This window comes from Rhinopithecus roxellana, chromosome 2 (assembly GCF_007565055.1).
Source record: "Rhinopithecus roxellana isolate Shanxi Qingling chromosome 2, ASM756505v1, whole genome shotgun sequence".
Taxonomy (NCBI): domain Eukaryota; kingdom Metazoa; phylum Chordata; class Mammalia; order Primates; family Cercopithecidae; genus Rhinopithecus; species Rhinopithecus roxellana.
The window spans coordinates 52,332,934-52,437,227 of record NC_044550.1 but is presented as its reverse complement, the minus strand read 5'-3'; the positions used below and the strand labels follow the sequence as shown (position 1 = coordinate 52,437,227).

Genomic DNA, 104,294 nt, shown 5'->3' with positions numbered 1-104,294 from the left:
GGCAAATTTTTGTGTTTTTAGTAGAGATGGGGTTTTGCCATGTTGGCCAGGATGGTCTGAACTCGTGACCTTAAGTGATCCACCTGCCTCGGCCTCCCAAAATGCTGGGATTACAGGCATGAGTCAGCGCCCAGCCATGAAGTTCGTATTTTTACATATGGATATGCCAGCCCCATTTGTTTAAAAAACTATCCCCATTGAACTACTTTTGTGCAGTTATAAAAAAACTATATATATGGGGTCTCTATTCTCTTCCACTGATAAATAGGATCTATCCACTACCACACTGTCTTAATTACTCTAGTTTTATCTGTCTTGAAATTAGGTGGGAGTTCTCCAACTTTGTTCTTTTTTCAAAAATATTTTGGCTGTTCTGGTTGCCCCTTTCCATATAAGTTTTATCATCAGCTTGTTGATTTCTATAAAAATTCCTGCTGGGATTTTGACTGCAGTTGTGTTAAATCTATAGATCAATGTGGAGAGAACTGACATCCTAATAATATAGAATCTTCAAATCCATGAAACATGGTATATCTTCTTTTTGTAGGTTGATTTTTTTCATCTTCTTTTTGTAGGTTCTTTGATTTTTTCCATCAGTTTACTTTTCAGCACAGATCTTACATATTTTTGTTAGATTTCATGTTTTCTGAAATCTGTAAGTGGTGATTTAAAAATTTCAGTTTCTAAACATTCATTGCTACTACACAGAAGTAGTCAACTTTTGCATACTGATTTTGCTAAATTCACTTATTCTAGTACTTTTTAGATTCTTTGGTTTTTCTGTATAGGGATTCATATCATCAAATAGATATTGTCTTATTTATTTATTTTCAATCTGTGGGCCTTTTTCCCACCTGCCTTATTGCACAGTGAGCTACAGTGTTGAATAAGAATGCCTTGCTCCCAGTCTTAAAGGAAAACATTCTTCACCATTTGTATGTTAGCTCAGGCTTTTTTTGCAAATGGTCTTCATCAGGTTTAGTCTTAGTTCTCTGAAGACTTTTTTTGTTTATTGAATCATATGTGGCTGTTGAATTTTATCAGATACTTTTTTCTGCACCTTTTGGGTAAAAAAATTTTTGAGATAAAATTGACGTAACCATAATATTCACCCTCTTAAACAAGCATATAGTGGCCGCGCACAGTGGCTCACGCCTGTAATCCCAGCACTTTGGGAGGCCAAAGAGGGTGGATCACCTGAGGTCAGGAGTTGGAGACTAGCCTGTCCAATATAGTGAAACCCCATCACTACTAAAAATACAAAATTAGCCAGGCATGGTGGCGTGCGCCTGTAGTCCCAGCTACTTAGGCGACTGAGACGTGAGAATTGCTTGAACCCGGGAGGCAGAGGTTGCAGTGAGCTGAGATCGCACCATTGCACTCCAGCCTGGGCGACAGAGTGAGACTCCATCTCAAAAAACAAACAAACAAACATACAATTTAGCAGTTTTTCCTATATCTACAGTCATTTTCTGCAACTTTTGAGATAATCATTTGGCTTTTCTTATTTATATGCTGAAACAGTGAACTACGTTGATTTTTTTTAAACATTGGATCAACCTTTTATTCCTGGGATAAACCCTACTTGGTCATGATGTATTCTTTTTATAATATTAGGATCAGATTTCATATGCGAGTATGATAAATGACAGTTTTATAAAATCCCTGTGACCTTATAATAAACATTACCCTAAATATACAATTGTTTTATTGCTTTTGAATAGAAACTAAGAGTGTCTTAAATGCTCTCATAAAATTTGCCATTTAGAAGGAAATTTTTAATTTAAAAAATACCTTATAGCTTTCAACTCATAAAATCACATGGATTAAAAAAAAAAAGCTCACCTTTGGTCTACAGATAATGACAAAATGTGCATTCAAGAAGCCCTTACAAGAAAAGCCTTAAGTAATTTACACGATGAATAACTCCAATAGTAAGGGATTTTTAGCTGATGGCCTTCCCTCTGCTTTGGGTGGCCACACCAGAATTCCTATAGAAAATGCTTAAGAGATACAATATGATCAAAGTCAGTCTGGAGGTCCTGCTGTGAAGCTTCATTTACATAACTGGTATTCATTTTCTTAACTATTTGTGTTACAGAACAATAAAAATAGATAACTTTTCTAAAAGTATTTTTATTCACATTTTACATAAGATTGAAAAAATGTCAGTTGTCCACTACCAGAAAATGGGGAACTAAGGAGTATGTCCTTCCCACCTCCCCAATCACTGTTTGCTTTTGTACCTGTAACATTAAGGTTCTGTTTCCCAGACCCCAGAGATAAGACCTACAGGATGTGTTTAGTGCTTCAGAAAAAAGGAAACTAAGAAAGATAGCTATCATAAGAATATCTCACATTAAAAGACAGAGTAGACTGATTTCCTGGGTGTTTTTGTTTTTGTTTTTGAGACAAGGTCTCACTCTGATTGCTAGGCTAGAGTACAGTGGTGTAATTTTGACTCACTACAGCCTCAACCTCCCCAGGCTCAGGTGATCCTCCCACCTCAGCCTCCCAATTAGCAGGGACTGCAGGCATGTGCCACCACACCCAGTTAATTTTTTTGTATTTTTAGTAGAGACAGAGTTTCACCATGTTGCCCGGGCTGGTCTAGAACTCCTAGACTCAAGTGATTCACCCGCATTGGCCTCCCAAAGTGCTAGGATTACAGGCGTGAGCCACCATGCCCAGCTGAATTTCTGTTGTTAAACAATGGGGAAGAAAGAGAAGACATATTCTCATTTCAAAGCAATTTATGTTAGTAATAACTGAGCAAAATGGTAGAATTTTTTAGTTGTGTGTTTTCAGAAGTAATGTCAAATTTACTAGAGATAATTTAAAAGGTTTCTTGCATATTAAATGGTTAAAGTGGTGTTATTAAACTAAAGAAAAAATGCAAAACCTTTTTTTTACAGAATAGTATAAATGTTTATTTTCTGTATGATTTACTTTGCTGTCCTGTTTTTACAATATAGAAAAGTGTATTCTTTGAATAGCTCTAGTAAATATAAATTTAATCTTTCTACTTTGGGATGTAAATAGACCTAAAAAATTATATACCCAACCCTCCCCAAATAGTCTTTTAAAATCACTGAATTAATGTGGCTGTTCATCTTGTTCAGCAATTTGATGCAAATGCCTGAATACAAAAAGTTGTTAAGTACTACACAGGAAGGAAAAGGCTTAATATTTTAGATAGATTTTTGAAAATCAGAAAAACTAGTAGCATTTGATTGCACCTTGAAATTTTTTTACAAGCAAAACATTCGTAAGCAATGCCATCATACATAATCTACAATTGTAATCAAAATTTCACGAACATTTTCTGCACACTGTATATAAATACACATCACAAAGGTGCAATTAGAATTAACACAGAGTATGTACAAAATGAACAAAGTTTAAGTTTAGACCAAAAACTTATTGCAGTCTTTTGAAAAATAACTTGATTATTATTTTACCCTTACACTAATTTACATTTATACAAATTTTAATTAAACATACTAGATTGAGGTGCTAAGAATGTTTGCACTATCTACATTTAAAGTTACTGCACTATGATTTTATAAATCCAAATTTAAAAGGAAGATACTTTAGTGAATAACGGAATCCTCTTTTAGATTACTTAATTTCTATTGCCTATATCTTGTGTGTTCATATGAACATATATACACACTTAATACATACAACTATAGAGTCCTTGTAGGAAATGCAATAATCATATACTAATTACTGACAATTAAGGTACCTAACAAAATGCCTGAATTCCAACATGGTTTTTTCTTGTCATAAAATCAAGAGTCCTGTCACAACAGGCTCTTAAATTCATAGTTTTTGAATTACTGAAAATGATTTAGGTTATTTTAGTAATTATAGGAAAACAGACCTTCCAAATCACTGGCTGAAAATAATGTCATATTAAACTTCCCTTATGAAAAGAAATCCCACTGCAATTTTGAAAATATTGTTAGCAGGCCCATTTCTGTAAATCAAGTAAGAGTTGTGAATTGATCTGAAACCTCTTAGTTCCAAAATCTATAAAAAGGGCTGGGCATGGTGTCTCACGCCTGTAATCCCAGCACTTTGGGAGGCCGAGGCGGGCGGATCGCAAGGTCAGGAGATTGAGACCATCCTGGCTAACACGGCGAAACCCCGTCTCTACTAAAAATACAAAAAATTAGCCGGGCCTGGTGGCGGGCGCCTGTAGTCCCAGCTACTTGGGAGGCTGAGGCAGAAGAATCGCTTGAACCCGGGAGGCAGAGGTTGCAGTGAGCTGAGATTGCACCATTGCACTCCAGCCTGGGCTACACAGTGAGACTCTGTCTCAAAAAAAAAAAAAAAATAGTCTATAAAAATGACTGATTGTATAGATGAAAACTTCTCTAAATTCATCTTTTGTAGCTTCCTTAGTCTTTGTTTCTCCACCCATGCCAAATTTTATACTTGATTACTATGTTAGGTTCTATATTATCACTACATAATATGTTTACTTCTATTTATATCCACCTATCATTTTAGTAGTACCCAGTAATCACTTTGACAATTTTCTTCTTCAAATACATACCAACTCTTTGAAAGAAAAGGGAGACAGCCTAGAGCATCTGTTAGCCATTCCTTATGACAGAAACACATTGCCCATCCTCTGAGAATTATTTACTGTCCTTTAATATTTTATATGTTTTTTTTTTAAATAACTTTAAAATTTATTTAAAGTGTGCCTAGGGATTATTTCCCCTTCTGACATTCCCAAAGTGACAACAGGATATTATTCCAGAATCTGCCCAAAAAGGCTGATTTTTCTTTAAAAGATAGTCCTATTCTAAATACAAAATGTCATTTGAATGTGTTTCATAAGAACTTGTTTATGTAACATTCTGTCTGCATATATTCTAGATCAAGTCCTAAAGAATGGGTGCTAACCATTGCTGCTTTGGCTTTTCTACTAACAAAGTCATACAACACCATACATTATAAATTATATGAATTTATAAACATTTTTTGTTAAAGGTATCAGAAAGAGAACATCTAATTCTTAAGAAACCCAAGCAAATTAAGAAATCTATATAATAAAGAAAAATTCAATTTAGAAGGGGCATAAGCAGATTTAACTAAGATTTAAAATGTACTAATTTCCTCATTTAAAATTTCTTCCTCTTCAGTATTATAATTTCAGGTCTTTTAAAACAAGGACTGAATTAAAATACAGTAATTGTTTTTCTTGCAGAAAATCAAGTGTCCCTGCACCTTAAATTTTCTGTACAGTTCCATTTATCAGTCTTTTGTGCAAGAGTTAGCAATTCATGGCACAAGGGTCACTTTTTGCCTTTCCTGCAGAGTTGATGACACTCATCAAACATCGTCCGAATTCCTCGAGTATCATCCGTTCCGCTGCTGCCTTTGATTTTCCCTTCTTGTCTGCCTGCTCTGCCTGGGCAAGGAGGCAATTACATGTGGCTTCAGCTACTTCCTTAGTTACAAATGTAAATGGCAATCTGAAATGATTTTTGAAAGAGAAAGATGATGGTGGTGTTAAATAATAGCAAAAGTGGATACATTCTTTCATCTGGAAATCTCTACTGACACTTTCACAATTCACCAGCAGGATGAGCATCACAATTGACACAGTGAGCACAAGCACATCCTAAAAAGGGCTTTAAAAAGTTAGATTTGGTTTTATTATTCACATACTGTAAGAATATTGTTCAGAAAATTTAACATATAAAACACGTGACTTACTACCTAGGCAAAGTTATGTGGTTAACTAAAAGATAATAGTCTACATGAAGACTAGAATTTAACTAAAATCCTCCCAAATCATGAATGTACGCTCCAAAAGTTCAATTTTTATTTACTGCTGTTGCTCCAGTGCCTAGAATAGTGCATGACATAGGACACTACATGAGTAGTTGCTAAATGAATAATATTGGGAATTGATAGCACTATCTCTTGGGCAAAATGAAAAATAAAGCACTTTACCATAGTCACTGATACTGTTTGTAGAAAACATTCCAAAATTCTGCATTGTTCTATCACAACAAAGCAAAATGGGGAAACCAAATGTTGTTCTACACAGAGTTGCATTCATAAAGACCTGAGCTATTGAGTATTAAATTGGAGCAACCCATCGTGAGGCTTGCTATATTTGCAGCCAACTCAAGTCTTAAGCTGTGACAGATTAAGTCAAGCAACATAATCTAACCACGAACTCAACAACCTGTGAGTAAGCGGTCACTAACAAGTATACTAAACAATGAAGTCTGAAATTAAAGCTCACTATGGCAAGAAAGGGTAATTGAGAATTCAGGTTGCCATGCAGCTGTATAGGAATCTTTAACATACAAACCAGCATTTTAAACTAGAAAACATTAATTTAAGGTTTTGTCACTTGAAACAAGCTTGTTAACATGCTAGCATAACTTTTTTTATACAAGTTTTTAATACGTAGTTTTGATTATAATGTATAATTTTATAATTTTGTTTTCATATTGTAAACATCTTCGCAATTTTAAAAAATTATAAATATTTTACTGTGGCAGTATCTTTAATCTCCATGTGGAGATTATATTCAGTACTCTAAAGACCAGAATCCCAGGTTATAAGCCTCATTAAGGTGTCTGACCATTTCCACTTTATTCAGTCAAAAACCATTTGCTCCTTATATTCCAGTCATAAGAGTTTAGAATTAATATCTTAAGGCCAGGTGCAGTGGCTCACGCCTATAATCCCAGCACTTTGGGAAGCTGAGATGGGCAGATCACCTGAGGTCAGGTATTCAAGACCAGCCTGGCCAACATAGACCTCATCTCTACTAAAAATACATAAAATTAGCTGGGCGTGGTGGTGTATGCCTGTAATCCCAGCTACTTAGGAGGCTAAGGCAGGAGAATTGTTTAAACCCAGGAGGCGGAGATTGCACTGAGCTGAGATCATGACACTGCACACCAGCCTGAGCAACAGAGTGAGACTATCTCTCGAAAAGAGAAAAAAACAAAACAAAAAACTAGTATCTTAAATATTTGTACAAAAAAGCCTTATTTTTATAAGCACTGGATCTCCTTTTCAACTTAGGCATTTTATTTTTGAGATGGAGTTTTGTTCTCGTTGCCTAGTCTGGAGTGCAATTGTGCGATCTCAGCTCACTGCAACCTCTGCCTCCCGAGCTCAAGCGATTCTCCTGTGCCAGCCTCCCGAGTAGCTGGGATTACAAGCGTGCACCACACACTCACCTAACTTTTTGTATTTTTAGTAGAGATGGGGTTTCAGCATGTTGGCCAGGCTGGTCTCAAACCCTTGACCTCAGGTGATCTGCCCACCACGGCCTCCCAAAGTGCTAGGATTATAGGTGTGAGTCACCGTGCCTGGCCTACTTAGGCATTTTAAATCATATGCCATTTGCAAGGTGCATTCCATTTAATAATTCCTCGAATTAACCTCTAACAAACTTTCTAATACCAGTCCAGTCCAAATCACAAACTATGTTTTATCAGGTCTTGACAGACACTGTCTATTACAGACATGCCTTATTTCTCACAGCCACCTGGTATAGGCTATTTTAAGGAAAGAAAACTGAGGCTCAAAGAAATTCACAAACTACTAAGCAGCACAGATAGTATAAACTCAAGTCTACCTGACTTTAGAGGTCAAGCTTTTCTACTCCAGAACTCAGCAGATAAGAGATAACAATAAGGAGCTGCACTATTACAGTGTGATGGGTGGCCCAATAGGATGGGAAAAGTGCTCCAAGAAATGGAAGAGGCAAGAGAAGGTAAGAAAATGCAAAAACATAAATAATTACACGTTCAGCGAGACATATGAAACATCTGGTTTTCTTTGGGGTTCCTCAAATTACATAATTACCTCATCTTAGTAGACAGAAATTAAGCACAGTGGACTAAATCATTACTGTGCATTTTCGAACTGCACAATAATCTGACAGTGGCTTCTGTTACCTTTAAATTCCTTTACAAGTAGCTAAAGATGGAAAGAAAATGCAAAAATCAGGTTTGCAACAACCAAAAGTATAAACTCAACTTTGCCCCCTGAAAAGAAACTTTATCAAAAGTGAGTATTTGGGAAATACTATAAAAAGATTAAAATACTGACTTACTTTCCGCCTCCACTATTTAAAGCTGGTGTTGGCCTAGTAAGCAAGTCTGAAATTTGAGAGGATAACTTCGTCTTGGCTGCTGTTTGTTGCTGTACCCTTACTTCAGCTGCATCTGCCAAATGCATCAATGTCTTCCTTTCCGGGCTTTCTTCAAAATTCTTACAGCCAATACATTTGCATATTGAGGAACACATTATTTTTGCCTAAAAGAGTTACAAAAGAAAAGTTTCCAAATCAAAACCAAAATACATTACTGTAAGTAGATGCTATGATCAAATCAACAGCTAATAGCATTACCTGGTCAACTGATAATAAGATTAGATGGAAGCATCTCTGGCTGACAAACAGTAACTACACATGTGGCTAGCTAGGTTAGATATTCTTAAGTCTGACAGTGGCACATTTGTGGTGTGTCCTTCCACGTCAGTTTTCCCCCACTATGGATATAGATTTTCCTCAGATATGAATAACACGTTTTTAATAAACATGAATGATACATGAAAATATCAAAAATAAGGGTCATCCAGAATCCAGCCACCTCAATCAAATCATCACTAACATGTAGATGACCTCCCATTTATGCATATGTATATAATTTCATATTAAAGGGATTTCATAGATGCTATTTTTATTATTCTATTATGCTATTTTAATCTGAAGAGGGAGTTCGGGAGGGACTTCAGATTCCCCAAACCCTTCAATAACCCATATGAAACTAGGGTGTGTTTTACATTTTATATAAATATATATTTTCATGTAAAAATATGTCATATATAAAACCGTAGACCTTATGTATATATACAAATACAGAACTTTCACTTTTTAGTTTTTCAAAATCATATACCTGCTTTTCTGCATCTTGCTTTTCTTATACTACAACTCATGGAATCCCTCCAAAGTCATCTGGCATAGCTTGAATTCATTCTATTTAACGGCTAAGTGTAAATCCCTGGTATGATGTGTCTATTTTTTTGGACTTTCATTTTCCCTATTGATGGGTGTTTATTTTTGTTTCCAGTTCTTGGGTACCACAAATGATGCATAAAGAGATTTTTTTTGGTATACATTATGCCTTTTTATTTCTCTGAGTTAGATTTCCAGAATTGGGCTCACTGGATAACAGGTCGTGTATTTTAATTTTTTTTTTTTTTTTTTTTTGAGATGGAGTCTCGCTCAGTCGCCCAGGCTGGAGTGCAGTGGTGCGATCTCAGCTCACTGCAAGCTCCGCCTCCCGGGTTCACACCATTCTCCTGCCTTAGCCTCCCAAGTAGCTGAGACTACAGGCACCCACCGCCACGCCCAGCTAATTTTTTGCATTTTTAGTAGAGAGGGGTTTCGCCGTGTTAGCCAGGATGGTCTCGATCTCCTGACCTAGCGATCTGCCTGCCTTGGCCTCCCAAAGTGCTGGGATTACAGGCGTGAGCCACCGCGCCCGGCCAGATTGCTTTTTCAAAGGGCTGTAATACCTCACATCTCATCAGCGATGTGTAAAGGAAGGATTTCCCACATTCCCTCCAACAATGGATATTATAACTCCTTTTAACATTTTATGCTAGGCACGGTGGCTCACGCCTGTAATCCCAGCACTTTGGGAGGCCGAGGTGGGAGGATCACCTGAGGTCGGCAGTTCAAGACCAGCCTGACCAACATGGAGAAATCCCGTCTCTACTAAAGAAAAAAAAAATTAGCCAGTGGCACATGCCTGTAATCTCAGCTACTCAGGAGGCTGAGGGAGGAGAATTGCTTGAACCCTGGAGGTGTGGAGGTTGTGGTGAGCCGAGATCACGCCACTGCACTCCAGCCTGGGCAACAAGAATGAAACTCCGTCTCAAAAAAAAAAAAAATTTATAATCTGGTAGTGGGGGTAATAAAGTGAGATTTCACTGTTCTTTAATTTATATTTCCCTGATTTCGAATGAATTTGAGTATGTTTTTGTTAGCTTCATTTTCTTCAGTGAACCCATGTCTATATAAATAAATAAAACTGTCCTTTCTCTCTATACCACCTAGTAAGATAAACGGTCTGCATTATAAACACATTTACTCTGCTCCTTTCTTATAAGACACCAATAAATTCCATTTACCAAAGGAATAAATGGATATAAGTTTGTGTTAACTGGGTTACTGTGAGCCTGACTGGTAATCTAACTAAAGCAATACTTAATAAGCATCTAGTGATGAAGAGAGAAAATTCCTGACCTCAGAGTGGGGAAAACATACCAATAATGGTAATTTAGATTATATATATATATATAACATATATAATTAAAAATATATATATTTTTAAATTCTCTTTATATTTTAAGAACCATAAGAAAGACATTAATAGTGTCTAACTGGAGCTCAGGATGGAGAAATTACAATGACACTTAGCTTGGCTAATTTAACTTCCCCTGTACAAAAAAAAAAAAAGTGGACGGGAGGAAAAAGGTCACAAGAAAAGACACAACCATGAAATAAGGTGGGTAGGCATTCATCGAATCAGCAAGCCTATAGGCACGGAAAGGAAACATGAATGTGTTGTCCAGATGCAAACCAACGGGATTAAAAAGCCAATTCAGCTGAAGAGAAAGGTGTCAAAAGAACAGTTCAACACAAAATGTCAGATAAGCCCACAGCTAATTTACAGCCAATTAGCCGCTGCTATTCATAGTTTAGTGTATTCTAAGTTTCTTCATTTTTTGGTACATAACTTTTGGAATGATAAATTTGTTACTAGACGGTGTATCTGTCCTGACAAAACTTCATTAGAATAGGTAGGGCAGGGTTCTCTCTTCTAACACTTTTCAACTAGTCCAGTACCTTTTCTACTTCTATTCACAGATTTGTTAACCAGTTTAATTAAATGGTTAGTTCATATATGTCTGAATTTCATATGCCCAGCATGTATTGATTGTTCAATGCCATATACATGAAAGGGTCGCTTTGCCCTTCTGATCCAACTTTACATAAATTTCCACGTTCTCAAAAGAAGTGTTGGCCGGGTGCAGTAATCCCAGCACTTTGGGAGGCCGAGGCGGCCGGATTACAAGGTCAGGAGATCAAGACTATCCTGGCTAACACGGTGAAGTCCCGTTTCTACTAAAAAATACAAATCATTAGCCAGGCGTGGTGGCGGGTGCCTGTAGTCCCAGCTACTCAGGAGGCTGAGGCAGGAGAATGGTGTGAATCCGGGAGGCAGAGCTTGCAGTGAACCGAGATCACACCACTGCACTCCAGCCTTGGCAACAGAGTGAGACACCGGCTCAAAAAAAAAAAAAAGTGTTAATTTTTACATATTCATGATAACTTTTGTATGGCTTCTAAACGTAAGCTAGCTATTTCATCTGGTATTCAAAAGAAGAAAGACTAAAAAAGATTCCAACACTGGATGAAACTGGCTTGTTGGATTTGGAGATGTTCCTTAAGACAATTTAAAAAATCAAGTTGTGACGGTGGCTCACGCCTGTAATCCCAACACTTTGGGAGGCTGATGGGTGGGTGTATCACTTGAGTTCGAGACCAACCTGGCCAACGTGGTGAAACCCTGTCTCTACTAAAAAAAAAAAAAAAATACAAAACTTACCTGGGCATGGTGGCAGGCGCCAGTAATCCCAGCTACTTGGGAAGCTGAGGCAGGAGAATCACTTGAACCCAGGAGGCGGAGATTACAGTGAGCCAAGATAGCACCACTGTACTCCAGCCTGGGTGACAGGGCGAGACTCCGTCTCAAAAAAACAACAACAACAACAAAAAACTTGTCTCTTTATGCAATTTTCATTCAGATCATCTGCAGAACTCACAAGATGTTACTCTCCTATTCTACTTTACTTCCTGAGAGTAGTATTTGACTTTGTAAATAAGTAGATTAGGAAAGAATTCATTACACAGCAAATGCAATACACAAAATCTTTCATGTGACACATGCTGTATAGGAGAGGGGACTGAACTGGAGGACATGCTCCTGTGGCAGGGCAAACCTTCAGCAAGTGCAAAGCTAGGCTTTCTGCCCATAAATAAATAAACTAATTAATTAATTAATTCTCTCTTGAGAATAAGAAAGAATGAAAATATATGACAGTATGAGAAGAGCCAAGAACAGGAATAACGCAACCACCCAAAACACTCTCAGTAAAGTTTCAGGCATACCCAGAAACCAATTATGGTAATCTAGGGTTAAACTCAATCACTAGATTGTTACACATAACCTTCTAAAATAAAACTATATAGAACTGTGTCTAAAGCAAGAAGGGGAAGATTTACATGCCTTTTGTCAGAGCAGAGTTTCAACTACATCTTCCAGAGAAGATGCCTGACCCAGAAGTAAAAATAACCAGCTCAGTGGAACAACAAAATGGTGAAAATGGAGACAATCGCCTGCCGTGACCAGTAACCTCATCCGGCAATATGCCATATCCCCCTTTCCTATTTTTATGCTCACAAAGCAAACTTCTTAACATACTTTGGTTTTCCACAGAGCAGTGTGCTTTTCGAGTGGGCATAACCAGCATTTTGGTCAAGATAATCCTTTAATTTCCAGACTGTACCCTGGGATGCAGGCTATTTTGTATCTGTCTGTCTGTCTGTCTGTCTGTCTATCTATCTATCTATCTATCCATCCATCCATCCATCCATCCATCCATCCATCCATCCATCCATCTCTATCTATCTATCTATCTATCTATCTATCTATCTATCTATCTATCTATGACAGAGTCTTGCTCTGTTGCCCATGTTAGAGTGCAGTGACATGATCTCGGCTCACTGCAGCCTCCACCTCCCGGGTTCAAGCGATTCTCGTGCCTCAGCCTCCTGAGTAGCTGGGATTACAGGCGCCCGCCACCATGCCCAGCTAATTTTTGTATTTTAGTACAGACGGGGTTTCACTATGTTGGCCAGGCTGGTCTCGAACTCCTGACCTCAAGTGATCTGCCCGCCTCTGCCTCCCAAAGTGCTGGGATTACAGGTATGAGCCACTGTGCCCGGCCATATATTTCTAAGAAGCCTGTGAAGAACAATAAGAACTGCACCTCAGGTGAGAATCACTGCTGGAGAGTTTCCAATCCACTTTGATACTATTATTTTTATTGAAAATCAGTATATTGGTATTCTGATCTGCATGCATATTTCTGGGCATAATGACCAAGAAGTTATGGTAAATCACCCAATAAGACCCCAGGCTGTAACAGTAAACCCAAGGTATTCCTCCGAAGCCCTGCTAAGGAGGCTCGAAAGCCTTCCTCAAATAAGGGCCTCTGTGCCAACTGTGCATATTTTCAAACTGCAATAGCAAGGTGATTTCCCAATTTTCAAGTAAATTTTTGTAGTGTGTCCTTTCTAAAATATATTAAAAGATATTATTTTCACCACCCAGCATCTCACCTCATAGCATTCACAGTAGTTTTTAAGACATCCTGATCGTTTGCAATTACATCCTTTGCTATGACGTCGATCAGATTCTCCCTCCTTTCCTTTCCCAATCTTAGGCTTAAAGGCTTCTGGATTTCTGTCAAGGCATGCCTGGCAAAACAGATCAAATATCAGTTAGAGTTAAATCACAGTAGATGAAATTTAAACACTGCAAAAGGAATTGAAATGTTTCTTTGCAAGACAACTGAGTTATTTAAAAAATTGGTGAAACTGGATATTTCTGTCAGTTAAATGAAATAAAAAATAATCACCTTTATTGCTTTTTGCCTTTCATTTTCATGTTCCAAATTGTTATAACAATTAGTACAATTGCAGTTGTTGCAAAATTCACCATTTGCAAAGCAATCACAATATCTGAAAGGTAAAAGTCAGTATAGGTAAAAAGTCATTATTAAGGAAAACTACTAATTACCTGATTATATATGCATACATTGTATATATATTGTACACGTACTACATATGTGGTAAATCATTTCAGAAATCTACTCAGCTACCCAGTTGAAGAGTTAACAACATATATTGTCAACCGCATACTAAGGCTCAAAGTTTAAATCACCAAGTCCTAGAATTTTGACCTAAAACAGTCCAACCAATAACAGCTGTCGCACAAGAGCTATATAATTTTATGTGCCCCCAAAGTCAGGCATTTCACAATTCTGAAAAAGGAAGAACACTGGCTATATTCTAATAGTTGAGCTGGCTCATTTGAGTTATAGTAGTACTTCTTTGGATTCTATGCCCCAATAAGACCAATGCTTTTCATTTAACTATTTCATGTCAAATCTTTATAATGCTAATAAGCAAATTAACCATTCAATGATTTTTAAAACTACCTAGAGTATCATCTCTTCACGTAGTAGACCAAATACAAAAGTCATGAATAAGATCAAACATTATTAAGGGCAGAAGCTATGTCTGTCTCATGCTGCTATGTCCCTAACCCCGACTCCAGTGATTCATGTATAGTAAAGACTCTAAATATTTCTTTCTAAAATGAATGAAATAATATTTTTATACTGCCATATATGTGCAAACATTGACTTGTATGTTTATTTAAATTACGTAGACTTACGAGCTTTGGTCTGTTAAAAATTTTTAGTTAACTCCATTTACTTTTAAGAGCATTTCCAATTATATTAAATGAGCAAAGAGTGGCAAAAACACTTACAATTTCAAACACAGTGATTTTGTACAGTTACAGGGCTTTCGGGGCCGACTGGCAGACTCTGATGGGATTATGCTGTACAGATAGAAAAAATATATACATTTAATCAATTAATAGTAACTAAAATTAATTTAGTTACTACAATTAATTTAAATTTAGCTACAATTAATTTAAAATTTAAAAAATTAGACCTAAAACTAATTTAAGATTAGAAAAGTCTTCAATCTATAAATTGTTCCAGAAATAAAGTTTTAACCAATGTTAAATTTGTCCATCTAAAATAAAAAGTTTGCTATGTTGTTCTGTTTACATTAGGTCCAAAGGCAAGTTGTAACATGAAAAGAGGTAAAGACGAGATATGGAATAATTTTTTAAAAAGAAGTTATCAATAGCTGCTAAAGAACACTCCACAAACACTGTCCCTTCTAAGAAAACAAAGTTGAGATTGCCTCAAAACTCTTGGGATTCAAGTATAAAAAGGCAGTGAGGAAAAGGAGTATGTGGAGGAGGAAATGGAAGTGGGATGTGGACTGATTCCGGGTAATTAAGCGCTGCTTCTAAGCTGATATTGCAAAGGCAGTAATTAATAGATAAACAAATAAACATCAACAAAAAACAAGGACCTAACATAATTTTTAAAATAGTTGGGCAGGTGCAGTGGCTCAAGCCTGGAATCCCAGTACTTTGGGAGACTGAGCCAGGAGGATCACTTGAGCCCAGGACTTGGAGATTAGCCTGAGCAATATAGTGAGACTGCATCTCTACCAAAATATTTAAAAATTAGGAGAGCATGGTGGCATGCGCATACAGTTCCAGCTACTCAGGAGGCTGAAACAGGAGGATTGCTTGAGCCTGGGAGGTGGAGGTTGCAGTGAGCTGAGATCACAGCACTGTACTCCAGCCCGGGCAACAGAGCAAGACCTTGTCTCGAAAAATAAAGATAAAAAATAGCATCATCATTTTGGAAACATACTCAGAATGAAAGAGAATAATAAAACTAATGTAGCAAAATTGGTGAATCTGAATAGAGTATTTGGGAATTGACTATTTCTGTAATTTTTCTGTTTGAAATATTTCAGCAAGTATTTTAGAGGCATGCTCACATAGCTTTGAGGGGAAAAAAGTCAAAGAGGATGTAGTTTGGAATATATATATTTATTGTTGCATTTAAGCTGATCTAACAACTTATGTACCTATTTTCAAAATACTCACCCATTGAATGGAAGCCGTGCCTGGGTCTGGATACCAGATGTTCCAGTAAAGGTAGAGTTGCTTGCTATTGATACATATGAAGACTGCTGTAGCTACATGTAAAGAAAATTAATTTTAGATCATATTTCCAAAAATGGACAATATTCTCAGGTATGATGATCAGTAAGAAATACAAATTCATCTATTAAAATAAGAAAAACACAATGGAGAATTTCATACAAACGCATACTTCACAGAGCTCTTTTAAAGACTCAAACCAATACTATAGGTGAAAATAATGTGAACATGTTACAGTACTACATAGTACAAATATAAAGAAAGTATTTCACAGACGAGTTAAGTATGTCAGAATGATAGGAAATTCTAGATGAATGCTCTCGAAGTACTGTAATAACTTGTTTTGGCTAGAAAAATGCAATGTGCCTACTTACAAATAAAACAGGTACTATATTGATCATTTATCACACTACAAATTACAAAGAATAAGTTACATGCACAATAGTTGAGTTTCTATTTTACACCAACTTCTAAACATTAGAAATGCTTATGACAAAAATACTGAACATTATTCTTTTTATCAATAGCCACAAAACATATTCCAAAGTATATTTCATTAAAAAGTACACATGTGGGTTTGTTTCCCTGTCTTTCATTCTAAAGATGACCAGTAAGAGTAGACAGATCGCTAAAGATATGTCACCTGGAAATGCATCTCACAGTTTATTTTCCAATAAATAAACTTGGACTTATTTTCCAATAAATAAACTTGGACTTATTTTCCAAGTCAGTGGCATCAAACTGATGTGTGAGGAAGAGCTTTGTAATAGCCACAGTCTTTTCTAAATTCATTTGGACTCTGCTGATTTTAACTTCAGTCTATTTTCTATCATACCGCCACAGCCTTGTGCTCTTGCCAAGCTGCTCTCAGCTCCAAATTGTCTGACTTGTATATCTGACCTGTGTTATATATTTCTAAATGCTAAGGGTACATAAAAATAAACTTAAAGGTTTGGGTTAACATTTTCAGATTTTGGAAAGTGCCACTTCAATACTGAGTTAGATGTGTTTGAGTAGTTTCTGTGATAGCACTAGACATCTTGGACCCCGTTATCACTTTTGCAATACAATGACTTCATTTTTTCCACATACCTGAGTAACATACTGAGCTGGAAGCACTGCATAACCCACATTCCCTGTTCCCGGAGCTGGTGCCAGGACAGTGCCTGGTGGCAGGTTAGTGAGGTTGGGCTGGATCTGTGGCAGTGGTGTGGCAGGCATGATAAGCCGTTGCTGTGGCTGGCTAGTAGTTACTATTTGTGAAGTTGGATTGATTGGTTTTGGAACAACCTAAAAAGAAGGGACATACATCAATGACCACAAAATAAATTTTACAGCTGTTCAATTCAGTATAAATCTCTTGCACCTAAATCTTAACGTTCATTTGGGAAAGACTGAGAAAGAAGTTACGTGATACTCACTTGTTTGACAGCCTGAGCTGAGACAATTGGAACTGACATCCGCACTGGGGTTGTATTAACAACCACTGGCTTTGCTTTTTAAAAAACAAAAAAAGGGTGAACAAGTTATTTACAGAAAATAGTATTTAAAACACTTAAGAATACTTAGCTCTCCCAAGTTTTTCTCATAAAAGAGCTTAAAGAATTCCATTTGATTCCTAATTTGAGCAATCTTTAATCAGGATAGTTACCTTTCAAAATCGCTTACCCCATCTACCAGAGAACTTATATCTAAGGTGGCTACAGTCTATCCACTTTATGAGGGAATATTTGTAGGTTCAAGACATTCAAATGAAAATACCTCAATCTGTATTCAGATGATTTATACATTCAGTACCTAATCCAGTCAAATGAAATGTATAAATAAAAGAACTGTCATTCATAAGCTTGAGTAACAACAGCACTCTATACTACTATTTCTAATTGCTGTTTCTATTCAAACCAGAGAATATGTCATTCTTGGGTCTTTTTTTTTTCTCTCTCTCTCTTTTTTTTTGAGACGGAGACTCGCTCTGTCTGCCACACGGGCTGGAGTGCAGTGGTGCAATCTCAGCTCACTGCAACCTCTGCCTCCCAGGTTCAAGCGATTCTCATGCCTCAGCCTCCCAAGTACCTAAAATTACAGGCGCACACCACCACATCCGGCTAATTTTTGTATTTTTAGTAGAGACTGGGTTCTGCCATGTCGGCCAGAATGGTCTTGAACTCCTGACCTCAGGTGATCCACCCGCCTCGGCCACCCAAAGTGCTGGGATTATGGGCGTGAGCCACTGTGCCCAGCCAGTGTAATTCAGTATTTACAGAATACATACTAAAAGGCAGCACAGCAAAAAGGATAAGAACATGGGCTCTAAACTCATAAGACCCAGGGCATTAAAATCCCAGTTCTGCTGTCTTCTAACCACTTAAGCTCTCTTTGCCTGTATCCTCATCTGCAATATGGGGAGCATCTACCTTACGGCATATGAGGGTTAAGTATATCATAATTCATGAAAATTCATCAGAACACTGCCCAACAAACAGTAAATGCTCACTAAATGTTAGCTGCCATCATTGTTGTTACAACTGCTGCTGCTATATAAATGGCACTGTGGACATTATTTCAGGAAACCTAAAGCACTAGACCTCTGCTGTTAGGGAGATTACAATCTAGTTCAGCAGATTAGGCAGGTGCCCAAATAAGACAAATAAATATAAATATATACAGTTGTTTTTTTTTTTTTTTTTTTTTTAAAGATGGAGTCTCCCTGTGTCGCCCAGGCTGGAGTGCAGCGGAGCGATCTCGGCTCACTGTAAGCTCCGCCTCCCAGGTTCACGCCATTCTCCTGCCTCAGCCTCCCGAGTAGCTGGGACTACAGGCACCTGTCACCACACCCGGCTAATTTTTTTGTATTTTTAGTAGAGACAGGGTTTCACCGTGTTAGCCAGGATGATCTCAATCTCCTGACCTCGTGATCCGCCAGCCTCGGCCTCCCAAAGTGCTGGGATTACAGGCGTGAGCCACCGCGCCCGGCCAAGATAAATATTATTAAAGAAGATACATGAAGAGCTGTGGGAGTTTAGAGGAAAGAGGATATATAATTTGCAGAGGATGGAAATATAGAAAAAGCACATGGAGGACATAGTACTGAGAATGGGCCCCAATCAATAGGCCGGCTGCATGGAGGGCACACAGACTGGAGAAGCACATTTCATGCAGAGACAGAAGCATGAGAAGTGGAGGCTTAATCTTGGGAAGCTGCAAAGCATAGTCACAAATGTTGGTGAACAAACCAGTCTGGCTAATACCTGGGATTAACATAGACAAACACAAGCAAAAAGGCAGATTGCAGACATTTATTGAGGACCCTGAATGTTAGGGTAGGACTCTATATTTAATCTGTATTTTTAATTCAGTATGCAATGAGAAGTTTCTAGGAATTTTTAAATACAGAAATTATATTGAAATAAAGAAAAATGAATTGTATTTGGCAGGAGTGCATAAAACAGAATGGAGTTGCAAGAGACAAGTCAGAAGAGTGCAAAAAAATGAGGGTCTGATCTGGAGTGACAGCAATGGGAATAAAACAGAGACAGCAGATGCAGGAGACCTGGTGTAGGTGAAAGGATCATGACTTACCAACCAACCACTGAATGGTAGGAACTGTAGGTATAAGCGAAGAAAATGTAACCACTGCAGAGCTTTCAAGTGACCAGGAAAATGACAGTTATTAGAACTAAAAACTCAAGAATGAGCTGTTTTAAAGGGAGGATGAAACTTGACATGGAGAAATACTAGGATGAAATTCAGGAAAGACATTGGCACTAGACATATACGTTTGGACCAACAAGACGTGCAGTTTTAAAAACTGCCTGCTGCCATTTCCACTGTTAAAAGCAGACATTTAAGAAGATAGAAATGACATCTCTTCAGGTTTCATTGATGTAAAAGTAAGGCCTGGAGCCTGGTCTGAAAGAGAGGTTAAGAGAATTCTCAACAAAACAAAAAAGAATAAATTTCCTTAGAAAGGCTACTATGATATCAGCAGTTTTTTGTTTTTTTGTTTGTTTGTTTGTTTGTTTGCTTTTGGTGGGGACTGGAAGGATGATGCCTAAGACAAAAAAGCTGAGAGTCCTAGAAGAGAATCTTAGAGTAGGCACTCTGATTTAAAAGGCAGCAGGCCACTGCAGCAAGGTGACAAACTAGGGGGAAGAAGGGAGAGCAGGAGATGTCTAGAGAGAGTATATGATTAGTGGAGATGGTTGCACAATTTTGTGAATATACTAAAAACCAGTCAATTGTATGCTTTGAAAGGGTGAACTTTATGGTATATATGAATTACATCTCAATGAGGTTGTTATACAAAAAGAGTGTATGACTCTTTTCCTGTATGAAATACTGGAGCAGTGTGACATCTGATACCTAGTTTGAAGTTGTTTCTGTTCTGTTTGAATTTTCCTCAATTATACTGAAGCATTAGCAAGGTTATAATAACCATTGTAGATTGGTCTCAGCAATGCTAGAAGGAATTAAAAGGAGAGCCTGAATTCCCGCTTAGGACACAGGAGAGTGGACTCCCTCCACCACCTGCTCCTGGGAGAGATGACAGTCGCTGTTCCATGAGCACAGTGCAGTGATTCTGAAGTGAGGGCAATGACCAGTGGAATCCAAAAACATCCTGGTGGTCCTGAGAAATAACTGGGAAGGAGAGTGACCTGTCTTCCATCACATTAAATGGGGACTATCCCTGCCCTCTCCTCATACACATGCACAAATGTGTGTGTGCACAGTCACACACACACAGACACACACACATACCCTCCCTGGCCCAGTAAAAAAAACTTAGAAACTCAAATTTACATAGGTTTGACACTTGCATGCTGAGTTTTCACTGAAGCCTGGGGAATGTAGAAAATATAAAATCAAGTGGTCATAAAACAGAATACTATAAAATACCTATGGAAGGGAATGTTATGTAACTAAGTCAACCGTCTGCATTTCTCCTCCTCCTTACCTTAGCGCACATTACTAACTACTACTACAGTTTTCATAGAGGCTGGCATAATTGTTTAGTTTTTAGTCTTTGGTAGGAACTCTGAACAATCCTTTAGAATAGCTTCCTTCCAAACTTCAGAAACCATACCTGCAAGTGTTTGAGGCTTTATAACTTCTTAAATTGGTTTCCTCCCTCACCGAGATGATAGGCTGTATTCTGAAAAGCATAACCAAGCACTTTCCTGAGTTCTTCTACTATGCTGCCCACCATTGAACTAGTGATTAACATGGTGGAGCCTTTGAACATTAGTTCTTGTACAACTTTTGGGGGAAAATGTACAAGATAAGCCCCTCTGGCATTTAAGTAAATTCCTCATAAAGAGACATTAATATATTTGATGAACTAGAGCAACTATTTAGTGTAACTCTAATAAAAATTGTATTTGTTATTCCTGTGAAATAATATATATTATATATATCCAGATCTTTTATGGGACAGGAGAGAAAGACAAAAAAAGAAAAATATAGATGGATATAAGGGAAATAACATGGGCAGTATATGTATGTGGCTGGGTGGGAAGAGGGTATAGAGTGAGGTGAAGAAGGCCGAGAGATATAGGGGAGAACAGAGAGGCAATGTTCAAGGTGGAAAGCAAAAAAGGAACCTGAAGGGAAGCAGAAGAGTGGTGAGGGATTGCCAGGTGGCAAGGAGAAAAAGAGAAGTAGAGACAGGCAGAAAGACAGATATAAAGCTGGAAAAGAAGGCACCAGTCAATACTGAATTTTACTTATTTATTATTATTATTTTTTGAGACACAGTCTCGCTCTGTTGCCCAGGCTGGGGTGTAGTGGTGTGATCTCAGCTCACTGCAACCTCTGCCTCCCAGGTTCAAGTGATTCTCCTGCCTCAGCCTCCCAAGTAGCTAGAATTACAGGTGTGCGCCACCACGCCCAGCTAATTTTTGTATTTTTTTAGTAGAGACAGGGTTTCACCATGTTGGCCAGGCTGTTCTCGAACTCTCAACCTCAAGTGATCCGCCCGCCTCGGCCTCCCAAAGTGCTGGGATTACAGGTGTGCACCACCGTGCCCAGCCAATACTCTATTTTGAAATGTCCATCCCATTCCTCCACTCTCCCTGGATCTTCCTTATACGAAAGGCATACTCTTCCTAATGAATAAATTAATGTTAACATTAATTAGGTTTAATCCATTATGTGGATTCTCAGCATACTATTATACACATACATACACACACATAAAATACAACCAGTTGTATCTAATGATCACTTTCTGTCATCATCATCATACTACCTAAGTAGATTGAACTTACAGCACTTCTCTCAGTACCCTGCTAAGTCTAAGTATTGAGAGAATATAAAATTTGGCTCCCTTAGTCAATAATATGGATGTTTCAGTTTTCCCCTCACTAAGATTATGATAATGATTTTATTCCAAAATCAGTTTTAAAAAGAATTAGAAAATATAACTGCTTGCTGTGTCTAATTTAATAGAATATGTACTAAAATACTGCTTACTGTTTTCTCCCTTCAGTAATTTGAAAGAGAAATAAATAGGTTTTATTCTTCTATAGGTTCCCTCAGGTGAACCAGCTATTGGCAACAGGTAGCTCCAAATCTCTGATCTTTTTTTTTTTTATTTTTTATTTTAGACTACTCAAGTATAGCAGTAAGAAGGGGGAAAAGGTAGAACAAGGAGTTCCAACTGTAACTGTGAAGAATCAATCAAGACAATTCACGACCTTCAGACTACCCTCTGATCTGTTTTGTTTTGTTCTGTTTTGTTTTGAGATGGAGTCTCGCTCTGTCGCCCAGGCTGGAGTGCAGTGATGCAATCTCAGTTCACAGCAACCTCCTCCGCCCAGGTTGAAGCGATTCTCCTGCCTCAGCCTCCTGGGTAGCTGGAATCACAGGCATGTGACATCACACCCAGCTAATTTTTATATTTTTAGTAGAGATGGGGTTTCGCCATGTTGGCCAGACTGGCCACAAACTCCTGACCTCAGGTGATCCTTGGCCTCCCAAAGTGCTGGGATTACAGGAGTGAGCCACAGCGTCTGACCTACCCTCTGATCTCTTAATAAAAAAGAGTAACCAACTAGTCTTTAATTGTTCTATTTACTTTCAATAAACAATATATCATTCAATTGCCATCAACTGCTTCTTGACGTTGTTAGAATATAAAACAAGGAAACACGTAAGCCCTAAACTATAAACTATCCTGATCCTTTCATATCCTTTAATTTTTAGAAAAGTAGATAAATATGAAAAAGGTCATTTATGTGTCTATGGATGTATATCAGGTGGTAAAAAGAGTTAAACACAAACACAGAAAATAGTAGGACAACAAACAGGAATATCCTTTAGGGAAAATACAACTAAGCAAAATAAAACATTTTAATCACTTTTTTTTTTTTTTTGAGATGGAGTCTCACTCTGTCACCCAGGCTGGAGTGCAGTGGCATGATCTCGGCTCACTGCAACCTCCACCTCCCGGGTTCGAGCACTTCTCCTGTCTCAGCCTCCCGAGTAGCTGGGACTACAGGCGCACATCACCACACCTGGCTAATTTTTGTATTTTTAGTTGACACGGGGTTTCACCATATTGGCCAGGCTGGTCTTGAACTCCTGACCTCAGGTGATCCGCCTGCCTCGGCCTCCCAAAGTGCTGGGATTACAGGTGTGAGCCACCGTGCCTGGCCTTTTAATCACTATTTTAGTAGCAATTATAGATTCAAAATAAGTAAAAGCTGAAAGTGACATTAAGTTCTTATATTTACCTTGCCTATTTGTCATTTCAACTGACCCAAACCCTATCAAGGGGCTTTATAGTTCAGCAAATAAAATACATAATTCGGTTCCATCTAAGTGTATCCCACTGGCATAAATGGCAGGTTTTAAAACCAACAATAAAATGGCTAACCACAAATTAACAAATAATTACTATTATCTGGTGTAATAGCACACTGTGTACCAACTTCCAGCAGAAAGAATACTACAGTTATACACAACTCTCATTCTATTTCACTGCCTTCTGCACCAGTTACTGGCTCATACTCAGTTGAAATGCCACTCTTCATCAGGATTTCAGCAAGAAATGGACAAATGTTCTTTAATCATGTTAAAATCAAGAATTACTGTTTTTAAAAAATGGTTACTAACCTTGCTGAAGAGGCTGAGTGTTTGTACTGGGATTCTGACTAACTGGCTGGGTTGAACTACTGGCTGATGTGGCAGTAACAAGTCGGACATAATGAAACTTGCTTCCAGGCACTTGAATCTGCTGGACATTGGGAGCAGTTGCCAGAGGAATAATTGTCTTAAACTGTGATGTGCTCACTCCTCCAACAGTGATGGTCTGCACAGTTGATTTCACTGCCTATTAAACAATACAACATGGCTGTCATTAATCTGGGATGTAACTTTCCTACTATTTTTAATTTATAACAATTGCTCAAGTTATAAAGTATGCTCCTGTATTGCATCAAAAGCTGCTGAAAGGAACAACCTGTTCAAAGAGAAATGAAAAGAATGGTAATAAATACAGAAATAAAACCAAAATTAATGAGTTCTACCTTCCATCTCTAGTAGTTAACTTCCTTGGTAGTCCATTTCAGATAACTTGCTATGAAGAAATTATTACTTAATTTGCAAGTACTTACACAATTTTGTTACTATCAGGTAAAATTTATATGAAAAGAATTATTTTAAAATTCCCAGAATTAAGCCCCATATCAATATAGAGAAAAGATGATACAGATAGTTGTCATTATTGCTACCCACCAAAATAACTACAACAAATTTTATATTCCCATGTTCTGTATGTTTTGTATTTTTAGTAGAGATGGGGTTTCACCATATTGGTCAGACTCGTCTTGAACTCCTGACCTCAGGTGATCCACCTGCCTTGGCCTCCCAAAGTGCTGCTTTTCCCCAAAAGAAAAGCCTACCTGATACCCTTACTAAGTTTAGTAAATTGTGAAAGGCATAATACTCCCTAGGTATAAAAGTACCCACTAGCATATGGGCAGGAGGCCAAATTCAGTCCAAAATTACCCATTTTGTTTGTCTAGGGAAACTAGTTTTGTATTCCCTAAGTGTGTATCTGTGTGTGTGTGTGTATGTATATATATAGACAGGGTCTCATTCTGTCACCCAGGCTGGAGTGCAGTGGTGCAATAACAGCTCACTACAGCCTCGACCTCCTGGGCTCAAGCCATTCTCCTGCCTCAGCCTCCTGAGCAAGTAGGACCACAGGTACCATGCTCAGTTAATTTGTGTGTGATGATGGGGGAGTAGAGACAGGGTCTCACTTTGCTGCCCAGGCTGGTCTTTAACTCCTGGGCTCAAGCAATCCTCCTACCTCAGCTTCCCAAAGGGTAGGGATTACAGGTGGGAGCCACATCATTTTAATTGATTAAAATGATTTAATTATTTTAAAAATTAAAGACTGATACTAATGCTTTTCTTTAGGCCAACAAAAGGCAATGGGAATTCCCCAAAAGCTAAATGAAACATCATAGGCAGAGCAGAACACAATAGTCTTTTGACAAGTCCCTAACTGCTGTTTAACCAATGTACAACACACTGTCATACAATACAAAGGATCAAAGATTCTCTAACCAGATATATAGTATTATTTTATAAATAATTATATCCCCGCCTATTCTATAAGAAGCTCTCATGCTAAAAGACAACTGATGTATGATGGAGGAAATCTGTATTCACTGTATGGATAATTATGAAACAAGAATTCTAAATACTTTCATAAAAGTCCAGGAGAAAACAAAAATAATGCCATTTAGTTCAGAAACATTACAAAAGACGTTACTTCTGCATAAAATAATTCACATATTATCATAAGCAAAAACCAGATTCAAAATAAGAGATAACAGCAGCCATAGCAGTGAATTAAATGAAAACAGATAGCATAAGAAAAAGGATTAAATGTATAAATATGGAAGCTACTGAAAAATCAAGCAACCTAAGAGACAAATATATACAATGGTGCAAAGGACATAGTCCTTACTATATCCGCTCAACATGGAGGAAAAACACTAAGTATATTAGGAAACAAGGTGCCTGAAACAAAAGAGTTACATTTATTGGGTATTTAATATGCATGGAGGACAGTACTAAAAATTCTATAGAAGACTATCTGATCTAACAACCACATTATGAGGTAGTTATGGCATGGCATAGTACAGGGACTGGTTTAACTAAGTTTGTTTAGTATAGATTTTTCTATTGCTCTTCTAAAAGTACATTTGATTGTGTATATTTAAGGTGTATCACATGATGCATGGGATACATATAGCAAAATGTATATAAATGTTACTATAATGAAGCAAATCAGTATATCCATCATCTTGCATAGTTTTCCATTTTGTTTTTGTGGCAAGGGCAGTTAAAATCTACTTATTTAGCAGGAATCCCAAATACTGTACAATTTCGTTACTTACAATCTTAACACTGTATATTAACACTTGTTCATCCTACATATCTATTATTCTACATCCTCTGACCTAGTTCCTCTGCTACCCCCACCCAGTAAACCAGTTTTATTTTCTATCTCTGTATATCTGCCCATTTTTTTCCAGATTCCACATATAAGTGAGATCATGCAATATTTTTCTTTCTGTTTCTCTTAGCATAATGCCCACCACATTCATCCATGTTGTGGCAAATGGCAAGATCTTATTTTTCAAGGTTGAATACTATTTTATTTTATGTATATACTACAGTTTCTTTACTCATTCATCTGTCAACAGGTTGTTTTCATATCCTGGTTATTGTGAATAGTGCTATAATAAACATGGAAGTGCAGATATCCTCACGAGGTGGTGATCTCATTTCTTCTGAACATATTCCCAGAAGAGGGATTGCTGGGTCATGTGGCAGTTCTATTTTGAATTTCTTTAGAAACCTCCACAATGTTTTCCATAATAGCTGCACCAATCTACATTCTCACAATCAATACACAAGCGTTCCATTTTCTGCACATCCTCACCACATTTATTATGTTAACTTTTGATAACAGCCATCCTAATGGGTGTGAAATGGCATCTCATAGTGGCTCTCATTTCCATTTCCCTGATGATTAATGATGTTGAATACATTTTCATATGTCTGTTGGCCATTTTTGTATCTTTGCAGAAATGTCTATTCAGGTACTTTGTGTATTTTTTAATTGGGTTGTTTTTCTACTAAGATGTATGAGTTCTTTTGTTGTTGTAGCTGTTGTTGAGATGGAGTTTCACTCTGCTGCCCAAGCTGGAGTGCAGTGGTGACATCTCCACTCACTGCAACCTCTGTCTCCTGGGTTCACGTGATTCTCCTGCTTCAGCCTCCCAAGTAGCTGGGAAATCAGGCACATGCCACCATGCCCGGCTAATTTTTGTATTTTGAATAGAGGCGGGGTTTCACCATGTTGGCCAGGCTGGTCTCAAACTCCTAACCTCAAGTGATTGGCCTCCCTCAGCCTCCCAAAGTGCTGGGATTACAGGCATGAGCCACTGCACCCAGCCTGAGTTCTTTCTAAATTGTAGATTTTTAACCTCTTATCAGATACATAGTTTGCAAATGTTTTTTCCTCAATCCATAGGCTGCCACTTCATTTTATCATTTCTTTTGCTGTGCAGGAGCTTTTTTGTTTAATGTAGTCCATTTAGTTTTGCTTTTTTTTTTTTTTTTTTTCCCAGATGGAGTCTCGCTCTGTCACCCAGCCTGGAGTGCAGTGGCATGATCTTGGCTTGTTGCAACCTCTGCCTCCCAGGTTCAAGCGATTCTCCTACCTCAGCCTCCCAAGTAGCTGGGATTACAAGAGTGTGCCACCACAACTGGCTAATTTTTGTACTTTTAGTAGACACAAGGTTTCACCATGTTGGCCAGGCTGGTCTTTAACCTCTGACCTCAAGTGATCCGCCTGCCTCGGCCTCCCAAAGTGCTGGGATTACAGGCGTGAGCCACCATGCCTAGCCTCTATTTTAGCTTTTGTAGCTTGAGTTTTTGGTCTGATATCAAAAAAAAAAAAAAAAAAAAAAAAAAAATTTCCAAGACCGATATCCAGGAACCTTTCCTCTATGTTATCTTCTAGAAGTTTTATAGTTTCAGGTCTTACATTTAGGTCTTTTATTCATTTTGAGTTGATTTTTATATATGGTTCAAAAGCCCAATTTTGGCTGGATGTGGTATCATTTAATCACCGAAACAAGGCTGAAGTGCAGTGGTGCAATCTCGGCTCACTGCAACCTCCACTTCCCCAGTTCAAACGACTCTCCCACCTCAGCCTCCCAAGTAGCTGGGATTTACAGGCGTGTGCCATCAAACCCAGCTAATTTTTGTGTTTTTAGTAGAGATGGCGTTTCACCATGTTGGTCAGGCTGGTATATGAGAGCTTTTAATCAGATTGGCAAAGACTGAAAATGACTGATTAACAGGAGAACATAAAAACAGACCACACCTAACACAATCAGCTGACCTCTGACAATGCACCAGCAGCAATTCAATGAGGAAAGGACAGTCTTTTCAACAAATGGTACTGGTACAACAGAGTATCCACATGCAGCCTGTCACCCAGGCTGGAGTGCAGTGGCATGATCATAGCTCACTGCAGCCTCAAACTCCTAGGCGCAAGCGATCCTCCTGCCTTAGCCTCCCGAGTAGCTAGACTATGTGCTCACCATCTTGCCTGCCTAATTTATTTTTATTTTTTGTAGAGACCAAGTCTCACTGTGTTGCCCCAGCTGGGCTCAACCTCCTGGCCTCAAGTGATCCTCCTGCCTCAGCCTCCCAAAGTGAAATATATTTCATTCTGCTTTTTAGTTATTCTTGGTGGAAGGGTTAGTGCAACAAGCTAGTTCTATGTAGTCGAAAACAGAAAATCTAGACTGCTGGGGTTTTAATCTAGGCATCTCCATTTCCTACTTGTGTGATATTGGTTAAGTGACTAAACTTCTGAAAATGTGAAAATGGTACCTTTCTCATAGAATTGTGATGATTAAATGAGTTAAATTATACAAAGTGCAAATAATAACATGTCACATAGTGCATGTTGAGTAAATATGAGTCACTATTCCTATCATCATTATTGAAACAGATGATCAACAATGCCCAATTTAGATAGAGAAGCTCAGAGAGATTAAGTCAATTCTCCAAGGTCACACAATTAAAAAGTAGCAGAGAAAGGATGTGAAACAGATCTAACTCAAAAGACTATTTGCTTAACCAAAACATTATACTGCCTCCTACTGTAGATGCTTGATTAATAGTAATTAAATGATTGAATAAATGTAGACAACATCCAGTCCTCAAGAACTCTAAGAACTAAAGTCACACATCTGCCTCTAAGACACACAAAAGTATTAGTTAGTATATTAAACAGAAGTATACACTGCATTTTAAAGAACTTTACAATAGTTTTAGACTCACAAGAAGGTGTAAAACTAACATAGAGTTCTGATGCATCCTTCCCCAAACAGAATAAAATCTTACTAACCATTGGACATTATTAAAACCAGGAAACTGACAATTGGCACAAAACTTTTTTTTTAGACAGAGTCTCACTCTTGTCATCCAGGCTAGAGTACAATGGCGCAATCTCGGCTCACTGAAGCCTCCACCTTCCCAGCTAAAGCAATTCTCCTGCCTCAGCCTCCCAAGTAGCTGGGATTATAGGTGCCCACCACCACACCTAATTTTTTTTGTACCTTTAGTAGAGATGGGGTTTCACCATGTTGGTCAGGCTGGTCTTGAACTCCTAACCTCAGGTGATCCACCTGCCTCGGCCTCCCAAAGTGCTGGGATTACAGGTGTGAGCCACAGTGCCCGGCCAGCACAAAACTATTAACTAAACTACAGAACAGATCATATTCCGATTTCACCAGTTTTTATGTGCACTTTTTTGATGTGTTAGTCCATGTAATGGTATCACTTGTACAGATTCATGTAATCAACACCACCATGAAGATATATAAAATTCTTCCATCACCCCAATCTCCCTTGCACCATCCTTTATAGTAACACTCTCTCCCCAGCCCTAACCCTTAGCAACCACTTATCAAACCACATTTCTTAGCATCTAAAAAACTAAGTAACATATAAAAGTTACTACTTAAAAACTGAAAACAACAGAAGGATTGTATACATTTCATTGCTTGAGAGAATTCACAAATTGGCCCCTTCCTTCAATTACGGTGGCCTGCAAAGAACTACATGTGAACGTCTCTCTGAAAATACCCATTACATAAAACAGTTCATGTGTGTTCAATACAAATCTTCATTTGGAGTTATCTCTATTTCCCAAATAACATCTTTAAGAGTTGGGCTAAAAAGCAAATATCTTAATTTAGATTCAAAATAGCTATGTTTAACATGTATAAGTGTCTGCCCTCAAAAACGCGGATAGACTTGCAAGACATTTCTATTTGTACTATTTCCTAAGCCATTTCTTTTTACAGATTAATATAATTATATATAAGATAATTTCTTGGATCATGAGTTTCCTATTACTAAACACCAAAAGTCCTTACTTAAAATTGCAGATTTACCTAAAAGAAAAAGAGGAATAAAACATTCTTCTTTTGTCCTCACAAATGACTATTCTCTTTTACTTGGTGATTTTGATACTTATGTGTGGATATGTAGATATGAAAATATAGAGATATGGCTTAACTAATATCCAAAAACACTGAATTTGCATAGATACATATTAATATAGTTTTAAAAAATGTGTGACAATGTTTATAGAGCTTATCCTCATGGAAAAGCTATGTTTACACTATCCTGACTCCCAAATCGTAGGTTATTAAAATAAGTAAACCCAGCAAGAAACAAATTTGCAAGCTTTAAAATACTTTCAAGCTAAAAGAGACAAATGATAAAGTAAGAAAAGATAAATATTAAATGTATTACATGACCAATGACAGAGTGAACCTTGAGATGCACGAGAACATTCAGTACTGATTTACTGACTGGTGAAATATTACAAAAGTATAAGCCATTCATTTGCTATTTTTCCATGGATATTAATCTAACTTATGTTTTATTCATAGTTATGAGTTATAGTGACATGGATGAGTAATTTATATGTGGTTTATTAGTATCCATGGTAGCAGTCATAGAAGGAGTCCAATGATGATATGAAGCAAAATTAGACAAACTATAAGGTATCAGGACCACAAACCAGCCCTACTAAGGATTAAAACATATTTATAAAGATAGGGAAAATAAAATAGTATGGGATTAGCCTAGGAACAGAGTGCTAAAGATCAAAGGAATACTTTTTTTAAAAATCTCTATATAAAAAAGTTTATGATAAAAGTGGACATCTCGAATCAATGGAGAATGATAATAATGTGGATTAGCTACATGATCTGAAGAAAAAAGCTGGTCCCTATACCTCATTCCTTTTAACGAATTCCAAATGGATTTAAGATTTAACCTAAAAAGTAAAACCAGAACTGGTATTAAAATATATAGACCAACAGAACAGAATAAAGAGCCCTAAGGAGAAAAAAAAATTCCCATTTATGATCAAATGATTTTCAGCAAGGGTGCTGAGATCGTTCAACAGGGAAAAGACATACTTTTCAACAAATGGTGCTGGGAAAAATGAATATCCATGTGCAAAACAGTGAAGTTGGACCCTCACCTACCTAACAAATTACACACAAATAAACTCAAAAGAGATCCATGACCAAAATATACAAGCTAAAACTAAAAAAAACTCTTAGAAGAAAACACAGGGCAAAGCTTCACAACATTGGATCTGGCAATGATTTACTGGATATGATACCAAAGGTGCAGACAATCAAAGAAAAATAGAGAAATGGATATCATAAAAAATTTTTAAATTTTGTGCATCAGAAAACACTATCAACAGAGTAAAAAGGCAACCCACAGAATGGGAGAAAACATTAGCAAATGGTATATCGGTAAGTGATTAACATTTAGAATATACAGAGAACTCCTAAACGTAATAACAAAAAATAAACAATCCACTTTTAAAATGAGCAAAGAACTTGGATAGATTTTTCTCCAAATAAGACACAGAAATGGCCAATAAGCACATGACATCGTGCTCAGCATTACTAAAGAAATACAAGTCAAAACTACAGTAAGATACTATCTCACACCCATTAGGATGGCTACTATCAAAAACAACTGTTGGTAAGGATATAGAGAAATTGTAATCTTTAAGCACTGTTGATGGGAATATAAAATAGTACACTGTGGAAAACAGTATGACAGTTCCTCAAAAAAGTAAAAACAGAATTACCATATGATCCAGCAATTCTACTTCTGGGTACATACTGTACTCAAAAGAATTAAAAGTAGGGTCTTGAAGAGGTATTTGTAAACTCACATTCATAGCAGCGCTATTCACAACAGCCAAAAGGCGGAAACAACCCGTGTCCACAGACAGATGAATGCCTCATCAAAATACAGTATACATATCCAATGGAATATTATTCAGCCCTAAAAAGGAAGGGTATTCTGATGTATATGCCACAATACCAATGGTCCTTCAGGACGTGATGCTAAGTAAAATACGCCCATCACAAAAAGACAAAATATTATATGTTTATACTTATATGAAGTACTATAGTCAAAATTATGGAGACATTAGTAGAATAGTGACTTCTAGGGACTGGGGAGAGAAAAGATGAGGGGTTATTTTTAATTTCTTTAGAGACAAGATGTTGCTTTGTGGCCCAGTCTGGACAGCAGTGGTGTGATAGCTTAGGCACTTGGGCTCAAGGGATCCTCCCATCTCAGCCTCGAAGTAGGTGGGCCTACAGGCACGCATCACCACACCCAGCTAATTTTTAAATTTTTATAGAGATGGGGTCTCGCCATGTTGCCCAGACTGGTCCTGAACTCCTGGGCTCAAGCAACCCTCCCACCTTAGCCTCCCAAAGTGCTGGGATTACAGGCTTGTGCCAGCATGCCAGACTGGAATGGGGAGTTTTTGTTAAATGGATATAGAAATTCAGTTTTACAAGAAGAAAACAGTTCTGGAGATGGATGGTGGTGATACCTACAGAACAATATGAATGTACTTCATATCACTGAACTGTATAATTTTAAAAGATAAATCCTATATTACGTATATTTTGCCACAATTTTAAAAAATTGAAAAAATAGCTGGGTACAGTGACTCACACCTGTAATCACAGCTACTTGGGAGGCTGAGATGGGAGGATCATTTAACGCCAGGTCTTTAAGACCAGCCTGGGCAACATAGCAAGACTCTGTCTTTAAAAAAAGAAAGAAAGAGATATCCACTTTGCAAGGTTAAGTTATGAAAATCAGTCAGGATCGCCCAGGTGCATGATGGTGATGGCTCACATCTGTAATCCCAGCAATTTGGGAGGCTAAGGTGAACAGATCACTTGAGCCAGGGAGTTCAAGACCAGCATGGGCAACATGGTGAAACCCCATCTCTACAAAAACTGGAAAAATTATCCAGGCATGGTGGCATGTGCCTACAGTCCCAGCCCTGAAGTGGGAGGATTGTCTCAGCTGAGAGGTGAAGGCTGCGGTGAGCCATGATCGCACCACTGCACTCCAGCCTGGATGACAGAGCGAGAACCTATCTCAAAAACAACAAAATCAGGATCAAAATGATATAGAATCAAATACCAATTTAACCATTTCATATAGTTTAAAAAGAAAGTCTATTCCTATACTTAATTTGTACTAAAGGAATATAGTACATGTAAAAAAATAACATAAAACTGAATGACGATTTTCAAAATGGATAAATAGTTAAGTAAGGAAGACTTATCTAAGTGTGACTCAAAAACTAAAAATTCACACATGAAGAGACTAAATTTTGACTAATTTAATGTGAAATTTCTGCAAAGAAAAATATATAGAACAAGCCACGGAGAAAAATATTTGTAAACACATTAATAACAAAGAAATAAGTTCCTTAACATACCACAGACATTTTTAAGACCACAAGGGAAAAAAGACAATGCAACAGGCATGGAGTTCACAGAAAATGAGTCCAGAAGACACGGATATGAATAGTTTTTTTAAAATACAAATTTATATGAGTTTATTTATTTATTTTTAAGATGGAGTCTCGCTCTGTCTCCCAGGCTGGAGTTCAGTGGTGCAATCTCAGCTCACTGCAACCTTTGCCTTCCCAGTTCAGGCGACTCTCCCACTTCAGCCTCCCAAGTAGTAGGACATACAGCCGCACACCACCATGCTTGGCTAGTTTTTGTATTTTTAACAGAGACGGGATTTCACCATGTGGCAAGGCTGGTATATGAGATTTTTTAATTAGTTAAATTGGCAAAGACTGAAAATGACTAATTAACAGGAGAACATAAAAACAGACCACACCCAACACTATCAACTGACCTCTAATAAAGCACCAGAAGCAATTTAATGAAGAAAGGATAGTCTTTTCAACAAACGGTGCTGGTATAACAGAAGGTCCACATGCAAAAAAGGAATCTAGACACAGACTTTACACTTTAAACATAAAGTGCAAAACTATACAAACAACTCCTAGAAGATAGCATTTGGTAACCCTGAGTTTAGCTCTGTCTTTTTAGATACACTACCAAAAGCACAATCCATGAAAGAAAAAACTGGTAAGTCAAACTTCATTAATATTAAAAACTGCTCTGCAAAAACCACTGTTAATATGATTCAAGAACATGATTTTTTTAAAATACACTGTTAAAAGAATGAACAGGTCGGGTACGGTGGCTCACGCCTGTAATCCTAGCACTTAAAGAGGCCGAGGGAGGCGGATCACTTGAGGTCAGGACCAGCCTAGCCAATACGTTGAAACCCCATCTCTACTAAAAATACAAAAATTATCCGGGCTTGGTGGCATCCACTTGTAATTCCAGCTTCTTGGGAGGCTGAGGCAGGAGAATCGCTTGAACCTGGGAGGTGGAGGTTGCAGTGAGTCAAGATTGCGTCACTGCACTCCAGCCTGGGCGACAGAGCGAGACTCCATCTCAAAAACATAAATAAATAAAATAAAATAAAGAACAGACAAGCCATAGATTGAGAGAAAATATCTGTAAAACACATGGTAAAAGGCAACAAGATAAAGGAGATCATAAAACTAAGAGAAATACCAATCATTTCCAAACTTACAAAGACAGACATAGAACTGGATCTCAATTCAAACATAGTGAAAAAAATATGATGACTGGGGAAATGTGAACACTAACTAGGTATTTAAGAACATTAAAGGGGCTGGGCGTGGTGGCTCATGCCTGTAATCTCAGCACTTTGGGAGGCCAAGGTGGGAGAAAAATTTGAACTCAGGAGTTCGAGACTAGCCTAGGCAACACAGCAAGACCCTCATCTCATTTAAAAAAAAAAAAAAAATTAAAAGACTGTGGGTAAGTTATTTTCCCAAAAGTGTCCCTATCTTTTCTATACATAAAGACACATCTACAGATGAAATGACACGATTAACTTAAAAATGAGAAGCAGGGTGACAAAAAACAGGCAAGTTGGTAATTCCAAAGTTGGATGAAAAGCACATGGGAGTTAATTGCTATTTGAACCTTTTAATATATTTGAAATTGTTTTGAGATGGAGTCTTGCTCTGTCACCCAGGCTGGAGTGCAGTGGCACAATCTCAGCTCACTGCAACCTCCACCTCCCGGGTTCAAGCGATTCTCCTGCCTCAGCCTCCCAAGTAGCACCTGCTACCACAGCCAGCTAATTTTTTTAGTAGTTTTAGTAGAAATGGGGTTTTACCATGTTGGCCAGGCTAGTCTCGAACTCCTGACCTCAGGAGATCCACCTGCCTCGGCCTCCCAAAGTGCTGGGATTACAGGCGTAAGCCACCGTGCTCAGCCTACATTTTAAATTTCTATAGTAAGAGTGTTTTTTATTTTTTGAGACTTAGTCTCGCCTGGTCAACATGTTGAAACCCCATCTCAACTTTAAAAAAAAAAAAAGTGCTTTTTAAAATATGGCAATAACGACTGACCATGAAGGCTCATGTCTGTAATCCCAGCACTTTAGAAGTCAAAGGCAGACAAATCATTTGAGCCCAGGAGTTCAACACCAAGCTGGGGCAACATGGTAAAACCCTGTCTCTACAAAAAATAAGCTAGGCATGGGGTTGTGCTCCTGCAGCCCCAACTACCTGGGAGGCTGAGGTGGGAGAATCACCTGAGCCTGGGAAGTCAAGGCTGCAGTGAGCTGTGATCGCACCACTGCACTCCTGCCTGGGTGACAGAGTAAGACCATTTCATTTAAATAACAATTTTTAAAAAGGTAACAGGACCCCACAGGTATTTAATCAATATAATATATAAATGCATAAAACGAAACCAATATATATAATACGGTAAAAAGAAGAATTTCTCATTCATTTATTCTTTCTGCCTCTTTTTTCTTTGGGGGGTTGGGGGGAGTCTTTCTTCTTTTTCTTAAAAAAACATAGGTACAGGGTCTCACTATGTTGCCCAGGCTGGTCTCAAACTCTTGAGCTCAAGTGATTCTCCCACTTCAGCCTCCCCAAAAGTGCTGAGATTACAGGTGTGAGCCACCGTGCCCAGCCATTTCTCCTTCTTTATCCTGGCTAATGGGTACTGGTATAAAGACCTATATATAAGATAAAAATTTGGGTAACACAATCAATAGAACCTACGACTTGTAGTCACCTCAATTCTACAATTCTCACTAATCTTACAATAATTGGTCAATATATTAGGAAAATGGATCCCATTCTTTTCAAATTGTATTCATTACCACAATTCAATTACATAACAGCTTCATAGCTAAAAGCAAAAGCAATCAACATCTGAAACCATTTCCCCAAATCTGTTCTCATTTTCAACTTGGCAGTACTGTCACTGGTCACATCACTTCCTGCCGGGATATTTGCAAAACCCACTGAAAGTAAGCTTTATGATTCCAGTCTCTACCTGCCCACCACACAATTTCTGACAGATACTGATTCATAAAGCTTGAATCCACCACACAGACATTGCCTAATATTTTGCAAACTTTACTTTCATGTTTTTATTAAATCTTGTCTCAGAAATATCCCGAGTCTCCATTTAATGACAAAATTAAGCCTAAATTTTCTTCGTTTTGAAGATTAGCCCTAATCTGACCCTATGTTTATTTTCTCTCCATTCCCTCCAAAGCATTTCCAATATTTCCAATTCATATTTCCAATCAGAGTAGTGATCTTCCTGTCCCATGTGTACACACCTGTTTCAGCTCCAGTCCTTCACTCTTGTGGCTGACATCCATTCTAAACCATACCCATAGAAAACCTTAGCTTAGGATGCCCTCTCTAACCATCCCAACTGGAGCTGAATCCCCTTATGTAGGATCTCATGACATAATGTATCTTTTCCTGCCTTTGTAAGTTTATATGTTTGTGCAATTATTTGATTCATTTCTGTCATACTCCCTTCCCAACCCCCACAGACTTTAGGTTCTGTGTATCTACTTTTTTCTTTCTACTGTTTCCCCAAAAAGAGCCCAGAAAATGCCCCTACTACATAGTAAGCACTCAATAAATACTTGTTGAATGGTGAAAGAAGGAATACCAGGATTTCTCTCTTCCTCTTTCCTCTGCACTTTTATATCACCTAGTCTATACTACACAACTTAGCACCTATCTCATCACTCACTGTTTTATTTGCATTCAATTTTGTCTGCTGAACCACTGCAAACTGTTCAACCTAAGCACAGGGCACACAGAGACCTCAATAAATACTTGATAGCCACTGATAATTACGAAATGGAACAGTGTCTCTTTGTAAGAGGAAGTCTTTCATCATTGACTCCCAGTTCACTGTGCAACTAATGCCAATTTACCTGTGTCTACGTAGCATTATTAAGTATATATACAGATGACTATTCTACAGACTGCTTGCTGTTAACTAAAATCCATATTCTCTTCTGCTTCCTAGGCTTACAGCCAGATTGTATTTCTTAGTCTCCCTTAAAAGCTTCTGGTTCATAAAAGCTTCCTGTATGTGCCTCTTCCATGTCTTTTCCCCTTCCAGCTCACTGGAATGGTGATAACCATCAGGGAGACTGGAAATAACACTTATCCAACGGTAATTTCCAGCCTACTGTAAATATTAGCATTTAAAAATAAAACTGCTACATTACTTTTTAAAGTGCAGTCAACAGAATCAAATCAACATAGTGATTTGATGCTCACCATTATTTACTACGTTTTTAATTTTTTAAATTTATTTTTGATTTTAATTTTATTATTATTATTTTTTTGAGACAGAGTCTTGCTCTGGCTCCACTGCCCATGCTGGAAGGCAGTGGCGCAATCTCGGTTTACTGCAACCTCCGTCTCCTGGGTTCAAGGGATTCTCCTGACTCAGCCTCCCGAGTAGCTGGGATAACAAGCGTGTGCCACTACGCCTGGCTAATTTTGTATTTTTAGTAGAGACAGGGTTTCACCATGTTGGCCAAGCTGGTCATGAACTCCCGACCTCGGGTGATCCTCCTGCCTCAGCCTCCCAAAGTACTGGGATTGCAGGCGTGAGCCACTGTGCCCAGCCTATTTACTATGTTTTTAAAAATAAACCATTCTCTAACAGTTGGAAATTTATATTTTTCCTTTTCTGTGAACTTGTATTTGAATTCCATTTCATCTAAAAATTTTATCTTAATGTAACATTCTTATGCTTGAAATTCTTCTATCATACTTCCCTGAAACAAAAAAAAAGTACATAAATTGAAAATTTTTAAAAATTAAAACATTGCTTTAGAGCTGATGGTGGTGGCTCATGTCTGTAATCCCAGCAACTCAGGAGGTTGAGGCGGGATACTAGAGGCCAAGAATTTGAGACCAGCCTGGGCAACGTCACAAGACCGAGATTCCAAAAAAATTTTTTTCAAAATTAGCTGGGTGTGGTGGTGCACACCTGTAGTCCTAGCTATTCAGAAGGCTGAGGCAAGAGGATTGCTTCAACCCAGGAGTCTAAGGCTATAATTAGCTATAATCACACCACTGCACTCCAGCCTGGGTGACAAAGCAAGACCCAACCTTGAAAAAAAAACAAACCCAAAACCAAAAAACAAAATGTTGCTCAAAGTTATTCATCTGATGGAGTTAACAAGACAATTACTGTATGCAATTAACCAAAGCAATGCAAATAACAATTTGTACAAATATATTACATTAAAAATGTTATTGAAATGCATCTCTTACTAGATAGATGGGACTCATTTTTTAAAAATTACTTCTTGTGTCCATAGATATTACATGTAACTAGAGTAAGACAGAGCTGAATAACAATTATATTCCTATTTTTCATAATTATAAACATTGAAAAACATTGTTCTCACAGATAAGTATGTATGAACAGGATTTTTATTGTAATAATATATTAATATTTTTAATTCCTTCTGAGTCTTATACCAAAAATTACATTATATTTTACCATCAAAAATTATTTTTAAGAAGTTGAAAAAAATTATTTTTAATTATGTGAGAACTCACTTAAGTCCTCTTTCAACTTGGTAAAAGATAAAGACTGAAACCTATCTGAGCTATAATAATTTGCAGAGTCATTCATTTTCTCAATTTCTAGGAAATTTATCAAAAAAGCTTTTTTACCAAAACATATCAAATGATAGGTGCCTTTTTTATCCTGATACATTCAGAAATGGTTAGGAAAAATGTTTAATTGTTCACTACCTGGGTGAAATCACTTTCTTTTTTTTTGAGACAGTCTTGCTGTGTCACCCAGACTGGAGTGCAATGGCATGATCACAGCTCACTGTAACCTCAAACTGCTGGGATCAAGCCATCCCCCTGCCTCAGACTCACGAGTAGCTAGGACACTACAGGCACACACCAGCACACTCAGCTAATTTTAAAATTTTTTGTAGAGTTGGGATCTCACCATGTTGCTTAAGATGATCTCGGCCTCTCACAATTCTACCACCTCAGCCTCCCAAAGCATTGGGACTACAGGTATAAGCCACTGCACCTGGACTGTCCTTTTTTTTTTTTTTTTTTTTTTTTTTTTTTTGAGACAAGGTTTCACTCCATCACCCAGGTTGGAGTGAAGTGATACAACTATGGCTCAATAGAGCCTCAACCTCCTGGACTCAAGCCATCCTCCTGCTTCAGCCTCCCGAGTAGCTAGGACTACAGGCCCACACTACCACGCCTGGCTAAGTTTTTATTTTTGTACAGGGGTGAGGTCTCATCATGTTCCCCAGGCTGGTGTCAAACTCCTGGTGCCCAGTCTGTGTCTTAATAAAGTTTTGATTTACACAGATGTATACATTTTATCTGAATTCATCCCATGGTACCTTTAAGATTAGTGTATTTCAGTATAAGTAAATTTTACTAGCCAGGCGTGGTGGTGTGGGTAATCCCAGCTCACACATGTAATCCCAGCACTTTGGGGAGGCCGAGGCAGGTGGATCGCTTGAGCCCAGGATTTTAAGACCAGCCTGGGCAACATGGTAAAAACCCATCTCTACAAAAAATACAAATATTAGCTGGGTGTGAGGCATGTGCGTGTATTCCCAGCTACTCAGGAGGCCGAGGCAGAAGGATCACTTCAGACCAGGAGGTCAAGGTCGCAGAGAGCCACAATCATGCCACTGCATTCCAGCCTGGGTGACACAGTGAGATCCTGTTTCAAATAAAATTTTTAAAAAATTTTCTTTTGAACCTAAAAAAAAAAAAAAATCCCTTTAAACAAATAGTAAAGTCTAGTTGATATGCTTGATGGGTTATTTGGAGAGAAGTATATTAAATACGTGCAACTTACTTTGAAGTGCATTTTAACAAAAGATGATTAATAGATGAAGTATGGATAGACACATGATAATGCAACTATAGCCAAATGTTACAGAAGCTTCAAAGAATTCTACTCAAGCTACAAGACCTAGAATAGGAGGAGTTCAAGAAGATACATTGGTCACAGAAATCAGAAAAGTAAAAAACTTTTACTTAACCATCTGCACACAGCTTTATGCCCTGAAATTCTTCACAGGGCAGTCAAGTACATTCTTCATTCAAAATGGCTATGTGACGTTTCATTACTTACCACAGGCCGGACAAACAGGAAAGATTTGTTGCAAAAATAAAGGCTGAAAAAAAAGAGTGCTCCCCTGGGTAGGAGAGCAAAACTAATATGAAGCATATGTAAGGATGTCCAGTATAATTTGCATAGACTCTCAAAAGTAGAAAGAATGATTTTCTAAAGATGCATTTCTGTTCACCATAAAAACATTAAGAAGGCCAGGCGTGGTGGCTCACGCTTGTAATCCCAGCACTCTGAGAGGCCAAGGTGGGTGGATCACCTGAGTTCAGGAGTTCGAGACCAGTCTGGTCAACGTGGTGAAACCCCATCTCTACCAAAAATACAAAAAAATTAGCCAGGCTTTAGTGGTGCATGCCTGTAGTCCCAGCTCCTTGGGAGGCTGAGGCAGGAGAATCACTTGAACCCCAGAGGCGGAGGTTGCAGTGAGCCAAGATCGCGCCACTGCACTCCAGCCTGGGCGAGAGTGAGATTCTGTCTCCAAAAAAAAAAAAAAAAAAAAAATTTATTCATCAACATTACATGAAGTGTGACCAGGCCTTACATTTTAGGAATATTTACCCACCATAAATGGTGCGTAGAGTTTGTTTTTTTTATTAATTTATTAATAAAAGTTATTTTTATTAATAATTAGCCATAAATAATTATTCATTAATAGGAAAGAAAGAGTTCTCTAGGAACCTAACCCTCATTTCTTTTTTTGGATATGGAGTCTTGCTATGTTGCCCAGGCTGGCCTTTTACTCCTGGACTCAAGCAATCTTTCCACCCCGGCCTTCCACGCAGCTGGAACTACATGTGTGTGCCATTACATCTGGCTTAACTCTCATTTATTTGACCCAATCCCACAAAACCAAAGCAGACCTTTATATTCCCTTGAATTTTGGCTGTAAAAGTTCAACTTTAGAAAGTTTTGGTATAAATCACTGACCTGGATTCACTCTTTGCACTAAGTCACCTACTTTTAATAGAATATGGTTTCTCTACCATAGTGGTATAAACTTTAAAAAATTTATTTTTAAACTTAAAGTCCAGATAGACATTCTAGTAATAAAATGAGAGCCAGACTCAGAGATGATCCAGATGTTACAACTATGATATAAGGACTTTATGATTAATTAATTAAGCTAGTAGAAAAGAGGGACAACAGATAATGAATATAAAAGGAATTTCAGCAGAGAGATGAGAACTCTAAGAGTCAAATGGTAACTTGACAGATAAGTAGGTGGCGTAAATAAAAAAAGGGCCAAATGAAAATGCTAGAAATAAAAAAAAAAAAAACACCAGAAGTGAAGAAGTCTTTAATAAGCATATTTGTAGACTCCAAACAACTGAGAAAATCAATAAATTGAAAGATATGTCAATCAAAATTATCTTAATTGAAACACAAAGAAAAAAAAAACTAGGGAGAAAAACACAATTGAGCATCCAAGAGCTAAGGAACTCTATTAAATATTCTAACATCTTTGAAACTGAAGTCCTAAAATGAGAAGAGAAGATCAGTTTAAGAACTATTTGAAGAAAAATGGCCCAAGTTTTCTGAAAGTAAAAGACATCAAATCATAAATCCAAGAAGACTTCAAATCAGAATATATATTTAAAAAAGAAATGAGCAACAACAAAACACACAACACACGTTTAGACACACAATAGTCCAACCGCAGAAATCCAAATATAGAGAAAATCTTGAAAACAGGAAAAAAAAGACATTGTATACATAGAAAAAGGTATTAAAAATTACAGTATAATTCTTGCCAGAAACAGTGCAATCCAGAAGGCAATAAATGACATCTTTAAAGTACTAGCAGAAAAACTATCAATTCCTTACCCAATTAAAATATCTTTAAAAAATAATGTCAAGATACAAATTTTTCAAACAAGCAAAAGCTGAGAAAATCTATTGTCAGTAGTCTTTCATTAAAAGAAACATTTTTAAAAGTTCTTTAGAGATGAATTCGACACCAGTCTGAGATTTGGACCTACCCAAAGCAAGGAAGTATATAGGATATGGTTAAAATGAAAGCAAATAAAGGACTTGTTTTTCTTATTTTCAATTGCTTCATGAGGTAATTTTGTCTAAAGCTAAAACAGTAAAATGGGTTATGGAATTTATAACAGGTAAAAATAAAATGTTTAACAACAATAGCATATAGAACAGGAGGGAGAAATTGGAAACACTCTATTGTAAGGTTCTTACTCTACATTAAGTAACATAAATTGGAAAGTAGACTGTGATAAATCAAAATGTATATTTGACTGTACAGCAACCACTAAAAAAAAACTCTTTGTACTTATAACAAGCCAATCGTGGAAATAAAATAGAATCATGAAAAACTTCAATTAACCAAAAAAGGGCAGGAAAACAGTTAAAGAAAGAACATAAAGATGAGACAAAGAGAAAACTAGTAAGGTGGAAGATTTAAATTCAATCATATCAACAGTTACATTAAATATAAAGGGTTTAAAATATTTTATATTGACCATGCAGCCAATCACTTTGCTAAATTTATAATTTATGTACTAATTCTAAGAGTTCAACAGTAAATTTCTTAATTTTATATGTATATAATAATGTAATATGTGAATTATGACTTTTTTTAACTTTCTTTTGAATCTCTATACACTTTTCCTTCCTTCCTTCCTTCCCTCCCTCCCTCCCTCCCTCCTCTTCCTTCCTTCCTTCCTTCCTTCCTTCCTTCCTTCCTTCCTTCCTTCCTTCCTTCCTTCCTTCCTCTTCTTTCCTTCCCTCCCTCCCTCCCCTCCCCTCCCTTCCTCTTTTCTTTTCTTTTTTTTGAGACAGAGTCTTGCTCTGTCGCCAGGCTGAAATGCAGTGGCACAATCTCGGCTCACTGCAACCTCTGCCTCCCAGGTTCAAGCAATTCTCATGCCTCAGCCTCCCGAGTAGCTGGGACTACAGGTGCATGCCACCACACCTGGGTAATTTTTGTATTTTTAGTAGAGACAGGGTTTCACCATGTTGGCCACACTGGCCTCAAACTCCTGACCTCAAATGATCCTTCCACCTTGGCCTCCCAAAGTGTTGGGATTACGGGTGTAAGCCATCACGCCCACCAGCCACTTATTCTTTTTTCTTGCCTTACTGCGTTAACTCAGACCTGCAATAGAATTAAACAAGTATTGAAAGTGGGAATCCTTGATCAACACTGCACCATTACATAAAGTTTGATATATTTTTCTCCCTTTTCAAATTATCAAAGTGTCCTTCTATTTTTGTGGGTTCAAGTATTTCAATCAAAATGGAGGTTGGATATTATCAGGATTCTTCTGCATGTATTAAGACTGTCATAAAATTCTTTTTCTATTATTGTAAATTCTAATTTACAGATGGATAGATTTTTGGCTATTAAGCTACTTTGTTAAGGATGAGCTTGCTGTTAAGTGAATAAGAAAAAATTTAACCCAGGTGATTAAAAAGCTTTATTGTTCAAAAAAAAAGAAAAAAAATTTAAAAGGCCGGTGCAGTGGCTCATGCCTATAATCCCAGCACTTTGGGAGGCTGAGTTGGGTGGATCACTTGAGGCCAGCCTAGTCAACATGGCAAAACTACATGTCTACTAAAAATACATAAATTAGCCGGGCATGATGGCCTAGCTACTCGGGAAGCTGAGGCAGGAGAATAGCCTAAACCCGGGAGGCAGAGGTTGGAGTGAGCCAAGATCGTGCCACTGCACTCCAGCGTGGGCAACAGAGTGAGACTCCGTCTTCAAGAAAAAATAATTTTTTTTTAAAGAAAAATTTTGAAGAAAGCTACCTTGTATTTCTGAGATAAACTGAAAAGAGCCATGTAAAAAATGACACTGAAAGTCTAAGAATAAGATTACAAAAGTCACATTAAAGTCACATTAAAGTCACATTAAAGTAAAAGATAACAGCATTGTCTAACCAAGAATAAAGTAAACCAAGCAGAATCACATTTTTATTAGTTTAATGCTTAGTTGCATATCTAATAAACATTGAAGAAAACGGAGGATTACTTTAGAAAATAAATGGAAGAAATCTGTCCTATAATAGGAGACAACTACAATATACATTGAGAAAACACTAGCCATGCTTGATTTCCCAACAACAAACCTAGTAACATTAGATTCAAAGCTGGAGGAGGGGGTGAAAATGGTCTGAAATTGTAAAGAGAATAATCACGGGAAATAACTAGGCTTCCAGGCCCAGAGGTATAAGAGCTGAAGGAGAAAAAGAGCCATCACTTAATAGGTCTGCAGGAGAAGCAGTGTCCTCAGGGAGACCCAGGTATCCATCAGAGCAAGGAGATAAAAGGAACATTCAATGAAAAGGTTGTGAATTTAGGGAATTATTATTTTGATTATGAACTCCAGAGAAGGCACAGTGAAAGGATTTCAAGAGAGGCATGGGTGAAAAAGGGGTCAGAAGACAGCAAGAGCCTTAAGGAGATTAGATTCGGGAGATGAAAGATGATCTAAGAGTCGGGGTGTTTGAGGGTACCCAGTATCAACAAAGATAAATAATGAGACGAGTCTCAACTGACTCAAGTCAGACAGCGGTCAGAATGTTGAGTGCTGGTGGGTAGGGAAGGGTGAGTGCTTCAGCTTTCCTTTTGGCCTCTATCAGTAGAAACAAGGAGATCTCCAGCAGATCCTCACGTTTTAGTCATTTTTGTAATTGACTTTCCTCTGACATTTGAAATTGTGGTCTCGTATCCTTTTTGAAATCACCTTCCCTTCACATTTTCTTTAGTTTCTACTACCACCTCCCTTATCATTTACTCTCTCCCATTGGCTCCTTTTCTTCTACTAACACTTAATATTTTATGGTTCAGTCCTGCTTTTCTTTTCACTCTACATACAATCTGATGCTCCCCGGATGATTTCATCTATATCCATAGTTTCAGTCACTGCCTACATTCAGTTTCACAATGGACATCCTCATCTAGATAATCCATGGGTACTTCAATGACCAAAAAAAAAAAAAAAATTGTTCTAAAAACATCTCTGCCCAAGCCTATAGTACTGCTATATTTTAGTATGAGATAGGATGGGATACTTTCTACTATCTCAGAATCTGGCTGAAGTGAGGCCGCAAAGCTAAACGAAAAATGACAAACTCCCCCACACTCTAAAAAGGACATCCATGCCAGACTTACTAAAAGATGGTATCCCTATCATCCACCTCCTATTTTTTTAAAGAAAAAGAAGAAGAAAATTTGCAAACATGGAGAATGCTAGGGCTTTACATCTCAGTGAGGGGAAAGGAAAAAAAAAAACCTCTGAGACAGACTAGGTGACAACTGCAAAGAGAAACTGACATGTGAATCTCTGGGGTTTTTTGGTTTTGTTTGTTTACATTTTGAGACAGAGTCTCATTCTGTCACCCAGGCTGGAGTGCAGTGGCACAATCTCAGCTCGCTGCAACCTCTGCCTCCCCAGTTCAAGCAATTCTCCTGCCTCAGCCTCCCAAGTAGCTAGGATGCGCTACCACACCCAGCTAGTTTTTGTATTTTTAGTAGAGACAGGGTTTCACCATGTTAGCCAGGCTGGTCTCGAACTCCTGATCTCAGGTGATCTGCCCACCTCAACCTACCAAAGTGCTGGGATTACAGCCATGAGCCACTAGACCCAGCCCTGATATCTGAATCTTTTTTGGCTATCAACCTATTAAGATAAAGAAACTTAGCTGTTACACCTGTAATCCCAGCACTGGGAGGCCAAGGCGGGCGGATCATGAGGTCAGGAGATCGAGACCCTCCTGGATGACATGGCAAAAACCCGTCTCTACTAAAAATAGAAAAATGAGCTGGGTGTGGTGGCACATGCCTGTAGTCCCAGCTACTCAGGAGGCTGAGGCAGGAGAATGGTTTGAACCCAGGAGGCGGAGGTTGCAGTGAGCAGAGATGGCGCCACTGCACTCCAGCCTGGTGACAGAGCAAGACACCATCTCAAAAAAAAAAAAAAAAGAAAGAAAGAAAAAGAAAAGAAAAAAAGAAACTGCGCTGTATCTTGTTTTAAACACCAGAACTAAATGCAGCGAGAGTTCCTGGGATAACCTGAAGGATAGCCTCAAGAGTTTATTCAGAGAATATGTGAACACAGAAACTGGTCCCAGCCTGGAAAATTCTGCAAGAAAGAAGATGGCTGCAGCTGTCACAATGGTAGGGCAAAGATTTAGAGGACAGCAGTTGGGCAAGCTGCACTTTTACCACTGGGTTCTAGAGGTTTCCCACTGGCCACGCAGATGCTACAGAAGGGCTAAGACATCTTGACGGAACCCTGCCAAAGCCATGTACCTTGTGGAATAAAGGCACTCAGGAGTGCCAGGCGTAGACTACAGGAATCAAGAGCTAAAGGCAGGCTGCAAAAGGCAGCTGGAGGGTACACCGTATCCCTGACAGGGAACTTGGCAATGTGGACATAGCCCACAGGAGGGTTCCAAAAAACCATCCTCAGTGAATATCTCCGTAAGTCTACATTTGGACACCTGTTACACAGAAGGCACCAGAAGCTGGAGTACAATAATCTCAGTCAAACAAAACCTTGTCCTTTCTCCTAATCTTCCTTCTGATCAGAAGACAAAATCAGAAAGGGAGAGGAGGTTGAAGAATGAAGAAACACATCATGCGCCTCTTCTCCACCGCGGATCCCTGAGCCATGGTTAGATCTCACCTGAGAGGTAAATAAGCTTTCAACTGGATGTAAGCTTTTGACTGTGCATTTCACACCTGTGAATTTTAATTGCCAAAACAAGCTTGTTTTTGTTTTTCTGTTTTTTTTTCTGGAGACGGAGTTTTGCTTTTGTTGCCCAGGCTGGAGAGCAATGGCACGATCTCAGCTCACTGCAACCTCCACCTCCAGGGTTCAAGCAATTCTCCTGCCTCAGCCTCCCAAGTAGCTGGGATTACAGACATGCGCCACCACGCCCAGCTAATTTTGTATTTTTAGTAGAGATGGGGTTTCTCCATGTTGGTCAGCTGGTCTCGAAATAAAACAAGCTTGTTCTTACAGTTAAATGTAAAATGTTGCCAAGAGGCAAGAAAGGAAGATCCAATATGGCAGGGCTAAAGTCAAGGATGGGAAAACAATAAAGCCAGTTCCTATTCATGTCATCAGATATAAACTATATACCAGTCAAATTAGTCCATAGGGCTACCATCTACCCCATTATTCAAGTCGGAAATATAGGAGTCATCCTAGATTCTCCCCCTAAGATACTGAACCTCTTTCAACACATCTCTCTTCCTCCTGCCCCTGAGCTACTAGTGTAGTTCAAACATGAAGTACTGTAATAATCTCTTGGTGATTCTCTACCCTGGCCTACACTTTTAAAAGATTAAATTTAACACACAGGCCCCAGCCTAGAGATTCTGATTTAAATGGGGTCAGGTAGGGGCCTGCCATTAGTTTTCTCAAGAGGTCCTCAGTACTAACTGCAGCCAAGGTTGAGAATCACTAACCTAACTGATCTCTCCCACAATACAGGCTTACCTTCCCCCAAACTATCTCTCATAATGCCACAAGAGTCATATTTTTAAAAATGCAAATTTCGTATTATTTATAGCAGTGGTCCCCAATCTAGGCTACCCACTAGAATCACTTGGAGAGCTTTGTAAAATCCTGATACCAGGTCAAGTCTGGAGAAATGAAAACAGAATCTCTGGGGATGAGAACCAGGCATCAGTATTTATTAAAACTCTCCAGGTGATCCCAATAAGCAGATAAGGGCGAGAATCACTGTACTAGAAGCAATGAGAAGTCACAGAAGTCCAAACTCCCCTGAAGATAATGAAACCGTCCATCTAACCTTAGCACCCTCGGCTCTCACACTGCAAAAATCAGTGAGGCTCCCTGAAAGGCCACACTTTTACACCTTTAGGTAAAGTATCACCTCAATCCTGAAAGCCCCTTCTGCTCATCCAGAGCTAAGTCCAACCCACCTTTAAGGTTAAGACCTTTCAAGAATAAGCTCCTTTGTATAAACCTTCCCTGCCAAACACACAGCAGTCATTAATCCATCTGTGACCATTGTAATTCTGTAGGATAATTTTTAATGTTTCAGTCTAACTACCTTATTGAACTCCTTGAAACGAAAAACCTCATCTATGTTTTATCCCCAGTGCCTATCACTATGCATGGCACAGTTACCCTCAAATTTCTGCCAAATTCATTCGATTTAGGGCAAACCTTATGAAGGAAGAATTTGACCTTAATAAACTATATGAGATATCATATTTGTACATTATATTCAAGGCTCATTAAAGAAACCAACACCCGGAGTTTTAAAAAATGTAAGGCAAATGTTTAATGTTTGTTCTATTTATGAACAGTAACAAATCAAAGAAAGCAGGTGCAAAGGGCAGTATGTTTCCAGAGTCACAAGCGTGAAACCTGACAGAATAATAATGCTTGGCTTTCTATCTGAATAATATGTCCTTTAAAACATATCTTTTTCAAAATATTATGCTGGTATAATAAAACTGTATGTTTTAGGAAAGTGAGTTAGATGACTTACTTTACCTGACAACAAAATGAGAAAGCATTTGAATGCTTCCAATAAAATGTACTCAAGTTTAAACAACATTGATAATATGGCTACCAGCATCTGATGGCAATTTCTAGTACTCTGTTACCAAGCAGAAGTTCAGATCTCCATTTTTTTAAAGTTACATTCAATATTTTATATTTATATCGTTAAGTCTATATGTACCTTCCACAAATACAGTAATTTTGCTAAAATATTAACTAAAGAAGAACTGAATACCTACATTATCAACTTTATTCAAAAGATTTTATTGTACCCACATTCATATGGGCTATGGAAATCATATTCACATGCAAAATGATTACTATGTGTTTAAAGTAAGCTTTTTAATCTGTCAGACATCCTTGATTACTAAATTAATCCAGTCTTCACTGAATGCCTATTACTTGCTTGGGAATGTATTAAAACTGAAGTATCTGAAGTGACTAGTAAGAAAATAAAGGCATCAACCACAATATTTGGTATTTGTGGCTAATTGATTTTTTACCTTATTTGGCGATTTCAAAGGTGAGATGGCTATTTTATTTGGTGTCTGTGTTGTAGAATTTAAAGTTGATCCAATAACACCACTTTCAGATATTGTTATGGTCTTTGATGGAGTTCCGGGAGTAGACTGTGAAAGAACCCTACCTGCAAATGAGAGGCAGCACATCAGTTTGACTTTTTTCAATAATAGTATAAAAATTTATGTGATGATGCTCTACACTCACAAGGACTGCAGAATGTATGTTCGTTATTTCATGTTCAACACTTAATGAGGCACTAATGAACTGTGGTAACCCTAGGCAGAACTAAACAAAACACTACTTCTTAGCAATACTTAGTATCAGCCTACGTTAAACTCTACAAAAACAGTTTAACTCATGTGTTCATCAATACTGTTGCTATATCCCTCAGAGAGAAGCTCAGGGCAACTAAGCAATGTGCCCTGTGTAACACAGCTCCTGAAAGTCAGGACATGAACCCAAGTCTTAACACTTCCATCTCTGTATTCTACTATCTATAGCTGTCTTCCCATTTGAACTTAAGCCATGAAGGTACAATTGATATCCACACTTATAAAACAGATAGTTACTGGACTAATTTAAACACTGACAGGTTTGGCCGGGCACGGTGGCTCAAGCCTGTAATCCCAGCACTTTGGGAGGCCGAGACGGGTGGATCACGAGGTCAGGAGATCGAGACCATCCTGGCTAACACGGTGAAAGCCCGTCTCTACTAAAAAAATACAAAAAACTAGCCGGGCGAGGTGGCGGGCGCCTGTAGTCCCAGCTACTCGGGAGGCTGAGGCAGGAGAATGGCGTAAACCCGGGAGGCGGAGTTTGCAGTGAGCTGAGATCTGGCCACTGCACTCCAGCCTGGGTGACAGAAACACTGACAGGTTTAATACTATCTGATTTTAGACTGCCAAACAGGATAAAAAAAATGTTTTTTCTACCCACCCCAGCCAGATTCCATACTGCGTTCCCTTCTGGACAGGACCCTTCAGAAACAACAATGAAAAACTCTAGTGTCTGGATGCTTGGGGAACTGAAAATCATATTATATTGAGTTGAAATATCAGGAATTTTTATCCTAGGCAAGAAGAGACTACAAAGACATAACAGATCTTCAAATTCTTGAAGACTGTGTGATAGCCATTATTCCCATTCACCAAGTATTCTTCTAGCTTTCTCCCATTCTGGGCACACGGTAGAACTGCACTTGCACTTCCTACCACTCCCACCCCATCTTGTAGTTAGAGTCATGTCACTACTCCTGGCAGATGAGTTATGAGTAGAAGTGACGTGTGTTATTCTTGGGTCATAGCATTTATTACTGCCTATGCAAGACCTTCCAAAGTTTATTTTCCTCCGCCATCTGAGATGGCAGCTCCTCGGTTAGCCTGTGCCCCTGAGTGACTATGAAGAGAAGATACTTTTTGAACCCATAATGGTCATATAGATAATCATGAAGTATGAATGTTTAAAAAAACAGGTTTTTTACCCTTCTGAGATTTGGAGATTATTTTGGCAGAAAAACCAAGATTATCCTAACTAATCCAGGCTGTCAGGTTAAAGGCTTAGAACCAATCTGTATCACATCAAATGCAGAGAAACAGAAAATATTTCAGCTCAGCACTAAGAAATAACTTCTAACAAAAATTTCCAATTGAAATGACTATTTCAACACAAGTGAGTTTCAAGTCACTAAAGGTGTCCCAAGCAGATGCTGGATAATCAAATACACTGGCTAAAGAAGAAAGTCAGGCATCTAAGAAGTAGAGAAGATTGATAACTAAATTATCTCTAGAATCTACTCTCACCTTTAGATACTATGATTAAACTCATAGATCCAGCTATAGAGATGAAGGAGAGAGCATGATAGTGAGGGAGAAAGGGTAAGAGAGAAAGAAAGGGCTTTCACTTTAGACAAAAATAAAAAACTAATGTTTAGCAGCTTCTGGGCCATTTTTCCTGATAACAATGCCAAAGTATGCCTTTTTTTTTTTTTTCCTGAGACAAGGGTCTCGCTCAGTTACCCAGGCTAGAATGCAGTGGTGTGATCATAGCTCACTGCAGCCTTGATCTTCTGGGCTCAAATGATCCTCCCACCTCAGCCTTCTGAGTAGCTGGGGCCATAGGCACATGCCACCATTCTCAGCTATTTTAAAATTTTTTTTAGACATGGAGTTTTGTCATGTTGCCCAGGCTGGCACAGTTTCTTTTTTAAAAAGTGAATCAAGTTTTTTCCCCATCTATGAATTTTTAAAGTATTTTTAATACAATTTTCAAAATTTCTTTGTAGTACATAGATTAATTTTAATGACATTCTGCCAGGTTTTTAAAAAACCTGAATACATCATAACTACATAAAGTCAATTCTAAATAAACCAAATGAATCTACATCAAATGTTTAGAGAGCTGCTCTAAAGTATCGAGCCTGTCTAAAGTAATATGTTTGTCTATTCTGGTTTCCAAAGCTAATACCTGTGGGATAAGTGTGAAGCCCCAACAACCATTATGTTAAGAAAAGAAATTACCAGTAAAGACACAGTTTCATAAAATGTTCAATATTTATAGCCACTGCTATAATTTCATATTTTTTAGGAATTACACATCTTTCAGATAATATTCATAAACAGCCGGGCACAGTGGCTCACACCTGTAATCCCAGCACTTTGGGAGGCTGAGGCGGGTGGATCACGAGGTCAGGAATTCGAGACCAGCCTGGCCAACATGGTGAAACCCCATCTCTACTAAAACTACAAAAATTAGCCGGGCGTGGTGGCATGCGTCTGTAATCCCAGCTACTTGGGAGGCAGAGGTTGCGGTGAGCTGAGATTGCGCCATTGCACTCCAGCCTGGGCAACAAGAGGAAGAATCCCTCTAAAAAAAAAAAAAGAGCTCTGGTCTCGGCTGCAGAAGCGAGATGACGAAGGGAACGTCATCGTTTGGAAAGCGTCGCAATAAGACGCACACATTGTGCCGCCGCTGTGGCTCTAAGGCCTACCACCTTCAGAAGTCGACCTGTGGCAAATGTGGCTACCCTGCCAAGCGCAAGAGAAAGTATAACTGGAGTGCCAAGGCTAAAAGACGAAATACCACCGGAACTGGTCGAATGAGGCACCTAAAAATTGTATACCGCAGATTCAGGCATGGATTCCGTGAAGGAACAACACCTAAACCCAAGAGGGCAGCTGTTGCAGCATCCAGTTCATCTTAAGAATGTCAGCGATTAGTCATGCAATAAATGTTCTGGTTTTAAAAAATAAAAAAAATAAAAATAAATTAAAAAAAAAAAAAAAAAGAAAGAAAGAAAAAAAAAATTCATATAGAAAATCTTCAATTCCTGAGGATAACTGATATCAGAAAAAGGCAACGTAATGTTAATTCACTTAAAACAGGAACAAAAACTTCAATATAAATTACAAAACTAAAAGTAATAAAACTTTTACTTTCTTTTTGTGGCCTATATTTTTTAAAAATTCCGTTTATAATTGCAACTATATTAACTCTTAGGATGAACAAAGAAAAAAATCAGCTGTTGAGTTTCAGGGAGAGATATTCCTTCTGAAAATCTGGACGACAGCAAAAGGATAAATTATGTTGATAATGACAAATGGGCACGACATACTCATAAAGCAGGTCATTTCTACCAAAATATTTCTAGATTTCATCAATGTTCCCAAGAACCTTGATATCCTTTGAAATTCAAGTTACTCTTTTTGAGGGTCCACTTGGCTTTCATCCTGATGGCATTTCTGATTATCTAATCTAACCTCCAAATCCCTATTTATCCTTAGTTCCACAGATTCAAGCAAGCATGCAAGTTACATAATTTCACCTTGAAATCAATTTCTGTTGTCAGGTATTCTCCAAGAATCAAAAGAGACATACTCCTTAAAGCCACAGACTAGATAGGCTGGGGCAGGAAGGTAGAATATTCGAGTAAGGCCAAATTCTATAAGAGATTAATTTCACATTGTGATGAAGCTTGCTCCCATGAAGCAACCTTCTACCGTGAGAGCTGTGATAATGGGAACCTCTATTATCTCATGGAACTACCTCAAGTCTTGTCAGGTGGTTGGTATCTACATTTTACTAAACTAAGATGAACAAAATAATGTATTTACCCAAGATCACAGAGAAAATCAACAGAAGACCCATGACTAAAAACCCAAGTTTCCCAATAGCTCCTACTGTATCACTATAGTACCTCCATGATATACATATTCATGCAACAATACGCATTCACAGAACTACATCAAAGTGCCAAAAATAGGGGCCGGGCACAGTGGCTCACGCCTGTAATCCCAGCACTTCAGGAGGCCAAGGCGGGTGGATCACGAGGTCAGGAGATCGAGACCATCTTGGTTAACACGGTGAAACCCTGTCTCTATTAAAAATACAAAAAATAAGCCGGGCGTGGTGGCAGGCGCCTGTAGTCCCAGCTACTCAGGAGGCTGAGGCAAGAGAATGGCGTGAACCCTCGAGGCGGAGCTTGCAGTGAGCCGAAATCGTGCCACTGCACTCAGCCTGGGCGATAGAGCAAAACTCCATCTCAAAAAAAAAAAAAAACAGTGCCAAAAATTGTGCTAGGTTCTGGGGATGTGGAGACAGAGGAGAAAGTGAAAGAGCGAGAGAAACAAGATAAAAGAACCATCAATACAGTACATACATAACTACAATGGAACATGACTCTGCCTTAAAAAGAAAATTCTGATATACACTACAACACAAATGCACCTTAAGGACATTATGCTAAGTGAAATAAGCCAATCAAAAAAAAAAAGGGCAATGGACGGGCATGGTGGCTAACACCTGTAATCCCAGCACTTTGGGAGGCTGAGGTGGGCAGATCATCTGAGGTAAGGAGTTTGAGAACAGCCTGGCCAACATGGTGAAACACTATCTCTACTAAAAATACAAAAATTAGCCAGGCATGATGGCACACACCTGTAATCCCAGCTACTTGGGAGGCTGAAGCAAGAGAATCACTTGAACCCAGGAGGCAGAAGTTGCAGTGAGCCAAGATCCTACCACTGCATTCCAACCTGGGCAACAAACTGAGACTCCATCTCAAATCCCAGCTACTTGGGAGGCTGAGGCAGGAGGATCATTTGAACCCGGGAAGGCACAGGTTCCAGTGAGCCAAGATCGCGCCACTGCACTCCAGCCTGAGTGACAGAGTGACAGACTGTCTCAAAAAAAAAAAAACCATGGAGAGATAAAAGTGGGATACTAGTTGCCAGATGCTGGACTGGGGAAGGAAGAATAAGGAGTTTTTGCTTAATGGGTACAAGATTTCAGTTTTGCAAAAAGAAAAAGTTTTAGAGATGGAATGGTGGTGGTTGTATAACAATGCGAATGTACCTAACGCCAACGAACTATGCACTTAAAACAGTTAAGATGAGGCTGGGTACAGTGGCCCACATCTGTAATCCCAGCACTTTGGAAGGCTGAGGCGGGTGGATCACTTGAGGTCATAAGTCCAAGACCAGCCTGATCAACATGGTGAAACCCCTTCTCTACTAAAAATACAAAAATTAGCCAGATGTGGTGGAGCATGCCTGTAGTCTCAGCAATTCAGGAAGCTGAGGCAGGAGAATCACTTGACCCTGGGAGGCAGAGGCTGCAGTGAGTTGAGATCATGTCACTGCACTCCAGCCTGGGTGACAGAGTGAAACTCCATCTCAAAAAAAAAAAAAAGTTAAGATAGTAAATTTTATGTTATGTATATCTTACCACAATTTTTTAAAAATAAGTTTTTTAAAAGAACTAGATGATGAGGCCAGGCACAGTGGCTCATGCCTGTAATTCCAGCACTTTGGGAGGCTGAGGCGGGAGGATTACCTAAGGTCAGGAGTTCGAGACCAGCCTGGCCAACATGGTGAAACCCCGTCTCCACTAAAAATAAAAAAAATTAGCCAGGCATAGTGCCAGGCACCTGTAATCCCAGCTACTCAGGAGGCTGAGACAGGAGAATCGCTTGAACCCGGGAGGTGGAGGTTGCAGTGAGCTGAGATCACGCCATTGCACTCTAGCTTGGGCAATAAGAGCGAAAACTCCGTTCAAAAAAAAAAAAAAAGAGAGAGAGCAAGCTAGATGATGAACAAAACAAACAAACAAACAAAAAGCTACCATCATGAGAAATTATAAGGGTTATGGGGAGACAGACAAGAAAACCAACATTTATAATATAGTATGACTAATGGATAACTCAAAGCCAGTGTGAAATTTATCAGAAGTTTAAGATAAGTACTTGGTAAGTATAACCAATTTTTATGGAAATAAATAGGAAATGATCAGAGAAAGAATACCTGACTAAACCTAGAAGTCAAAAACTTCCGAAACGGGTAATCTAAGAAATAAAATGGATGAGCCAGCCGCGAGGAACAGCAAAGAAAGGCATTCCATGTAAAAGGAACTTTGCCAAGACCCTTAGTCCTACAACTTAGTTTCGATCCATTTGGTGATTTCTTACAATAAGTTAAATCAGTAGGTTTGGAGCTACTATTTTGGAGGTGAAAATAAAAAGGCATGCATTAGATCATAAATGCCTTTAATGCTAAGAAAGCAGTGGCATTTGAACTTAATCCCGATGGGTCCACCTGAAGAAATGAACAAAGCCAAGAAAATTTTAAGCAAGGGTGTGACAAGTTCAGATATGCATTTTAGAAAACTCACTTATACACAAATATAAAATCATCTTGACTGAAACACAGAAAAAGATAGTCATCTTTAATGAGAAGCCCAAAAACCATTAAAAAAAAAAATCTCACGGTACTTTGAAAGAGTATTAGCTGGCAGGGCGCAGTGGCGCATGCCTGTAGTCTCAGCACTTTGGGAGGCCAAGACGGGTGGATCACAAGGTCAGTAGTTCGAGACCAGCCTGGCCAACATGGTGAAACCCCTGTCTCTACTAAAAATACAAAAGTTAGCTGGTTGTGGTGGCGGGCGCCTGTAATCCCAGTTACTCAGGAGGCTGAGGCAGGAGAATCGCTTGAACCCGGGAGGCGGAGGTTGCAGTGAGCCGAGATCATGCCATTGCACTCCAGCCTGGGCAACAGGGCGAGACTGTCTCAAAAAAAAAAAAGCATTAGCTGCAATATAAAGACTAGCTGCATGAAAAAAGACTGCAGTCTTAGCTGCAATGTAAACATAAAGATGATGGAATCTCCTTGTGATACAATTCAACAGAAAGGCACTTGGATGGGTTAAAATTTAGCATATATGAATTTTTTAAGGTTATAAAGAACCAGTTAAAAGTAGAAATTATCTATCCAAACTGAACTTAATGCCAAGAATGCTAGTAAAATTTTACAGAAGTATATATGTATTCTGGTAGGCCTATTAAGTCCGGGTGCAATTAAAAAATAAAGTTACAATCAGTCTGCAACACATTATAAACAACCCAAAGACCAAGCAATGACATATACAAACGTCTATGATAGGGTGAACTCTTGACATCAACCAAAAATTCATTCAGATACTTCCTCAAACACTACAATTGTTTACCATACAACCCATACCTCCTCCTTCCCATTAACTAAAACTTTTCAGGGACTCTCTCAGAGTCTCTTCAGAAACTCAAAACAGTAAAGAATATCCCATTAAAACACTCCTGATTAAGCCCCTCTACCTATACAAAATCTCCAAGGGGACTGGTGTTTTCTTTTTAATCAATACTTCCAACCCTTGCTTACTTATAGCCAATTGCAGCCCACTTCCTAAACCAGCTCCAAACCCAAACCCTTTCCAGTCTTTTCTTTGGGGCCACACCTGCCTCCCATGACATGTCTCAAGACATCAGCTTCCTATACTGTCACAAATCTCTACTGAGCACCAAGAGAAAGAGAATAGTCACTCACCTAACACTGCTTTCACATTACACCTCTTCTCATTAGCTAAAATGAGAAGCCTCTCTACATACAAATACAAATCGAGCCTACGTACAAATCAAAGCCTCAGGAAAATGACAAGTCACTGCCATTGACTTCCGAGTTGTCTACCACTATGTTGTAAATGTATTAAAGACAGATGGTTTTAATATACATGCTAGGAATGATCAGTTAATATTTGAGTACCCTCATCAAGAATACACAGTCTAGGGATGGGTAATTAGGATATGAAAGTCTCTAGTCAAAAGTTTACCATCCAGAGGTGCTTTCATATAAGCCTTTAGCACAGTAGAAATTAGAAATGATCCCATAACTAGTTAAAGAGTCATTTAGTATGGCTCTGGATTAAAGATCAATATGGCTGTGTGATTTTTCTCTAAAAACCTTGAGCTGCTAGCCAAACAAGGAATAGGAGGGTTGGACTTAGCCAAGCCATCAGAGAAAGAGACCGGAAAAAGAGAATCAATAGTGTCTACGAGAGAGCAATAGGATGGGTCATGGACTTCATCTTGAGGAAGGAAGAATTTGAGGACAGGAAAGGAATGATTATTGAGAAAGTAGAAAAATAAATGGACCAGAAATTTCAAAGTCAATTGCTGGATTGGGAGTAAAAAGGCAAGTAAACTAAAAGAATAAAGAGAACGAACACTTGAAGTCAAGATTTCTGAGGTGATATAGTGATTGGTGATGACACATATTAAAGTATAAAATAAAAGAGAACTGGGCCACACTAAGGAGTGTTCTAATAAAAGTAATTCAGCTAAAATTCTGTTATCACTTAAGTAATTACTATCATTGTGACAATTTTCTGTTAACAGATAACTCCATATAGAGTATACTAAAAGACTGAAACCAAAAATTCAAACAGAAACCATGAAATACTATACTCTTGTGTATATTAATTTAAATTTATTAAACTTAGCACATGTGCTCCAGAGTCAAATTGCCTGGGTTCAAATTCCAGCTCAGCCATTTACTAGCCGAGTGCCTCCACTTCCACACTGGCAAAATGGGGATGTTATTAGTACCTACCTATAGGATTGCTGGGGAATGATATAGTCACCACATGTAAAGGGCTAAGAATGGCACCTGGCACACAGTGAACACTATATAAATATTAGCTAGTATTATTGGAGTTTGAGACTTTGCTAGTATCATGGTAAATTTCTACCAAAAACTAAGGAGACTAAAGTAATGAACTGATTTTCAGATAAAGCATTTTGCTTGAAGCAAACATTTCTTATTAACTAGTCTGGTTTATAATAATAAGCTATGTTTGTTACACTAAAACATTTTAAGTTGACAGAACAGCCTTTTTAAATCTAAAAGGAAGATAAATATTTAGCTTAATAAACTATAAAGAAATATAACCTGCAATGACTGGTGGTGAAACTTGAGTTGTCTGTCCTGTAACTGCTTTACTATTAATTGGTTTTGCAAAGATCAGCTTCGTGATTACTGGACCAGAGGTTGGCGTTCGAGGCTTCTTAGCAATCTGAAACATATAAATAACTATGAAGACCATCTGTTTCTATAAAATGCCTATTAAATCAAAATTATACCAAAGATTCATACAAAGTAGTACATGTAAAACCGGCTCACACTTAACAGAATATATCTATGTATTAATATTAATGTTAAGAACATTTAAAATGCAGACATTCATCAAAATATTAATATGATCATATCCTTAATCCCATATATAATAATACTTTTGCATTTTATTATAATTCCTTATTTTCATGTCTTGGATATATGCATATGATGAAAACAAAAGTAATAATAATGTTTAATGAAAAAATAAAACTATGGCACAGTAATATTTTTGTTCAAAATAACAAATTACTCAATAATAAAAAGAGTAAGTAAAGAAAGTATAGTGCAAATGACAAAGCCACCTATATATACAATTACATTGGCCCTTGGATGCAAAATATAAATACATACACATTAAAGGTAGGCTTATGACTAGATTTTCAACTTTAGATCTAAATATGAGTAGATTAAGGGAGAACTGAGTAAGGTAAAGCCCTAGGCTACAAAACAGAAAAATTTGGTAGAACAAAACTATTATAAGGGCAACAGCTGTGAAATATTATTTACTAAACTATTAGGTACTATACTTTTCTTCTTTTAAAGATGGGGTTCTGGGCCAGGTGCAGTGGCTCATGCCTGTAATTCCAGCCCTTTGGGAGGCTGAGGCAGGAGGATCACTTGAGGTCAGGAGTTCAAGACCAGCCGGGCCAACATGGTGAAACCCTGTCTCTACAAAAATAGAAAAATTAGCAGGATGCGGTGGCGCACGCCTATAATCTTAGCTACTCGGGAGGCTGTGGCAGGAGAATTGCTTGAACCCAGGAGCAGAGGTTTCAGGGAGTCAAGATTGCACCACTGCACTCCAGCCTGGGTGACAGAGTGAGTGAGACTCTGTCTCCAAAAAAAAAAAAAAATGGGGTCTCATCTCGTCACCCAGGCCAGAGTGCAGTGGTGCAATCATAGTTCACTGCAGCCTGAAACTCCTGGGCTACAGCAACTGTTTACTATATTTTAAATTCCTTGAAGAGAGAATCTATATTTAATTCATCTCCAACTTGAAGTTATATATTGGCACACTGTTGACCTGAATTATAATTCTCCGCAAGTCAAGGAGTGTAGAATTATCAAATTTTTATATTGCAATTATCACCATATACAAAGACACAGCTTCTTCTGAAAGTTAAAAGAAGAAATTTACCTAGGATAAAAATCAAAGAATTTTGGAGTGTGAAGAACATTAAATATTAATTATATCTTTTGGCAATGAAAATTGAGACCATAAAAGTACTATTTATTATAGGAAATAGTGACTCAAATGAAAATATATGACCAACGTGAATAACTGAAATACACCGGAAGCTATAATAGATCACAGAACTAGACAAATATTAGCTCTTTGTGCTCAAATTATAAATTAAACTAAATAACACAATATACTCACAATATATTACTTTTTTATACTCAGAACACATTACTGACAAAACCAACTGTATATACGATACAAATTACTTAAAAAAGATACCCATTATTGTATTTAAAAACAGCCAACTTGCAAAACTACAACATACTCAAATAAATCCATAATTATACTCTAGAAAGCTAATGAAATTTAGAGAAATACAAATTTCCCAAGTATGTTTACAGACCTAAAACCCTAAAGTCAGTCAAAATTGTATCTATTGTATCTATAATATTAAGGATCTCTAGAGGTAGAAGTATTGCTATTCTTAGAATGCCATATTAACAATAAATAACCTTAGCTATAACAATTATGGGCTTAAAGTATTTCCCCATTTTAAACTGATTTTTCACAATCATGAGTATATGAATACTTATCAGTGAGAAAAAAATATAAACAGTACAACCAAAAGCACATTAATTATTCAAACAAACAATCTCATCTTGCTCTTGTGGTTATGTTTCTTTAGCGGTGCTGAAAATAATAACTTTTGGTTCCATTAAAGAACTATGAATTTTTTGCACTATGAATTCTAAAGTATCCTGTAACAAAATTATTAAGTAAAACAAAGCATCAAAGATCGCTTTAACAAGTTTATAGAATCAGCAGCTTAAGACAAAAATGGAAAAAAACCTTACAAATAAGGTAGTAAAATATGTCATCAAGTAATACATACAAGTAATTTTTGGCACTGTGTTGGATAGATTCAGGAGCTAGGAAGGAGTTCTGTTGTCCCAGACTGCTAGTTATTTACTACTCTTATAAACTACGCACAGGAAACATGGGAAAGTGTTTATATATCTGTTATTACATATAATTATACCTGTTACTGCCTCTGGCTTCAAAGGTCACGTCTTTTCTTCATTTTTCAAGATGGCCTCCATCTTCCACCCTTGCCTGCTAACTATACCCTAACAGTCTTAATACTCTGATTAAACTTAAGACAACACTGACAACTACCTAGGGGGAAAAAAAAAACAGAAAATCATATAATCTTTGTAATACTAAACCAAATATTCTGGTGTTGAAAAAGGAAAAATATAGATGCATAGTTTTTAATTTGTCTTTTGTGCTTCAGAGCTTTGTAGGTCACTTCTTTTTTTTTTTTTTTTTTTTTTTTTTTTTTTTTTTTTTGAGATGGAGTCTCGCTCTGTGCCCAGGCTGGAGTGCAGTGGCCGGATCTCAGCTCACTGCAAGCTCCGCCTCCCGGGTTTTAGGCCATTCTCCTGCCTCAGCCTCCCGAGTAGCTGGGACTACAGGCGCCCGCCATGTCGCCCGGCTAGTTTTTTGTATTTTTTAGTAGAGACGGGGTTTCACCGTGTTAGCCAGGATGGTCTCGATCTCTGACCTCATGATCCGCCCGTCTCGGCCTCCCAAAGTGCTGGGATTACAGGCTTGAGCCACCGCGCCCGGCTGTAGGTTACTTCTGAGTTGGAAAGACTTAAGTCGCCTAAAAATAACGGACCGTACAGGTAAAAAAATATTCTAAATGTAATTCTTTTGTTTTTATTGTGTTTTTTTAAATAGAATTATTTTTTATTAAATAGAATCAGGCTTTAGAAAACTAACAGTAGCCTGGGTGCAGTGGCTGATGCTTGTAATCCCAGCACTTTTGAGAGGCCAAGGCAGGTGGATTGCTTGCATCCAGGAGTTTTGAGACCAGCGTGGGCAACATGGCGAACCTCCATCGCTACAAAAAAAATACAAAAATTGGCCAGGTATGGTGGCTTGCATCTGTAGTCCCAGCTACTTGGGAGGCTGAGGTGGGAGGATCATTTGAGCCTGGGAGGTCAAGGGTGCAGTGAGTCAAGATTACACACTGCACTCCAGACTAGGTGACAGTGAGACCTTTCTCAAAAACAAAACAGACAGAAAAGTTACAATAAAACAAGTTATAAGAATTAGATCCAAGTCTTCGCTTTTATCGTCATTACTTAGGGAATTAAAGTAGAGAAATAATAGATACAAGCAACACTGGTCAGTGAAATGGCACATATGCCTTGCTCTCATAAATTAAAAAAAAAAATGACATTCTAATTTATGTTCTTTTCCTTTTTTTTTTTTTTTTTGAGACAGGGTCTTACTGTAGCCCTGGCTGAGGTGCAGTGGTGCGACCACAGCTCACAGCAGCCTAGACCTCCCCGGCTCAAGCGATCCTCTCACCTCAGCCTCCTGAGTACCTGGGAACACAGGTGTGCACCACCATGCTGGGCTAACCTTTTGTATTTTTGGTAGAAACAGGGTTTCACTATGTTGCCCAGACTGGTCTCAAACTCCTGGCCTCACAGAATCTGCCCACCTTGGCCTCCCAAAGTGTTGGGCTTACAGATGTGAGCCACCACACCTGGTATCAGTTTCTTTTGAACATAATTATGATCCATATTGCCAAAGCCAAATAAACTTTGGTAAACTAATCAAAACAAGCTTCAAAACTGAGGACAAGATGCTTGATGGTGATAGGATCTCTCATCCAAGAGATTCTTAGCAAAAATAAGAAGTAAAAGGAAGTCATAGATAAGTGAGAATAATGAACAAGGAAGAGGACTAAACATTTAATAGTAGCAAAGGGGACACAGGCAAGTTATAAGATTTAAGAAATTCTACAAAGTTCTTAAATGCAAAGCCCATGAAAAGTGGTTTCTAATTCTACTGTCAACACAGTAACCAAAACATTACTTCTAGTATCAGCTAAGTGTAGTTTCCCAAAACCTTCCTACTTCCTTCTTACACATTTTCTTTATTTCTATGCATTCTCCTTTTTTCTCAAAGATAGCTCTTTCAAACAGAGGATATATTTTTGTTTCCTGGTCATAATTAGATCATTGCATTTCTTTTTTCTTTTTTTTTTTTTGAGATGGAGTTTCACTCTTGTCGCCCAGGCTGGAGTGCAATGGCACGATCTCGGCTCACTGCAACCTCTGCCTCCCGGGTTCAACAAATTCTGTCTCAGCCTCCCGAGTAGCTGGGATTATAAGCACTCACCACCAGATCTGGCTAATTTTTTGTATTTTTAGTAGAGATGGGGTTTCACCATGTTGGGCAGGCTAGTCTCAAACTCCTGACCTCAGGGGATCCGCCCACCTCAGCCTGCCAAAGTGCTGGGATTACAGGCTTGAGCCACCACGCCCAGCCGATCACTGCATTTCTAAGAGTAGTGGTGGCCTAAGAAAGCCTATCTGGGCTTGATAAACTGGAAATAACTTAATATATATTCCAGTAACCTTCTTTCTTAGGGTCCTGTTCATACTAGTAATAGGTACCATTATGAAACATCCTCAATATTTTGAGAATTATACTACACATTTCATCATGATCAAAAAGTATTCTTAAGAAAAAGTCAAAAACTCAGAGAAACCTACAAAAGTTTTCCATAACTGGTAGGATAACGTAGAGGCAACTCAAACCCAGCTGGTACAACTCTAAAGCCTGTATGTTATCTTCCATCGCATGTCACTGTCTTTTCCATGGTACAAACATAAATAATGGCAATGAACAGTAAACTCCAAATAAAAGGCACACGCTGGCTAACATGCACTATTACTGGCTCTGAGGGTTTCTCAGAGCAACAAAGTTCTCCTAGCCTTTGGCCATCTGTTAACTGGAAAAAAACAAAAAACAAAAAACAATGTTGTCTAAATGATTTTTTGATAGCCCAGCAGCAAGTCTGGCATCTTTATACCAGCAAAACATCCTTGTAATCAAACTACCACTAAGAATAAAATGCATTTTAAAATTAGTAAAAGGCTATAAAATACTAATTTGGAATTTAACCAAAATTAAGTTTGCTTTGTAAGTTATCTGGTAAAAATTTTCATAAGCATTAGACATATCAAACTTAAAAAAAACACACACAATTACGTAAAACAACATTCAAACGAATTCAGTAACAACTATGTATTTAGTAACCCTACAAACACAACTATGAACCAGTTAAATTTTTTTAACATGCATTTTAATTAGTAAGCCCCCTTTTTTCTTTTACCTGTACTGTTTTTAACTGTTGGGTCTGTAACACAGAGGGCTGAGTTGTAGTATTAATCAGTTGACTTCCTGGGGTCAATGCTGAGACACCAATGACAGGTTTCACCTCTGGCCTCCCTCCAATGGTAACTACTTTAATTTGCTGCGGTGGTAACTTAGCATCTCCTGACTGGGCCTGAGTTGTAACTTTCTGAGCCTGGGGTAGTTGGCTATGGGGTAGTGCTAAAACAATTGGTGAACCAGACTTGCCCAAAGTTGTTAAAATTAACTTCTGTCCATCTGGTTTAAGGGTCTGATTGCCAAGTTTAAGATCAGATGTCTGTGATACTTTGTTTAAAATAATCTGATTGGCTGATATAGTCACAGGAGTCTGAGCACCAAGTTTTTGAAGGCCACTTGGAAAAGCTGGTTTCACTGTGGTATTAGAATCTGCTTTAGTAATTGTGGTATTCACTGCAACTTGGTTAGTGTGGTTACTGTACACTGTGATTGGTTCCGTGGAAATGGGCGTGGCTGTAGAGTCACCAGTAGAATTTATGTTGACAATTTCTTCCAGTTCTGTCTCCATGGGAATTGGGGATGAAACAATAACAGCCTCAATACTATCATCATCCACTAAAGTTATACCAGTGTCCATTATTTCCTCTGGAAGCAAACTATTCACCTCGGCTGGCACCACCTCCATGATCGTTCTCCCACTAGAAAGTTGATCAGGCACTGTAATAAAAGTTGAAAAATGAACAAGTTACTAGGTTTCAAAAGATGTAAGAAAAAAAATCCAAGAAAAATGCAAATGACAAAATGACAATTTTTAAATTGATATATAATTGAAGGAAGAACATTCCTGATGCTTATCTGGGCTAAATCATGTTAACACATCTTCAACCTGCAAGAATCTGTAATCTAGATCATATGGAACACAAAACTAGAAGCAAACATTCTTACTCTCCTTGTCTCAATCCACAAGTATCTCGCACTCAGGCAACACTAAGTCACATAATCACATGAAACTCCTTTCTAATGCCCTCTAATAAAACTTGTCATCTTTGATGTATCTGATCTTATTTCTTCCCAGTTTTTTTTCCTCTCATTGACAGACTTGAAAACTGCTGATTCACACAAGGAAATAAAGATTTAAATATTAACATATTGTAAAATATATTCAAAACTCCAATGAGCTAGGTTCTAATATGAGTGTACTATCCCATTTTAAAAATCCATTAAATACCAAAATTAATGTTAAAGGAGTTTCTAGAGTAATTCATCTCAGTAATTGCAGATCAAATAGCATTTGTGGTCCAACTTTGATCAACTAGCTTCATACCAAGGAAACTTTTATTTGGAAAGAAGATTCTCAAACCCTCCTCAGCCATTTACTTATTTATTTGTTTGTTTGTTTGTTTATTTATTGAGACGGAGTCTCACTCTGTTGCCAAGGCTGAAGTACAGTGGCACAATCTCGGCTCACTGCAACCTCCGCCTCCTGGGTTCAAGTGATTCTCCTGCCTCAGCCTCCTGAGTAGCTAGAATTACAGGTGCCTGCCACCATGCCAGGCTAATTTTCGTATTTTTAGTAGAAAGAGGGTTTTGCCATGTTGGCCAGACTGGTCTTGAACTCCTGACCTCGGGTGATCCACCTGCCTCAGCTTCCCAAAGTGCTGGGATTACAGGCATGAGCCACCATGCCTGGCCATCCTCAGCCATTTAAAGTGTCAAAAAGAACCATTTAAGAGATGCACAGCCAGTCCCCATGAAGAAAAAAAAGTAATAGTCATAAAGCAGATTATGAAAAACTTCAAGCTGTGGTACTTTTAGCCAAAGGTCTGCAGAACTTCCAATAAAGGAATCAATTATATTATCTTCATGTATAAAAGACAGTAAATCATGTTTACGACAGAATAAATTGCAGTGAGTTATTTGCCCACAGAACATCAGATCCATAGGAACCTAATCAGCAACTTTCTTCTCTTCCTTTTTTTTTCTGAGATGGAGTCTTGCTCTTGTTACCCAGACTGGAGTGCAATGGTGCAATCTTGGCTCACTGTAACCTCCACCTCCCAGGTTCAAGCGATTCTCCTGCCTCAGCCTCCCAAGTAGCTAGGATTACAGGCATGCGCCACCACGCCCAGCTAATTTTTTGTATTTTTAGTAGAGACCGAGTTTCTCCATGTTGGTAAGGCTGGTCTCAAACTCCCGACCTCAGGTGATCTGCCCACGTTGGCCTCCCAAAGTGCTGGGATTATAGGTGTGAGCCACCATGCCCGGCCCCGTTTTTTTAAATATAAAAATATACCACCCCGGCTGGGCGTAGTGGCTCACGCCTGTAATCCCAGCACTTTGGGAGGCCAAGGTGGGCAGATCACGAGGTCAAGAGATAGAGACCATCCTGGCCAACATGGTGAAACCCTGTCTCAACTAAAAATACAAAAATTAGCTGGGCATGGTGGTGTACACCTATAGTACCAGCTACTCAGGAGGCTGAGGCAGGAGAATCGCTTGAACCCGGGAGGCTGAGGTACAGTGAGCCGAGATCGTGCCACTGCACTCCAGCCTGGCGACAGAGCAAGACTCCATCTCAAAAAAAAAAAAAAAAAAAAAAAGATACACCACCCATATAAAATTAACACAAAAGTAGCAAATTATGACTATTAGCATTGGCAAATACTACTACTGCCAAAATAAACCATCATTATTGAGTGCTTACTATACAACAGTGATGACATAATTTAATTTATTCTCACAACAACTCAGAAATGGGAATCATCATTATCTCTGTTTTATAGATGAGGTCATTTAGAAAGGTTAATTTGCCTAAAGTCACATAGCTAGTGAATGGTAGAGCCAGGACTCCAGCTCAGGTTTTTAAGATGCCACAGTTAATAATCTTGGCTGGGCACAGTGGCTTTTGCCTGTAATCCCAGCACTTTGGGAAGCCGAGGTGGGCAGATCACCTGAGGTCAAGTGTTCAAGACCAGTCTGGCCAACATGGCAAAACTCCATCTCTACTAAAAATACAAAAATTAGCCAGGGCGGTGGCAGGTGCCTGTAATTCCAGTTACTCAGGAGGCTGAAGGACAATAATCGCTTGAAGCCAGGAGGCGGAGGGTGCAGTGAGCCGAGATTATGCCACTGCACTCCAGCCCGGGCAACAGAGTGAGACTCTGTCTCAAAAAAATTTTTTTAAAAAGATGCCACAGTTAATAATCTTAATCCCAAAATTATATTCCCTTAAATTTTACCATTGGTGTTTTACAACAGGGAAAAAATAAGTCTACTTTTCCAAACAAACAAACAAACAAAAAACCGGCATACATGTGCAGAACATGTAGGTTTGTTACACAGGTGTATGTGTGCCATGGTGGTTTGCTATACCTGTTGACCCATCCTCTAAGTTCCCTCCCCAACAGACCATAGTGTGTGTTGTTCCCCTTCCTGTGTCCATGTGTTCTCATTGTTCAACTCCCACTTATGAGTGAAAACATGCAGTGTTTGGTTTTCTGTTCCTGTGTGAGTTTGCTGAGGATAATGGCTTCCAGCTTCATCCATGTCCCTGCAAAGGACATGATCTCATTCCTTTTTATGGCTGCATAGTATTCCATGGTGTATATGTGCCAAATTTTATTTGTCCAGTCTATCACTGATGGGCATTTGGGTTGGTTCCCAGTCTTCGCTATTGTGAATAGTGCTGCAATAAACATACGTGTGCACGTGTCTTTATAGCAGAATGATTTATGTTCCTTTGGGTATATACACAGTAATGGGACTGCTGAGTCAAATGGTATTTCTGGTTCTAGATCCTTGAGGAATCACCACACTGTCTTTCACAATGGTTGAACTAATTTACATTCTCACAAACAGTTAAAAGCGTTCCTATTTCTCCACAGCCTCGCCAGCATCTATTGTTTCCTGACTTTTTAATAATTACCATTCTGACTGGCATGGGACGGTATCTCATTGTGGTTTTGATTTGCATTTCTCTGATGATCAATGAAATGATGTTGAGCTTTTTTTCATGTTTTTTGGCCACATTTGTCTTCTTTTGAGAAGTAGGTCTGTTCTATCACTAAAGATTAGTGTTGTCTTTTTGCTCATCCCAGAAATTCATATAAATTGAATAATATATGTACTTACGACATAAAGCAATCATATGGTATGAGTTTTTTTTCCTTCAGCATGCTTTTGAGATTTATCTGCATTGTTTTACTTATTAGTAGTTCCACTCCTTTTTACTGCTGAGTAATATTCCACTGTACAAATCAATGACAATTTGTATATGCATTCATCTGTTAACAGACATTTGGACTGTTTCCAGTTTGGAACTATGATGACTAATTCTACTATAAACTGCTATAAATATTTAGGTTCAAGTTTTTTCTGAAAATATATTTTTCATTTCTTTTGAGTAAATATCTAAAAGGAGATCTTGCAATTCCTTCCAGGTGAATCACATGGTAAGTTTATTTTTAATTTTGCATGAAACTGCTAAACTATTTCTCAACTTAACTGTAGCGTTTTATACACCCACCAGCAATGTATGAGAGTTCTAGCTGCTCCACAGCCTCACCAACAATTGGTATTGTCAGTCTTCTGTTGGTCTTTTTAATTCCAGCCATTCTAGTGTGTGTGAAGTGATATCTCATTGTGTTTTTAATTTGCAATTCCCAGATGATTAATGACTCTAGCCTCTGTTCATGTGCATATTGTCTATCTGTATATCTTCCTTTGACAAGTTCCTGTTAAAGTCTCTGTCATTTTTTTTTTTTCTTTTAAAAATACCTGGTTTGGCCGGGTGTGGTGGCTCATGCCTGTAATCCCAGCACTTTGGGAGGCCGAAGCAGGCGGACCATGAGGTCAGGAGATCAAGATCATCCTGGCTAACATGGTGAAACCCCATCTCTACTAAAATACAAAAAATTAGCCAGGCGTGGCGGTGGGCGCCCGTAGTCCCGCCTACTCTGGAGGCTGAGGCAGGAGAATGGCGTGAACCCGGGAGGCGGAGCTTCCATGAGCAGAGATGGCACCACTGCACTCCAGCCTGGGAGACAGAGCGAGACTCTGTCTCAAGGGAAAAAAAAAACCGGTTTACAGTCTTACTGAATTGGATGAATTAGTTACATGTACTGCAAAGTTACCCGTCACTTACAACATCTTAAAGGACTCACTAGGGTTTTGGGACCCCAAAGTACTAGCACTTCTTTATGTGACTCTTCCTGATCAAAGAATTCCCTCTGGCACTTATGGGCATTCACGGCACAGGCATGTAAAAATATCAACATCAAATATGCACCGGCAATGACAATCACAACAACATACAACAAAGGGCTCCACTCACAATGTCACACTAACTTTCTTCCCCAAATCCCAAGAGTTGAATCCGGATACTCCACCCCCACCGAATGATGATTTAGTTCCTATATCCAACAGAACCATAAAAGTTTGACTCCTTCCTCTCCCTGAAGTTCTTCTAGCATATTTAGTTAGACATATGGGTATGGCCTTTGGTCCCCCTAAGGACACACAGACATCAGCCCAACCCCTTTTAATCTTTCTCTTTAAAGCACCTGAAATTAAAGAGTAGGAGGAGGGAGAGGTCAGGCCACAGAGCAAGACTGTGGCTCTACAGCAATAAGCAAAGTTTGCATTTACTTTCATTTTCAAGCATTAACCCTTGCAGCTCAACCAAATTCTAAGGTTTTGAATCCACCTAAAGCTCTATATCCTTATTGTGGAAACCATATGTTCCGCTTTGAGGGCTCCTTAACTCAGCAGCTGTAGCCACATTGCCTTTCAGCAGAGCAGGGGCCATGAAGGTGAGCATACAACAACCAAAGCACAATTCAGGTGGTATGTTTCAATCCTGCCTCTCAACTAAGCCTCTAAATTATTCATTAACAGGTAGAACAGTGGAGGACTTTCACTCTCCCTATCCTCACTGCCCTTGCCCACCACCTGGGTAAGACCATTCACTAACAGACGCCAGAGAGAATTTTTATATCTCCTAACCTAGCCCAAGAGGCTCTCATCCTTCCTCTCAGAATGCCATGCCTATCAGTACCCCATCCTCATGGCCAAAACTATCAAGAACTGTGAGAGGTCTGAGACTTCCTACTCTCTTTGAAAGCTAATAAAGTAGCCTAGTACTCTTCCATGGATACCGGCAGAAGACACAGTAGTCCTGTGTCAGAGACAAAAGGACTTTTGACCCACAGTACAGCAAGGAACACGAGCATCATGTGTGTATCAGTTCCCCCATATCCCCCAAGTCCCGCAGGGAAGACACAGGGGGGGTCCAGGTAGATGCTGCACATGCAGTAGGTTTGCATCATAGCTGAGGAACCCTGAGCTTAGGGAACCCAAATCTTTTGTTGTTGTTGTTTTGAGACAGAGTCTCTCTCGGTTGCCCATGCTGGAGTGCAGTGGCGCGATCTCCGCTCACTGCAAGCTCCGCCTCCCAGGTTCATGTCATTCTCCTGCCTCAGCCTCCTGAGTAGCTGGGACTACTGGTGCCCGCCACCACGCCCAGTTAATTTTTTGTATTTTTAGTAGAGACAGGGTTTCACTATGTTAGCCAGGATGGTCTCGATCTCCTGACCTCGTGATCCGACCGCCTCGGCCTCCCAAAGTGCTGGGATTACAGGCGTGAGCCACTGCGCCCAGCCAGGGAACCCAAAGCAAACCTGCTCTTTGCCCAGAGGGAGATATTATCTTTATTATACTGGACAATAAGCAAATCTGCCCTTTGCTACAGAGGGAGATGCTGTATCATCCTAGGCTGTTTGCTATACAGATATCACTGAAAAGATCATTTAAAACAAAAGGGCTGTCACTGCCTCACTGGTAAGAGGTACAGAAATGCAAGGACCTATGGAAAAGCCAGGTGCAATGGCGTGCACCTGTAGTCCCAGCTATTCAGAAGGATGAGATGGGAGGATCGCTTGATGCCAGAAGTTCAAGGCTACAGTGCACCACTGTACTGCAGCCTGGGCAACACAGTAAGAGCCTGTCTCTTAAGGGGGGGAAAAAAAGATCCATGGAGAATTGTCTCCCAAATAACTATATCTTATTTATGTTAGCAATATTGTGCACTTTAAGTATATAGGTCTTATATGTATTTTGTTAAATTTATCCTTAAGTATTTCATGGTTTTTTGATGCTGTTATAAATGGCACTTTTTTCCGTTTTCCAATTGTTTACGAGTATGTACAAATAAAATTGATTTTTGTATACTGTCCATGTATCCTACAACCCAGCTAAACTCACTTGTTAATTCTGATAGTTTTTCAGTATAGATTCCTTACGAATTTCTACAAATACAGTCCATGTTGTCTGTAACGTCTTTATTTCCTCCTTTCCAATCTGCACGTTTTATATTTCTTTTCCCTTACTACACCTTGCTGGGACCTCCAGTAAAATGTTGACTAAAAGTGGTGACAGCAGACATCCTTGCCCTGTTCCTAATTTTATCTGTTAGTTATAGGTTTCCATAGATTTTCTTTACCAGGTTGAGAAAGTTTACTTCTTTCCCGATTTGATGAGGTTTTTTTAAAAATCATAAAAGGATGTTTAATTCTATCATATGCTTTTTCTGCAACTAGTGAATCGTATGGCTTTTCTTTTTTTAGTCTGTGAATCATATTAATTTTTGATTAAATTAATTTAGTATTCCTTATATAAGCCCCACTTGATCACATCTTATAATTTATATATATATTGCTAAATTACATTGTGCTAATATTTTGTTAAACATTTTTGTTATGTTCACGAGGGATATTGTTCTGTAGTTTTCTTTTCATTTTATAGTGTCTGCCTGGAGACAATGCTAGCTAATAAAATGAATTGGAGTGTGTTCTTATTTTTCAGGAAAAGTTTGCACAGAATTGTCTCTATTTCCTCCTTAAATATTTGCTAAAATTCACCAGTAAAGCCATCTAGATATAAAGCTTCCTTGTGGGAAGGTTTTTAAATATAAATTCACTTTCTTTAGCAGATGCAGGGCTATTCAGATATCCTTCTTCCCAAGTAACCTGGGATATTTGATAGTTTGTGTCTTTGAAGGAATTTGTCTATTTCCTCTAAGCTGCCAAATGTATTAGTATAAAGTTACATGTAATATTCTTTTAATATCTGCACGATCTGTAGAAATGTCCTCTCTTCATTCCTCATAGTGGTAAATTGTCTTCTCTCCTTTTATTCTTGATTAGCTAGAGATTTATCCATTTTATTGAGCTTTACAAAGAACCATTTTTGGACCAGGCATGGTGGCTCACACTTGTAATCTCAGAACTTTGAGAGGTTAAGATGGCTCACTTGTGGCCACAGGTTTGAGACCAGTCTGGACAACATATCAAGACCCCACCTCAACAAAATAAAGATAAAAATTAGCTGGGTGTGGTAGGGCCTGCTTGTAGTCCTAGCTCACACTCCCTTGACTTGGAGGCTGCAGCAAGCAAACCATGACACAGTGGCATGAACATGGCTCACTGAAGCGTCAAATTCCCAGGCTCAAGCAATCCTCCTGCCTCAGCCCTGCAAGTAGCTGGGACTACAGGCATGCACCACAATGCCTGGCTTTTGTTTTGTAGAAATGAGATTTCACCACGCTGCCTAGGCTGATCTCAAACTCCTGAGCTCAAGTGATCTGCCCAGCTTGGCCTCTCAGCATGCACCACTATGCCTAGCCCATTTTTTATTTAATTAACTATTATTTTTACCTCTTTCCTTCTGTTTGATTTATTCTTCTTTTCCTAGAATCTTTTTTTTTTTTTTTTTTTTTTTTTTTTGAGATGGAGTTTCATGTTGCCCAGGCTGAAGTGCAATGGCGCAATCTTGGCTCACCACAACCTCCGCCACCCGGGTTCAAGCGATTCTCCTGCCTCAGCCTCCCAAGTAGCTGGGATTATAGGCATGTGTCACCACGCCTGGCTAATTTTTTGTATTTTTAGTAGAGACAGGGTTTCTCCATGTTGGTCAAGCTGGTCTCAAACTCCACACCTCAGGTGATCTGCCTGCCTCGGCCTCCCAAAGTGCTGGGATTACAGGAGTGAGCCACCACGCCCACCCGCCTAGAATCCTAAGATGGAAGCACAGATCAGTGTTCACCAAACTACTAAATCATGACAATGGTCTTTATGTATTGCTTCCCACCTAAGAATGGTTGTTTTTTCGTTTGTTTTTGAGACAGAGCCTTGCTCTGTCACCCAGGCTAGAGTGCAGTGGTGCGATCTTGGCTCACTGCAACCTCTGCTTCCCGGGTTCAAGTGACTCTCCTGCCTCAGCTTCCCAAGCAGCTGGGATTAGAGGTGCATGCCTCCATGCTGGCTACTTTTGTATTTTTAGTAGAGATGGGGTTTCACCATGTTGGTCAGGCTGGTCTTGAATTTCTGATCTCAACTGATGCACCTGCCTCAGCCTCCCAAAGTGCTGGGATTACAGGCATGAGCCACTGTGCCCGGCCTGATATTTACATTTTTAAATGGTTGGGGTGAGGGAGAATATGTGACAGACTTACATGACTTACAAAGCCTCAAATATTTGCTACCTGGACCTTTACAGAAAAAGTCTGTCAACTCCTCGTTTAAATGATTGATTGATTTTAAAACTTTCTTCTTGTTTACAGTAAGCCTTTAATATGAAAACTTTTCCCCAAAGCTGCTTTAGATGTATTCCATTAATTTCAATACATTTTTATTACCATTCACTTCAAATGTTTTCTAATATTGCTTGTGATTTCATCTGACACATGGATAATAAAGTGTACCATTTAATTCCCAAGCACTTGGAGAATTTCTAGCTATGCTATTATTATTGATTACTAATTTAATTATAGTATTGTCAGAGAACATAATACTCTGCAACATTCTCATTTGAAATTAGAGACTTGTATTTTGACTCAGTATATTCTCTCTTGGTGAATGTTCCTTCTGCATTTGAAAAGAATTTTTACTTTTTTTTAGTTTTTGTTTTTTTTTTTTTTTTGAGACAGAGTCTCACTCTGTCACCTAGGCTGGAGTGCAGTGGTGCAATCTGGGCTGAATGCAACCTCCACCTCCCTGGTTCACACAATTCCACTGCCTCAGCCTCCCAAGCAGCTGGGATTACAGGTGCATGGTACCACGCCCAGTTAATTTTTTTGTATTTTTAGTAGACGGGGTTTCGCCGTGTTGGCCAGACTGGTCTCAAACTCCTGAACTCAGGCAATCTGCCCTCCTCAGCCTCCCAAAGTGCTGAGATTACAGGCGAGAGCCACCGTGCCCGGACAAGAACATTTTTTTTCTTAATAGTTGCTGAGGGTAGTATTCTATTTATGTCAGTTAGCAAAAGCTGGTTGATAGTGTTATTCAGATCCTTGATATCCTTAATAAATTTTTAGGCTGTTAAAATTCCCAAATATGATGGTGGATTTGTCTATGTCTCCTCTTCTGCACATTTTTGCTTCATATATTTTGAAGTTCTGTTGTCAGAAGAACATAGATTTTTACCTGTCCTGTTAAAAGACAATAAAAATTACAGGAGTGGGACTCGCCCTTTGAACTAGGAGCAAAGTCCTAACTTCTAACAAGAAAAGGTCTGGGCCGGGTTCAGTGGCTCACAACTGTAATCCCAACACTCTGGGAGGCCAAGGCAAGAGGACTGCTTAAGTCCAGGAGCTGGAAACCAGCCTGGGCATAACATGGTAAGACCCTCTTCTCTACAAAAAAATAATTTTTAAAAATTAGCCGGGCATGGTGGAGCATGTCTAAAGTCCTAGCTACTCGAGAGGCTGAGACAGGAGGAAAGTGTAATCTCAGAAGGTCAGGAGTTCAAGACCAGCCTGGCCAATATAGTGAAACCACATCTCCACTAAAACTACAAAAATCAGCTGGGCGTGGTGCTACATGCCTGTAGTCCTGGCTACTCAGGAGGCTACAGCAGGAGAACTGCTTGAACCCGGGAGGCGGAGGTTGCAGTGAGCAGAGATAGCAGCATTGCACTCCAACTCTGGCGACAGTGCGAGACTCTGTCCACGGGCGAGGGGGAGGGGAGGGGGAATCTGAGTGTTTAGTTGACCTTTGTTTTTTTTTTTTTTTTTGAGACGGAGTCTCGCTCTGCCGCCCAGGCTGGAGTGCAGTGGCCGGATCTCAGCAAGCTCCGCCTCCCGGGTTCACGCCATTCTCCTGCCTCAGCCTCCGGAGTAGCTGGGACTACAGGTGCCCGCCACCTCGCCTGCCTAGTTTTTTGTTTTTTTTTTTTTTTTTCTAGTAGAGACGGGGTTTCACCGTATTAGCCAGGATGGTCTCGATCTCCTGACCTCGTGATCTGCCCGTCTCGGCCTCCCAAAGTGCTGGGATTACAGGCTTGAGCCACCGCGCCCGGCCTAGTTGACCTTTGAACAACAGGGTCCACTTACACACATTTTTTTTTCCATAAATATATTAAATATTTTTTGGAAATTTGTGGCAATTTGAAAAAACTTGCTGATGAACCATGTCACCACTTAGAAATATCAAAAAGATTTAAGAAAAAGTTTGATATGTCATGAATGCATAAAACATATGTAAACATTGTGTTTTATAATTTACTACCATAAAATATATAAATTATAAATGTTAAAATGTATAAAAACTTACCCACACAAATACATTGTATCATTTGCAGTGGAGAGAAATGTAAACAAAGATGCACTATTAAATCAAAACCACAAAAAAGTAACTGTAGTACATACTATACTATTGTAACATTTTTGTAGCCACCTCCTGTTGCTACTGTGGTGAACTCAAGTGTTGCCACTAATTGTCTGTTTCCACATGAGCAGTTCCTCCCTCCAGTAAATTGTGTATTGCAGTAAAAGGTGATCTCCCATATTTTTCATCGTGCTTAGTGCAATACTGTAAAACTCGAATACACTAGGAGACCCATATGAAGTGCCACTAATGATGCTGGAAGTGCTCCCAAGAAGCAGAGAAAAGTATGACATTACAAGCAAAACTTTAACTGCTTGATATGTACTGCAGATTGAGGTCTACAGCTGCAGTTGCCCAACATTTCAAGATAAATGAATCCAGTGTAAAGACCATTATAAAAAAGGAAATCTAGGCTGGGCGCGGTGGCTCAAGCCTGTAATCCCAGCACTTTGGGAGGCCGAGACGGGCGGATCACGAGGTCAGGAGATCGAGACTATCCTGGCTAACACGGTGAAACCCCGTCTCTACTAAAAATACAAAAAAAAACTAGCCGGGCGAGGTGGCGGGCGCCTGTAGTCCCAGCTACTCAGGAGGCTGAGGCAGGAGAATGGCGTGAACCCGGGAGGCGGAGCTTACAGTGAGCTGAGATCTGGCCACTGCACTCCAGCCTGGGCGACAGAGCGAGACTCCATCTCAAAAAAAAAAAAAAAAAAGGAAATCTGTTAAGCCATCACTGCAGTTACACCAGCAGATACAAAAACCTTGCACTTTTAGCGAAATATTTTTTTGTCTAACATTGAAAATGCAGCCTTTGGCCAGGTGTGGCCAAAGTGCTGGGATTTGGCTCATGCCTATAATCCCAGCACTTTGGGAGGATAAGGCAGGCAGATCACCTGAGGTCAGGAGTTTTGGACCAGCCTGGCCAATACGGTAAAACCCCGTCTCTACCAAAAAATACAAAAATTAGCTGTGTATGGTGGCACATGCCTGTGGTCCCAGCTTCTTGGGAGGCAGAGGTGGGAGAATAGCTTGAACCCGGGAGGTGGAGGCTCTAGTGAGCTGAGATCGCACCACTGCACTCCAGCCTAGGTGATAGAGCGAGACTGTCTCAAAAAAACAAAACAAAAAAAAAGGTCAAGAAAACAGGAGAAGCAGCTTCTGGTGACCAAGAATTCCCAGGTGCCATTAAGAAAATCATTGAGGAGAATGGATATATGCCCAAACAGGTTTTTTGTTTTGTTGTTTTTTGGGTCTCATTCTGTCACCCAGACTGGAGAGCAGTGGCATAATCAGAGCTCACTGCAGCCTCAACCTCCTGGGCTCAAGTGATCCTCATACCTCAGCCTCCTGAGTAACTGGGACCACAGGTGCATGCCTAAATTTTTAAAATTTTTATAGAGATAGGGTCTCATTATGTTGCCCAGGCTGGTCTCGAACTCCTAGACTCAAGTGATCCTCCTGCCTCAGCTCTCCAAAGTGCTGGGATTACAGGTATGAGCCACCATGCCCAGCCCAAACAGGTTTTCAATGCAGTTTTGAAAGTGCCTTATTCTGGAAAAGAATGCCATAAAAGACATTTATCAGTAAGGAAGAGAAGGCAGCACCACAATTTTTAAGGCAGGAAAGGATAGGCTAAGTCTATTGTTTTGTGCAAATGTAGTTGGGTTCATGATCAGAACTGCCCTTATCTATAAAGCTGCTAAACCCTGAGCCTTGAAGGGAAAGGATAAACGCCAGTTGCCACTTTTCCAAATGTACAACAAGAAGGCCTGGACAATGAGAACTCTTTTTCTGGATTGGGTCCAACAGTGTTTCGTCCCTGAAGACAGAAGTACCTTGCCAGTAAGGAACTGCCTTTTAAAATTCCTTTGATATTGGACAATGCTCCCAGCCACTCAGAACCCCATGTGTTCAACACCGAAGGCATCCACATGGTCTACTTGCCCCCAGATACATCATCTTTAATTTGGGCTCTAAGGCCCTTTAAGGCTCATTATATATGGTACTCTATGGAATGAACATCAAGTCTATATGGAAGAGAACCCGGTTGAGAGAACATTATGAAAATCAGAAAGGATTACACCACTGAAGATGCCGTCATTGTTATAGACAAAGCCATGAAAGCCATCAAGCCCAAGGCAATAAATTCTTTTTTTGTTTTGTTTTTTTGGAGATGGAGTCTCACTTTGTCCCCCAGGGTGAAGTGCAGTGGCACAATCTGAACCTCGGCTCACTGCAACCTCTGCTTCTCAGGTTCAACTGATTGTCCTGCCTCAGCCTCCCAAATAGCTGGTATTAAAGGCACACGCCACCACACCCAGCTAATTTTTGTATTTTTAGTAGAGACAGCGTTCTGCCATGTTGGCCAGGCTGGGCTCAACCTCCTAACCTCAGGTGATCCACCCACCTTGGCCTCCCAAAATGCTGGGATTACAGGCATGAGCCTCCAGGCCCGGCCCAAAAGCAATAAATTCTTACAGAGAAAACTGCATCTAGACATTGTGCATGACTTCACAGGATTTACGACATAACCAATGAAGAAAATCATGAAATAAATTGTGGATATGACAAAAATGGTGGAAGGTGAAGGGTTTCAAGATATGCATCTTGGGTAAGGCACAGTGGCTCATGCCTGTAATCCCAACACTGCGGGAGGCCAAGGTGAGGGGATCACTTGAGCCCTACAGTTTGAGAGCAACCTGGGCAACCTAGTGAGATCCCAACTCTACAAAAAATTTAAAAGTTAGCCAGATGTGGTGGTGTGCACCTGTAGTCCCAGCTACTCAGGAGGCTGAGGTGGAAGGATCACTTGAGCCCAGGAGGTCAAGGATGCTGTGAGCTATGATCACACCACTGCACTCCAGCCTGAGCAGGAGTGAAATCCTGCCGAAAAGAAAAGAAAAAGAAAAAGAAAGGATCTTGGAGAAATTTAAGAGCTAACAGATACCATACCAGAGGAATTAACGGGGGACAACTTGATGGAGATGACTGCTTCTGAACTAGTGCCAGACAAGAAGAAAGAAGATGTAGAAGAAGCACAGAAAACAAATTGACAGTAGACAATTGGCATTATTCAAGGCTGCTTTTGACATATTTTATGACATGGACCCTTCTACGATACACACAATGAAGCTAAAGCAAACAGTGAAAAAAAGCTTGCTACCATAGGGAAATATTGTTAGAGAAATCAGGCATAGTGGTACACGCCTTTAATCCCAGCTACTTGAGAGACTGAGGCAGGAGTTCAAGACCAGCAACACAGTGAGACATCACCTCTTTAAAAAAAAAAAAAGTGAGGGTGAGGGAGGAAGGAAGGAAGGAGGGAGGGAGGGAAGGAGGGAGGGAAGAAGGGAGGGAGGGAAAAAGTCGGACAGAAATTACAATGTATTTCCATAAAGTTACATCAAGTGTCCCTGCCTCTCCTGTCTCCTCATGTACCTTCTCCACCTCTTCTGCCTCTGCCACTCCAGACAGCAAGACCCATCGCTGCTCTTCCTCGATCCACTTCAGTTCATGAACAGTAACTATATTTTCTCTCCCTTACAGTTTCTGTAATAACATTTTTTCTCTAGCATACTTTATTGTAATAATATGACATGCAATAAATATATAAAATATGTGTTAATCAACTATGTTATCAGTAAGGCTTGGACAACAAGTTTTTGGGGATTCAAAAGTCATACGTGGATGTGGATATGACTGCTTGGGGTTGGTGTCCCTAATTCCCACGTTGTTCAAGGGTCAACTGTATGTTTTGTACCTAGAGCTTACTACCAGCAATAACTGGTTAACTATACCACTTAGATTTTAGCTTTTCTTTTTGTATGTGAGATGGAGTCTTGCTCTGTCACCCAGGTTGGAGTGCAGTGGCATGATCTCTGCTCACTGCAACCTCCGCCTCCCAAGTTTCAGTGATTCTCCCGCCTCAGCCTCCTGAATAGCTGGGATTACAGACGTATGCCACCACACTAGACTGATTTTTTGTATTTTTAGTAGGCACGGGATTTCACTATGTTGGCCAGGCTGGTCTTGAACTCCTGACCTCAAATGATCCACCCACCTCGGTCTCCCAAAGTGCTGGGATTAAAGGTGTAAGCCACCTCGCTCAGCCGGATTTTAGCTTTTATTTCTAAAATCAAACATCAACTAAAAAACCAGTTATAGAACTACATTTCTCAAACTAAACTGGGAGCAGTGGACTATAACCCATGAGTTCTGATGAAGGTTTGAAAGGTTTGTATTTCCCAGAGAAGACTGGTATGGCCCCTATGCAAGGACGACATGCAAATTTGTGAAGTGTTCCATGAAAAAAACAAATTAAATACATAACTTTTTTTTTGAGACAGAGTCTCACTCTATTGCCCAGGCTGGAATGCAGTAGCACAATCTTGGCTTACAGCAACCTCCACCTGGGGGCTCAAGTGATCCTCCCACCTCAGCCCCTGGAGTAGCTGGAACTACGGGTGTGCGCCACCACAACTAGCTAATTTGTCTCGTTTTTCTAGAGACAGGGTCTCGCCATATTGCCCAGGCTAGTCTCAAACTCCTGAGCTCAAGCCATCCACCCACCTCGGCCTCACAGAGTGCTGGAATTACAGGCGTGAGCTACCGCACCTGGCCTAAATTTTTTTTAAAAAAGAAAGGTTTGTATTTTCATTTCAATAGTATTTTTATAAAGTACATTCTGGATCATTTGAATAACCACATCACATCCAAAATCAATGTACAAGAATTCAGATGAGCTAAAGAAAAAGGCACAAAATGGACTTATAAGATAAATGACATATTTATGCCAAATAAAAGCCAAACCACTTAACCTGAGATTTAAGAAGGAAAGCCTTGCAGCATTCAAACACAGAAGAGTGGCGTAGAAATTGAGTCATCATAGGATATAAAGTATGTAGGATATAGAGTATGTAGTATGCACCGCCAGGTGCAGTGGCTTACGCCTGTAATCCCAGCACTTGCGGAGGCTGAGGGGGACAGATTGCGAGGTCAGGAGTTCGAGACCAGCCTGGCCAATATAGTGAAACCCCGTCTCTACTAAAAATACAAAAAAATTAGCCAGGCATGGTGGCAGGCGCCTGTAGTCCCAACTACTTGGGAGGCTGCGGCAGGAAAATCACTTGAACCTGGGAGGCAGAGGTTGCAGCGAGCCAAGATCGCGCCACTGTACTCCAGTGTGGGTGACAGAGTGAGACTCCGTTGGAAACTGGACAGGAAAGGACAGGACAGGACAGGACAGGACAGGAAAGGAAAGGAAGAAAAAGAAAGAAAAAAACTGCACATCTGCACTAAGGCAGAACCTAGTATACTCACTATGGAAAGAAATATATTTTTGTTTTGTTTTGTATTGAGACTGTCTTGCTCTGTCATCAGGCTACAGTGCAATGCCAAGATCATGGCTCACTGCAATCTTGGACACCTAGGCTCAAGTGATCCTCCCACCTCAGCCTCCCGAGTAGCTGGGACTACAGAACAGGCAGAAGCCATCACACTCTGGCCAATTTCCTTAGTATTTGTTGTAGAGACAAGGTCTTGCTACATCACCCAGGCTGATCTTGAACTTGTGGACACAAGCTATCCACCCATCTTGGACTCCCAAAGTGCTGGGATTACAGGTGTGAGCCACTGTGCCTGACCTAAAGACTGTTTAAGCAAAACAACATCATCTATCGCCGTAAGTTTAATTTTTTTACGTTGGTTTTACAGTTTTGTTTATATTAGGTTCATAAATTTACTTTTTGTTCGTTTGTTTTTGAGACAGAGTCTGGCTCTGTCGCCCAGGATGGAGTGCAGTGGCGCAATCTCAGCTCTCTGCAACCTCTGCCTTCCAGGTTCAAACGATTCTCCTGCCTCAGCCTCCGAAGTAGCTGGCATTTTTCGTACAGGAACCCACCACCACGCCCGGTTCATGTTTGTATCTTTTAGTAGAGATGAGGTTTTGCCATGTTGGCCAGGCTGGTCTCGAACTCCTGACCTCAGGTTATCCGCCCACTTTGGCCTCCCAAAGTACTGGAATTACAGGCATGAGCCATTGCACCTGGCCTATAAATTTACTTTTGATTTATACTGGTTTTATATATTTATATCTATCTTACAAAGTAAATATTTTAATATTTTAATAAAATAAGTTAGTAAATATTTTAATAAAATATTTTAATAAAATACTGAGGATTCACAATTTTTTTTTTCCTTTAAAAGGGAACTGTAAATCGCTATTATTAAAAAAACAAAAAACAGGGGCCAGGCATGGTGGCTCACGCTTGTAATCCCAACACTTTGGAGGACTAAGGCAGGCGGATCACTTGAAGCCAGGAGTTTGCGAACAGCCTGGCCAACATGGGGAAAGCCCGCCTCTACAAAAATTAGCTGGGCATGGTGGAGTGCACCTGTAGTCCCAAATACTCAGGGGGCTGAGCTAGGACAATCACTTGAACACGGGAGGCAGAGGTTGCAGTGAGTAGAAATCACACCACTGCACGCCAGCCTGGGCAACAGGGTGAGACTCCATCTCAGAAAAAAAAAAAGTTAAAAAATAGATGCTGGAGAGGTCATGGGAACACTTACACACTGTTGGTGAAAATGTAAATTAGTTCAGCCACTGTAGAAAGCAGCTTGGTGACTTCTCAAAGAATTTGAAAGAGAACTACCATTTGACCCAGCAATCACATTACTGGGTACATACCTAAAAGAAAATAAATGTTTACGCCAGAAAGACACATGCACCTGCATGGTCATCGCAGCACTACTCACAACAGCAAAGACATGGAATCAACCTGGGTGCCCATCAATGGTGACTGGATAAGGAAAATGTGGTACATATACACTATGAAATACTACGTAGCCATAAAAATGAAAGAAACCGCCGGGCGTGGTGGCTCACGCCTGTAATCCCAGCACTTTGGGAGGCCGAGGCGGGCGGATCACAAGGTCAGGAGATCAAGACCATCCTGGCTAACATGGTGAAACCCCATCTCTACTAAAAATACAAAAAAATTAGCCAGGTGTGGTGGCGGGCGCCTGTAGTCCCAGCTACTGGGGAGGCTGAGGCAGGAGAACGGCCTGAACCTGGGAGGCGGAGCTTGCAGTGAGCCGAGATTGCGCCACTGCACTCCAGCCTGGGAGACAGAGCAAGACACTATCTCAAAAAAAAAAAAAAAAAAAATGAAATAAACTATGTCCTTTGCAGCAACATGGATGTAGCTGGAGGCCATTATCCTAAGCAAATTAACACAGAAACAGAAAACTAAATACCACAAATTCTTACTTATAAGTGGGAGCTAAACTTTGGGTACTCATGAACATAAAGATGGCAACAATGGAAACTGAGGACTACTGGGGATATAGGGAGGGGGTCATGGGTTGAAAAACTAACTATTGGCTAGGCACAGTGGCTCACACCTGTAATCCCAGCACTTTGGGAGGCTGAGGTGGGCGGATCACGAGGTCAGGAGATCAGGATCATCCCGGCTAACATGGTGAAACCCCATCTCTACTAAAAATACAAAAAATTAATTAGCCAGACGTGATGGCATGCACCTGTAGTCCCAGCTACTCCGGAGGCTGAGGCAGGAGAATAGCTTGGACCTGGGAGGCAGAAGTTACAGTGAGCCAAGATTGCACCACTGCAATTAACAGAGCGAGACTCCATCTCAAAAAAAAAAAAAAGAAAAAAAAAGAATAAAAGAAAAACTATTGGATACTATGCTCAGCGCCTGGGTGACAGAACCATTCATACTGCAAAGCTCAGCATCATGCAATATACCCAGGTAACAGAACTGCACATGTACCCCTTGAACCTAAAATAAAAGCTGAAAAAAAAAAAGGTGAATTCCAAATTAGTCACATACCTTTAAAGTCTATGTTCAAGTATATAGTATTTAAATTTGAGCTTCTGCGGCTCATATTTAAATGTATATGAAGTATCTGCTGCACTACTCCCATTCTATTTAGGTGAGCTTCCTTAACTTTGTAACTTACTTTCCAAAAAGTCTTTGCTACACGATAATTACATGAATTTCACAATGTATTTCAAAGGGTGTGAATTAACAACATAATAAAAAAAGAAATGGGCCAGGCATGATGGCTCACATCCTACCACTTTGGGAGGCTGAGGTTGGTGGATCACCTTAGGTCAGGGGTTCAAGACCAGCCTGGCCAACATGGTGAAACCCCATCTCTAGTGAAAATACAAAAAGTAGCCGGGCATGGTGGCGGGTGCCTGTAATCCCAGCTACTCAAGAGGCTGAGGCAAGAGAATCGCTTGAACCCAGGAGGTGGAGGCTGCAGTGAGTGGAGATCACACCACTACCCTCCAGCCTGGGCAACAGAATGAGACTCCGTCTCAAAAAATAAATACATAAAAATAAATTTTAAAAAAAGATTATATAACTGAGTGAAATAACAAATAAATGCTATTCATTTATTCACATACTCAATGAATAGGGTTATATACCAAGGGAGAGGCATTGTACCCAAGAATGAGAATAACACAGCCTATAAAACTGAACAAATATATAAAAATAAAAAAGGGAACTCTATATTATTCATGCTTATTATTAACATGATGGAAAAAACATGGAGATTCAAAATCAGAAAAGATCTGTTTCCAAATCATGGCTCTCCTAGTTGCTTATCACGTAATCCGAGTCAATAATAACATCTCTGAGCTTCAGTTTACTTACAGGGTTACTGTGAAGATAGTTATGAGGTATGCTGTAACTCAAAGTTATTTTCCTGTTTATCTAAATTAGCTTCTCCTTCTGATTTCTCTATTGTTTTACAGCATTCAATAGTCTACCAAATGGCCGGACGTGGTAGCTAACGCCTGTAATTCCAGCACTTTGGGAGGGTGAGGCAGGTAGATCGCCTGAGCTCAGGAGTTTGAGACCAGCCTGGCCAACATGATGAAACCCTGTCTCTACCAAAAATACAAAAAATTAGCCGAGCATGGTGGCCCATGCCTGTGGTCCCAGCTACTCATGAGGCTGAGGTGGGAGTATCTCTTGAGCCTGGGAGGCAAAGGATGCAGTGAGCTGAGATCCACTGCACCCTCACCTGGGTGACAGAGTAAGACCCCATCTCATTAAAAAAAAGAAAAAAAGAAAAATTCTATCAAACACCAGGGCTTACGATTGTATGGTCGTTGACATCTCTTCTTTCCATAGAAATATTAATCTGTCATATATTATGCAGATTACACCTTCACCATGACTCTATCCGCCTGTAACCAATCGTGTCTAAATCTCCAAATCCTGAAGCCTACTATGGTGTTTTTACCTCCATCTCCTCTCACCTATAATGCATTCTACATAAAAGCTACATGTACAGGATTTATCTTCTAAAGAATATCTCTGAGGTTGTCATTCTCCTACACTAAGTTACATTTTCTGTAACTCTTAAGGCCTTCTGCAGCAAGGCCCCACTGACTAGATCCTTCCAACTTCACCTCCAGTGATTCTTAAACTGAAAGTTCCCTGAGGTAATGATATTGAGGTTATTTCATCCACTATCCCTAGCATACTATATGACACATAATAGATACCCAATAATAATGTTTGAAAAAGCAGTGAAAATCGGCTGGGCGCGGTGACTCACGTCTGTAATGCCAGCACTTTGGGAGGCCGAGGCGGGTGGATCATGAGGTGAGGAGATCAAGACCATCCTGGCTAACATGGTGAAACCCCATCTCTACTAAAAATACAAAAAATTAGCAGTCGTGGGCGCCTGTAGTCCCAGCTACTCGGGAGGCTGAGGCAGGAGAATGGCGTGAACCCGGGAGGCGGAGCTTGCAGTGAGCTGAGATCTCGCCACTACCCTCTAGCCTGGGCAATACAGCGAAACTCTGTCTCGAAATAAAAAAAAAAGAAAAAGTAGTGAAAATCTATAATACTCTTCCCCCCAAAAATGAACACTGGACTATCTCTGGTGGTATAATTCTTGCTTCATTTCTTTCTAACACACTTTTAATTATTAACACAATTGTTCTAACCAAGACAATCTGAAAACTGGTCTTTAAAGACAATCACAAAGAATCACAAAGAGACAATAGCCCTCTGTGATTAAAAGAAAGTCAATGAAAAAGCTTTTTAATCCCCCTATTTTAATTACTTTTAAAATTCTTAGTCTTGCTACTAAGTCAGCAGCTATAAGGCATGGGTTAAATAACTGCAACATAAAAACTGTAATTTTGAAAAGACAAAACCAAATACCTACTGAATAATACAACATCAAATTATTTTCAAAAAATAATCATTATCATTATCATTAAATCTTCTGAGTACCTCTCAGGTATTTGTCCTAAAAATTTTTTTGGGTCTCTTATTCTTCTAGTAAGTGAAAGCCAGACATCCAAACTATACACACCCATTCACACAAAATTTTTCCCCTCTAAGTACACTACAAAATTTGTGATAAATGACACACTATGGCATAGTGTGTTCACATATACTCTCTGTAGACAATTTGAATAAGGAAATAATAGCACATATACTCTCTGAAGACAATTTGAATAAGGAAATTTAGGGCTAATCATAAACATTACCCATGGGCATTCCTCAAATACTAATCTCTCTGTTCATTATACACTCAATGTCATTGACTCAAAAAAGCTTGGGGAAAAGCATAGGGTCCAAATTAACAAACAAAAATTTTTTTGCCCAGCCTAAAAATTTGTATCACATGTAACTTTTCTGTAACACTAGTGTTGGGTGCAAGGACACAGACTCCTTAGGGATCTTTCAGCATAACCTAAAACTTACATGGGTCTTTAGATAACCTAATAAAACAGTGGCTGTTATAGTCAATCAATACAGCTCTCTAAACAAAGGGCTAGGCTAAACACTCTAGCATTTAGAAATAACAGAGGTCTCAATTTATCTTTACCAACTTAATGTACTCACAACAAATGCTTGCATCACGCCATCACAACTCTCCTTAAAAATGAAGGTAAAACTCAGGACCAAAAGAGAGCTCCTAAAGCTGTATTTCATTTGCATTATAAAATCTAACGCAAAATTTTTCATAACTTTACTCTCTGAATTCATGAACTAGAATGGCGGGGGCAGGAGGGTGGGTATAGAGAAGAACTTCCCTGAAAAGCATGGGTATAAAATATGACTGACAGTATCTCAATTGTTATTTGCCAAATGGCAGGGGCAAACAGGTTACTCTATGGATAACAGAGCATTAAAAAATTTTTTTCTAATTCTTACAAAACTGGTCCCTATTCTATAAAATGTGAACATCCACACCCCAACAAGTTACAGACTAGGATCTAAGACACAGACCTCAAATGCAGAATAAAATGCCAATGCTCTGCCTCCCTAAAGAAACATACAACCCCAAGAACTGCTGAACACCATCAAAGCAACACCCGACAGAGTGGCTGTTTTAAAAATTATATCAGGAAATCATGTTAAGTGCTAGCGGTTCCTCTAGGCCTCAGCAGCAGCCTTAGGTATAAGAGCAAACTGGAGCCCTCTTAACACTCAAAGAATAATGTTGATGTCATGACGAGGCTACTGATTCTTCGCACTCCGGACAAGTCATTCCTTGATCCACAGCGCAGTTCTTTCCCCACCCACCCCCATCCCCCCAAATAAAGAGATCACCAGACAGAGAAGCCCTCGGGTACCCCCTCCTCCTCTACCTCCAGCGGCTGCCGCTTTCTCCTCCCTCGGGCTCCGAGGTGGGGGCTCCAGAAGGTCCTGGGCAATCCCGAGCCCCGGCGGGGCTTGTTTTGCCCGTGCACGATAGCTCTGGCCAACAGCTTCCTTTCCCAGTTTGTCCAAACTGGAGCGCTTCAGGGTACCCGGGGCCCGAGAAGGGAGCCGGGGTGGCGACGTCGCCGCCGCCGCCGCCTCTGGTATGTCAGGGGCCGGGATTGTATTTCGAAAGATCCGCCATTTTCACCTCGTCATCACCATCACAGCTCAGCAGCTTCCCCGACAGCCGGAGCCCGGGCCGCCGCCGCCGCCGCCACCACCAGTAACCTCCCCCTTCCTCCTCCTCCCCTCCCCGCCCGCCCCTCCCGGGAGGTGCACACCCACATATCCGGGGAAGCCTCCCGCCGCCCCGCCAACCTTCAAACGCACAAGGGCCGTGCAAGTGCACACCGGCTACGCCGAGACCTTTCACCCCCGGGCGGAGCACGGGCCCCCGCAGGGACGCCAAAGGAAGTCGCGCCACCTGCGGGGTCCCAAGTCCGGCATATTTTTGTTTGCAAGACCAAAAGCCATGCGGAGGGTGGCATAAGGACAATAAAGAACCCAAACTCTTTTATTTTCAGAGCAGCAACTTGAGAGAGATGGTGGAATGCGTTTTATTCACTGTGGCTATCTCAGGTACTAAAAACACTGTGAAGACCCTTAATGTCATTCACCAACTTTGACATTTTACCCCACCCACGGAACTACTTTGACAGGATGAGCTATTTCCATATGCATGTTCGACCTTTGACACCTTTGTCAATTACAGGCAGCAATCCTCATGCAGGTGAGGTGGTCAAAACACTTCATTTAAAAAAATAAAGTTCTGAGCTGTCTTCCTCTCCAACTTAATTTTATCTGGTCATTTCTGTCCATGAACACAGTGACTTCCAATCTGTCATCGGTTTAAGACGTCAAAGCGCAACTAGATTTAAAATGTATTGAACTAATTGTAGAAACATTCATGAATGATCAATTTCTAAAATATTGAAAATATAACTCTAAGCTAAAATTACTTGCCAAATGTTTTTAGGATCTAAGTCATCAAATTTTAAAAAAACCCATCTGCTGCTGATATATTTGTTCAATACAGAAAATAAACAGCTTGCTTCAGAACAAGACCCTAGAGTTACCTACTAGGTAAGTAAGAGTTACCAGCTCCTGTCATCAGCCAGTTGAATAAGTAACCAAAAGAAAACAGAGGTAATTCTTAATCATTTAAAAAATAACAAAACATAAGCTGCAAGGCTTCTTCTGAGACCAGCATTTAAAAAAAAACAAAAGGAAACTGGCTGCCTTTGTCAATTTCAGAAAGAGTTAACCAACCAAAAACTTAATTCTTTATCATTCAACTACAATATAAGCTCTGGGCAAACTGAATTTCAAGGCTGCGAACAGGGCCACTCTACTGTCTAAGTTAGTGTAAGAAGATTAAGGTTGAAGTTGAAAAAGTCATTTCATTTCCCTACCTTGTTTCAATGGCAACTCCATATAAAAGTCGGTAGATTCAGCCTTCAACAAGGGCTGTCTACCACCCACCCCAATTGCTGTTTTTATATGCAGACTGCCAGATGCTGAGAGTATAAAGTGTCATCAGTTACTTCATCTTTAAACTTCATTTCCCCACTGACGGCCCCGTCCATCCGCACTCTGCTTGGTTGGTTACCGTTGCTGGCCAAGTTAAGTCCCGGCCCGCTCCCTTACCCCGTGCACCTCGGGAACATTATGACATTTGGCTGGTGGGCTTCGCGAGGAAAACGGACACGCACGAACAAGAGCCTGTACAAAGGGGCAAAGGAAGAACGCGGCGGCGGGCAGTAGGGAGAGGAGGGACTGGCACAAAATGACACAGCAGCAAAACCGGTTCCCAGAAACCCGGGACCGCCACGGCCGGCTTGTTGGGTCGCGCAATGTGCGTGTCAACAGCCGCGGGAGCCCTTCGTCCAGACCGCCTGGCAGGCAGCTGGCCGAGCGCTGGCCCTGCCGGGTGACAGCCACCCTCCCCGGAGCCGGCGGGAAGAGACGGAGCCCCGAGGATCCTCCGGCCCCGCAGCCCAGGGAAGGGGCGCGGCGGACCCCGCTGGCGGGTTCCCGCTCCCCGCCAAGGCCCACCGGCCCGGGCTCCCGGAGGGAGCGGTCCAGCGCTCTCCGCCCGCGCAGCCACTCGCAGCGGGGGCCGGTTCCCCCTTCCCGCCCGCCCGCGCAGTAGCCCCCATCCCGGGGGCTGACACTCACCAAAGCCGGCGGCGCCGCCGCCTCCTGGTCGCGCGGCGCTCCCTGGGCTCCCAGCAGCAGCGGCGGCGGCGGCGCCTCCGAGACACAGACCAGGGTTTGTTCAAAATCACGCGCCCAGCGCCATTCCACCGCCGCATCCCATAATACGCCGGGCCCTCCCCGCCCGCGCGCCCCTCTGTGCCCGCCCCTGCGCTCAGCACCCCGCCCCACGGCCGGCTTCCTTCGCTCCGCCTCTTCCGCGGTGCCTCGCCCCTCCCCTTGGCAACCCGAGCCCGCGTTATTCCGCCTGGCTCCGCCGGGGCGCTACAGCTCCACGTGACTCAGAGTGGCGCCCGGTCAAAGCGATCGCTCGGAATGTTCCATCCCACTGAAGCTGGTGGGGGGAGGACTCGCATCGCGCTGCTGTTGGGAGAGACCGTCCCTTCGTCTAGCTTTCCTTGTTAGGAAGTGTGAGCTGTAGGTGCGACTTCCAGGATATCCCGCTGTTTGATGTGCTTGAGTGAGGAGGTGATCAGTAGTCACAAATGCCAAGTCACTGTGTTTTTAGGCGCTAATTTTGCAGAGGTCGCTAAAAAGCCCCAGGGAGATCATTGAGAGTTAAACTTATTTTGAAAGAGACCTTTTGTTTTTTTTTTTTTTTGCAACACACAGCTAAGACTAACACAGTCAAAATTATTTGTATTTAATCACCTTTTATTTTTTCCCGCGATTTATATGATATCTAAATACGGAGTCGGATGAACAGACGCTGAGAGATCATTCTGAGGGGAAAAAGAAAAATTATTCTGAGAGATTATTATTAACTGCTGTGTGTGAGACAAGCACTACAGATATGAAAAAATAGAAAATACAAGAGTGTAAATGTAAGATGGTGCGGTACAGTGTATAATTTGCTAATGGAGCACGGAGGACATACAGGTCAGCATGAGAGACTACCTAGGGAACACAGTGGAGGAGGTGAAACTGTAGTGGAGGCAGCAATCACTTTGGAATCAAGCGGTACTGGTATTTAATGGCACCTCCGTTTATTAATGTATAACGTTTATTTTCCTATCTAGCAAATAAAAATAACAAAACTTCCCAGGATTCTGATGGTTAAATAAAATGAAGGGTGTTAAGCAGGTACACAATCTCTGCCTAAAATGTTAGTTCCCTTGTGCCATAATCAACACCCAGTACTAGCCCAAACACTAATAGTCAGGATTTAACAAGGCAGATGTCATGAAATTAGCAAAGCCTTGAAAATGGTAAGGTCAGGCCGGGCGCGGTGGCTCAAGCCTGTAATCCCAGCACTTTGGGAGGCCGAGACGGGCGGATCACGAGGTCAGGAGATCGAGACCATCCTGGCTAATACGGTGAAACCCCCGTCTCTACTAAAAAATACAAAAAACTAGCCGGACGAGGTGGCGGGCGCCTGTAGTCCCAGCTACTGGGGAGGCTGAGGCAGGAGAATGGCGTGAACCCGGGAGGCGGAGTTCGCAGTGTGCCGAGATCCGGCCACTGCACTCCAGCCTGGGCGACAGAGTGAGACTCTGCCTCAAAAAAAAAAAAAAAAAAAGAAAAGAAAATGGTAAGGTCTGTGACGTGCAAGGAAAGTGATAAAGTTGAAAGACACGATCTTTGTTGGAGATCAACATTGTGAGCCCACTTTATGAGGAACCTTGAGAGCTAGTGTGAGAAATCCTCATGGTAAATGATTGATGGTACTGTTGGCGCACCACTGGAAGGAAGAAGAGAGTGAGATGGGGTACCCAAAACTGGCTAGATTTTAGAGAGACCAAAAAAATCTCAATAAAGGGAGACCCCTTCCCAGTTTATTCCACAAGGCAGCATAACTCTCATACTAAAACCCAAGACAAACAGTGCCCAAAAAAGAGAAGGGAAACTTCCTTTCTCACTATGATTTTGTTATGAAGGGAAAATTGATTATTCAGATGTTATTGGTCTGGTGCTGTGGCTCACACCTGTAATTGCAGGACTTTGGGAGACTGAGGCAGGAGGATGGGTTGAGGCCAGGAGTTTGAGACCAGCCTGGGCAACATAGTGAGATTCCATCTCTACAAAATAATTTTTTCTAAATAAAAAGAATTAAGATGTTATCAGACCAGGCGCAGTGGCTCACACCTGTAATCCCAGCGCTTTGGGAGGCTGAGGCAGGTGGATCACCCGAGGTCATGAGTTCGAGACCAGCCTGGCCAGCATGGGGAAACCCTGTCTCTACTAAAAATACAAAAATTAGCCGGGCATGGTGGCATGCGCCTGTAGTACCAGTAACTCAGGAGGCTGAGGCAGGAGAATCACTTGAACCCGGGAAGCAGAGTTTTCAGTGAGCCGGAGGTCATACCACTGCAGTCCAGCCTGGGCGACAGAGTGAGACTCCATCTCAAAAAAAAAAAAAAAAAAAAAAAAGAATTTACATCATGACAAAGTATGTGGTTTAACATAAACAGTGATTTAACATTAAGAAATCTGCAAGTAGAATTTATTAGACTGAAGGAGAAAAACCAAATGATAGTCTCTAGAGACACACTGTATAACATTCAACAACCACTCTGAATTTTTTTTTTTTTTTTGAGACCGAGTATCGCCCTTTCACCCAGGCTGAAGTGCAGTGGCGCGAACTCGGCTCACTGCAAGCTCCGCCTCCCGGGTTTACGCCATTCTCCTGCCTCAGCCTCCCAAGTAGCTGGGACTACAGGCGCCCGCCACCACGCCCAACTAAATTTTTTGTATTTTTAGTAGAGATGGGGTTTCACTGTGTTAGCCAGGATAGCCTCGATCTCCTGATCTCGTGATCTGCCCACCTTGGCCTCCCAAAGTGCTAGGATTACAGGCGTGAGCCACTGCGCCCGGCAACCACTCTGAATTTTTAAAATTCTTAGTAAACTAGAAAAATAAAAGAATGTTTCCTTAATTGGAACAAGATAATCATCAGAGAGCAACACCATACATTTCAGTGAAATGGCAGAGGCATTCACCTTAAAATCAGAGACTCAACAGGGACGCAGGGATATAGTAGCTATTATTTACCATTTTTGAGGGTGTCCTAGCTAAGTTAAATAAGAAAAAAAGAAAGAAGAGGTGTAATATATGGGAAGGAGACTAAATGGTCCTTATTAAAAACAATCAGGCCGGGCGCGGTGGCTCAGGCCTATAATCCCAGCACTTTGGGAGGCCGAGAGGCCGAGGCGGGTGGATCACGAGGTCAGGGGTTCAAGACCAGCCTGACCAACATGGTGAAACCCCGCCTCTACTAAAAATACAAAAATTAGCTAGGCGTGGTGACGGACACCTGTAATCCCAGCTACTCAGGAGGCTGAGGCAGGAGAATTGCTTGAACCCGGGAGGTGAAGTTTGCAGTGAGCCAAGATGGTGCCACTGCATTCCAGCCTGGGTGACAGAGTGAGACTCTGTCTCAAAAAATAAAAATAAAAATAATAATCATAGAGGCCGGGCGTGGTGGCTGACGCCTGTAATCCCAACACTTTGAGAGGCCAGGGTAGGTGGATCATGAGGTCAGGAGTTCAAGACCAGCCTGGCCAACATGGTGAAACCCCATCTCTACTAAAAATACAAAAATTAGCCGGGTGTGGTGGTGGGCTCCTGTAATCCCAGCCACTCAGGAGGCTGAGGCAGGAGAATAGCTTGAATCCGGGAGGCAGAGGTTGCAGTGAGCTAAGATCACACCATTGCACTCCAGCCTGGGACAGAGCAAGATTCCATCTAAAAATAAAAATAAATAAATAAAAATAAAAATAATCATAAATAGTTATTTTTCCTGTTTTTTGAGTCTTGCTCTGGCCAGGCTGGAAGGCAGTTCCTCTATCTCGGCCCACTGCAACTTTTGCCTCCCGGGTTCAAGTGATTCTCCTGCCTCAGGAAGAGTCCCAAGTAGCTGGGATTACAGACTCAGGGGCCACCACACACAGCTAAATTTTTTTTTCATATTTTTAACAGAGATAGGGTTTCACCATGTTGGCCAGGTTGGTCACGAACTCCTGACCTCACGTGATCCACCCTCCTCAGCCTCCCAAAGTGTTGGGATTTCAGGTGTGAGCCACCGCATCCGGCTTCATAAAGAGTTCGTTTTAAAAGCCCTTATTAAAAATAATCATAAAGAGTTCAAAGTGTTACAGTAAATTGTTTGGCACCTGGAGCCAGACAGCCTAGGCTTAAATCCTGGCCCTCCACATAATAGCTCTGTGAACTTGGGCAAGTTTCCTCTTGTGTACTTTCCTCTTGTGTCTCAGTGTCCTTATCTGTAAATTGAGAATAGTGCATACATCACAAGGTTATTGTGAAAATTAATGAGGTAATATGTGTAAAACACTGAGAACAGTGCCTGGCATATAGTAAGCGCCCAATGTCTGAAAGTTGTTAATAATCAAAACTAAATAGAGTCTAAATCTAATCTAATCTTTTACTTTTTTTTTTTTTTTCTTCGAGACAGAGTCTCTCTCTGTCACCCAAGCTGGAGTGCGGTGGTGCAATCTTGGCTCACTGCAACCTCCACCTCCCAGATTCAAGTGATTCTCCTGCCTCAGCCTCCCAAGTAACTGGGACTATAGGGGCGTGCCACCACATCTGGCTAATTTTTTGTGTTTTTAGTAGAAATGAGGTTTCACTGTGTTAGCCAGGATGGCCTCTGTCTTCTGACCTCAAGATCCACCCACCTCAGCCTCCCAAAGTGCTGGGATTACAGGCATGAGCCACTGGGACCGACCTTACTTTCTCAAATAAATCATTTTAGGTCGGATGCAGTGGCTCATGCCTATAATCCCAGCACTTTGGGAGGCCGAGGCAAGTGGATCACCTGAGGTCAGGAATTCCAGACCAGCCTGCCCAATATGGTGAAACCCTGTCTCCACTAAAAATACAAAAAATTAGCCGGGCGTGGTGGTGCACACCTGTAATCCCAGCTACTAGGGAGGCTGAGGCAGGAGAATCACTTGACCCGGAAGGCAGAGGTTGCAATGAGCCGAGATCCCACCACTGCACTCCAGCCTGGGCGACAGAGTAAGACTCTGTCTCAAAAAAAAAAAAAAAAAAAAAAAGCCTGGTCAACATAGCAAGACCTCGTCTCTACAAAATAAACATTTAAAAATTAGTTTGGCATGGTGAAACATACCTGTAGTCCCAGCTATGTGGGAGCTAAGACAGAAGATTGCTTGAGCCCAGCAGTTTAAGGTTGCAGTGAACTATAATTGCACCACAGAACTCCAGCCTGGGCAACAGCGAGACTCTGTCCCAAAAAAACAAACAAACAAACAAAACAAACAAACACCAAAAACCTCTGCTATTCAAACATCTATTTCAGAAGAAACTCTGTGCTTTACATTTGCATGATGGTGTTTCCAGATGAACTAAAAACATTTATTCAGCAAATATTTGTTGATTATCTACTGGATCCCAACCTCTGTGCAAGGCACTAAAAATAATGTGGTGAACAAGACAGCACAATTCTGTCCAATGGAACATTCTGCAATGGTGGAACTATTCTGCACTATCTGATACTGTAGCCACTAGCCACATGTGGCTATCAAGCAACTGAAATGTGGCTAGCGTGGCTAACAGAACTGACTTTTTCATTTTAATTGCCATTAATTTAAATTTAAATAGCCACATGTGGCCAGAGTGGTGGTTTACATCCATAATCCCAGCACTTTGGGAGGCTGAGGCTGGAGGATCACTTGAACCCAGGAGTTCAAGACCAGTCTGGGCAACATAGTGAGAAGCACTCTCTACAAAAAAAAAATGATATTAAAAAAATTAGCCAGGCATGGTGGCACATGCCTAAAGTCCTAGCTACTTGGGAGGCTGAAGTGAGAGGATGGCTTGAGCCCAGGAGTTCAAGGTTACAGTGAACCATGATCACACCATTGTACTCCAACCTGGATGACATAATGAGACCCTGTCTCTATAAAAAATAAATAGACAGTATTGGACAGTTCTAGAAGACGTGCCAGACAATAAACAAGAAAAAAAATTAGAGTTTTTTAAATAAACAGAGGAGGTTTCTGAGGAAAATATTAATATAAAAAAAGACAGGAGGCCAGGCACAGTGGATCACACCTGTAATCCTAGCACTTTAGGAGGCCAAGGCAGGTAGATCACCTGAGATCAGGAGTTCGAGACAAGCCTGACCAACATGGTAAAACCCCATCTCTACTAAAAATACAAACATTAACTGGGCGTGGTGGCACATGCCTGTAATCCCAGCTACTCGGGAGGCTGAGACAGGAGAATTGCTTGAACCTGGGAAGTGAAGGTTGCAGTGAGCAGAGATGGTGCCATTGCACTCCAGCCTGGGCGACAAGAGCAAAACTCCGTCTCAAAAACAAACAAACAAAAAAAGACAGGAGTATGGAGATATGAGCTGGGTAGAATCATCAGAAAAAAAATAAAAAGGTATCACTGGGTATCTATTATGTGCCAGGTATACTGTTAGGTACATAGTATACACTAATAAAATTTTCTTAAAATAGGTTAGTTTTCAAAAGATTATTCAGAAGGTCCTTTGTTCTTGAGTTTGTTTTTCATAAATCCCGTATGTCTCTAATACAAGCAGTTAACATGTATAAGTAAGAGTAATTATCACCTTTATTTCTTTTTCATTATGATATAACTCTTTTTACAACAGGCCCATAATTTCTTACCAACGATTTCAAAATCCAAGATGTTTTGAAAACTAAAAGGTTTCTGAAAGCTTATGGCAAGCTTATTTATTGGGAAAACCTGGTCCAATATGACATAAGGCATTAATATTCTTAATTCCATTTAGTGTCAATATTCACATATGTTAGCGTAGAAATCTCAGTGTGTTTAATTGTGGGATTTGATTATGACCAAAGGGATTGGAAGGAACTTTCTGGGGTGTTGGGAATGTTCTTGACCCTGATGGTGGTTGTACAAGGGTATACAATGGCCTAAATTCATTGGGTATACTTAAATGGATGCATTTTAGCATATGTAAATTATACCCCATTAAAACAGGTTTTAAGATTTAAAAAATGAGAACGTTAAAATGGTTTCTGCATATTCTTCTCTAAAATCCAAAATATTTTTAATTCCAAAGCACATTTGCCCCCAAGGGTTTTGAATAAGGGATTGCAGACTGGTATCACTTTGAACATACCCCAAGTTTTTCACTTTGTATAATATAATGTGATTAGTAATGTCAAGCCACCCAAAAAATAAAATCAACCACTAAAATAATCTGTTGATGGCAGGTAGGATTCATTTGCTCTTCCTCTCACAATAAGATTTCTTTGTCTATGTAATAGAGGTTTTTGTTTGCTTGTTTTTCTAATTAGAAGGATAGAAGTAGAGGATTCTCTGTAATGTTCTGATGTACTTGTGCTACTAGGGGTATAACCACTTCCGTGGTTAGGAGTGGGTTCCCTTGAAGGAAGTAGATATGGTTAATGTCAGTCATCCTGAGAAGAGAGAAACACATTTTGAGGTATGATATGGGAGCTCAGACTGAGAGAGGAAAATGATTACTCTCTGTAGGCCTTGGTCATCTGGATCTGGACACAAAGCATGTAATGTGTTTGAAGGAATGTACCTTTTTTTTTTTTTTTAGTTTGCTAATCAGCTGACTTGATAATGTGCCGATCTTTTTACCCAGCAGGAGAAGAAGAAATCTGCCCCTAGAGAGACTGGAAACTAGGTAGAGGCTTTATTACAAAACACCTTAAAATTCTTCATGGCTTATAAACACAAGCATTTATTTTTCTCATGAATTGGCTAGGTTCACAGATCTAGGCTGGGCTCAGCTAGGCCAGGTTAGAACCCAGACTTATGGTTGGGTTCCACATATCTTAATTCTGGGGCCCAAGCTGATAGGGCATTAGCAACCTGGGGTATGCTTTCTTCTAGTGGCTCTCAAGAACATAGCAGTGAATGGAAATATGATGTCCTTTTTTTTGTTGTTGTTGTTTTTTGAGACAGAGTCTTGCTCTGTCACCCAGGCTGGAGTGCAGTGGTACAGTCTCAGCTCACTGCAATCTCTGCCTCCTGGATTCAAGCGATTCTCCTGCCTCAGCCTACCAAGTTGCTGGGACTATAGGTGTGCACCACCATGCCCGGCTAATTTTTTACTTTTTGTAGAGACAGAGTTTCACCCTTTTGGCCAGGCTGGTCTTGAAGGCCTGTCCTCAAGCAATCCACTTGCTGCCTCATCCTCCCAAAGTGCTGAGATTACAGGCATGAGCCACCGAACCTTGCCCATGATGTCCTTTTTAAGTCTACCCTATCCCCAACCAACTGGCGCACTGTAACTTTGGTCCACATTACATTGACCAAAACAAGTCCCATGTCCAAAGCCCAACATCAATGAGGTGGAAAAAATATATTCTTTCTATTCTATTGAAAGGTATTGCAAGAGTACATGCAAAATGTGTAGATATATCATTCTAGCACAGAGAGGAAATAAAGATTGGCGAGCAATGATCCAAACTACAAAAGATAACTATAAAGACCCTTGGGTGTGTTGCATGATAGGAGAGGATTAGAATATGTTAACATTTTTTTTTTTTTTTTGAGACGGAGTCTCACTCTGTTGCCCAGGCTGGAGGGCAATGGCGCGATCTCAGCTCACTGCAACCTCCACCTCCCAGATTCAAGCAATTCTTCTGCCTCAGCCTCCTGAGTAGCTGGGACTACAGGCACGCGCCACCACTTTTGGCTAATTTTAGTATTTTTAGTAGAGACGGGGTTTCACCGTGTTAGCCAGGATGGTCTCAATCACCTGACCTCATGATCCGCCCGCCTCGGCCTCCCAAAGTGCTGGGATTACAGGCTTGAGCCACCGCACCTGGCCCAACATCTTAAACTCTCCATGAAAACACCCTTTTCTTTGACACAGAAAAGTAACTGGTCTTAAGTAAACTGCTATGCCTATATAGCATTAATTTTCTTATCCAATCAAACTGCTGCTCTTTGCTCCTCTAGTGTAAAAATTCTGGGGCCTGGAACTCACAAAGCTACCCACAGAACTCTCTGCTACACAATTGTAACTTACTAACTATAGTAACTAAGCTGCTTTCAGTAGCTTATACTTTATATCTCATAAAATGAATAGCATAGAAATAGGCTTTTCTGAGATAGTTTTACAGAGAAAAGATGTCAACAAAGACATTGACTTCCTTTGCATGCCACCATCCTCAAGGTTTACCCTTCGTTCTTAGGCTTGCTTTCTCATGATTGTCATCTAGTATCATACATAGAAATACTATATACAGCCAGGTGCGATGGCTTATGCCTAGCACTTTGGGAGGCCGAGACAGGCAGATTGCCTGAGCTCAAGAGTTCAAGACCAGCCTGGGCAACATGGTAAAACCCCATCTCTACTAAAATGCAAAAAATCAACAGGGCATGGTGACGGTCACCTGTAATCCCAGCTACTCAGGAGGCTGAGGCACGAGAATTGCTTGAACTGGGGAGGGAGGTTGCAGTGAGCCCAGATTGTGCCACTGCACTCCAGCCTGGGCAACAAAGCAAACTGTCTCAAAAAGAAAGAAAGAAAGAAAAAATACTACACACAATACACAGATATCAGCCTCAGAGGAAGAGTATTCATCCCATGTGCTTCTTTCTACAAGCAAGTTAAACCTGCTCCCCAGAAGGCTCTCCATCATGATGTGCTGGTCAAACCTGGACCATATATGTGTTCTCAAACCATTCAGTAGCCAAAAAAAAAAAGCAAAAGGCCTAGAGCAGGGGTCAGCAAAGGAAGGCCCACAGGCCAAATCCAGCTCATTGCCTATTTTTGTCCAGACTGCAAGCTAAGAACGTATGTTTTACATTTTTAAAGAATTATAGAGGAAAAAGCAATAGCAGCAACTGCTGCAGCTGGTGCAACACTAAAGAGACCATATGTGGCCTAAATAAAAATGTTAGATTTTTGTCCAGCCCGTAAGCTAAAAACATTTTTGGTTTTGATTTTTACACTTTGAAAGGACTGTAGAAGAAAGAGAAGCAGCAGCCACAGAGACCACATGTGGCCTAAAGTCTACATTTTTTATTTGGCCTTTTATAGAAAATGTTTGCAGTCTCTGCCGTAAACTGTCATGATTCACCTGGGAGGTGAGGAAAGGCCATTGCCAGCATTGGGTCAGCCACATCATATGTGTGTAATTTCCTTTTGCTTTCCCTAACCCTGAGGAAAATCTTAACCACTGCTGAATGATCCTGCTTGATATGATTAGGCTTTGTGTCCCCACCCAAATCTCATCTTGAATTGTAATCCCCATAATCCCCATAATCCCCACATGTCAAGGGAGAGACCAGGTGGGAGGTAACTGCATCATGGGAGCAGCTCCCCCATGCTGTTCTGATAACAGTGAGTGAGTTCTCACGAGATCTGATGGTTTCATAAGAGGCTCTTCCCCCTTTGCTCTGCACTTCTCCTTGCTGCCGCCTTGTAAAGTAGGTGCTTTGCTTCCCCTTTGCTTTTTGCCATGATTGTAATTTTCCTGAGGCCTCCCTAGTCATGCTGAACTGAATAAATGAAACCTCTTTCCTTTATAAATTACCCAGTCTCAGTCATTAGAGAAAATGAAAACCACAATGAGATACCATCTCACGCCAGTTAGAATGGCAATCATTAAAAAGTCTGGAAACAACAGATGCTGGTGAGGATGCAGAGAAAGAGGAATGCTTTTACATTGTTGGGGGGAGTGTAAATTAGTTCAACCATTGTGGAAGACAGTGTGGTGATTCCTCAAGGATCTAGAACCAGAAATACTATTTGACCCAGCAATCCCATTACTAGGTATATACCCACAGGATTATAAATCATTCTACTATAAAGACACATGTACACATGTGTTTATTGCAGCACTATTTACAATAGCAAAGACTTGGAACCAACCCAAATGCCCATCAGTAATAGACTGGATAAATAAAATGTGGCACATTTATACCATGGAATACTATGTAATCATAAAAAAGAATGAGTTCTTGTCCTTTGCAGGGACATGGATGAAGCTGGAAACCATCATTCTCAGCAAACTAACACAGGAACAGAAAACCAAACACTGCATGTTCTCACTCATAGTGGGAGTTGAACAATGAAAACACATGGACATAGGGAGGGGAATATCACATACCGGGGCCTGTCAGGGGATGGGGGGCAAGGGGAGGGATAGCATTAGAAGAAATACCTAATGCATGCTTAAACATAGATGACGGGTTGATAGGTGCAGCAAACCACCATGGCACATGTATACCTATGTAACTAACCTGCACGGTCAGCACATGTATCCCAGAACTTAAAGTAAAATTTAAAAATAAATAAATAAATAAATAACCCAGTTTCAGGCAGTTCTTTATAGCCGTATGAAAATGGACTAATAAACTGTTATTCACTGCTGCTCAGGTAAATTAAAGGAAGAGTTAATGTCCACATGTGTGTCAGAATGTTATGAGAGAACCATGGCCGTTAGTTTCTGCTTATGGGGGCAATAATGCTTAAGTGAATAATCCCCAAATGGAAGGGACATTTCAAGGGAGAACCATCAGAATGTAAGGTCCAGAAGCTTTCCCTTCCACTGCTAGCATGTCACTCCATTACCTTCTGAGGTGTATAATTTGTGACCAGAAGTCTGTTGTAATTTGTGACCAGAAGTCTGTTGTAATTCCTCTGTAAGTAATGTGCCTTTTTTTTTTTTTTTTTTTTCTGGCTGCCTTTAAGATTTTCTTTTTGGCTGGACACAGTGACTCATGCCTGTAATCCCAGCAATTTGGGAGGCTGAGATGGACAGATCACTTGAGGTCAGGAGTCTGAGACCAGCCTGGCCAACATGGTGAAACCCCATCTCTACTGAAAATACAAAAATTAGATGGGCGTGGTGGCGGGCACCTGTAATCCAGCTACTCAGGAGGCTGAGGCAAGAGAATCCCTTGAACCTGGGAGGCGGAGCTTGCAGTGAGCTGAGAGTGTGCCACTGCACTCCAGCCTGGGCGACAGAGTGAGACTCCATCTCAAAAAAATGTTTTTGGATAATTCTTTGCTACTGTCTCTTCAAATCTTTTTTTCTGCATCATTTTTCCTCTCTTTTCCTTCTTGGATTCCAATTATACGTATGTTGAATCATTTTGTTCCACGGCTCTTGGAGATACTTTCTTTCTTAGTCTGTCTTAGTGTTGCTATAAAGAAATACCCAGCCAGGTGTGGTGGCTCCTGCCTGTAATCCCAGCACTTTGAGAGGCCAAGGCGGGCAGATCACGAAGTCAGGAGATCGAGACCATCCTGGCTAACACAGTGAAACCCCATCTCTACTAAAAACACAAAGAATTAGCCGGGCATGGTGGTGGGTGCCTGGAGTCCCAGCTACTTGGGAGGCTGAGGCAGGAGAATGGCGTGAACCTGGGAGGTGGAGCTTGCAGTGAGCTGAGATTGCACCACTGCACTCTAGCCTGGGTGACACAGTGAGACTCCATCTCAAAAAAAAAAAAAGAAAGAAATACCCAAGGCTGGGTAATTCATAAGGAAAAAAGGCTTATTTAGCTCACAGTTCTGCAGATTGTATAAGAAGCATGGAACCAGCATCTGCTCCTGGTGAGGGCTTCAGGCTGCTTCCACACATGGAAGAAAGGGGAGGGAAGTCAGCATGTGCAGAGATCACACGGCAAGAGGAGACACAAGAGACTGAAGCAGGGAGGTGCCAGGTTCTTTTTAACAACCAGCTCTAATGGGAACTACTAGAGCAAGAACTCACTCATTACCATGAGGACAACACCACCCCAGTCATGAAGGATCTGTTGCCATTAGGCCCCGCCTTCAGCCATGGAGATCAAATTTCAACATGAAGTTTGAAGGAGTCAAACATCCAAACCACAGCACTCTCCCTTCTCTACCTGCTCCCACTTTTCTTTTTTTGAAGTTTAGTTTTTTTAGTTTGGGCTCTTTCTATTGACCTTCTTTAAATTCCCTGATTCTTTCTTTGGCTGTGCTGAGTCTACTCATGAGCACATTGAAAACATTCTTTGTCTCTGTTGACACGTCTTTGTATTTTTAGCATTTCTTTTTAACATTTTCTTTTCATTTCTACCATCTGTTTTAATTCCTCATCTGTTCATTCATGTTGTATACATTTTCCTTTTTTTTTCTTTTTTTTTTTTATTGAGAGAAGGTCTCACTCTGTTGCCCAGGCTGGAGTACAGTGGCACAATCATGGCTCATTGCATCCTCAAACTTTCTGGGCTAAGAGGGTCCTCTCACCTCAGCCTTCCAAGTAGCTGGGACTACACGCACATGCCACTACACTGACTAAATTTTTTGTGTGTATGTGTGTACTTTTTGTAGAGATGGGGTTTTGCCATGTTTCCCAGGTTGGTCTCAAACTCCTGAGCTCAAGTAATTCACCTGCCTTGGCCTCCCAAAGTGCTGGAATTACTGGTGTGAGCCACCGTGCCTGGCCTACATTTTTTATTGAAACTTTAACACAGTATCATAATTATCTTAAATTCCCTGTTGGATAGTCCCAACATCTTTGTTTTTTATTTTTAGAGACAGGGTGTCACTCTGTTGCCCAAGCTGGACTGCAGTGGCATGATCACAGCTCACTGCAGCCTCAACCTCCTATGCTCAAGCCATCCTCCCACCTCAGCCTCCTGAGTAGCTGGGACTACAGGTGCATGCCACCATGCCTGGCTAATTTTTGTATTTTTTTGTAGAGATAGAGTCTTGCCACATTGCCCAGGCTGGTCTCAACCTCCTGAAATCAAGCAATCTGCCTGCCTCAGCCTCCCAAAGTGCTGGGATTACAGGCATGATAAAAAAATCTTGAGGCATCTAAGCAAAAAGAGTAAGTAACTTATAAGAGAAAGAAAATTGAGTGCAGTAGCTCATG

At 40.1% G+C, this 104,294-nt stretch overlaps 2 protein-coding genes across 7 annotated transcripts; one reads left to right on the top strand and one right to left on the bottom strand.

The window, feature by feature from the left end:
• Positions 1 to 2,735: 2,735 nt before the first annotated feature.
• On the bottom strand, positions 2,736 to 90,596 carry LIN54 (lin-54 DREAM MuvB core complex component). 6 transcript variants are annotated; one of them, XM_030917914.1, is made up of 13 exons: positions 90,436 to 90,596; positions 64,831 to 65,546; positions 59,225 to 59,348; positions 49,958 to 50,100; positions 24,066 to 24,282; positions 17,372 to 17,445; positions 17,043 to 17,240; positions 15,894 to 15,985; positions 14,685 to 14,756; positions 13,768 to 13,870; positions 13,469 to 13,606; positions 8,108 to 8,310; positions 2,736 to 5,492 (listed from the first exon to the last, which is right to left on the bottom strand). In XM_030917914.1, exons 2-13 carry the CDS (start codon positions 65,512 to 65,514, stop codon positions 5,291 to 5,293), a joined length of 2,250 nt encoding a protein of 749 aa, XP_030773774.1. In that variant the 5' UTR covers positions 65,515 to 65,546; positions 90,436 to 90,596; the 3' UTR covers positions 2,736 to 5,290. The 6 variants fall into 6 exon arrangements, with proteins under 6 accessions (XP_030773774.1, XP_030773790.1, XP_010357248.1 ...); XM_030917930.1 differs by having other exon boundaries at positions 65,494 to 65,546; positions 90,436 to 90,594; XM_010358946.2 differs by lacking the exon at positions 90,436 to 90,596 and adding an exon at positions 88,143 to 88,493.
• On the top strand, positions 52,862 to 53,230 carry LOC115893568 (60S ribosomal protein L37). The gene has a single exon (XM_030917935.1). It carries the CDS (start codon positions 52,882 to 52,884, stop codon positions 53,173 to 53,175), a length of 294 nt encoding a protein of 97 aa, XP_030773795.1. The 5' UTR covers positions 52,862 to 52,881; the 3' UTR covers positions 53,176 to 53,230.
• Positions 90,597 to 104,294: the final 13,698 nt, after the last annotated feature.

What these genes read in the sequence shown, in the direction of transcription:
- LOC115893568 (XM_030917935.1), top strand. Translation starts at nt 52,882, where the DNA reads ATGACGAAGGGAACGTCATCGTTTGGAAAGCGTCGCAATAAGACGCAC.
- LIN54 (XM_030917914.1), bottom strand. Translation starts at nt 65,514, where the DNA reads ATGGAGGTGGTGCCAGCCGAGGTGAATAGTTTGCTTCCAGAGGAAATA. An exon ending in ACTACTGTGAATGCTATGAG is followed by an intron (nt 8,311 to 13,468) that starts GTGAGATGCTGG and finishes TAACTCTTTTAG; the next exon opens with GCAAAAATAATGTGTTCCTC. An exon ending in TTAAATAGTGGAGGCGGAAA is followed by an intron (nt 5,493 to 8,107) that starts GTAAGTCAGTAT and finishes AAATCATTTCAG; the next exon opens with ATTGCCATTTACATTTGTAA.